The sequence below is a fragment of the Electrona antarctica genome, assembly GCF_951216825.1.
Source record: "Electrona antarctica genome assembly, chromosome: 23".
NCBI lineage: Eukaryota > Metazoa > Chordata > Actinopteri > Myctophiformes > Myctophidae > Electrona > Electrona antarctica.
This window is the reverse complement of record NC_136804.1, coordinates 27,595,928-27,724,944: the sequence shown is the minus strand read 5'-3', so window position 1 is coordinate 27,724,944 and position 129,017 is coordinate 27,595,928. Positions and strand designations below refer to the sequence as shown.

The 129,017-nt window shown below is 42.6% G+C and overlaps 4 protein-coding genes across 8 annotated transcripts; 1 reads left to right on the top strand and 3 right to left on the bottom strand.

Moving 5' to 3' along the window:
- Positions 1-18,784: 18,784 nt before the first annotated feature.
- Positions 18,785-35,208, bottom strand: LOC306916479 (adipocyte plasma membrane-associated protein). 3 transcript variants are annotated; one of them, XM_079494368.1, is made up of 9 exons: positions 34,974-35,208; positions 32,037-32,129; positions 31,315-31,436; positions 30,321-30,422; positions 29,868-30,020; positions 29,164-29,279; positions 21,007-21,167; positions 20,078-20,273; positions 18,785-19,086 (listed from the first exon to the last, which is right to left on the bottom strand). In XM_079494368.1, coding segments are annotated over exons 1-9 (1,158 nt in total). In that variant the 5' UTR covers positions 34,976-35,208; the 3' UTR covers positions 18,785-18,873. The 3 variants fall into 3 exon arrangements, with proteins under 3 accessions (XP_079350494.1, XP_079350495.1, XP_079350493.1); XM_079494369.1 differs by having other exon boundaries at positions 32,037-32,124; XM_079494367.1 differs by lacking the exon at positions 34,974-35,208 and adding an exon at positions 34,151-34,199.
- Positions 35,209-36,850: 1,642 nt separating this feature from the next.
- pwp1 (PWP1 homolog, endonuclein) lies at positions 36,851-46,723 on the bottom strand. Its single transcript, XM_079494230.1, has 15 exons — positions 46,501-46,723; positions 45,919-45,977; positions 45,335-45,498; positions 44,337-44,422; positions 43,824-43,920; positions 42,460-42,570; positions 41,853-41,983; positions 41,228-41,295; positions 41,020-41,116; positions 40,690-40,751; positions 39,817-39,925; positions 39,213-39,303; positions 38,556-38,677; positions 37,979-38,084; positions 36,851-37,479 (listed from the first exon to the last, which is right to left on the bottom strand). The coding sequence occupies exons 1-15, from the start codon at positions 46,564-46,566 to the stop codon at positions 37,385-37,387; spliced, it is 1,464 nt and encodes a 487-aa protein (XP_079350356.1). The 5' UTR covers positions 46,567-46,723; the 3' UTR covers positions 36,851-37,384.
- A 2,034-nt stretch (positions 46,724-48,757) lies between these two features.
- On the bottom strand, positions 48,758-81,213 carry ano6 (anoctamin 6). 2 transcript variants are annotated; one of them, XM_079494319.1, is made up of 20 exons: positions 80,870-81,212; positions 72,256-72,326; positions 71,361-71,489; positions 66,823-66,888; positions 64,926-65,213; positions 64,487-64,600; positions 64,061-64,176; positions 62,555-62,689; positions 61,734-61,839; positions 60,546-60,606; positions 59,081-59,226; positions 57,717-57,794; positions 56,928-57,156; positions 55,767-55,936; positions 54,827-54,924; positions 54,311-54,441; positions 53,555-53,760; positions 52,920-53,128; positions 51,717-51,822; positions 48,758-50,962 (listed from the first exon to the last, which is right to left on the bottom strand). In XM_079494319.1, the coding sequence occupies exons 1-20, from the start codon at positions 80,967-80,969 to the stop codon at positions 50,747-50,749; spliced, it is 2,775 nt and encodes a 924-aa protein (XP_079350445.1). In that variant the 5' UTR covers positions 80,970-81,212; the 3' UTR covers positions 48,758-50,746. The 2 variants fall into 2 exon arrangements, with proteins under 2 accessions (XP_079350445.1, XP_079350446.1); XM_079494320.1 differs by lacking the exon at positions 48,758-50,962 and adding an exon at positions 51,030-51,115 and having other exon boundaries at positions 51,691-51,822; positions 80,870-81,213.
- Positions 81,214-83,872: 2,659 nt separating this feature from the next.
- Positions 83,873-101,121, top strand: ints13 (integrator complex subunit 13). 2 transcript variants are annotated; one of them, XM_079493846.1, is made up of 17 exons: positions 83,873-84,312; positions 85,498-85,764; positions 86,472-86,546; positions 87,091-87,293; positions 88,195-88,275; positions 88,645-88,735; positions 89,860-89,988; positions 92,157-92,241; positions 92,839-92,931; positions 93,591-93,680; positions 94,495-94,673; positions 97,299-97,463; positions 97,699-97,853; positions 98,077-98,310; positions 98,812-98,936; positions 99,148-99,277; positions 100,450-101,121. In XM_079493846.1, exons 2-17 carry the CDS (start codon positions 85,540-85,542, stop codon positions 100,484-100,486), a joined length of 2,097 nt encoding a protein of 698 aa, XP_079349972.1. In that variant the 5' UTR covers positions 83,873-84,312; positions 85,498-85,539; the 3' UTR covers positions 100,487-101,121. The 2 variants fall into 2 exon arrangements, with proteins under 2 accessions (XP_079349972.1, XP_079349971.1); XM_079493845.1 differs by having other exon boundaries at positions 94,480-94,673.
- Positions 101,122-129,017: the final 27,896 nt, after the last annotated feature.

Here is a 129,017-nt window from a genome sequence, read left to right as displayed (position 1 = left end):
TAGATTCGTATTTATTAGCCTATATTGTTTTGCACACAACACCACCTACAGTAAATGAAACATAGCTGCACATCTGTGAATGATGTCCATGCTAATCTGTCTCCTGACACTGACAAAGCGGTTGCTACATGGTTGCTACCCTGTCACATTCAATTTGATTGGACATCTCCCACAGGGAAATATGCTTCTCATTTACATAAAGTAGAACTTTTTTGAAGCACTTTAAAAATCTCCTGGCTCCGACTCTATGACCGTTCTCTATGACTCAGTGTATTTTACATAACTGCCAGGCATTTTCCAATTACACTATTAAAGTATGAAGAGCAACTGTTAGAGACTTTAAACTTGTTAGAGATGGTAAAGCAGAACCTTTTAAAGAGGGCTGCCTGCAGGCTATAATGTCATGCCATAATGCAGTGTGCAAGCAATTACCATAAAAGTTTCTGAAATCTTATTGTATGCAAAATTAGGTTGGTTGACGGCAATATCAGCCCCTTAACAGACACACACACACACACACACACACACACACACACACACACACACACACACACACACACACACACACACACACACACACACACACACACAACTCCCCATAGTTAGTGTCAAAACATATTTGAGCTAGAGACACTGAACCCCTAACTTCTGCCGATAGAGTACATTGGTGCCTTGCATGGTTTCCTTTGCTGTCAGTGTGAATGTAAGGCACATTTTAAGGCGCTTTGAATAAAGGAGCTATATAAAGGCACCATTTCCCATTTACATACTGTACATATATTATATACATAGATTGGTTTATCTTCTGAAGTAATGATAATGTTCTGCCACGGTCGGTAAGGTAAAATATCTCCATCAGTCCTTGTACTGTACTTCACCAACTAAAATGAACTCCATTTAAGCTATGCTTATTGATAAGAGCAGAATCTCTGGAGAAAAGGCATTATGATAATTTCATATTCCTCTCATAACACAGGCGGCTGATTCCTTAATCAATTAAACCCTACACTTCCCTTATCAGACAACTTCACACTGATAGCAGCTAAATGTGCGAAGGCTGGATGCAAAATAACCTGCAGACAGCTACGGTTAATGTCGTGCTGCCACACAGCAACGACTAAATAAAACCAAACCAAAGACAAAATAGGAAACCAAGACGCGCCATCTCCGGTTTACTTCGAGTACCGTATTTGCATTCTAGGTTGCCCCTTTAGGAGACCAGAATTAGACTGGAGTCTATTAATTCCAATGGGAGAAGTGAACGTGGACACATGCAGCTTCTGAACCATTCTTTAGCCCCGCGGTCACTGAACTAATTGGACCCAATCGCCAGAAGCAACACAATCGCTTGAACATTCTGCTACTAAAATTGCTTTTCAGAGAGACAAATCAGGATAGGAGAAAATCCACTTTATCAACCTTTTTCTGTCCCAGGAACACACTCTCGACTCGTGAGACCTAGCGACAGTAAACATTGGACGTCACGTTCGCGAGATCTGCCGTCAGACAAGTCCACTTAAGAGACCATTTGTATGCGTGGTGTACTATATTTCGCCCCTATAGACGACTCCACGGAGGTGTGCCCTGGGTGCAGCCATAATTAAGGTGTCACATTAAGTGCAGCTTGACACCTCAGTATTGATTGCCTACACCTGGCGTACAGGGCACTGCTCCATGGATTCGTCTAGACTCTAGAGGCTAAAATTGGAGTGCATGGCGGATCTTACCAAATATTCAATGTCTCCCTTTGATAAAAACACACCAACATTTACCATGACCTACTGCATTAACCTGTCAACATGCCTGCTGTGAAAAGGGTCCTCTAGTCTGGAGGAATCAATATTAATTAGAGCGGCCCAGCGGGCCATACAAATTATAGAATAGAAAGCCATTAGGATATTCAACATTTATCAAAGGTAGGTTCCAGTGATGGAACACACTTAAAGGGGCATTCCACTCATTTTCAACATTTTACTATGTCATTAATATACCTTAGAGAAATAGTAAGAAAGTCCCCCCATTCTGTGTTTCCTAGAACTAGAGGTCTGAAAAAAATCATTAACATGGTGAAACACATCTTGATGACATCATCTAAGGTATATTAATGACATAGTAAAATGTTGAAAATGAGTGGAATGCCCCTTTAATGCCATTATTGGGATTGATACTGGTGTTTATAAAACACCAAACATGGAGTTTGATTTAATTTGTCTCTCACCATGTAGTATACAATCTGTGGGTCCAAGTTCTGTTAACCATTTTACTTAATTTCAAAGTCTGTTTAACCATTGCTACTTTTAATGTGGTTTGAGTTATACCGACAGCTTTATCGTGTTTTGATTGTTCATCTGCAGAAACTAGGATTTGAACTTGATTACATTTTCCTGAGAAAGGAAGATGTCGCTTTAATTTCACGCTGGAGTCACGACTCTTTGACGATCGCTGATGGGGGTTAGAGCCGTCTCATACCATCCATGTGTCTAATCATTCAACATCCCTTATCTGGTGAGCTATTCAGAAAAACCTTTAAGTAAAAGACCAGCATTTTAGAAGCACAATTTAACTGCCAGGCACGTGCAAAATTTTGGCATTAATTAATTAATTAATTAATACTAATTTCCTAAAAATATTAAGTCAGGTGTCTTAGAGATTGACAGGTGTAATGTCAGGCTGCTACAAGAAAGACACTTCATCCCATCACATAAAAATCACACCTTCCTATTAAGAAGAGAAGATGCAACAGTAGAGTAGAGATCATTAAGATTTTCCAAAATGCGTATGCAGGCTCTACTTATCAAAAGATAGTTTCAAATTTATATGTAGTGCTTCAAAACATGAAAGGAGATAATACTCTGAATATTAAAGCAAGATGGGAAGCAGAGGGCAACCTTACTATATCAGCAGAAGAATGGGAAAGAATATGTAAACATCAGTGGAAAATGAGTAGTTCCCCCACATGGAGAGAATTCAGCTGGAAAAATGTGAGTCGTTTCTTTTGCACTCCAGCCCAGAAAAGACATTACACGTATCAGTCGGACTGTTGGAGACTCTGTGGGGAGACATTGGCAAATCATTTTCATGTGTTCTGGAGTTGCCCTTCTGTGGTTCCATTTTGGAGAAGTGTCCACAGTGTCCTGGAAGCAGTTTTTGGTGTTGACATTCCTTTTGATTTTAAAACCATGTATCTTGCAGATCTGAAGGGACTTCAATTTGTAAAGCAGGATCAGTATCTATTGAGGGTATTGCTGGTGGCATCCAAAAAAGCCTTAACAAAAAAGTGGCTTACAAATGTAATACCAACTATAAATGAATGGATTGATTTAATCTATAGTATATTTATTATGGAGAGAATTACATTCAGCTTCAGAGGTCAGGTTGAAGTCTTCACAGATAACTGGTTTAGATGGATTGCTCATGTTTCTACCATAAGACCTGATTTTGTATAGTTTCAGTTAAACCTGTTTAACCTGTATATATGCACCTGTTTGAGGTACTTATGTATTATGAATGATCATCGATAGAGAAGAGGCAGACATCTCCCCTTGTGTGTATTGTACGTATATTGTCTTGTTTTGTGTTCGGTTGTATGTATTGTCAATTGTCAGTCGTTTCGTTTTCATGTATGTTTGATTAAAATTCAATAAAACGTAAATTGAAAAAATAAAAATCACACCTTCGTCTTCAATGTTTGTGTTTACACAAACATTCAAAGCTGGCCATCCACTGTCAATGGCATTCAATATTTGTGTTAACACAATGTGTGTTTACACAAACCCTCAGCTGGACATAGGAGCAAACCCTCAGCTGGACATAGGAGCAAACCCTCAGCTGGACATAGGAGCAAACCCTCAGCTGGACATAGGAGCAAACCCTCAGCTGGACATAGGAGCAAACCCTCAGCTGGACATAGGAGCAAACCCTCAGCTGGACATAGGAGCAAACCCTCAGCTGGACATAGGAGCAAACCCTCAGCTGGACATAGGAGCAAACCCTCAGCTGGACATAGGAGCGCTCCTCAACAACCATAAAACATGCACACTCTCCCAGGCAGCCTACTAGTATTGAAGTATAAGTGGTGTTGAGTATTGAAGACTGCAGAGTGTATAATAACAACAGCTAGTTCCTTTCAACTCACTTCCAAATTACAAATTAGCAAGATAGCACCCCATAGCATAGCAGCAGACAGCATGAGCACAATCAATGAAAATCCATTCAGCAAAAATTACAATTTAATTATGACCTTTGATGTCTTCAATCATGTAGTAATCCATAATCAAGGGCGGACGCTGTTGTGGAGTTGCCCAGTAAAGCTGAAGTCCTCAGGATACAACTGTTGTACAGTAGGCTATAGGCTAGCTCCTCTAGGGACTGCTGACTTCCTTTCTTTCCAAAAACTTTGCAATAGACGTTTGACATTGTGAGGCTAACATTTAGGATACTCTCAGAGAGGCTTCTCATTCATATTTAATCATAAACAGTTTCTGGTGTGAAGAAAAACAAATCTGCCACATTATAGAAGCAAGCACATGATGACAGGCATCAGGCAGGCATGACCAATCAATCTATGCAGGTACAGATGGACAAACTAGGCAGTGCTAGTGGCTTCGGATCCAAATAGGAAAAACACCCACTGCCATATTTTGCTAAATTGAATGCAGTGATTGCATTCACATTATGTTATACAATGACACTACTGCCATCATAGATTAAAACAAAACAAAAAACAAGTCGAGTTCAGAAATACCTGGGCCTAGGCCCAGGTAGGACCAGGTGTGGATAGGCCCCTGAGATGTTGTATTCGATAATAGTTATTAAAAACACCACTTTATTGTATATTTAAAAGTCATAAAAAAAGAATAGAACGTAAAATATATACTCTTTAATACTCAACCTACCGCTGTGAGTCTAGCCACCTAACCCCCTTAGAAGGCCGCATGCTCCACCTATCCTGCAGCACTCAGCAGAGAACGGCGAGCAACACATGCTATCGCCTAATCGCCCACTATCTCCGGACGATGTCGCCCAAAAGATGAATTACAAAGTCAAATTCAAAGTCAAGACTGCCTACATCATGATCTGATAACTTAAGCACAATTCAGAGCGAGGCATTCAGCAGAGTGTGTGTTTTATAAGTTTGGTGTGGAGTCTCAAATTAGTGTAGGGATCCTTCATGAGTTCAACGAGTCAGGCCTGTTCCTTCACACGGGTGAAAGGTCACAAGGGGATGTTTGATGGGCAGCCCTCCTGGGTTTCCTGTGATATAATTGGATGTTAAGGTCAAAAGGCGTATCTGGGGTTTTAGAAAGTTGCACTCTTTATTCTCTCTCTCTAAGTTTGAAGAGCTGTGTGCTCACTGCTCACATGCGTGTGTGTGTGTGTGTGTGTGTGTGTGCGTGTGTGCGTGCGTGCATGCACTTGTATAGTAGAGTTTGAGTAGTGTAACAGCCCTTGGCTGTTTTTGTTATTATGTTGATTAGTAGGAATAAACATATGTGGAGCTAATGCTAGTATATCTCCATATGCTTAGTTGTACTGGGTTATAGGGACGCCCGTCGCCTATTATCTTTTGCCTGGTACTGTTTTCTGCTTTCTGTCATCCCTGCAGATGATGAGTGATGTGACCCTAATGAGCTGCCAGCTTGAGGAGGCCTGGCTAGCCCATTCTTGGATCCTATTGGCTAACCAGTCCTGTGGCACCTCGGAGGCGTGGCTACCTGGACCTATAGACAGCGTTTCCAGACCTGAGCCGACAGCCGCGGCCGTTTTCTCTGTCGGCCAGCGTCTTTTCCGGGTTTTTAGACAGCTGGTGGATGGAAAAGAAGCTCCACCCACGCGGCTGAATGCCGCAACGGACAGATTCCCGGAAACGCTTGCCCCCGCGGCAGTCAGCCGCATCCACCAGCTGTCTAAAAACCCGGAAAAGACGCTGGCCGACAGAGAAAACGGCCGCGGCTGTCTGGTAGATCTGGCAACAGCTAACGCTCACTCTCTGCCAGGACTTCGGGGTGGGAACATTGCTGTGTGTGGCCTTCCCCCCAGCCGTACTTATGTGTTTCGTTCTGTGTACCTTTAAGTTCACTCCCTTCAGGAAGGAAGGAGTGTTAGTTTGTGTGTGTTAGGTTTTCAGTTGTAGTTTTGCCCCTGTCTGTTTGTTAGGGTGGGAGTGAGGTTCGTCTTGCCATCCTCACCCCCCTTTTCTTTTGTTCACTGAATTCATCCTTCTGTCATGTAAGTGTTTCATTCAGTAATTCAGGGCTCACAGAGCCATTCTGTTATGCTATTCGTTATGCACTTGAGCCACTTTGTATTTATTGTAACTTATTTTGCCTCTGAGTATTAAAACAGATGCTCTTTTATGAGCGGTGTTGTTCTTTCATACATGTTACGGGCAGTAAAGCCCTAGACTTCAGAACCGCAACAGATTACTATACAACTCTACTATTATTACGATTTTGAGGTTAAGTTTACATATTGGAGTTATGATTATGCCTGGTTTATATGTAGTTGTGTGCTGGTGTTACAAAAATGTGTTTGGAATACACTGACACCACACTAGACAGGAACGCCCAAAAACGTCACATCCGGTTTTAGCCTGGGGTAAGAATTTTCTATGGCTGCCAATGCAACTTGGTCCAATCCTTAATCACATACGGACAAACATCTATGCCGATGCTATCTAACTTGCGGAGGTAGCGTGCCTTGTCCACGGGCAACAGATCTTTCAACGTATGGCATTGCAAATACGTTTGATAATCGCTACTCTGCTCAATAAAGTTTTGAAAATGCCGCAAATTGCATTGCAGTGAACGAGCGCAAATCACAACTTCCACAGGGGGTGGGCGGAGTCACAGTTTGAGGCGCTGATTACGCGCCGTGGTGTCAGTGTATGTTCTGTTCTGACTTCCCTCCCCTTCTGAAAATGAACATACAGTATACTAACTAGCTAGGCCTATGCTAAAAGTTTCAAGCTTCTTACAAAAAGTGCACAGTTTGAGCTTACCTCTTTACTAATGCTATAATTTGCTAGTGTTGGAGGAAACATTTCGTCATCTGTCCATGTTTAAATTATTCATGGTTTTGTGTCGCGCCGTTGCATCCTTAAACAGAGACTTACAGTAATATGTATTAACTTAATATTAATATTATGGAAGACGGGGGCTGGTCCATCTTCAAAGGAGGACTAAATGAAATAACACCATTAAACATAAAAAATGTGTGGCGTGGTGTTAACAATAAATTAAGGATAATGTGTTGTTTGTAGACTTAAATGTAAGGCCTGTGTAACTTTGCCCTGTGTGTTTACTGTTTACATAACAAAACCATTTTAACCATCATTATAGCAGCAGTCATCATCAGCCCACTGCCTACTGTGTTTACCTGCAGAAACACATTGCCCACTCTTGCTGCATTTTAAAATGTTCAGAACAACACCTGTCAACCAAACAAATCAAAATACAGCAACGGGGCAAGGTATTTCTGCAGGCAAACACCAGCACACTACTCCACTGACTGATAACGGCGGTAATATTGGTAGAAGATATTTTCTGTTTGTTATGTAAACAGTGGTGGGAAAAAGTACTCGGCGGTGGCTCAGGGGTAGAGTGCCTGGATGGTAACCGTAAGGTTGCCAGTTCGAACCCAGGCTCCCCCAGAGTTACTGTCGAAGTGTCCTTGAGCAAGACACTGAACCCCTAATTGCTCCCAATGCGCTAGTTGGTGCGCTAGTTGGTTTCCGCTGCCATCGGTGTATGAATGTGTGTGTGAATGGGTGAATGTAATGCACAATCTCTGTAAAGCGCCTTGGATAAAGGCGCTATATAAATGCACCATTTACCATTTACTCAAAGGTTTTACTTAAGTAAAAGTATCAAATGCAATATAGAAATACTCTGGTACAAGTAAAAGTCCGGAATTCAACATTTAGTTGAGTAAAAGTGCAAAAGTATTGGCTTCAAAATGTAAAGTACAAAAAGTAAAATTATGAATTGTGCAGAATGTCCCATTTAAGGTTTTCATAATCTTTTGAAAATAGCTGATCTACAAGCTCACAATGCATGAGTTTGCAGATCGGCTATTTTCAAATAGGCGACATGTTTATAATATATATAAGGCTGGAGTAGTTAATCAAAATATACAAAGTAACTAGTAACAAGTTTTCAAATAATTGTAGTGGAGTGAAAGTACAATATTTGCCTCTGAGATGTAGTGGAGTAGAAGTAAAAGTATTGGAAATTGGAAATACTCAAGTCCCCGTTACACCAATCTGTCTGTGTCCCTTTTATGCCCATATATGGAGAATTCTGTATCTGTCTTCTGAGTCCCTTTATTCCTATTATGGAGTTCTGTGTCAGGCATGCCCAATATGGAGTGTTGTGATGTCAGAACAGGCCAGCTCCATATATGGAGCCTGTTCTCGAGTTACGTGGATTGCAGACGTGCGTACGTCTGTAACGTATATTCATGTATTAATGCATTTTTGTATGTTTGGCTCCCAGGGAGACGACAAAATGCATTTAGTTTTTTGGTGAGGATTACTGCTGCACAGCACTGTTTGCATGTATTCACTTGTGAAATTGTGTTGCCTGAAACCAAACTATGCCGAGTCCTGTTCATAGCATTTCTTATCCCAGAGGCTGTATTCTTGCTGGTAGGCCTATTTCTTTTTTTATTTGACTTGGGTTTTTTTTATCCATAAACCATAATCCTGCTGCCTGTACTGCAGGTGTGATTACTGTAGCAACCAGTTCAATGGAAGCAGCAGATTTCAACCAAACGCCAATCTCTATGCCGTACAAGAAGAATATTCACATTTTTAAGTGGTGCAACCACTTCCTTAAGTAGCTTTGTGTGTGCATGGCTGGCTGGCTGGCTACCTGTGTCTGAGCACGGAAATTGCATTTGGTTGGTTTTCAAAACCAAGTGTCATTGTTTTGCAGCCTAACACACACATATTAACTGTATATATGATGATTTCAGGTGTAACAGTACAGTACAGTACAGTACAGTACAGTACAGTACAGTACAGTACAGTACAGTACAGTACAGTACAGTAGAGGGACCCCCTGGGGACCCCCGGGCCACATGGTAACTCTGTCATTTCTCAACCGTTTCGGACGTGGGGCGGCTCGCCGGAACCGGGGGGCCTGGATGTTCCGGGGACCCCCACACGGTAACTCTGTCATTTCTCGACCGTTTCGGACGCGGGGCGGCTCGCCGGAACCGGGCCGGCACCTGGGCGCGTTCCTGCGTGTCTGGAGGTTACTTCACACGGGTGTGATTTCTTTTTACTTCTTTGGTGAAAAGTAGCAATACCACAAAATAGTCTGTTACAAGTAAAAGGCCTGTATTCACAATTCTACCTGAGTAAAAAGTAAAAAATCACACCTATGTGAAGTGAGGGGCGCTCTTATCATCTTACAACATAATGTTTGTTTAAGCAACGGGTGCTAATGTTTGTTTTAGTCCTCAAAACAAACATTACATTTCTCTTTATTGTCTATGGCGTTTTCTTAAACAAGCATCGTTGAAAGACAAAACATTAAAGCTGTATATAGGAGCCCTCAAAAAGTATTAGCATCAAAATGCTAATCAGCTATTTTCGAATAGCCGAAGTGTAAAATATTGCTTCATTATATATATATATATATATATATATATATATATATATATATATATGAAAGTAAAAATCACACCCGTGTGAAGTGAGGGGCGCTCTTATGATCATTATGACGTAACATGTCGATTTGCTCAGACACATGGCGTAAATTCTCCATCAATTGTCGATGGGAATTTAACAAAAATACCATGTCGATTTGCTCAGACACAAATTAATTCTCCATTAATTTTCAATGGTAGGCCTATTTAATGTTTGTGTTAGGATAAAATAGCCGATTTGCACTTCTACATATGATGTAAATTCTCCATTCATTGTCAGCTCCCCTCAAAAATACATACAAATTGTGCTTAAGTAAGGTACTTGAATAGGTATACTTAATACCGGTAGTCACTTTCCACATTCATGCAGGCTGTATTTACGTTACGGCCATATCCATATTGACACTTCTCAAGTCTCATGTGTGTCCGTTCCGCTAATCCAAAGCCAACCTTTCATGGCCTGAACAACACTGCAAGCTTTGTGTCATCACATGAATCATTGCTTTCACCTTTGTGTGCGCCCCACGGCAGCGATGAGACCCTTATCTCCCAACGCTGTTCCAAGCCCCCCAGAGATCCCCACCCAGGCTCCACTGCCATTAATCCTGATTCATACTACGCCGCGCTGCGGTGTCTCCTGCCAAGAATAGACGATCTACAGGCTCACATCACATTGTGGACGTGACGCGATGTGAGCTTGTAGGTCTGCTAGCCTATAGTCTTGGTGTCCTCTGCGCGCAATACTGTTGTCCGCCAGGCCATAAATTCGGCTTTAATCCCCTCTGTTTCCTCGTTAAGGTCCCAGAGGCAATTTCCAGCCCAGGGCATTAAAGGACTTATTCCCCAGTAAATAATTGATCGTTTCGGGTTAAAGGGTCGAGTTAGATAAAGTGTTATGACATGAGGCACAGTAGCAGTAGCCTAGCATATCGTCAGGCCTTGTAGGCTATATCTCCTTTTTTCCATTTTATAGTTATTTTTTGGTTAAGTGTAAGTGCATGTGTCTGTGGGTTTTATAAATATTTACCCAATGAAAGGAATTAACAAGAGTTTGTGACTAAATAATAACTATTTAGTTAGATCTATTGGAACACAGATTCCATTTCAAAGGTTTTCCATTTCCTGAAAAGCATACAGATTTGGACATACAAGGTTTCCATCCGACAGAAACCATATCCTTCAGGGAAAGGATTTGGTGGAGCTGGAGGCTGTAAAATTGTCCGGGCAGAGATACAGAACCAAATGGGTCATGTTTTGCAATCTGATTTAAATTAACACTTGGATTGTGTACAAACGCCCTGTGCAGTGGAGCGTCGATGAGTGCAAAGCGACACTCCTCAGAGCATTCTTTTGAGAACTGTTTTATTTTCCCCAGCATTCTGAATAGGGGGCCAGCTCGGTCATTAGCCTATTTGCCTTTTTCAGTGACATCGTTATTGGAAATGATGCAGCAGATGTGTTCTGATTTTAACCACTTTCAACCTGGTGTTGACAGCACTATCATCAGTGTTGTGCAAATTTATGAAAATGAAGCAAAGAGGAGTGCCCGGTTTTATTGTGAGGGTCCTGGCCTACTGGTATGCCCACCAGACCATGCAGGTCAAATGGGGTGGGAGTATATCAGCTCCATTTGGTGTAAGCAATGGCGTGAGGCAGGGGGAATTTTATCCCCTATCTTATTTAATTTATATATGGATGGCTTGTCTGCTCAACTGAGAACCTGTAACACAGGGTGCATGGTCGGATAAACATTAGTAAACCATCTGATGTATGCAGATGACCTGGTGGTCCTCAGTCCCAGTAGTGCTGGTTTACAACAGCTCCTTGACATTTGCTCTAAATATGGTGTGCAACATGATATAATGCCAGCAAGAGCGCTGTTCACGTTATACATCAAGATTAAGGGTACACTGGCTAAAATGCCTGTATGTTCTGCCTGTGGGTTAAGTTATGTATTTGTTTTACCTTCTTTTATGATTTGTATTGCCTGTTGTATCTCTTGTATGTTAACCCCGTGTATGTATCCCTATGGACCTGAGTCTGCTAATAAAGTTTAATTAATAATTATGAATGATTTATTTGTTTACACCATTATCACAACTAGATTCTTAGGCCACCGTGCAGCCTGAAAATCCAGTTTCAAGTGGTCTCATCCGTGCCACATCCGTGACCGTGACATCACCCAAGACAAACAATGTCACCCTTAAATCAAAATGTGAGTGGGACATAAACCACATTTAATATATCAATGCAGAAGCAGCTTGGCATTCATCTTGCCGGATTAGAGGAATAGTTAAATTTGCATGATGGTCTCCATTCAAGGGTATTGATCAGAACAAGAGGACAGAGAAGGCCATTTCAAATGCACATCCACTTCATCCACTGTGTGTAATGTATCTTAAGAACCGTCTGCCCAATTGACTTTGAACTTGGCATGTGTATCGCTGATTGTGCGGAGTAGAAAGTCAGTTGAATCAGCGGTTGTTCAGAACCGAAAATCTTTTCTCTGCAGTTCTGTGTCCCTGTTGTGCCCATATGGAGATTTATTGACTTATGTCATCAATATTATGTCATATAGGTCTGAGCGGTCCTAGTATTAGCTTTCAAATACTATGATGTAGGCCTACTGTACTAAGTATCGTGACAACGGGTACAGCATAACCGGAGAGACTTGTGTTCCCAACGGGCACAGTTTCTTAAATTCATCACATGCACAACATCAAACCTTTCAGAAAGGCTAATGGTGTATTTACTGTAAGACGGTTACCTGTCAGGGAAGCTTTGTAGTCGTTTCCTGTCGGGTCGTGACTCCGAATCATTCAACCAGCATCGCCTGGGCGTCTTATGCTTAGCGGCTTAGGCTATACGACGGTGTTGTGTGCCAAAAATAACAGATCCACAAGCTCACAACATGTCACGTCGCACCACGTTGTGAGCTTCAAGGTTTGCTATTTTTGACGCACATCACCATTGCATGAGGAAATGTAAATGGGGCTTTATTCTCTACATCTGTGTGTCAGCTCAGAGAGGGAGTGTTGCATTATGCAAGGAATGAACTGAATGGCTGTGAGATGAGATGCCACTCATGATTCAGCTGCGCTATTAGATTTGTCTTGCAATGTGTGATGATGTTTAAATGAGATGAATGCTGCCTTCAGATAGCCAGCAATTTAGCAAATCACTGAGCTAGTGAGCTTTGATGTGAAAGATGAAAGAAATAACCTCTTCAGGGAAGGCTTTGGACAACAAAGTCTCTTTCATGCACGCTGACTCCCACCCCACCGTCCCACGCCCCCCCACATTCAGATCTATGTGACACATGTGAACCTGTGCGCGCGCAACATTTAGTTAGTTAGCTAGTTAGTTAGTTAGTTTCATAATTGATTGAACACACGTGTACGTTGATTTGGGTGTGTACTTCTAAATAAAGTGCTAGTGTTGATTACTATGTATTAATCTAATTATAGTAAACTAATACTATATTATACTAAAAGGATAAAGATGTGGGAAAAGAGACATTTTTACAGTACAATGTTTCACGTTTACTTACACATACAAATACATTTAACACTTTATTTAGAACACACCCAAATCAAATCATATTACGGCGTACATGTTCAATCAATTATTCCATCAAAGCAAACGACATAAACAATATTAATGTGCCTCTTCTACAAAGAGTCATTCTCTTGTATTATTTCCCACCACGGAGTAACCTCGCATCTCGGAGGACAGTCAAGAGGCCAATCGGAGGCAGGCGGGGCGTTACCATGTCCAGACCATGCCTATGCTCGGACACAAACTAGATTCACGCTTTACGCACAATTCATTCTCATCAACAATAAAACACATATTTCTTTAGACACCATTTATCATTTTTTTAGGGGCGCTTGGCACACGCACAAAGTGCCCATATGGCTTGCGGCTTTGTCGAGCGCCTATCATATTCTCAACCTTTTTTGGGCCAAAGAAAAGAACCCAAAACAATTTCCTGCTACCTCACCGAGTTATTTCCTAACACAATCCCAGCAAAGCTTCATTTGGAGCTGTGAAAGCTGTTCTCACTACCTTTTAGAGAAACAGGACTCAAGAGACAAAAGGGCTCAAACCCCGGGGGACTTTAGTGAGTGCTCCCAAGTCCCAATTGAGTCCATTCAGCAATAGTAGTGAATATGTCATTGTTGTCGGGCAGAAACGTCCTATCTCCATATTCTAACTTTTGTGTTTTCTGTCCTAGTGTAGTGGTTAGTTAGAGCATATATGCCTTTTATGCAGAAAAGGCATATATGCCTGGGGTCGACGCCAGCAAGGGCATGCGGTCACAACGGGTTCCTAACGCCAAATCAAATGGGTTCAAATCTGAGCCAAGTCTCCTGAGGAGGGGCGTCTGAAGCCTGTCCTGGACGGGGTATCCGGACGTAATAACAAGTCCACTACAGCGTCACACAAAAGCTTCAAAAGTAGCAGATCTGCAAGCATGAAACTCGGCTCGCTCGAAACATGGTGCAAGGTGAGGCGTTTTGAGCTCGTCGATCTGCTACTTTTGCTGTTTTTGAATTTGAATTATGAAAAGTAACAGTTTTGGACATATGAGGTTTCCCCCCGACAGAGAGGATGTGCTTTTTCTTGTTCTTTTTTATCTAGCCAAGGCAGCACTTCACACTTTCCAAGACTCTGAGTGCTGCCGTGACATTCACTGCTTTCCTAGTGACCTGTGAAAAAGGAGATATCAGGATTGGGGAAAAAAAAACCTTACAGAATTCAGCTGAGAAAAGGCTCTAATGGATCGCGTTCACTGATGAATGTAATTGGCCGTGGAAGGTGCTGGCAGTGCCAGTGAGGGCCTTCCTCTGTTGCTCACTAGCGACTCCTACAGATTTGTTGGGGTGCCTGTTCAGCAGTGTTCATTTTGTTGACAAGACTTTGATTGATTTTGATATTTAGTCGACTAAGACTAGACCAAATTTCGAAGACAATTTCAGATGAATAAAATAGGACTAAAACTAAATGCTGTGTTATTCAAAAGACTAAGACTAAATCAGAATTCGCTGTTAAAATGAACACTGCTGTTCAGTATGGGAGCGGAACTATGCCTTCCTGAACTACAAACCAATAGGCCGGCTGTCACAATTAGAGATAATCGCAATTATTTTTGCATAATCGTTTCGATGTTGAAGAATGTTAATGTAAAATACAATGTCAATAAGATAATGGATAAAGGAGCACGCACGCACGCACGCACGCACGCACGCACGCACGCATTTTCATGTCAAGGTCCCCCTACAGTCCCCCAAACATGTTTGGCCGCAGACACATGATTTTGTGTGTTGAGACCCCCAGACGAGAAGATTTATATTCCAAAAGATGTATCATTTTTTTCATCTTCTTCTTTTTAGATAGCAGGTACATAGATCGACCTCAAAGACCTCTGGGGGTCCTCTCCCACTTTGAGAACCACCAAATTAAGATGCTTGCACACAGTAACCTCAAGCACTTATTGGAGATGTCTAGAATGTGAAATATAAAGTAAGGAGAAGGTTGAATATAGCTTCCAAGGTTGGGCGGGCCACTATAGGGATATTAGATGAAAATGTACCCATTACTAAATCATACAGATACTATACTCCTGTGAAGCTTTTTAGGATGGCTTTAGTAGAAGGCAAAATGTGTAAGGAAGAACCTGGAACATTTTTACAAACTTGGAGAACGATTGGGACTATTATCAGAATCTCCAATGTCTCCTGGGAGATAGCACACTTTTGCCATAAGGGGTCACCTAGGGACAACATGCACCGGGGCTTACAGATTGGACTCAATTTATGACTGCTGCTGTTGACCGTAGGTCGCAGATTATTATGAAAACCTGCAAAACCTGTCAGTCTGTCCGTCGTTCCGTCCGTCACGCCACCATATATGGCCGTCAGTCCCTCGCGCCTCGTGACACGTCACACCACCATATATGGCCGTCAGTCTCGTGACAAGCTCCATATATGGCCGTCTCCATATATGAAGATCATCACCAGCTCAGTGGCCTTGTGGTTAGAATGTCTGCCCTGAGTCTGGGAGGTCCGGGGCTCGATCCCCGGCCGAGTCATACTAAAGACTCTGAAAAATGGGACCCAGTGCCTCCCTGCTTGGCACTCAGCAAGGGTTGGATTGGGGGTAATTAAGGCTCTGCGACATACTAGCGTCATGTCCAGGGGGTGTACTTGTACATCAAGCTGCCTCACGCTACAGACACAGGAGATAGGCTCCTGCCCCATGGGCCTCATGGCTCGGCAAGGCTTACTTTAAATATAAAGATCACGACACTGACCTCGTTAAACCCTGGATAGCCATACATGGAGAAGAATGGATCATCACCTAGATCTGCATGGAGCCGGCCAGCAACTCTACATCTGACCTCGAACCTCAAACCCATGACCTGTTCTGAACTTCTGACATTCCATATGTTGGTCCTTCCCCACCCGTCCTTCCTCTTCGATGTCTCCCTTTTGACTGATACCTGTCCTTTCAAACTCTAGATGGGCCCACCCCAAAGTTATTAGTGTAGCCGCACCCGGAAGCAGGCGAAAACTAGAGTTCTCAGTGCGTCTTACTGGTTAATAGCCTATAGTAGCCTACTATTATTTCTGCTTCTGCTTGTCTGAGGAAACACTGACTCATTTTATGCACATTATTACTACTAGAGGAAGATGCAAGCTCCATATTAAAACAACTGTATACACACACACACACACACACACACACACACACACACACACACACACACACACACACACACACACACACACACACACACACACACACACACACACACACACACACACACACACACACATACATACATACATACATACATACATACATACATATACTTTCCTAATGAAGGTCACTGTCACAATATTTCCACTTCTTATGAACAACTAGATGGGGACTGGTTAAAAGAACAGACAATACCGCCATCTAGTGTTGTCTTTAGTTATTTTTTGATACATTTAGACTATAGAGATATTGTTCTTTCTTTCTTTCTTTCTTTCTCTTTCTTTCTTTCTTTCTTTCTTTCTTTCTTTCTTTCTTTCGGGATTTATAAACATACGGTTTGTTTGACTTAATTGCCACTTCCAAGCTTCTGTGCTGTAGCACAGGCCATGTGTCTGACTCTGGAACACAAAGTTTGGTTATGTATTACAGTTTCAGTTACTGGGTAAATCTGATGACCTGGCAGATCAAAAAGAGGTGGTTGCCCTTGCCCGCCACTGTTGTAAAGCATGCAGGTCTTACCCCATTCTGGGCGGGAACCCCTTTTGGTGTTTTAAGCATTATGTTATACTTTTAGCCATTGAAAAATAGCAGATCTACAAACTCATAGCACTGCCACGCTACGAGCTTGTAGGTCTGCTATTTTTGAAAAATCGTGAAAATGTGGCGCAAATCTTTGGATATATATATTCCTTCATTTTCTCACATTTTTAACTCAAATCTTAGCTTCTGAGGGTTCCCTGGAACAACATATTTTCAGATGGGGGTCGGCGGCCAATTACATATAATTTTTGGGGGTCCCTGACATGAAATATTGAGAACCACTTGATATAGAAACAAGGTTTTTCAGAAAATTTTCATGATTTAGAAGACATTTTTTTAATTTCGTCAGGTCAGGTCTAAATAGAAAGCTTTTTGTCCTATCTTGGATCTACACAGGCTACATGCATCCGGTCCTGGAGTAATCTGTCCCAGTGTGGCACCGTTCCTTTTAATGATGTCCAGCCCATTTAGACCTGAGGACAATTTTACAAATGTCTTCTAAATCCTGACAGTTTTCTGAAAAACCCTATCCCTGCAGGCGGGACCACATCACACCTGTTCTGGCGTCACTACTACTACTCTACTACTACTACTACTCCCTGTGCGTTTCAGAATTGACTTTAAAATATTATTATTTGTCTTTAAAGCACTGAATGGTCTGGCACCTCAGTATTTGGCTGATCTTATTGAGGTGTATAATCCCCCAAGGTCACTGCGGTCCTCAGGCCAGCTAAACCTTAGGGTCAAAAAGAAGACCCGTTTAAAGACCAGAGGGGATAGAGCCTTTTCCATCATAGCCCCCAAATTATGGAATGCGCTCCCACCCCCCAATGTCAAACTGGCCCCCTCCATTGAGACCTTTAAATCCCACCTAAAGACCCACCTCTACACATTGGCTTTTAACCCCGGTTGAGTTTCCATGGTCCTTGTTTTGTATATCCGTTTTGTATTTTTCGTGTGTTTGCTGTTGTTCTCTGTGTTTAGCTATAGTGTATTTATTTTTATTCTTCTGTACAGCACTTTGTAAACTCTGAGTTGTAAAATGTGCTTTATAAATAAAGTGGATTGGATTGGATTGGATCTATATCAGTGGTTCTCAAACATTTTCATGTCAAGGACCCCCAAAAAGATGGCCGTGGAAAATATCTGAAAATATGTTGTTCCATGGGCGCTGAAGCAAAGATTTGAGTTAAAAACGATCACTCTGAAAGAATATAATATTCAAAGATTTGTGCCACATTTTCACGATTTTTCAAAGATAGCAGACCTACAAGCTCATAGCGCGGCACTCGGTGCCGTGCTATGAGCTTGTAGAGCAAGTTTTTAATGGCACATGTCTTTTTAAACCTGTGATGATGACGGAAGCTAAATTAACATAAAAAATCACACCCGTGTGAAGTGAGAGGCACGCTCTTATCATCTTACAACATCGAGGAGGGAATTAGGTGATGTAATGATGATGTAAAACAAACTTTGTCAAAATTCTCTTTATTGTTAATGGGATTTAATGTTTGTGTTAGGGACAAAACAAGAATTAATTTCTCTTCATTGTCAATGGCATTTTGAACTAAAAACATTGAACTAAAAACAAACATTAAACCTAACACAAGAAACTACAAAGCAACTGTACAGAGCAACTACCTATCCTGAAATCCATACTTACACCACATGTATTCCACAGGTTCTGTTGAGGACACAGTGTTAATCAGCTATGTAATCTAAACATGTACAAACACGGAACCAAAACGGACCCCTCACAGGTACATTTGGTTCCATTTGTAACTCTCTTGAGTTAAGGGGGTCCGTGATCTAAAAAAAGGCATACCAAACTGGGCGGTCCTTGAAATAAAAAAAGTTTGAGGACCACTAGGGCTACAGTGAGAGTTTCTGGGAATTCCGTTTTGATTCCCTCTCCTATCGGCTGTCCCACCTCTCCAGAACGGGTAGGAACGGTAGGCTGGTGCTACCGAAGTAGGTCCTGTCTCGGTGCTGGAAGACGTCACTGATGGCCCAGGTCAGACTGCCACTGGGGTCATGGTGTGTCCCCACCAGCCGACCGTCCTGCCCCAGCTCCAGAACCAGAGCGTAGTACGGCAGCAGTGCATTGTACCAGGCCAGAGGGATCACCTGGGGGGACAAATAGCTCTATATTCTGATAGCAATCATTGCTACTAGACTAGAGTGTTTGTTCAGAAACAGGGGTCGTCTTCCTGTCTTTCCAGCTCGTTGGTAAAAAATATATGTGTTGCCAATTTCATCCAACCAGGAGAGATAAGCTTCAAGTTTGGTTTTAATGTCCAGTTCCAATTGTGTTTGCTCATTTCTTTGCGTCAATTTCACTGTCCTGTATCCTGTATGAGTTCTCCTCTGCTTTTATGTAAGAATAAATGGCAGAATTGACATGGCAAAGAAGCTAGACTATGTAGAATCAATGGAATCATTTACACACAGATGATGTCCTTTGTATTCTTCTCTGCAAGTCATAGGATCATTCATAGGTTGGCGAAGAGCGTAATCACTGAAAACACCAGATGACTACATCCAAGGCAGTCAAGCGTCGGATTTGAGATGAAACAGATCTACGTCCATGGCAGTCAGTGTGTTTAACTGTTAAGTGTTTCTGTATATCTCTGCAAAATAACAACTAGAAATGCACTCTGTCGAGCTGCCAACTTGTGCATTGCGCACAAGTAGGCCATGTATGGCCTAATTGTGCGCAAGCAGAGCATGCCATGAGATGCACTCACCACTGCTGGTACGACTGCTGCTGCTGAGTCCTAAAGCTCTCTGCTGCCGTCTAGGTTTGAAATACAGCAGTGGTCAGTGGTCCCTCATTGCCCGGTGGAGTACACCGACATACACACACACACCCAGCCGATACATACCCACTATTGACCTTATACCAATTTTGAAACGTACTTTAGTTACGCCATCGAGAATAGTGGTTTCTCATTGGCTGGTGGAATGTACCGACATACAGTACATACCCAGCTGATCGCTGTTCTTGGTCCCTGATTGGCCGAGCGACGCCACCGACATACACAGCCGATTACAGTACTTGCACACTCTGCTTGCGCAAGTAATAACTAATAATGATGATGATGATGAAGACACTGACCTTAGCCAAGAAGCGTTTGACAGCTGGGTAGGGGGCGATCAAATCCAGGAAGGGAGGCATCAATTTGCGGAAGCGGGTGGTTGTTATGCCAACCAGGAAAGTCCCGCGGTTGCTAAGGCGGATGTTGTCGGGGTAGCCAATCATGTTGTCCATGATGATCTCCTTGGTGCCAGCACTGGGGCCCTTCAGCCAGTACCTGATGGTACAGACACCATTGATCAGGTCAGTGATTCTCAAATGTTTTAATTTCAAGGACCCCCAGTTTAGTTTAGTTTTTCCACATTTTCTTTATACATTCATGTGTAAGGGTGGAGAGGATGAGGCCTTATATGGTGAGGGCCCACTTGCAATGAATACCCTTGCGGACCACCAGTAGTCCCCGGCCCACAGGTAGAGAGTTAGTGGGTGTGTACCTCAGTGTTGATTTCGTTGACTAAAACTAAGACGATAAATGTTCGTCGACTACCTTTTTCCACCTGACGAAAACTAAATGGAAACTAAATGAAAACTAAGCCATGATGACTAAAACTAAGACTAAATATACTGACAATTTCGCCAACAAATAAAAACTAGACTAAAATGTTAGGAAGGACTAGTGGACAAGAGATCCAGTATACCGGTAAGTCATTTTACAATTAGTTGCATGCTGAAAATAGACGATCTACAAGCTCACAACGCGTCGCAGTGCGATGCGTTGTGAGCTTGTAGATCGTCAGTCATTACGACGGCATCAAGGCCCGCCAAAATACATTTTGTTCGACTAAATCTACAGTTGATTTAGTCGAAAAATCTTATGATATTCAGTCGACTAAAACTAGACTAACTAAAACTAAAAACTAAAATGTGACTGAAACTAAATGAAAACTATTCAAGAGACTATGACTAAAACTAAAATATAAATTTGCTGCCAAAAACAACACTTGGTGTACCTGAGGATGCGTCCGATGCTGGTCTCGGCCAACAGGATGAAGTCCTCGTCAGGCGACAGTGCAATGCCATTGGGCATGTAGAGAGAATCCAGCAGCACTCGGACACGTCCTGTTTCCGGGTCAAATGTTAGCAGACGGCCCAGGCTGTTCAGCTCTATCACCTATACACGGGTCAGACGGTTCAAGGTCAAGGTTCGCTTTATTTGTCTCAGATGGGAGACATTTGTCCTTGGAGTCAAGGACTTAAAAGCTGCAGTACTAAAACACAGATAAAACCTTCAAAAATGCTGCACATGTGTCACTGTATACACTACGAATACTGGACAACTCACCCCAGTACTTGCCCGTTTTTCCTCCCGGAATTTTCCCCGGAGAGATAGGGAACTTACCGGATTTCAAATTCGGACCCTGTCATATAAGTGCCTCCACCGGGTGGCAGCACCACTTTCAGTGTCAGTTCATTTGACCACCTTCTTTCAACTGTGGGCACTCTTACACTATTGCTTCAGTGTCAGTTCATTTGACCACCTTCTTTCAATTTTGGGTACTCTTATATGGAGCTATTATTGCGCCAAAAGGTTTGATCGTTTAACAGAAACTGTTCCATCGAAAAAAATAAAATTGAAGTTGAAAAGTAAAAATGTAACCTGAAAGTCTCTTATTTTTTTTCTTGAACTTAAAAAAAACCTGAAAGTCTCTTATTTTTTTTCTTGAACTTGAAAAATACCAAGATTTATTCAAAAGTTTTTTTTTGTATTCAAAAGTTTTTTTCAGTTTAATTTTTAACTTTAATATACATTTAGATTTTTGAGTATATATATATTTTTTCAGTTTCAGATTTTATTTTTTTCATTCAGATCTTTTTTTTTCATTCAGATCTTATTTTTACAGATTCAAATCATATATTTTTGTTTTCAGGTGTGTTTTTTTTTCGCTTCTCACTTTGCTCACTTTCAGGTGCCAAAAAGTTTCAGATTTCTTTTGGCACAGATCTTGCTTGGGGGTGCGGCCTCAACCCTCCTGCCCCGTGATGTCATCAACCTGCATACAGGAAATGTAGTTTAGAACAACTCTATGGTTTAGAAGCATAATGGTACCTACAGTTCAGGCAATACTAATAGTACTACTACTACAACTACTACTACTACTAGGCATAATAATAATAATAATAATAATAATAATAATAATAATAATAATAATAATAATAATAATAATAATAATAATAATAATAATAATAATAATAATAATAATAATAATAATTTATAATAATAAACACACCCCGTTCCACTGTGCGCACGCACGCACGCACACACACACGCACGCACACGCACGTGCACACACACACAGGGCGCAGCAGTACAGTATGGTACAGTGCGGCACAGTATAGTACAGTGCGGTACAGTATTGTACCGCACAGTACAGTACAATCTGCTACAGCACGGTACAGTACAGTATTGTACAGTACAGTACAGCACAGCCCAGTACAGTACGGCACGGCACAGCATGGCGCAGTACAGTACAGTACAGTACAGTACAGTGCAGTACAGTGCAGTACAGTACAGTACAGTACAGTACAGTACAGTACAGTACAGTACAGTACAGTACAGTACAGTACAGTGTTGTTTTTGGCAACAAATTTTGATTTTAGTTTTAGTCATAGTCTCTTGAATAGTTTTAATTTTGTTTTAGTCACATTTTAGTCACCTGGAATGGTTTAGTGTTAGTCTAGTTTTAGTTGACTAAATATCATTAGATTTTAGTCGACTAAATCTACAGTTGATTTAGTCGAACAAAATGTATTTTGGCAGGCCTTGATGCCGTCGTAATGACAGTTTTTTCACTTGGTGAAAATAGCCGATCTACAAGCTCACAACGCGTCGCAGCGCGACACGTTGTGGGCTTGTAGATCTGCTATTTTCAGCATGCAACATGCTAACATTTTAGTTAGCACTGGGGGGGACACTGAGCACTGGGGAGACACTGGGGAGGCACTGGGGGGACACTGGGGAGACACTGGGGAGGCACTGGGGAGGCCCTGGGCAGACATTGGGGAGGTACTGTGGAGGCACTGGTGGGACACTGGGGAGGCACTGTGGGGACACTGGGGAGGCACTGGGGTGACACTGGGCACTGGGGAGACACTGGGGAGGTACTGGGGAGGAACTGTGGGACACTGGGGAGGCACTGAGGGGACACTGGGCACTGGGGAGACACTGGGGAGGCACTGGGGAGGCTCTGTGGAGGCACTGGGGGGGCACTGGGGAGACACTGGGGAGGCACTGTGGAGGCACTGGGTGACACTGGGCACTGGGGAGACACTGGGGAGGCACTGGGGGGACACTGGGGAGACACTGGGGAGGCACTGGGGAGTCACTAGGGAGGCCCTGGGCAGACATTGGGGGGACACTGGGGAGGCACTGGGGGGACACTGGGGAGGCACTGGGGGACACTGGGGAGGCACTGGGGGGACACTGGGGAGGCACTAGGGAGGCCCTGGGCAGACATTGGGGAGGTACTGGGGAGGCACTGGGGGGACACTGGGGAGGCACTGGGGGGACACTGGGGAGACACTGGGGAGGCACTGGGGAGTCACTAGGGAGGCCCTGGGCAGACATTGGGGGGACACTGGGGAGGCACTGGGGGGACACTGGGGAGGCACTGGGGGGACACTGGGGAGGCACTGGGGGGACACTGGGGAGGCACTAGGGAGGCCCTGGGCAGACATTGGGGAGGTACTGGGGAGGCACTGGGGGGGACACTGGGGAGGCACTGGGGGAACACTGGGCATACAGAGTTGGGACAGAGGTTTTTTTTGCCCCCCCCCCCCCCCCCTCCCCGAAGCGGCCATGGGGGGGCACTGGGGTGTCACCAGGGCTGGACTGGGACAAAAATTCGGCCCGGTCATTTTCGCGTGAATTTGGCCCAGACCGGCCCACCACAACCAGCGCGCAGATAGCAGAAACTCTACCACCCACTCCTGATATTAACCTGCGGGCCGCATTAGGTGAAGGTGGGGGCCACATGTGGGGGCCCAGTGTGGAGGGATGGTATGACAGACTGACTGGTATAAACAGTGCCCCCAGTGGGGAGGGATGGAATGACAGACTGACTGGTATAAACAGTGCCCCCAGTGGGGAGGGATGGTATGACAGAGAGACTGGTATAAACAGCGTCCCCAGTGGGGAGGGATGGTATAAACAGCACCCCCAGTGTAGAGGGATGGTATAAACAGCGCCCCAGTGGGGAGGGATAGTATGACAGACTGACTGGTATAAACAGCGTCCCCAGTGGGGAGGGATGGTATGACAGAGAGACTGGTATAAACAGCGCCCCCAGTGGGGAGGGATGGTATGACAGACTGACTGGTATAAACAGTGCCCCCAGTGGGGAGGGGTGGTATGACAGACTGACTGGTATAAACAGTGCCCCCCAGTGGGGAGGGATGGTATGACAGAGAGACTGGTATAAACAGCGTCCCCAGTGGGGAGGGATGGTATGACAGACTGACTGGTATAAACAGCGTCCCCAGTGGGGAGGGATGGTATAAACATCCCTCAAGGCCGCCAGTAGCCCATGTATGGGATAGGGGATACATTACAAAAAAAAAAAAAAATCTTCTCCCTGTGATGTGGCCCCCTCAGTGGTTGTGGCCCTAAGCGCTTATACCGCTTATGCCTAGAACCGGCCCTGGATACAAACCAACAGACAACTACACAACCCTTTGTAGAGGGTTTATTTGTCACTCACTGATACAGGTACAGTGCAATTATCATGATAGTACTGGCAGAATGGCAGCACGCCCGGACCTTTCCTGGTGGCCTGCCGCCTATTGGCCTGCCTGCCTGTACTTTTTTTTTTTTTTTTTTAATCATGGCAGCCCCCTACGGTCGCGGCCCACCGGGAAAATGCCCGGTATGACCTGTGGCCAGTCCAGCCCTGGGTGTCACTAGGGAGGCCCTGGGCAGACATTGGGGGGACACTGGGGAGGCACTGGGGGGACACTGGGGAGGCACTGGGGGACACTGGGGAGGCAGTACTGTATGGAACAGTACACTGGCCACCTGGATGGCATGGCGTAGCGCTAGAGTGACACAGGCTTATATGTATGCATGTGCATGTGAGTGACTGTGTGTGCGTATACGTGCATGCATGTAGGCCTACTCAACTGTACTCAATTATATGTCTTGCTGGAAATAGGGCTTAGACCAGTGGTTCCTAGAGTGGGGTCTGGGGACCCCCAGGGGTCCTTGAGGGAGTTCCAGGGGGTCCCCAGCTAGTTTGGAACCAAATGGACCCTTATGGGTCTGTAATTATGAGAGTGTACAAATGGATCCATTTACTGTACTGTACTGCAGGGGTTCTCAACCCGTGGGTCGCGACCCCTCGGGGGGTCACCAAATTATTTTGGGGGGTCCCCAAATTATTTAAAAAATAATTCTAGTTCTACTACAATATGTTCCTCCAACTGAATGGCTGGAAAGTGGAAATGAAGAGTTTACATATAGTACACATAGTACATGCATACACCTTCCCTAATGATTATATCTGGTTTCAGTATTTATTTATTATTAAGGTTATTGTAGCAGTCAATTTATATTGGGGGTCGGGAGGGGGCGGGGGGTCCCGAGACATTGCCAAAGCATTTCCGGGGGTCCCCGGCCAAAAACGTTGAGAACCGCTGCTGTACTGTATTGTGCCATACTGTACTGTGCCATACTGTACTGTACTGTACCATACCGTACCGTACCACTACTGTACTGTACTGTACTGTACTGTACTGTACTGTACTGTACTGTACTGTACTGTACTGTACTGTACTGTACTGTACTGTACCGTGCTGTACTGTACAATATACTGTACCGTACTGTACTGTACCGTGCTGTACTGTGCTGTAGCAGACTGTACTGTACTGTGCTGTACTGTGCAATACTGTACCGTACTGTACTATACTATACTGTGCCGCACTGTACCATACTGTGCTGTACTGTACTGTACTGTACTGTATTGCTGCGCCCTGTGTGCGTGCGTGCAGTGGAACGGGTTGTGTTTATTATTATTATTATTATTATTATTATTATTATTATTATTATTATTATTATTATTATTATTATTATTATTATTATTATTATTATTATTATTATTATTATTATGCCTAGTAGTAGTAGTAGTAGTAGTAGTACTATTAGTATTGCCTGAACTGTAGGTACCATTATGCTTCTAAACCATAGAGTTGTTCTAAACTACATTTCCTGGATGCAGGTTGATGACATCACGGGGCAGGAGGGTTGAGGCCGCACCCCCAAGCAAGATCTGTGCCAAAAGAAATCTGAAACTTTTTGGCACCTGAAAGTGAGCAAAGTGAGAAGCGAAAAAAAAACACACCTGAAACCAAAAAAATATGATTTGAATCTGTAAAAATAAGATCTGAATGAAAAAAAAAGATCTGAATGAAAAAAATTAAATCTGAAACTGAAAAAAAAGATATATACTCAAAAATCTAAATGTATATTAAAGTTAAAAATTAAACTGAAAAAAACTTTTGAATACAAAAAATAACTTTTGAATAAATCTTGGTATTTTTCAAGTTCAAGAAAAAAAATAAGAGACTTTCAGGGTTTTTTTAAGTTCAAGAAAAAAAACAAGAGACTTTCAGGTTACATTTTTACTTTTCAACTTCAATTTTATTTTTTTCGATGGAACAGTTTCTGTTAAACGATCAAACCTTTTGGCGCAATAATAGCTCCATACTCTTACACTATTGCTTCAGTGTCAGTTCATTTGACCACCTTCTTTCAACTTTGGGCACATGGACCACAGCTTCAACTTCAGGCATCCGGGCCTTACCGGCTTCAGATTTGGGCAAGAGGAAGTGGGCGGAGTTATATTCAACTTCAGGCATCCGGGCCTTACCGGCTTCAGATTTGGGCAAGAGGAAGTGGGCGGAGTTATATGAGAACCCTTCAATTTTGGGCACTAGGACCATACAGCTTCAGATTCAGGTATCCGGGCCTTGGTTTGGGCACTGGGCGGGGCTTCGGGTGGGGAAGCGGGGCATGTGACGTGAGTGCCCCTAGCTGTACAGCCGGAGTTCCCTGAAGTTGAAAAGGCCTTCACTGAATCTGAAATGCCTCAAATTTCAGGTTTAGGCTTCAGCTTCAGATCCAATCACCCGTTAACCGAACCTGAACTAAAACATTTCAATTGCAGAATACCATTCAGATTTGGGCATTCGATGTACCTGGATCTGAAGCAAAAGTGCCCGATACTGAAATTTACCCTGAAGTGAGGGAGATAACTTTGTAATATGCTATTGGCTGTTTGTACTCTTTTTGGAAGAATATAAAAAGATACTCCTATGGAAAGGCTATATTATTTTACTTATATTGACCCTATAAACAATTTAGTATCATTTAGCAGGTTTTGCACACTCAAATGGTACCTTGTCAGATAATCCCCACATAGCCTACAACAACTTCTGTGAACTGACTTCACTGTAGAAGCCTTTTCATAAATTATATTTGTACTTAAGCTGTCTGCTGTCGTGAAAGTTTATAGTTAGAGAAACTCAAAGTCCAGCTGCCGTCCAGCCTCTCCCAAAACATTCTGGGAGGAAAACGGAAAAGGGGTGAGTTGTCCTGTTACCTACACTACTAGGCGAGTTGAGGTAGTCACAGACAGACAAGCATTGATTGCATTAAGCACAGTCATCTATTCTTATTGCCTTACAGGCATGCCTGATGCCCCTCTGTCCAGAAACATTGTGCAACAACGCAATACAATTACAATAACTATATACTATGTCACACAATGCAACACAAATACATTCAGTCAAATACATTCAGTCTCATTTATATTTCCTCGTATGACGGTGTCCTGCTGCGCAAATAGCACATTTCGATCTGCAAAAACAAGGCCAAAAGAAGCGACCACACATACACACAGCTAGGGGGGTCCCTGCCAAAATGAGTTAATATTAGCATCAAAGATTTTACCACTTGAAACCTATATACGTTGGCTAATAGAAAATAGCCAATCTACAAGCTCACTATACATCACATAGTGTGAGCTTGTAGATCTCATGTTTTTTTTATGTGTGTATTATTTTATGTTAATGTGAAACTATACATAATATGTGCTGCCATCTTGGCCAGGGCACACTTGGAAAAGAGATCTCTAAGTGGTTTTACCCTGGTTAAATAAAAGATACATAACCCTAACAACAAAAGTGTATTTGTGGGCCGCTGACATGACAATGTTTGAGAACCAGTGTTCTGAGCAGTTCTGTGTGAGGCGGTAATGATTGGGTTCTTAATTTGTACAAGAAGTACTTCTGTGCACATCCATCTATTAAAACAAATCAACAATGTAGGATCGATGACTAATTACAGCCTGACAGAGGACTTGGCTCTGAGCAACGGTTCAACAAATTGCTTTCCACTCCAGTGGTCCTTTCCTTCCATTACTGAGCTTGTCAGCAGGCAAGTGCCAGTCAAATTGAATAGGTTTACAGGAGCGAGAGCAGGTATGATGAACTCGCAAACAGAGGCAACATGCAGCCGGGGAGAGCTGGAGAAAGCTTGGGAAACATGTGGTTGCCACGCAGCTTGAGACAAGCCTCATGAATAGATCCTGTGTGCAGTGGCGTGCACAGATAGACACTAGGGGGTGCCTGCCCTTGCCCTCTGGACAGCAATGTGCCCTTTTGAGGAAAGAAATAGTGTACAGTATGTGGACCATGGTGACAAGATCAATTCTTGATAAAAAAAAAGCTTCTAATATATTATGTATGCCCTAAAATCTATAAATCTCACACTATAAGGCAACCGGCCGGTCAACTAAGTATATCGTTTTCAAGTGTTTAACAGAAATTCAATCCAGTTGCTTGACCATGTTAACAATGAAACATTATTGTATTTATAGAGCGCTTTTCAAGGTACTCGAATGCACTTTATCTTCAAAATGTGTACATGCGTTGAATGCTTAAGAGGAAATATTGCGAATATAGACCCTGAAGAAGGCAACCTGCTTTATTGAACGGTTTAATAAAGTTTCTAGCATCGTGACTACGAGCTGTGCGGCCTCTTTTCTTTCTTTGTCGAATAATGAGACATCACACAGCACTCACGAGTAACACCACTGCTGTGCCTTTGGCCTCACCTCCAGTTTGACGTGCCTGCGTCCCCAGCGACTAGAGGAGTCAGTGAAATAGATGATTCCCGTCTGGGCAGAGATCTCGAGGCCATTCAGGAAGGCGAACGGTACGCCCTCAGCACCTGCAAGAACAAAGATTTGCCGGATTTTGCGAAATAAATAAGCAAGCCCAAAAGAAGTGACTAGGCCACATGTACACTTTAAACCTACTGTATATGCATCGCATATTTGAAGATAGCTGATCTAGAAGCTCAACACATTGCAGTGTCTCGCACTTAGATGATTGGCGAGAGATGATTAGAAGAAATGGTGCTCAAGCTGCATTTCAGTCATGCAGAAGACAACAAATATCATAATTGTTTGTTTAGTTGTCACAGCACCAATGGGGGAAATAAACATGAACATATCCCAACTCTGACTCATAGGGTTAGACATGCACGCCACGCCAGATACACGCGCAGTCGCACGCACGCACAGTCGCACACACACACACACACACACACACACACACACACACCTGAATTAGCCAGCAGAAGTGTCTTTGAGCCGAGCAGTTATGCACACTCACATTCTCTCATGCACGCTCGCGCGCTCATGCACGCTTGCACGCTCATGCACGCACACATGCGCGCGCACACACACACACACACACACACACACACGCACACGCACACGCACACGCACACGCACACACACACACACACACACACCTTCTGAATTAGCCAGCAGAAGTGTCTTTTGTCCGGATTTGGGGTCGACACTGTGTAGTCCAAAGTAGGCGTCTGCTACTATCAGCTGACCATGTCTGTCCATCCTTATTCCATGAGGACGACCACACAGAGGCTCATAGTCTGTACTGCTGCCTAGAGACAGACAGACAGAAAGATCACATGTCTGTAACTCTCAGATACCAGCTCTGGTATCACCAGTTACAGAAAACGGCTCCAAATGTGATTCTTAGCTTGCTTATGACTATTTCTATGTATTTGATGTATTGTTCTTCTTGCTTACTGTAAATCGCTCTGGATTAAGAGCGTCTGCTATTAATGCCTCAATTGTAAATTGTATCCTATTCCGATTCCTCTATGTTGGATGTCCAGCTCCCCCCCCCCCCCCCACACACACACACACACACACATCAGCAAATCCAACTGTACACATACCACACTCTGCTAGGTCCTGGCCCATCTGGGTGATAAGAGTCAGGCTGTCATCTGGACCGATCCTCCACAGTTTACCATCTACTGTCCCTGTATATACATTACCTGACACACACACACACACACACACACACACACACACACACACACACACACACACACACACACACACACACACACACACACACACACACACACACACACACACACACACACACACACACACAGGATTTAGGTGATGTGCTGTGCTGTGCTGGAGTCACAAAAGTATAGAAATTAAAACATAAAGGGAGGCTCTGCACACTCAAACCTCTCTACTACTCTGAGATTGTACAAATGTTACCAAATACCCGTCCAAGAGACACAGACCACATTTTCTGTTCTCAATTGACCTATAGCTATGCCCCTCCCCAAACTGCTATAGTCCAATCACAGCTAAGCATAACATGGGTTAGACAAACCTCTCATCAATAGTTTCCCTATATGATAAAACATTGTTTAAAAAAATGTCACGCACATATTTTTCCAGTGCATATGGCAGGCCTTGTTGACGGATTTGGAAGAGATTTTGAAGGTCTGGTTCCAAAAATGAACCAGTATTTAATGTGTAAAATCCATGATATTTACATTGGAATGAATGAGCCCGCCTGGAAAGTGTCCAAGTGGGAGTGTCTAAGTGGGAGAGGGCGGGGCTTTGCTAAAGGTGAATTTGTTGAAGGAACCATTTCGCCTCTAGTGGCTCCAATTGGGATGGCAGATGTTCACTACACTCTTGGCAGAGTGCGCCAAGCCCCCAGGGAGGCTCTCCGACGTTGAAGCGCTCGGCTAAGAGCGGGGACTGCAGGCGGACCTGTGGATTTATGACGAGGAAACCCTGTGCATCTGGGCTTTGACATTGAGTGCTCGTTTGCACTTCCGCATTTTGGACACCAAATTTTGGTGTCGCTCCAGGTCCAGTCTCTATCCTTTTATTACACTATGGAGTGCGCACACTTACCCTCCTGATCAGCAGTAAAGGATTCTGGTCCATGTAGTTTCCCAGTGAACAGCCTGTGGCCCCCCTGTAGTCTGGTGTTGGCTGCCAGCAGGCCCTCAAGAGGCGGAGGGGGCCCGGGCAGTCTGGGGATGAATGGATTATAAGTAGTTAGAGCAGCGTTTTTCCCAAACACTGGGTCTGGCCTGGTCTTTAGTATTCCAGATCTTTGAAGCATCAGCCCTACTTTACATTATTATTTTTTGCATCTCCATCCTGGTTGATTTTCTTTTTGTCACTGGGTTTGTGTATTTGTGTACGTCGCAAACACATTTTTATTGGTCACAAGTAAACACCCTTTTTTTTGTTTCCTACAATTATTTAAATTATTTCAAAATATATTAAATAAAATAATGTAAATGCTTAAAAATAAATAAATAAATACATTCCTAAAATAATTAAGACATTCCATACATTTCTTTCAAAAAAAACTTTGAAATAGCTGATCTACAAGCTCACTGCTATTTTCACTAGTTTATGTCCCAGGCGGGAGACATCAAATTTGTCTTTTGGGTCTCAAGCTAAAAAGTTTGGGATTAAAGGTTTGGTATACCCTCCAACTGTGTGTGTGTGTGTGTGTGTGTGTGTGTGTGTGTGTGTGTGTGTGTGTGTGTGTGTGTGTGTGTGTGTGTGTGTGTGTGTGTGTGTGTGTGTGTGTGTGTGTGTGTGTGTGTGGTGTTACATACATGTGAGGCTTAGGATCTATAGGAGAAGGCAGCAGATAGACTCCCACAGCGAGCGCAAATACAGCCACTAGCACAGTTCTTCTCATCGCTAACCTGAGAGAGGAGGGAAACAACACGTCACACACATCTTATTAAAACCCACAGATATGCAGGATAAAACAGTACATGGGTAAATAATAGCACTGCTAGGCTACTAAAGCCTACTGTCATCCATTTGTCACACATGCTGAATTATATTAGGAGTCCACCTGTGAACTTTGGCATCCATATTACTGTCTGGGGTTGGGGGGTTAAGACCTATGGTTAAGACCAAAGGGCCAGTGAGGCTATTCAACGTTGAAGCACTGGGCCCTAGTGGTAAGAGGAGGGACTACAGGCGGACCCGTGGATTCATGACCGGGAAACCCCGTGCAGCTGGGCTTTAACATTGAGCGCTCGGTTGCACTTCCGCAGTCTCTATCCTTTTTTATACTGGTTAAGACACACAAGATGTCAAGATGTGTTTACTTTCAAAGATTTGGTACACATTTGTGACATTGCAATAAATAGCAAAATAATAATAATAATGTAGCAGGTTGTGAAATTGTGTATTATCATCATGAATCCATAATAATTATTTGAGATAATTCTTCACTTAAAATAAGAAATGCATTTCTGGCCAATGAGTCCTGGTAATGCTAATGACTAGGCCTACACCTACATTATTGATACTTTTGATATTTTTTTTATATCAAATAATTATTGTATTTAACAACGTTAAGAGTCTCCGTAGAGACCGTCAAAAATTGTCATCGCCGACTATATTGCAAGTCGCCAATGACGGGGTATTGGGTAAAGTTTTCAACTAGCAATAATCTCGCCTCGGTTAAAACCTCATTGGCTAAGATACTGCCGCTGCGCAAGAATGACTTAAAACTCCCCAAAGGAGGTGCTCTAGTGGAGGACGTCGTTATCACACTGACGGTTTCATCCAAACAACATAATAGTTAGGCTCTGCACACTCAAACCTCTCTACTACTCTGAGATTGTACAAATGTTACCAAATACCCGTCCAGCGAGCGCAAATAAAGCCACTAGCACAGTTGTTCTCATCGCTAACCTGAGAGAGGAGGGAAACAACACGTCACACACATCTTATTAAAACCCACAGATATGCAGGACAAACAGTACATGGGTAAATAATAGCACTGCTAGGCTACTAAAGCCCACTGTCATCCATTTGTCACACATGCTGAATTATATTAGGAGTCCACCTGTGAACTTTGGCATCCATATTACTGTTTGGGGTTGGGGGGTTAAGACCTATGCCCTATGGTTAAGACCAAGGGGCCATTGAGGCTATTCAACGTTGAAGCACTGGGCCCTAGTGGTAAGAGGAGGGACTACAGGCGGACCCGTGGATTCATGACCGGGAAACCCCGTGCAGCTGGGCTTTAACATTGAGCGCTCGGTTGCACTTCCGCAGTCTCTATCCTTTTATATACTGGTTAAGACACACAAGATGTCAACATGTGTTTACTTTCAAAAATTTGGTACACATTTGTGACATTGCCATAAATAGCAAAATAATAATAATAATAATAATAATAATAATAATAATAATAATAATAATAATAATAATAATAATAATAATAATGTAGCAGGTTGTGAAATTGTGTATTATCATCATGAATCCATGATGATGATGAATCACGAGATAATTCTTCACTCAAAATAAGAAATGCATTTCTGGCCAATGAGTCCTGGTAATGCTAAGGACTAGGCCTACACCTACAATATTGATAATTTTGATATTTTCTTTATATCAAATAATTATTGTATTTAACAACGTTAAGAGTCTCCGTAGAGACCGTCAAAAATTGTCATCGCCGACTATATTGCAAGTCGCCAATGACGGGGTATTGGGTAAAGTTTTCAACTAGCAATAATCTCGCCTCGGTTAAAACCTCATTGGCTAAGATACTGCCGCTGCGCAAGAATGACTAAAAACTCCTCCAAAGGAGCTACTCTAGTGGAGGACGTCGTTATCTCACTGACGGTTTTATCCAAACAACACTAATTCTACAATGATCTACACTATAGATTACTGTTACATGTGTTCATTCTGTCCTTACTTAGACATGGGTGTACGTTTAATTTGTCCACGGCGTCTTTTATTCAACAAGTTTCTGATATATTTTCAATGTAACATGCCGCAGTGCATCATGGATGCAAAGCGTCCCATTTGATATTTGATATCAAATAATTATTGTATTTACTATTTAACAATTGAAGAGTCTCCGTAGAGACCGTCAAAAATTGTCATTGCCGACTATATTGCAAGTCGCCAATGACGGGGTATTGGGTAAAGTTTTCAACTAGCAATAATCTCGCCTCGGTTAAAACCTCATTGGCTAAGATACTGCCGCTGCGCAAGAATGACTCAAAACTCCCCCAAAGGAGGTACTATAGTGGAGGACGTCGTTATCTCACTGACGGTTTTATCCAAACAACATACTATAATTTTATTATTATTATGATCTAGATTACTGTTACATATTTGTTCAGTCTGTCCTTACTTACTTACTCGTATGTTTAATTTGTCCACGGCGTCTTTTATTCAACAAGTTTCTGATATATTTTCAATGAAACATGCCGCAGTGCATCATGGATGCAAAGCGTCCCATTGATATGTAAATATACTAGTTTAAGTCGTCTCAGCAGTCACAAGTTACAACAACGAACAGCTGAATTCAGACCAACCAGTTTCACACGTCAGTTTGATATGATGCATTGATTGCTTTTTACCAGTTGCTTGCAAAGCGCTGGACAATATTCCGTGTGTGTGTGTGTGTGTGTGTGTGTGTGTGTGTGTGTGTGTGTGTGTGTGTGTGTGTGTGTGTGTGTGTGTGTGCATGCCGTGTGCGTGCATGCGCGTGTGTCATCATCATAACTTACATTGTTGAAGCAGTGCAGTGTACAGCCAACTCTACGTTGGTATGATGAGCTAGTTAGTTAAACCTATAGTTTGTTGTACCCTACATACAGTTTTTTCAACTACGAACTTTCTGTCCCAGCAGCTGTAAAAGTATACCCTCCTTCCTGGCGAGTACTGAATGAGGCAGGGGCGCGTGTGCGTGGGAACAGTGAACACAACAAATGTGTGTGCGACTGTGCGTTCAAGCACGACGCGTCCATGCACAGACAGCAAGCAAGAAGAGGAGAGAGAGAGAGAGAGAGAGAGAGAGAGAGAGTGTGTGTGTGTGTGTGTGTGCGTGTGACGTCATTGGTGGGTGGACATTTAAGGAGGTCATATAGAGGACAGAGCATAATGTATGGGAGACTGGGAGTGGGCACATATTAAAACACACGTGCTTTATGCTTACACAACCAGACAGTGGTGGGAGAAAGTATAGGCTACTCCGATGTATTTTTCAAATACGTAACAATACCACAGTGTAGATATAGCCTACTCTGTTTGTATATTCAAAGTTTGGTTTAAAAGTAGGAAAAACTAGGTTGAGTAAAAGTACAAAAGTATTGCGATCAAAATGGTGGTAAAACAAATAAACATACATAAACCAGGCAGTCAACAACTGAATTATGGATTAATTAGCGTGAGCGTCACATCTCTATTGATCCATCCACTTTACCGCTTTATCCATCTATCCATTTCGCTCCTATGCCACCAAAATGTGGAACGCCCTACCAACAGTCATTAAGACATGCGAATCCCTTGACTCCTTCAAAATCGCTCTCAAATGGCACCAGTAGCCTACGGAAGGCTGCAATTAAAAAAAACTGGCCCCCGTACAATCTGAATCCCCCACCCAGCAGGCCAGCACCCCTTTCCCCCCTCACTGTGTTTCTTTCCCCCTTTTTACCTCCTCTATGATGATTTCCTGTTTTTGGCTATAATATATATGTGTATATTTGTAGTCTGTACTAGTCTCTAAATGTTATGATGAATTGAAAATGGTGGACCCTATTGTAAACAAGTGTAATGCTTTATGGTGTCGTCCAGTTAACAGTTTTGTATTGAGTTGTGCTTGAAATGTACTGTAATTCTCCAAGACAACACTAGATGGTGGCATTGGCATAGCCGACAGCCTGACACATAATCGCACCTCAGAGATACATTGCTCTCAGGCTGTAATCTCATTGGCGACTGTAAACTATATGAATGAATATAGGATAACTACTGCATTGTTATATGCAATCTGTTCACTGTGTCCTTACACAGTGTAATTTATTACAGTCCACAACGTTTATTCAACAGGTGTTTGATTATTTTCCATTTGTAAAATACCAGTGCACATATCTCATGTTAATTTTCCTGTTAACCACACTTCAACAGAGCTGAAAGACTTTAGCTTGCATCAAAGAGTGATTCAAACATCAGTAGTCGGCCTACTATCCAAAGGAAAAACATTATTTTCATTATCATTCAAATATAACGCAATTTAATATCTACTGGTACATATACTGTAAATATCTATTCTTTTTTTAAGAACAATTACTTGGTTCATGGTCTTAATTAGGATTAACCAATTCAATTATATACTTAGTTGTCCGGAGACACCCATGGCTCTATATACACTAGCTATTTCTGATGGATTTCTATCCCAGAATAGGAAAGCTAGGGTTCAGCTTGTTACAAATTATTCTCTACTTGGTCTTGACCCAGTCTGGCTTTGAATTAAAAAAAAAAAACTGGGTCAAGACCGACTCGATAAGAATTGTTAACCACATGAATCCTATGATTCTTTTAAAGTTTAAATGGTCTTTATTGTAAAATACTATGTTACTAAATAATATCAAATATCACACAGAGATTAAGACGTTTAAGGCATTTTATATTATTGTGTGTGACAATAGCATTACACATCTTACACAGATGAATAGATCAAACTTAAGGAAAATGAAAAGAACATAATGTCTGCGATAACTATTTGGGGAGCTTTGTATCCCAAATTAATATCCAACTTAAGTTAATATCAAAGAAATAAAATTAACTCATAACTTTGTCCAACTCAATGTCAGTAATTACAAACGTGTTGAGTTGACATACAAATGTCTCAGAGAGAAAGAACACATTTTGAGTTTCACCTTGTATTTTCATCTTTAAAAGAGAAATATGAATACATGTCATATTTCAAGTGGACTTTCATCTCTTTGGGTCCTCTCAATCTCCTTTGCAAAGTCTTGGAGCTTTCCATTCAAAATCCTTACAAGACTACATACATATATAGCCTACAACTTTTAGCCTGAATTCAAACATTTCTGTATGAGAGATATGACACCATACGACATGCGTCGACACATTTCCATGGGAACATAGTTTTGGTATGTTGATTGGCTGTTCTTGGTTATGAAACCTCCATATGAGCTGTTAGGGAGCTGTTGGCCCCCCGCGATGCTGTGTTGACCACCAGGCGCTCTCTGCCGCCAAACACCTCGGCCACTGCACACAAAAGGATTGTGGTCACAACTTCATATGTATACAACAATTCTTAGTAAACGAACACACTATAAACATTCCAGACATTTCACTATTCCAGAGCAAGTGATAGTTTTTGATATCATATGAGAATAAGCATTCTTAATCTTATCAATATAAATACCATCACACAGGAATAATGCAGGGTTCATAATTCATGGTCAGTATTGGAAAAACCTTTATAGCTATTTAAGCTGCTTTAGCATCAACACCTGCTAACAGCAGAATATATAATCAATCCACTCTACACTCTCTAACCCAGATAATTTGAACAGAATCTGATGATCACTAATATTCCTTTGCATATTTATTTGCAGGAATAGTGAAACAAAAAATGTTCTGAAACAAAAACACTCTGAAGACTCTGTGTCGAAACATTAATCTATAATAACGCCTTGACTGGGAGCTATTGCAACGTTACAGGGTGCAGACTTCTATTTTTTTTGTCAAACTAAAACTGTACCTGCAGCGACATCACTTATGTCCCAGACCCTTAGGCCATCCTTCTGTCCGCCAAAGGCATAGACAAAGGGCATGTCAGGGCAGCAGGCAGTACAGAACAACACCCCCTGTGTGTGTAGAGAGAGAAGTACAATAACACGTTAGAATTCCATCTACAATTTAGGCATTTAAGTAGAGGTTCTTTTATCCAGAGGGACTTACAGTAAGCAAGGTAAACACATCAAACACATACAGTGTAGGGCCTCAGTAATCTAGAATCATAGGTAAAACAAGAATTTAGCATGATCAGTCTAAACAGTATCGTATTAAAATATAATTATCTGTACATTGCAACTATAGACACTATAGGATGCCAGGTCAACAAATTAACTTGGCATCTGTCTAAATAACATGCTATGTAAATTAAAATTTAACTGTTACATAAGGCTGTATGGTCGTTAATTTTAGGTCAAGTGCATCTCACCACAATGTTTGAACTCTTTTAACCCAATGGAGCATACTACTATCTAACAAAGGTCTTGTGAGAACATGTTTTTAAAGTGTGTTTCTTGGTAATGTGAAGAACTTAAGACACTTACCATCTTCATGTCTCGTGAATGTATGAGGTTGGGTTTGTTGCCCAGGATGTCCCAGATCTTAACGTGTTTGTCCTCTGATGAGGTGACCAGACATCCTTTAATCTGGCTACTAAGCTCCAACCCTGCAGAAATAAACAATATTAAAAATCTATTATAGTCACACTGGGTGTTTAAAGGTATATTCAGTGATTTCACCTAATTCAAATATCACTTAATTTTTGGATAATCCTCCCTACTATAAAGGGTGCTGACCATATAAGGAGTTCCTCCCTGTCCCCAGTGAGCCCCTGGGGTCAAAAAACCCTAGTTTCGGTTTGGGCTTTGGGTGGCAAAGCCTTCATCCAATCAGGATGAGAGGGGCCTTCATCCAATCATGATCGAGTGGGGTGGGCCTTGGTGCACGTGCTGTTGGTCTGTTGTACTTCCCCCACTGTAGAGCGTGCATGTGCACATCTTGTTACCGGGGTGGACCGTTTTTTTTCTCCAAATCACTGAATGCTCCTTTAACCACTTAAACCCAGTTGACAGGGGTCCCCCAGGGTTCTATACTAGGTCCGCTAGTATTACTCTCTACACCAAAACCTTTGCTGAATTTATTTCAGACTCTGGGTAAATTTTTGGAAAACATTCGACTGTCATGCCTTAAAGTTCTCCTACCTGTCACCTCTCCATCGTGTGCTCTTAGTGTGAAGACAGGTTTGTCTGAGCGAGCATCCAGGCAGTAGATAAAACCATCCTCTGTGCTAGTCTGCAACACAAACAATTTAGTAATTTAGCAGACGCTCTCAAAATAGCAATATGTACATTGAAACTATAGGAGTATTAGGAGAGTAGGTAAACAACAAACCTAGCATCTGTCTAAATTATGTTGACTTCTTCAATAAAGCTTAGGGTATATAAAAAGAGCCTGACTAATATATTGGTTTGGCCAATATATTATTTAACTTTTTTTAATGACATGGCAATTATGCAGCTTATGTGTTGCAAATTTAAAAAAAAATAGCCGATCTACACGCTCACAACACGTTATAAGCTTATAAATCAGCAATTCTTGAAATGTTTGGCAGAGGGAATACGTGGTTAAACAAAATAAAGTTTGTGATTATCTATCGAAAATGTATTTGTGTTTATTTTTATATAGGTTAGTTTTGTTTATGCTTATAATTTAAATGTTCTTCAATTGATTCTAAGATTTTGTCACGGGCCAGGTTCTAGCATCAACACCTGCTAACAGCAGAAGCCTGCGAAGTTGTGGACCTACCAGGAAGTTGTTGGGCGAGAAGTGGTTCCATATCACCCTCTCCACCTGACCGCTGAACCTCCAGGTACGATTGCTGTCAGGACTGCGACAGTCATGCAGCATCGCTGACCTGAGGACGAGATGAGACACAGAAAGTGATACGTTTCCTCATCTGCCAAAACAGTTAGAGCCACAATAAATAATATACATCAGCCATTATTTGACCTTTTGGGTTGGTACCGGCAATTATGCAGCCTGTGTCCCGATTTTAACCACTTTCAACCTGGCATCCCTAGAGGGTATGTGGGTGAGTGACATCATCATCATCATACCCGGAAGTTATGCAAGAACGCCTGAGTGGCAAAAAACTACTTTTCTGGCCTTGACAGCCCATACATCCAAACAGAAAAGTCCTATCTGATTGCATTAAACAACATTAAACGACTTTAAAGTCACTTTGCCACTCACTTTATGCATGCTCATACCCTCTATTCTGGGCATGTCATTACAGGCAACATCTTTTTAAAGGTTGTCAGAAAGTTTCAAAAATATCGCACAAGCTACAAGCTCATACAGCGTCACACTTTGTGAGCTTGTAGATCGTCTTTTGGTGTTTTTGAAGAACCGATCAAATTCTATTCTAATTTCAAATTCAGTAGAACTGATTCAGCAATTTGTTTATGAAATCAGTAAAAACATTGTTCAATGAACAATTCTTGTTGGGCTACGAGTCACCAAATTCGGTCAGTCTGGCTCTAAAAACTAGCTCAATTTGGTATGGAAAATGATTCCCTGGTCTGGTTACAATTTATGCTGTATATAAACATATACACAAGTTAGAGAGAGAATTAGACGAAGCGTTACAATCTAATGGCCTTAATGGTGGAAACTTACTTATCATAAGACCCTGAGATGAGGGTCTGAGCCTCGAAGGGGTGGAATGCTACCGTTTGAACCTGAAAAATAATGTTAAAATGAGTTATGACACAACAGACCCACAGCAGGGTGTTTCTAAAGTGTCAGTCGGGGTGTTGTAGAATTGGACATGTTAGTAAAGCTACGGTACAAGCATTTTCTTTTTTCTTTTTTACAAATGAATGTGTGAGGAATGGAGACGAGAGAGAGAGAGAGAGAGAGAGAGAGAGAGAGATTGAAGGAAGGCTATAATGAGAAATGTATGAAATGATGAACAGTAGATAATTAATCCCGGTTCTAAATGAATACCTTGTCAGTGTGTCTACTTAGTGTTGTGGCTGGCTGGCCTTGAGACAGATCCCACAGTATGATGGTTTCATCTGCTGATCCACTGGCCAACACATTCCTGCAAGAGTCACAAGATGTCCTTAAAATGTTGTTGTTGAGGCACCAGAGAACACAAACACCTCAGTGGAATTCAGTCATGTAGTGTAAGGCGCGTGTGTGGCTCACTGACGTGACGAGTTTGTTCCATGACAGGTCCAGCACTGCATCCGTGTGTCCCACTACAGCTTCTGCCGCGGCCTGGGAGCACAGACAAGAATGCCATCAGAAGATCAGAAAATAATTATGTCATCGTGACAATCCTCTCAGTTTGGATCCATTCAGTTGTTGCTTTACATGCCTGAAGGATGCTACTTTTGCTATTCATAAAAAAGCCCCATGCAGCATCTCACCAAAGTTTTGTTAACGGATGACCTGTTTCTTTTTCTTTCTCACACTTTTCTGAATGACAGCCCTAACTATACCTAACTGTTGCCATACCGATGACATAAACACTCACCAACAAATACCACCAAGAGGATAAAAAAATCACACCCGTGTGAACTGAGTGGTGCAGTGACGTCACACACTAACCATAGCAACCATGCTCACCTGTGCGTGGGGCCACGTACAGGTACACGGGTACATACACGGGTACAGACAAAGCTGGTTGTTGGAGTGGTTTGCACCACTCAAAAAAGAGAAGCTGAAATCCACACCTTTTCTTCAGCCATTAACTCAATAGAAAATGAATAAGACACCACTCTTGTAATGTGCGAGTCTGGCAAAATTCGGTGCGATTCTGTTCAAAATCAAACCTTTTTACTCTTCTTTTTCTTCTTGCCGGCCTTTTTGCTGCCAAGGGAGAAGACTGGCTCCAAGCTGTCCACCATGTCCAGGTCCCAAATATCTATCTTAGGAGTCATGTTCCCCACAGCAGCATAGTTCACTGAAACACACAGCATGCACGTTAAGCTCATGTGTTTATATAGTGAATGGTCAAAATAGTGTGCAGGCAAATGGGCTAGGCTAGTGGCCCCAAAATATGAGATTTGTCAAAAGAAATCTCTGAAATAGCACAAGCTCAAATGGGCCCAAATTAACCCCCCAAGGACCCCTGGGGTCCCCCAGACCCCAGTTTGAGAACCAATTGGCTCTTATCGAGTATAATTCATGTTTGGATAGTCATAAAAACTGAAAGAAATGGAAAGTTACATTCTAATTAGAACAAGCAAAATATGTGAATGTGTTGAATTAAAATGACTTTATTACAGAGATTAACTGAGGGACGGGTATAATGGGAGAGAGGATAATTAATTTGTATTTGTGCTTGGGGGTGAAGGGTTGGGCAAGTGAAATGTTTTAAAGATGATGGACATGACAATGTAATTAAAAATGTAAAAGGACAAATGAAAAGGATCTTACCTAGCCCTTCTCCTGGGCTGGGGTCAAAGTTCAACCACTCCACACACAGGGGATATGCTGGCAGCAGGATGTGATGGTGAACATACTGAGAACGCTCCTCAGAGTTGAAGACTGTAGAGGGATGATATTCACATATAATAGGCAAGAACTGATTAATGGCGTAGCAGATCTCTTGTGTTCAGAAGTTTGGTAAGGTTTTGTAATAATAATAACAAAAATCACACCCGTGTGAACTGAGTGGGGTAATATAGCCTGTCTGACGTAATGAAATCACACCCGGGTGAACAGGGTGAACATAGCAACCATGCTCATTTTTTCTGCACTAACAAAGCCAGTTGTAGGTAGGAGTGGTTTACACCCGGGTGAACAGGGTGAACATAGCAACCATGCTCATTTTTTCTGCACTAACAAAGCCAGTTGTAGGAGTGGTTTACACCACTCAAAAATAATAAAGAAAATATATAAGACACAGGCACATGTGACCCTTCAAGAAATTGACAAAGTGGATGATAAGCATGTAACTTGGTCAGGCTGAACCCATGTCATGACATTGTATGCATTTGCCTGAGAATCTGCTCCAATTCTCAAAGCACTCTGGTTTTGATGTCGTACAGTGCTGAGATATCAGGATACAAGTTACAACTGCTCACAGCATATTAACTGATCTACCAGGCAGACATATATAATTTAGGTAGGGGTGAATGGGACTCTGCGCTATACTGGTTGAGCTGGGTCAACTTATCTGGAGCTTCAATATTTCCTTCAGTTTTTCAGTTAGCCTTCACTCAATGTGACACGCTGTGAGCTTAGAGGATATTTTTGTTGCAAAACACTGACACGCAAGGGTAAATCAGGCATAAGTCATACTTAGGTTTCACAGGGATTGCACTGCAGTGCAACTAAGAAAGTACTGCTAATATTCAGTGATCATGCACAAACTCTGATCCATGTTTTCATCAAGATTACTATAACTCATAATTCAACCCAGAATTCAACCAGCCACGTCAATTTGTATAAAATCCTGCAGCTAGTTACAAGTTCTTGTAAGCATCCTCATTGAAATCTGAGGTGTCAGGAGAGACCATTCTCAAGAGATTATTTATTCCCAAATTGTATTGCTTGTTTTTAAACCAGAGATGAGAGTTCTAATCTGTGCCCCTTGATGTTGTCACCACTTATACCAATGAAGCTTGTAGGAGCATTTGCCCAAAGGCTCCACATTGTGCAATAATGTTCCATTGGGAATCAAATACAGACTTGTCAATGTATTTTCAATTATATCTGTGAAGCACTTTGTAAACTTGTGTTTGTGCTATATTACGTTTATTATTATCATCATTATTATTAATAATCAGTTAAATTACCATAAACCTCCAGATTGCATTGGTCTTTTTCAGCCCGGCCAGCTAGGATAAGGTTATCTGTAGGTTTGATTTGGAAGTCCTCTCTCTCATACTGGTCCTAAAGATCAAAACAAAAGCACAAATACTGGTCAATGCAAGATAACTGTATTATTAAAGTAACTGCTTTGTTGGGTTTACTAAGGTCACAATGTGCTGTTATAAAGTGTAGTTGGAAAACTAGAGTTTTCTGTGGTCAGAAAACCCTATACCATTTCAATAACTTATGAATACGACCAAAAAGTTCAACCACTTGAATCCCTATTATGTGGTGGGAAAATTTTCCAAAAACAACACTTTCGCATCCACGCGACATGAGCTTGTAGATCAGCTAATTTATGGTAAAGAGAGTTGGTGTAGATTGAAATGAATAAATAATAATAGAAACAAGGGTTTACCAAGTACAGTTACAATTCAGGGCCGTTTTACAAAGTGTAGAGGGTGGTTGAAGCGATAACCATCATGCAGAACACTCACTGTATCTTTGATGGTGATGTACGGGTCCTCAGTGTTGGAGCTGAACACGGTGAGACCAGCCAGACTGTCACCAAGGTTAGCCGTCACTGTACACACACATCAATATTCCCAGCTTTAAATCTGAACTGAAGAATAAAGTCAGCCTTTTATTTATTAAAACTTGCATAGGTGTCTTTAGTAACTATTGTAATTAAATTCAGTGTAACGCCTGAAATTGATCAATGTGTATTTGGCCCAAAATCAATGAAATTAATCATCATGACTAATAATTGTGATGACAATATCTAGCTAAATAATTGGCATGATCATCCTCAAGATTCAAGGCACAGTATTCTTTATAGTTACATATTTTGCACATGTACAGTACATAAGAGTTTCGACTCCTCAGACATGGAAGCAGCATTAATGAGTAGTAAAATAAAATAAGGAAATAAAGGAATAATCCTCATCACTACTGGCTGGGTAGCAATACAAGGAACAGAAATATGAGTCTGAAACATACCAGTGTTGTTTTTGGCAGAACATTTAGATTGTAGTTTTAGTCATAGTCTCTTGAATAGTTTTCATTTAGTTTTAGTCATATTTTAGTCACCCGTAATGTTTGTGTGTGTAAATATCGTGAGATTTTAGTCGACTAAATCTAGAGTTGATTTAGTCGATCACAGGGGTTCTCAATCTAAAATGTATTTTGGCGGGCCTCGAAAGGCCTAATTTTACACCAATCTACAAGCTCGTAGCTTGGCTATTTTCAGCATGCAACCAAGTGTAAAATGACTTATACTGGATCTCTTGTCCACTAGTCCCTTCCTAACATTTTAGTCTAGTTTTTATTTGTTGACGAAATTGTCGGTATATTTAGTCTTTAGTTTTAGTCATCATAGCTTCGTTTTCATTTAGTTTCCATTTAGTTTTCGTCAGTGAAAAAAGGTAGTCGACGAAAAATAATTCGTCATAGTTTTAGTCGACAAAAACAACACAAATACTGTAAGTAAACAGACCGTCATCTTCATCCTCATCGTCGTATTTTTCCAAGTTGTACTCTGCCAGCTCGTCGTCCTCTTCTCTCTGTCCTCCGTTCAGATCCTGCTGGGACTCCGTCTGGGAGTCACCACTCTGCTCCTCGTCACCAGCCAGGCCCTCGTCTTCCTCCTCTGCAATCTCCCTGACATCAGAGGACAAACACAGGGGTTCTCAATCTCAACCTGTTCTGGATCAGGGCCCGCTTGAAAACCCTTGAAAGTATTCGCAGCTCACCCATCTGACCACCAAGAATATTAATAATAGTATATTAATATTAGAATATTAATAGAATAATGATAGAATATTAATTAATAGTGCAGTATCACTTAAAATGTTGCTGTAATATCACATGACATTTAACCTCTGATTTTGCATTAGAGCCAATGTTTGACAGTTATTTTGTATTCTCGATCATGCCTACAACATCTACATTTATTGTAATAGGCTACCACTCAAAATAATTGCCGAACTCTTCCTCAGACTTCACTGTATTGGTGGCATTCCAATAAATGTTGACGGGACTGAGCATGAAATGTAAGTATTTATAGTTGAGTCAACCTACCCCAGCTCGTCTTTGGCCTCAGCAATGATGCGCTGTAGCTCCTCTGGACTCAACTCAACCTGGGTCAGGGTCAAAAGAGCAGATAGATCAGAAAGACATTCTGCACTATGCATTAAAAAGAGGTTCATAACGTTCGTTTTTAACTAATTGCTTTCAGCCATCACATGAGTTTAAAAGACAATCGAAGATAATAAACACACGGTCATCAACTTTCCCTTACAGTGTGTGAGTTATATCTGTCGTCGACAGATATAATACTGACACGTTTAAATAACAGAATACAACATTTTGAAATAAAAAAACAATTTATCACAGATTTACCCCCAAAAAAGAATACATTACAATCGTCTACATAGGCTAAAATAAATAAATGTACTAAATTATCTACCCTCACTGCTACCCTTTATTTTATGTATAAACAACAACGTATACTGAGTGACAACTATTACATTTTGACAAAAAGTTTAATTATTTGACTAAAAGGCAAACAAGTTGGCAAAAAAATAAATAAACATCTGCATGTGGACCAAAACCAGATAGCAGTTGTTTTGATGAGTTTAGCCATTTAGCCCGCATACTTACTTTGTCTGGTATTTCCTTTGAAACTCCACGTCTCACCCAGCCCACGCAGGTTATCTGGGAACTCATGATCGCAGAATTAAATAAGTAAAATACAATAATGTAAAATAAACTGAACTCTCGGGTTAGTTTATTTCAGATTGGACATGCACATTCACGTGCGAGTTGTTGCTTTGGGACCTGCGCTAGCACACTGTGTGTCGCATGTGTATGACGTAGCTGTACACTTTGGCCAACCGATGTTGCCTGATCACAATTTCAATGAAGCCAATATTTATTTGAGACATGAGTAACTGGAGGCAGGGGATACTTGGAGAATTTGGAAAGTTTTCTTTCTTTCTTTCTTTCTTCTAAACCTTTTAACATCACCTTCACAAGTTTATACCATAAAGTAGTGTGACAATGTAGAATGAAAAATAAGAAAAATGCATGCAGTCTAAGGTAGCGATATGTAGGCTATAAACATGGTCACACACAAATAAAAAATAAAAGCTTATGACAATTGTCATCAACAGTGTACCATTATAGAGCATGTACAGACTAACATTGCCATCTAGTGGCCACATTGAATGATGGTCAAAAGTATACTGACTAGAAAGTCTACACACTCTAGTAGCCTACTAGAGAGTGTAGAAGGCTCTGGCGGCCTACCTTACTCTAAGCGGCCTACATACATACATTTATATGGCTGTAAATATACAGACCAAATAGGCCTAAACAAGCCAGAGTAAATAAGAAACTTGAGGGAGAAAGGTTGATAGGCTATAGAGGAGCGGTTAAAACCATACAAATGTTGATACAAACCCGAATGGTCTATGGTTTCAAAAGAAGTATTAAGGAAATTAATAATTTCAGATGGGGTGTGACAGCATTACCAGTACCACTGTGTAGGGGAGGGATCCCCTGAACAATGTTTTATGTATTTGATGTATTAATACCGTGTTGTTCTTGTACCGTGTTGTTCTGTACTGTAAATCGCTCTGGATTGAGAGCGTCTGCTAAATTCCTAAATTGTAAATTGTAACAAAAAACTGAACTGGACTGACAACACATGCAGCTGGCCCTCTACAGCAAGGGTCAGCGCCAAACTGATGCTTTGTGTTCACTTTTTTGCTTTGAATTCCTGTTTTCAGACAGGAACAGTTGGAACTTCTCCTTTGGTCCACCCATGTGAGAATGGTGAGAATTGTCCAGTGAAGGCAGTCGCATCAACTGCCCATTGTGGGAGTATGGAGTTGGGGTGCATACTTAGTTTAGACTAGTCATTGGTTAGACATGGGTTAAGGTTATGTTTAGGTGTGCTGCCCCGTGGGAGGTTAGGTTTAGGGTGAACTAAGTACTGCACCCGAGGTGTTTGGGTTGTTGGTGCTTTGTGCTCCTGTGTCTTTCTTGAGTACATCCATGTTGTTAATGTGGGACGTCCACGTGACCGTGTGTTGGACTTGGTTCCCACAGCGCTAGCTTGCTGGCTGGCAGGTCTTGGTGTCTTTGGCAGTGTCCTGCTAGTCTCATTCTCATGGCTGCTATTTTATGGCTCACCCTTGGCATTCCATTATACAGGTTCTTGTTGGTAACATGTGTAGTCTTGCTGATGTTAAGTACCGCACACAGCATTCAGGTGTCGCACCTATCTAGAGACTTCTGCAGGGTTGGCTTCAGGGTCCAGCATTCACTGCCCTATAGGAGAAGAGACTCTACCATTGTATAGAAGAAGCTGAGTTTGGTTTGGCGGCGGAGGTTGGAATTCCATACGCTGGCCATGCCGTTCAGGGCCCTCCATGCAAGTCGTGCCTTCCTCACTTTAAGATCTTGTTCCGTTGAGTTGACCCATGAGCCCAGGTACTTGGAGTCCTTGACTTGAACACCTGCCTGTAGAAAAAACAGCGATGTGGGCTGGGAAACGCACCTACCTTAATCTATGATGTCAATAGTGGCAGCGGTGGCCGAACGGATAGCGGAGCGGTTTTGATACCGGAAGGTCGCCAGTTCGAATCAGCGGTCCGACATGTTAAAATTACCACCGCTGAAGTGCCCTTGAACAAGGCATTGAACCACTACGATGAAATGTTCTATGAGCAGGGCCTGGCTGGAAACAAGTTCTTGAGCTTAGCCCAGATACCCTGGGTAAATATAGTAATCATTTCATTTCATTTCAAGGACCCACCCCCCTCAGACATCAGCAACATCAAATCACGCGGCTGTGTTCTAGGGTTAAAAAGTAAATTTAAAGGTTAGGTTACTAAATAAACTTGAGTCCATGTCTTTAGAAAATGTTTTAATGGCAAATGTATAAAACACATACTGTAAGACAACAAAAAAAACTGGCTATATATCACTGTAAATGATGTATTTGTGTCCTTTAAAGTACCTTCGCCTTTGGTTAAAATTGTAAGGTGAGGCATACAGCATAGGCCTATACATTGACCACAGTTTCCCATAATTTAGGTGAACACAGGTAAATGACGTATACCAGACACATGCCGTTCTGTGCTGTCAAAATGTGCAATGTTTCCATTTGACCATGAGATCAATCATTAAGGCATGGGTAGTTGTTATGCATGTTCACTTTTTTCTTTCAGCATGAATTTGTAGGCTACTACATGCATGCATACATAATATAGGCATGCACACTTGCATGCATGAGTTTAGTTACAAAATGGTGCTTTATATAAAAAAATAAAATGATTTCAAAATGTTTAAAGGAACAGGATTAGCTTAAAATGTTATTTAGTCTTTAAAGGATAGTGGTTAACTTAAGTGCTAAAACCCATACTTGTTTGTTGTGCGTTTTATGGGGTTATGGACAACTTGCATACAAAATGTAAACTTAAAGTGGAGTTAACATAAAAAATCCCCAACAGCTTAACACATTGAATCTAAAAACGTTTTTGATGTGAAAACACACTTTCTTTTTTTAATATATTGAGTGCAGATAAATCCTCCATCTTTTCTGAATCTGTGTGTTCAAGCATGTTTAGTTTTAGGCACATTTATACAGTGTAGCTCTAGGCACTAGTAGGCAGGCGTGACAGCTGCTCCTTGTGTAGAGTTTAAATCACTATTGTAAGATTGTCAGATTAGTCACTTAACCTGTAGTAACAATAGCACAATGAAGTTGTTGTACCAAACACAGCACATTGCCTTCAGAAGTTGTACACATCTTGAATAATCCTCTATAATACTGCTGTTTGAGGGGTTGATGTGACAGAAATAGGCACTCATGTGATAAGCTTGGTTTACTGTGCTATATCATTATAGATTTGGTCCTGTGTGGCTTTGAGGGTAAAGCAAGGCACAGGTTACAGCTGGGTTCCATTCGCTTGGTTTGAGTTGAGAAGTTCACCAAGACTGCCATTGGTTAGGCCTGATTTATTCTTGGTTGCGCATTGCGTCTCACATCAAAATAGGCGATCTACAGTATAAACGTTGCAGCGCACAACACTGCAACGCTTTGTGAGAGAAGTATAAATCAGGTCAATGGATAGAGAATGGCAATAGTAATGCCATGGTTAGTGGTGACTTGGCACAGTTACACATGCTAAAATGCATGTATGCACTTATGATACTACAAGACAACTGTTCACATAGCACTAAAGAACTAAACCATTCACTTTGTGGCACTTGTTATAACATTTTTAACCTGGTTATACTGAGAGGCAGGTCCTAGTAGAGATCCTTGTCCAGAGGCTAGGGCTAGGGAAACCAGCCTGCAACTAAAGTGTCACAGGTTTGATTTGTGTGTGTCCTTAACAACATGCCCAATGCCCGCCTGCTCACTCTCTGTATCTCAGTCACTGTGGACAAAAGCATTAGTTAAAATGTAAGCTCCAATATTGTGATGAAGTTAGGAAGAAGTTAGGAGGAGGGATCAGCATCTGAATTCCTTCTATTGTAATGTCACTGTTGTGTCTGGCAGCCCAGCAAGAATCCTTGAATGTGCTTGGGTCTTCCTCTCTCCAGGATGTCTATACAGTGCACATTTTTTCACCTCTTTTTCCAGACAAACATTCCGTAACAGTAACAGCCCGTCTGAGGAGGACTACGTACTGTAGTAGTATTTAAATGTTTTAGACAGAGCAACACTGTTGATACTGTAGTAGGTCCCAACACATACAGTACACATACCATAAAAAATGGTTTAGAGCTGAAAGAAAAAAATAATTACTGTAACTGTAAGTCAACTGAACAATATCCGGTTTTCCATTCCTTGCTGTTCTGACAGCCCCAATCTCTGTCATTCTTTCTGTCTCTAAAAGTCGTTGTTCTCTTCCTTCTCCAGCTTTTCCTCTGCCTGTCTGCGGACCTTGTCGGCGTCCGGTTTCAGCCGCTTGGTGACCAGCTTGAGGTTGGCCTCATGGATGATGACCTGCGTCAGGTAGCGCTCTCGTTTGATCTGCTCCCTGACGGCCTCGGGCACGTCTGGGATCACGTAGGACAGGACAAACTTTGTCAGGTAGACGATGTGCTGCAAAGGGACAGAGAGTGGAATAAACAGTTTTTTTAGACAGACAGACAGACAGACAGACATATGCAATAAAAGTAATTCTCCCTTAAAATGTATTGTAGCATTTGACTTGTGTATTAATTAATTCAAAACAGCATGGACCTACTACATTTTCTTTTCTTTCTTTTTTTACCTCCGGGACATTGCCTCAGTGGTTTGATTGATTGATTGAAATATTTATTAACAGTTTGCAGAATTACAGTACATTTCGAGCACAAACTCAATACAAAGGCTGTTAACTGTGAGTGGACGACCCAATTACACTTGTTTACAATAGTGTCCACCATGTTCAATTCATCAAAACATTTAGAGACGTTGTAACAGCCGTTGGCTGTTTTGTGATTAAGGAGTATATATAGAGCTGATGTTATCATCTCTATATCTATATTAGTAGGCTGGCTTAGCTGGTACTAGGTTAGGAGGAGTGCCTATTATGTTGCCTGGTACTGGTTGTTGCTTTTGTCCCCTGCAGGTGCTGAGCATTTGTGTCCCTAATGTGTTGCCGTCCTGAGGAGGGCCTGGCTTGGAGCCTGATCAGCCCTCTGATTGGTCCTGTGGCAGCTCAGGCCTCGCTTCCTGGACTATAAAGCTCACTCCATGTCTGGACTTCGGGGTGGGAACACTGCTGCGTGTGGTGTGGGAGCACACCAGCGTGTAACAGACGTACAAATAGACACTTCTATATAGACAAAGAACAGAGGTGTTCGCTACTCACCTCTAAAACAATTATAAAAGCCATTTTGGCGGCGACGACATGCCAGTAGTAGGTATTGTACTCATATTCTCTGTGGTGTCCTGGTGGATAGCGGAAATCTCGGTACCTGACGGGGAAAAAACAAAGAGAGTCCAGGAAAACCAGCTGAAGAAAACAGTGTATTCTAGAGATAGGAAAAGATAAGATAAGTTTCAAATACTGGTGTCATAGCAGCAACAGCAGTAAGACCCTTTCCCACCAGGGTTGAACCGGTTCAGTTCTTTTTTCCTGCCTAATACCAGTTTCAGAGTGTTTCCACTGGAAAATAATTGGTTCAGAACCCATAAAAGTTGGTTCGGAAATGGAACCAAAAAATTGTCCGTTGGTTCCGTGAAAGCACCAAGGTTCCAAAAATCTGGAAAGGAACCAGTTCTAGAACCAAAGTTATTTTGGTGGAAAAGAGGCCAAGTGTGAATTGAAAGGGCTTTTCACACAGTCATTGACTGACTCATCTAGTACAATAATTCACTTTCAGTGAGAGGTGAGCGAGCAGGTAGGAAGGGAAACGGACAGGTTCCATTATTATATATGGACAAGTGGGTGAGACCCCATGAAATTGTCTTTCTTGTCATGGGCGCCGATTCACATTTCTGCCGGTGGGTGATCAAAACAGTTGACTGCCAACTTGTCTCAGGAACCAGTCGGTGCACAATGCGTTCTTCTGATACAAAGACCTATAATCAGTGGGTAGATCCCTCGCAAACAGCACGTCAACCAAGTTTTAACCCTTAAATTAAATAGTTGGCTACAGTTTTTACTGAGAGACAAGATGCATGCCTTTTGTGACAGGCAATACTAATTATCTCTCTATCTCTCTCTCTCTCTCTCTCTCTCGAATATAGCTTTGAAGAGAGAGAGAGAGAGAGACAACAATCACATTACAGAGACATTTGAATGACAGTAGGCCTGAGAGCATCCACGGACTCGGCGCCTATGGCGCTTGTGGTCGTCTCATGCACACGCTTGCCTGCGCCAAGAGCTGAATTGTGGTTAACGTTTTCCTATGTGACGTGCATGGTTCACCTACCGTTTACTCGCAGAGCATTTCTCGGCTTGAGAAGCACAGTGAGACCCCGCCGATCCAAGCAAGAACACAGGCGTTGTGTCGCTCTCTGTGTGAATAGTGTCCCAACAGTTTGAATCAGACAGAATTCTGCCCCATACCTGCAGGTGGTGCTGTTGTTGAACCAGGACGGCGATGGGTTGATGGGTTTGCTCCGATTTTTGAAGTCTTCTATGTTGAACACAGACAGGGTGTTGTTGATGTATCCCGCCATGGTGTGTTCGCTGTGGTCTCCGTACGGGTAGACGGAGAATGACCAGTAGTACACCAGACGAGGGATCATGTCTGATGTGAAGGCGATGATCATTGCCTGAGTGAGAGTGAGACAGAAAACAGGAGAACTACTGTAAATGTGGAAGGTACTTTAAGCGCTCAGAGAATATATCATCCATTAGGGATAGCCTTCACCTCGTAGCTACATCTCAACACCCAAACATAACGATGAAACCTACTGGATTATTGTAATAAGCTGTTGTTTCTCCATTGTTGTCCGTGACAATGAAGTGATTTTCCCTAGAGAAATGTTCTGTCCAAGAAATGAACAGCCATGTGTGTTAGTTACAAATGTTCATTAAACACTAACTGGACCTTAATGAAAAATGCAACAAATGTACTGTAAGAGGTACAGCTTTTCAATAGAACCACATTTTGGTAACTAAAAGTGTGAAAGAGGCCTTGGGGAGCCAAGAGAAAGACTGAAATCTGAATTTGAATCCCTAGTGTCGTCAAGACTCACATTTGTCGCCACAGCCAATATGGCGACACCCTGCAAGATGGGCTGCCAGGCTCCAATGTCTTGGGCCTTCTCTGGCACCATGCGACGGAACTGGGTGGTGATCTTCCAGGCGTCCACCCGGATCTCAAACAGGTTGTTGACCAGAGCCAGGACCGGAGCCAAGGGGAAGGAGGCCACGAACAGAGTCACAAAGCCAAACTGGATCACTAGGAGATGACAAGACGTGATGTGATGAGTCCGCTGCCTCCATCTAATGGCACTTTACCCCTGCAAGGTACCAGCATAACGCAACACGACTATACTCGCTCTTGGTACCAGGTACTTCATTGACCATCGCAGATAATCCAACCCTCTGCATAGGAGAGTGCTGCAAACAACACTTTTCACATAAAAAATAAATATAAAAAATAAAATAAAAGAACTGATCACACTTTCTGATCACATTTAGGCAAGACATAGGCCATGCTCAATATTGATTCCATTTCACACCTACTTTAAAAGTTTGTTAACAAATATTCGGGAGCTTCCATGCAGTACTATCGTCGTGACTCGTGACACAATGACACTAGCGATGATTCTATGGGACAAATCACTAGTTTCCACATCACCGTTTGGTATCATCTCAGTATCAGGTACTACTTTTGACTGAATGGAAAGCCCCGAAAATGCGAGTAGAGTTGAGCCGAGCAGTTATGCACACGCACGCACATACACTCTCACACCTGCATACGCACAAACACACAACCATCCCCGTACCCATCTCCAGGTATTCATAGAACAGTCCCAGTTTTCCCATTGGTTGTAGTCGGTAGTCTTGTTCCCAGCGTGGAATGACCTTCTCTGAACCCACACGGGTACAATACCTAAATATCAAGTTCTTCACCCACCTACAGAAGAAGGTGACGGAAAGGAAAATGGACAGAGAATAGTATGTAAGTTCTAGAGATAGTAGGCACTATGCAACAGTTACTTTAACAATTTATGTAAAGGAAAGGTATTGATTAAAGTTTTTCCCTCCAGGCTAGTGTTTGGCTAATGAGTCTTGACAATTAACACAAAGCACAATGCTACTGTAGTAGTAGTAGTAACACTACACCCCCTGGACATGACGCCAGTATGTCGCAGGGATTTACCCCCAATCCAACCCTTGGATTGGGGGTAATCCAACCCCACAATGCTACTGTATCGGTCCAACCCCACAATGCTACTGTATCGGTAATTCATTTCTTGGCAAAAGCAGCTTGTGATTGTGCTTGTAGCTACAATACGTACGGCAGCAGGACCTCCTGGATGTTGTTCCAGATGGCCTTCCCACCCATGATGACGGTCAGCTGGGTGGTCAACTCAGTCAGACAGCCCCCAGGGTCACACTGCAACAGCAAGATACACAGCAACCGTTACAGTCATATTACTTTACATGCTTAGATATCGTTATTTAAGGCCCTTACACAGCTGGAGCATGGCGAATAAATACGACACAGATATTCCTCGTCAAACTACTAATTTGGAGATGCCTCATTCATATCGGTTTACGCTTTCATTCTGAGGAAGGAAAGTAAGAAAGCTCTATCCCAGGGTGTACTACTGAGTCTGTCCACCAGAAGGCGTGAATCCATAAGGTATTAAGGTTACAGGGTTTAATTCATAGACAGGTTTAGCCTAGTACAGTGCAAATCTCCAATAAGAGGCATGCTCTAATAAGTAATCATTTATAAAAATAGTGATGTATGCAGTGTAATTATGACCTAGAGAGATATGAAACTGTAGTGTGATTATCAGCTGTAGACAAGTGTCTTCAACTTCCACCCTCTCTCTATCATACACACTGATTGAAGGTAGTCTGATTGCTTGTATCATCAGTCAATCAAAGGTTGTGATTTTAAATGTCAGTGTAGATAGATGCTGATAGATCACAACCACATAAATACGCAATACATAGACAGATCACACAATGCTACTGTACACACCTCCTCTCTTGCACTGTAGGTATGTTCCGATCAAATCACTAATTTACAATCCAGGATGATTGTGGGGCAAGTACATGATTTTGAGATGTGTGCACTGTGTGAACACCGGCACTCTAAACTGTGCCAAAGAGGCCAAAGACTGACTTAAGACTGAGCTGAATGTCCCGGACATTAAGACTCGTGATTTGGGGGAATGTTATGACATTGACAATAACAAGACTAATGGACAGAATACAAAACTGTACCTCCTCATTTCTGTACTTTCCCAGGAGATAAACAGGGTCTCCTGGGTAGCCAACCGCCTTTCCCTTGAAGAAGGCGATGTAGAAACAGGAGGAGTAGTAGTTAACAAACTGAAACAGGAACATCTTCAGGGTCAGACTGTTCTCGTACTCTGTCTTGGTCCGGGGGAGCTCTGTTATCAGATCAGTGGAATAGGGTGTGAGACTATGTATTTGGCTGTGGACCCCACCATCTGAAAACGTTTTGTGCAAGCCAGGCCTGACAGCGAATTTGTGTTAAAGAAATTCAAAAAGCGGAAAAAGCTCATCTACAAATTGAACTTGTGGGCTATTTTTGAATAGTCCACGTATAAATGGGTAAAGTGGTTACTTAAAATGATTGTGATGCTGTATTAACATAACCTAGTTTCCACCCTGATTCGCTGCGTTCCATGTTGATTAGCGAAGTGACAAAACAAATTCACGGAGCGCAGCAAATAAGGCTGGAAACCAGGCTTGTATTAACACATTTAGCTCCAAAGACCCCTGGGGGTCCGCCATCCCTGCTTTGAGAATCAATGACTTAACTTATAGTTTCTTCCTGGAGGCTGAAACCTTGACAGTCAAACGTGCCAATGAAAAAAACAGTGATATAGTGACATCACACTATCATTCCCTCCCCTAACTCCTCGCCCTTTATCATACACCGTCTCCACACCTTAGCGCAAAACGGTCTTAATTAAATTCCGAGTTTTTAGACAGCTGGTGGATGGAAAAGAAGCTCCACCTCCGCAGACTTTTTGCGCGGAGGAGAGCGTTTCCGGGAATCTGGCCGTCGCGCAAAAAGTCTGCAGAGGTGGAGCTTCTTTTCCATCCACCAGCTGTCTAAAAACTCAGAATTTAAGCTGCGCGCAGCCGAGAACGTGCGCAGCTCTTTCGATAGTGTGGCAGCACCTATACAACAACAGCAGGCTTCAGTTCAGGTGGATCACCACCCATCAGGCAAACCAGGCATACTTAATGAACCGGTGGGGGTGTCCACATAAAACAACAACATTTTAACAAATACTGTACACTTTTTTGAAAAGATTCTTCCTCCTTATATAATAATATAGCCTGATGATGATGTTTTAGGATGGAGAAAAAAAACATGGCACTCCATCTTTAATAAAAGTGCTGCCTCACCAAAGTCAGTGATCCAGATAGCCACCTTCTCGTACAGGATGTTGAGGGTCATGATGACCACGAAGCTGATGATGGAGGCAGTGACGGAGGTGGCCATCTGAGGCGTCACGTATTCCTTCAGCGGCTCCAACTCCTTCAGGTCCTGGCGCCTAAGTCTCGCAGAGAAGGCGAAGAACACGGCCAGACGGTACACGATGATGGCCACCACGGACGCCACGATCAACAGCACCTGGGGGGGAGGAGCAAGAGAGAAGAGGAAGTGATGTGGTGCTGTTGTAACACCACAGACTCAAACTCAAGTAACCCGCATGGGAAACCAGAAAGGCCAAGAGGCCATCCTCACTTGGACAGGGGAGGGGTTAGGCTTTGTGTTTCAGGACCAAAGATATAGATATATTATATCTCTGCTGTTCGGGAGGAAACCACCTAACTCCAAAATGTTAATTTTTCAGGAAATTAAGAAAACCTTATATTTTGAAAACAAAGCAATACTGCCCCATCAAAGTTGGTTGACATTGTCAATTACTTGCATGATAGGGGGAGAGGTTGTGGTGTTATAGTTGCTTTAGCAGACAGTTTGAAGGTCCAATGGAGTTAAGAGGTTCTGCAGTTTTACTACTTTCCATTGGTTCAATATTTTCGAAACAATACAGACATAAAAAGTGTACAATAGCAAAAAAGTTTGAAGGGAGGCTCTAGGTCAAAGTATGTAGAATTGGTCAGACACACACAAAGTGGGAGAATTAGAAGAAGTGGTGAAAATAAATGAGTCGCATATCAGCAACTTACCCAGAACAGGACGGTGGATATTCCTAAGGAAATCCGAATGCATTTCCCACAGGCTGTATAAGGCACTTTCTCTCTCACCTGAAACATCACAATAAAATTACATTAAAGTTCTCTGCTTTGTTAACATTGCCTTAAATTCATATTTTTGTATCAACACACTGGCAGTGTAAGGGTCCAGAAGCAGAAATCTTTAGTTGACCCTTTTTTGTTTTAATATATTTTTTTATCCCACGATTTTGTAACCCATTTTTCACCCCTGTGTCAATTATCTAATGTGATCCTGGGCTCTACACACCCTCCGCCAACCTAGTCCCCATATATGGGGGACATGGGGAGAGCAACAGACTTGAACTCATGCTTCCTTCATGCCTGAGTGTCCAAGGAACACGTTATTCCAACCAGTTCCTTTCCCCTCCATCAGGCGCCCCAGCTGGCCAGGGGGAGGCAGTTTAGAGACCAGGATTACTGCATGTTTTTTGTGAGGGTACCTACCCTAGGGGACACGGGGAGAACATGCAAACTCCACACAGAAAGGCCCTTTCGCCAACCTCGCCTCAGGTATGGGCACTGATGACGCGGAGGAGGAAACACGCCGCCAGCACCCACAGCGTCCCGAGCGGGAATCGAACCCAGGACCTTCTAGCTGTGAGGCGACAGCACTACCAACTGTGCCACCGTGCCCTAGTTGACCCTTAACATGAAGATTAATCTACAGTATTATGTCTTGTTTCTTCTATAGTCTAATCTAAAACATCCTTTGCATAATGTAATATGATGTTAGCGGCAGCCATTAATTACAATGAGGAAACAGGAACAAACAGAGATACAGAATAATGGCAAGACATCAAGTAAATGAATCACAGAATGCAAGGGAGGAGAGTTTAACCCACTCCGTTCAGGTTGCATGGTTAAACACAATCTGGGAACCCATCGATGGGGGCGCCTATGTTTTCATTCCCATTAACCTTTCTCTACCTTCTGAATCTGTTCTTCAGAGATTAGGCTAAACCTGATACACAGACATTTTCCCAATTGTTCCCATAGGCTGCAAACTAACTCCGTAGAAATAGACCAACTCCTCAGGTGGCAGCGGTGGCCGAACGGTTTGCGGAGCGGTCTTGATACCGGAAGGTCGCCAGTTCGTATCCCCGGACCGGCATGTTAAAATTACCACCGCTGAAGTGCCCTTGAGCAAGTCATTTTCAGCTGACATTGATTATTTCAGTGTGTTCGTTCTGCGTAACTTTTCTATGTTGCATGTACTGCACTGTGTTTTATGTATTTGTGCGCCTTGCTGCAACCACACTGCGGCAAACACCTTGACACCGTTATCATGTGTCATTTATTTTGATCATGTGACCTACCCGTGTGATGGGGTTGACCCTCTCATGGAGACACTTTGCCTCGTACTCTGGACGAGGCTGCTCCTCCTGTGCCAGGAACTCCACGGTGTCCCACTCGTATTCTATCTCCGCCTGGTAGCGCTTCCAGAACTCCAGGAACAACGTCACTGTGGCAAGGAAATAGACAGACGAGGTTAATGAGAGGTCTGTGAGAGAAATCCATTTGGGAAGAGCAACCTGGGAGGAAGCCATGAATCAAATCTGTATGCTTCAGTGACTATTGGTATGTGGGTTTGAATCAAGAGTGGTGAGCTGTATTGTTACTGTGTTTTGTGAGGCCAATTGGCCAAAGACCTTTTGAACAGATATATGATGAAGGTCTATTCTGTGTCAGATATATTAGCCATAACAATGTATCCACAGTCAGGAAAGGAAATATAAAAAAGGAAGGAAAATCGTTAACCATGCTGCCAAAACCATGAGTCATATCTGTTATGCTGTCATAAGACTTGAGAGCATTTCTTTATGCCGCTTTTTCAAATTTGCTGATTCAGTGATTATAATGGATCAGCAGGTCATCGTATTATTAGTCTCTCAAGACAGACTCAATTCAAAGGAAAAGACAATGGGTTCTCATCAGTGGCGGAAAGTTCTTATAACGGCAGTGGGTGGGATATTTTGGCTGAGATGGCTCTGTTTGTCAAGTCTCGAGTCAGTGTGGAGATTACCCGGCGGTGTTGCTGCCCCTCCCCTCCCTCCCGGCTCATGGCTCTTTACAGACGGACCGACGGCACACAGACAGCAGCCTCTCGCCGCTGACCGTGCCAGTGTAGTGTTGCTGCAGGAGTGTGAATGAACCGTGCGGTCACTGGAACAAAGCCACCGTATTAGCATTTGAATACCTGTTCTGTGAACACCGTAAAGGTGTGTGCCTACGTGACAAAATGACCAGGGGGAGGGGAGCTTCAGCCTTCAGTCAGTGGGTGCTATTTGGCTGAATACGAGACTGCTCGCCCCTTTACCAACTCGTCCCGGGCGTACAGCCGGCAGGAACAGCGCGGTCTGGTATTCCTAAAGTAATCTAAGTAAATTATGCTTAAACGGTTAAACCTAACCTTATTCCTAACCTCAACCTCAGTAAAACGATGCCTAAACCTAACCCTATTCCTAAACTTAACCCCAGTAAAACTATGCCTAACCCTAAACTTATTTCTAACCTTATACTCAGTAAAACAAAATAAAGAATACAAGAACCGCCGCTCTGAGCTGTCGGCGTGAGGTCGGCGGAAAAAAGCTGGGGCGAGTTGGCAAAGGGGCGAGATGACCTGTTACCATTTGGCTTACTATTGTGTCAGTGGGTGCTTTAGCCCTCAAGCACTCCCGGAGTTGACGCCGTTGGTTCTCATATTGTCGTATTATAGACACGGAAACCTTTTGAAATTACAGTATGAAAGCTTGGAAATGTTTAGTTAATTGAGTGTCTCACCCCAGATTGACATGAAAACAGCAAACACCAGTGTCCCGTAGTTATCAAATATACAAAGTTTCTGGAAGAAAAAACAAACAAGAAACAACAGTATTTACACACACATTTTTTATAATTCAGCTGTCCCTAAATGCAATGGACTTCAAAGCAACAGTACTGGAAACCATAAACACTCATAAAAGCAGTGGTGTAGTCCAGGGGTTCTCAACGTTTTTGGCTGGGGACCCCCGGAAATGCTTTGGCCGTGTCTCGCCCAGGGCTGTCCCCGACTAAGGATTTTTATAGTCGACTAGGATTCGACTAGGATTGTCATTAGTCGACTAATGACTTTTTTTTCCTCCTTTTCTTGTTGTTGTGGGGGCTGGTGAAAGTTACAGGTAAGGTGTGTGAGCTTAGTTTACCATAATCACAGGGATCCGTAATCATATTATTTCATCATATTCAAGGGTCTTTGGAGAGAAATGAAACTCCATCCACTTTACTGCAGAGGAGTGTGTCCAGCTCGTTAATGTGTCAAGGAAGGCAATTGTGTTTCTGCAACTGTCAAATAAGTCTTCTACATGTATTCTAACTAATAAAATAACATTTCCGTGGCACTCAGCATGTCACCCTATAATTTGGCTCTTGGAGAAAACTAATTGGGGAACAGAGAATCATTCCATTTGGGCTGTGGGGGTGCTTAAGGTCTGATTTAACATATACTTGCTTGGTTTCTATTTATAAAAATAAAATAAAAAGTGTAACTAATTAGGTCAATCTCTAAGTCGAATCATGCAACAAAAATAAATACAAAATAATATATCGACGATTTTAGGATTTGTAAGTAAGTGCCAGTGATGTCATGGACACTGGTCTCACTTCCTTCCTGGACTACATGTTGTCTCAGTAAGACAGCCCTCTCCCTCCACAAGGTGGGTAGGGGTGAGTGCAGCAAGTAATCCAGCAGTGACCATGATATCACAGACACTTTGAAATACTAAAATATCTAAAAATGCAAATTACCCACATAAAACCCCCAGGAAAGTGTTTCTTGTCTCCCAAACATAATTAAAATAAGATCTGGTTGCAAAAGGGGTGAAGTGGCCCTTTAAATCCCATAGACTTGGCTGCCATATGACATAATCTTGTATTGGAGGGACTAGCGCTTCTCAACAACAGAAATTGAGTAGTAAGGACTGCTTCACTCACTTTAGAGGCTTCACACGTGCTGTTTAACCTCCAGTAGTCACACTCTCTGTCACACTGTGGACACATCACTATAGCCCCGCCAATCTCTGGATCACACACCTCTTTACTGTCCAATAAGAGAGGAGAACGGTTACACACTGTCCAATAAGAGAGGAGAACGGTTACACACTGTCCAGTAAGAAAAGAGAACAGTTACACACTGTCCGGTAACAAGAGAGGGGTTAACAAAATGAAAACAATGAAAGCAAAGTCAGTGGTAGTGAGACCAGAAGTAGTTATTGTCAAAGTGAAACTACTTGATCACTGCAATCACAGACAGTCACAAAATAATGCAATATGGGGAACATTTGTTATTGCTACCAATGTTTACAGTAGGGGAGGCATACTTTGGTTAGACATAGCATTGGTTAGACATAGCATTGGTCCGACTGGATTAAGGTTGGTGAGGGGTGCGTTAAGACGACCGGATTAAGGTTGGTGAGGGGTGCGTTAAAACGACCGGATTAAGGTTGGTGAGGGGTGCGTTAAAATGACCGGATTAAGGTTGGTGAGGGGTGCGTTAAGGGTTGGGAGAGTGTTAAGGTTAGGTTTAGGTGTGCTGCCCTGTGCGAGGCTACGAACGTGACAATGATCATCAGTATGATGATTCCATACTGTTTGCCTGTAATTGTCTTAAAAACACAGTCAGGGTAGGCCCCCCTAAAGACCTGCTCTCTGAGGACGGAGCTCGCTTTTAGAGTTATGGATTATAGTTAAACAATTCTGAAATGGTGATGTGAGATACTGCAATATACACACGAACAACAGATTCCATAATGTACCTCCAAGTGCTTGTTTCCTGAGTCTTGTAGCCATAAATGAAACAGCCCAGTCCCACAATGGCAGCGAAGGCCAGCATGGCTGTGTAGAATCCCAACCAGGCAAAATATATGCCGATCTTTTCCCCGTAATACTTCCTGTGAACAGCAGGACATGAATATGTTGACGAGCAATTTGGTTGTTTTTGTGAAGTCAAGTAATGTTCGTGTTTTAAGGATAAAATATGGCATCTTGCTCCATGTAATGTAATAACGCTGAAAATAAAAACCCATTAATAAGAAATTGGACCAATTCCTGCACATAAAAGCAAATAAACTGCATTATGTTGATGTTAATGCAGCTGGAACTGGGTGAAAGATGAAGGTAATTCAGTTATTTCTCTCACAGAGATGTCAGCCTTATATGGATTTAGGTGAAAATATACGGTAACTAATAACTATGAACTCAAAGCTATATGTCAAGTTGTGTTTGGGGGTTGTAGCGTTATCAGTTGTGTATTGTGCTGTGACTGTCTTTCTGCTTTTGATTCTGCCATGGCAAACAATCCAAAGCTGTTTTAGTGTTTCTAGGGTTAGGTTCTATTCTATTCTATTTTCCCCTGTTCTGTTTTATTCTATTTCTATTCTGTTCTAAAGTGTGTATACAGAGTATATCCTATCTGCCCAGTCATTACAGTCCGTTATACCTCCGTTATACATTGTTTATTGTTGGTGCAAACAGTGAAGACTTTATGTAACAGTTACCAACGTTAACAGTATGTGTACTAAATAAATAGGTTCACCATAAAGCTTTACTGAGGGCACATTCATGAGGCTTATATATAGTATGTCTGTGCAGCAAACTAGCTTTCTGGCTACAAGAAAGAGCTGCCATAGCAACCACAGCTTTGACCAATTAAATTGCTTGGCATAATGCCATTGGTAGTGTCTGGTGTGAACTGTGAATGGAGTTTCTGTGAATGGGATAAAAGTGAACATTCTGAAGAAATCTGTTTTAGTCCAAATGTTAACAAATACAGCTTTTACTGGGAGCCTTTAAGCCACAGTGACACACTTTTCAACGGTTCAGTTCTTTTTGGTTCTTAGTCCATGAGCCAGAGCTCCAAAATTGGTGGGAAAAACTAGACCTATATTCAATTGTTTATAGGATCAATACAAGTAAATGAATACATGATAACCCTTCCACAGTAGTAGCTTTTTCATATTTTCTATTATTTTGCATATTTTCCTACATACCTACATTTTTAACATTTGCATAGTTGTGTAAAATTTGAAATACAATAAATCATTGTCTTCGTGTAAGTAATCAATTGGGGAAGTGTCATGGTGATAAAAAAAATCTAATATAGGTATGGTTTTGCCCACTCAATTCATAATTAACGTTCCAATTTTGGAGCTCTGGCTCATGGACTAAAAACCAAAAAGAACTGAACCGGTTCCCATTGGGAACCAACCGGTCGAAAAGGGGCCAGTGTGTGCAGACTTGAATGGGGAAAAGAGACCCACTACCTTATGAGATCTAGCGGTTGCATCTTGTAGAAGCTTTTGGGGTGAGCCCATTCTTGGTAGAGTAGAAACCTTTCATTGGGGTAGCCATCTTCTTCTGACTTGACGTTGAAGCTACACTGAGTAGGGAAACAGCAAACACTACACATTCGTATTCCACATTTCACACAAATTGAAATTACATGACGCTTCTTTTTAAAGATGTAGATGAGCTAGAGAGTGCATTGGTTTTGTCTAGTCATTCGGCTGCCGTGATTAAGTGGTCAGATGGAGGGCATTGCTTATTTGCTTTTACATTATATCATGCTATATTAACCCTCCATGGACCCCGGGGTCCCCAGACCCCGCTTTGAGAAGCACTGCTGTAATTAATTACAATAAAGTGGCGTGTCTAACTGACTGAAACGTAAGCTTCACAGATTCACTCACATCATGAAGAGGATAGGCAGCCTTGTACACTCCACCATCCAGTAACTTTGTGATGCCAAACTTTTTTATGTTAGCTCGGACTTCATAAGGCGCACGGCTGAGGATGTAGTAAGCCTGCAATACATAAAGAAAATCAGATTAGCATGTTTAATATTAGTGTTTAACAAATCCTGTTTTCTTGCAATGTTGTAATGTATTGTACTGTATTGTATTGTAGTCTTGCACTACCCCCGATCAACATAATGTACCATTTTATATGACAATAAAAACATGAACCTGAACTTGTGCAATGTTTATGAACCATTTCCTACATGTTGCAAACTGTTGTTAGCGAGACGTATAGTACCAGTTTCAGAAAAAGATTCACTGGAAATGTAGATACTATGTTTCATATTCTGAGATATTTTCCACAAAAAATCTGTCGTTAACGGGACTTCACCATCCTGCTCCTCATAGACGGCGTGAAGAAGGCATCGTGGTCCTTAATGTAGAAGTGCTCCAGGCGGTCCTTCTCGAAGGGAGCGGTGAAGAAGTCGGCCTCCTTGCCGATGAGGTCCTCGTTGGGGTAGAAGTACTTGGTGAGCCAGGAGACGTAGTTCCACAGGGAGGGCCGGGAGGACAGGTCGTTGGGCTGGATGGGCAACCTGATGTGCAGCACCTCGGCGTAAGTGCACAGCACCTCCCAGGGCATGTGGACCTTCACAAACAACAGCTTCTCATCTATCACCTGGAGAACCGGATGGTGATGGTTATTATTAGTGATGTTGTCTAATAATACTTTATATATATATCGTCGCTGTGGGGTGGAAACATTAGAATGTCCAAGACTGTTACACTTAACCACTTTCACTTGGAAAAACAAAACTGAGCAAAAATAGCAGATCTACAAGCTCACAATGTCTCACATTGCGACACGCTGTGAGCTTGTAGAACTGCTATTTTTTGCTACTTTTGTGTGACACATTATTAATATAATAATAATTATTATTATTATACTGTATATTTATCACATATTCAGCCTATATGTTTTAACATCAAGGGCTAACAGAAGCTGACCAATCACTGCAAGCTAAAATTGTATCTTCCCTAGGGGATATGCAGCAGATGTTGAATCAGCACAGCTAGAGTGGCATGGTGGGCTGGCACCACAAGCAACATGTCTATTGTCTGCATAAGGAACTCACCATGTCAATTTCAAACATGGAAGAAACTTAGTAACCAAACGTGGTTGATAGTATGGTATAATGCCTGGCAGATGAGACACTATAGTCTAACCGTGGCAGTCTCTCAGGAGGTAGAGTCGCCGTCTTGGAATCTGAAGGTTCCAGCGAGGCTACAAGCCAAAGTGTCCTTAAGCAAGAACACTTAACTGCTCACGATGAGCAGGTTGGCGCCTTGCATGGTTTCCTCTGTCATCGTTTTGTGAATGGGTGAGTGTGAAGAACATTGTAAAGCTATTTGAAGGGTCGAAAATAAATGCAGTCCGTTTACCATTTACCATAACCGTGTGTAAAGAAACCAACACAGTGCATTAAACAGCATTCTTTAACGGATTATTACATAATGGCTGTGTAATGATGGGGCTGGAAGCAAGCTGCACATAAAACTGTTTTTGGAACAACTCCCCGCTTCCCTGTCCACATTGGCATGTGGAATCTTGGATGTTGTTCAAGTTATATTTATAGCTAAACAAAACATCAATCCATCTTGACAGAACCAGGGTCGAAAAGACGAGGACTAATGTTAAATAATGTTGATTTGTGGTGTAATTACTATTCTGAAAATCAGAAATTCATGCATACATTAAGTTGATTTATTTACATTTGAACAGAGAATAGTCTTTTTCCCCCAATATCAACTAATTTGTCTCCAACCGCCAAAATACATTTTCTGTCGAGTGCACTCAGTGCAGGCCACTTATTGATCTCAACATAACATGTGCAGTGTGTCTACTGTCTATAGTGAGTTGTACAGGGTAGTTGAGAGCACATAAAAACCGTAATGCATGAAGGGTTAACCACTTAAACCCTATGTTGACTGGGGTCTACACTGTGTCCCCTCCTCCCAGGCTCCCACTACACCAAATCTCTTTGGCATAAACAGCTGATATCCCACAATCACACATCGCATTGTTCTGAAAATGTCACAGAATGTTCGCCTATTATGACATGCCCAGAAAAGGGATGCTAGGGTTCATGTGGTTAAACGTGTTTCTCAAAAAGACTACTGTATACCATAAAACAACAGGAGGACATTTGAGGAGAGCTATCCTTTTTCGACAATCTTCATCCCCGTCTTAAAAAATGGCCACATTGTGCAAGCTGCCTTGAACTTACTGATCCGGTGGCCTCCAGCTCCATTCCCATCTGCATCAGACTGGCTTCAAAGTATTCTCTCCGTCTCTGTGTGTGGGGGAGAGGAGAGAGCACACAGGAAGTGGTCTGAATGAGCCGTTGTCTCTGAATATTATGACGTGTTTATTACGATAATGGTTCTACCTGTTGGACTCATTATCACCCAAGAAGACATTTCAATTATTATGAATAATTCAAATGTTTCCTATACAATTGGAACAGTACCAATTAACAAATGCACTGTATGTGACAATGGCAACGTCACAGAGTCCACTTAAATGGCAAGAACATCGATCTGTACCAAACAATGTCTACAAATACATTTAATGGTTTGCTTATTCTCGCTTTTTGTCGACTGAGGCGAGATACATACATAATACTCTGGAAGGGGAATTTGTATTTGAGTATAAAGACCCGCACACCGTCTGCACTTGCAATACAAACTTTATTGGCAACGTTTCGGTCAAAGACCTTCTTCAGGCATCACAGGAGATGCCTGAAGAAGGTCTTTGACCGAAACGTTGCCAATAAAGTTTGTATTGCAAGTGCAGACGGTGTGCGGGTCTTTGTGCACTTTATGTGCATTTTTTCTGAATACTTGAGCCCTGCCTACGCACCCGCCTCAGAGCATACAGGTGTGCATAAGACTGTGTTGCATATTTGAGTATTTGAAAATCTATTTGGTAACTGTCTGATGCTCTCCGCCCAATTGGTAATTTGAGCAACTCAGAACAAACACCACAAATCATTTGCAGCTGAGCTAACATCTGACCCAGGTCTGTGTGTAAGAAAACAAACTCAGGGAGTGTCCTCACTGTCACTGTCCTGGCAGACCGTGTTGCATCCTGCAGACCTACATTGTTTTAAATGAGGCCTTGGGATTAAGATGTGGGATTGAAGGATTCCCACAGGTTCTGCTGTAGTGCTGCTCTCGTGTGCAGGCTAGCAACCAGCCTTGTCCACAAGACCAGCTCTTAAACTGGGAATTAGCTAAGAAACATAGTTTGTTTGACACATATAATGCTTCAGGTTGTGACTGTCGTTGTCCAAAACAACATGGTACTAATGGCTCCCAGGAGCCACTCCTTTTTCCCATCCTGAGTTTACAAAGTGTCACAACGCAGCATGTTGTGAGCTTGTACATGTGCTATTTTAGTTGAATGTTTGCCTATTACCAGTAAGACGCCTGAGGGCGAGAAGCGACCTCGCCCTATAAGGGCACGCAACTGCCTAGCAACTGCCTGGGTGACAACATACTGCTGGGCGAGCGCTGGCGCTTTGGCATGGGGTGTCAGATCAACATATGGAATGAATTCTGTACTGCCCATATATGGAGTGTGTCTTGAGTGTACAAGGTTTGATGAGGTCAGATCAACATATGGAATGTCAGAACAGGTCAAATATGAAGATCTAAGGGTGGCAGCGGGGGCAGTGTTTGATGAGGGTCCAGGTAGGGCCGTGCCTTCATTTTGGGGCCTGTTAAGAACTAGTTTTCGCCGGCTGCCGGGCGCGGCTGCACTAATAACTTTGGGGCAGGCCCGTCTAGAGTTTAAATGGACAGGTATCAGTCAAAGGGAGACATCGAAGAGGAAGGATGGATGGGGAAGGATATATGGAGGCAACATATGGAATGTCAGAACAGGTCAGCTACATATATGGAGATCTAGGGTTTGAGGTTTGAGGTCAGATGTAGAGTTGCTGGCCAATATTGATGGTATCAGGGATCTCCATGGGCTTAATATCGATGACATCAGGGATCTCCATCCCTGATGATGTCAAGAGGCATGACCATTATGGTCATGCCTGGGGGTGACTAACTGACTGACTGACGGGAAATTTATGTTTTCATAGTAAATGCGACCTGTGGTCGCAATTATAATAATTAGTATTATTAGGACATGCCCAGAATAGAGACACATGTGATTAATCTTGCTATTAACCAATGTTACCAATCACGTCTTAAAACTATTCTATTCCTTATTCTATTCCTTTTCTGTATCCTGGCTTCTGCATCACATCACTGCTTCTTGGCCGCGCTCACTAGATTACATTAGATTAGATTGGATCTTTATTGCCACATGACCGGAGCTGGTGGGAAGCTGCCTTTGGTACAGCATGAAGTAAACATTACAAAACCCACGTAGGAGGAGTCTAGTGTAAATCTCTAAGGATTGATGTATCCTGGCTGTATGAATCTGCAGGCACCCTGCACATCTCTCTGTGTGTTTGTTGTGACATAGTGTTTGCAACACACTGACACACATGGATGTACTGTATGTGTAGGGCTAGCGTTCATGTCTGGAAACTCCAGACATGAACGCAAATGCAATAATATGAAATGGTTTATGGTAAGATGATAATTCATTATTTAGTATTCAAATCAAGGCAATGGTATTTGTATAGTGGCAAATAAACACGTACAGTGTTAGTTAGTTTCTACAGTACTTATAAGCGGTTGGGTCACAAACCCAACCGCCTGGCACCACCACCACCTTAAAGGGATCCGATTCCCCGCTAGCCAGACCCACATGCCCCAAAACGCTAGGAGAATGAGGTCAACAGATCAACATTTAGCCACTGCTAATTAACAGTGACCCTTTACAGTGAAGCTACGCAGATTCAGATTGTCTGTTTGATCTGTTTCTCCAACAGCACCGCGTTTCTGATTATGAGTGATTAAAGTTCCAATGTGTCTCTACAATAGAATTAGGTGATGTTCAACATTAGTAATATCTGGACTACTAACATAATTTTCTTGTCAACACGATTTGTCTATAAGTACTGTTGTGAAGAGCAGTGCGCAAACACAGCTGTACTCCAGAGACAGGCAAGCAACCTGCTGCATGTTCCAAAGCTTTCTCACTACAATCCATTACCTGGAGGGACGATTGATCCGTGATTGGCTAATAAGTCATTTGTTAGGCTAACTGAGAATAGAATACACAGCCTGGAGTGACAATAATTGCTCTGTGAGTAAACTTGGGCTGTGTGCATTTTCAGAGCAATCGAACTAACACAGTGTTTTTTTTTTACTGGTATCACAATGGAAACACACATTTCAAAATGGGAACTAATTGGGTGTCCTGTTTGGTTCCCCTGGACCAAACAGGACACCCACGTCCTCTCTCAAAATATTATTATTCACACTAAAAGTAAAAAAAAAAAAAAAAGGTACAGCACTAAAAGAAAATATATATGATTTTCTGAAAACATGGCCAGGGACTACCTGCAATACCTCTGGTCTGCGGACCACATGTTGAAAACACATGGTCTGTCCAGCCAAAAGTATGACATAATCTTAATCAGCCAAGTAAAATTAAAATGCATATATATCCTTCTCACAACAGGACATTCACGTTACAGCTACAATCCATACATTTTAAGTCACTCCTGATGCAGACAGGCAAGTGCATTGATGCCCGAAGAACTACATAAAAGTCTAATGTACAATCTGGTGTGCTGTGTGCTTCAAATAAGTTTAAAATTAATGTCTCAATGGAAGAGTAGAAAACCACCTCCAACCACTGCAGATATGCTAGTATTAATGTGTTAATATTCTTTACTACCGGTATGTACAGATCCGTTAAAATGTTGTAGCTTTAAGCCTTGCTTGCTGCACTAGCATTTTCTATTAATCTCATGTGCTCAGGAGCACATGAGCGACGTTTAGGAGTGAAGACTGTCAAAACAGCTACAACACAGGTCTGAATCTCAACCTGCACATGTCATGTACCCATTTTATCCACCTTAAAACACTTTAAGGAGTATACAGTACATGTATCTCTAAAAACAAGGTTATATGATAAACCATAATCATACTGGTGGTAGTGTACTATAGTAGGAGAGCTGGAGGAGTATGTTGTAAGATGTTGAAGAAGCAGTCAAATACTGCTGAGCTCTGACAACACATCTTTCATACTGTTTACATCAAGTGTTCTGAAAGCCTTTTTGAAGCATTTCCGTCTCTCACTCAGTGTACAGTAACCCTCTCTCATCTCTCTTTCTCTATTGCTTTCTTTTGTTCTTTTTTCTCTCTCCTTCTCCCTCACCCCTTCTCTCTCTCTCCTTCACTTGTTTCTTATCTTTATCTTTGAATCTTGTTTGAATCCCTGGACCAGCTGGGAAATCCCCACTGACTGGGGATGTCGATATCGCTTTCTCATTCCATTCCACTTCAAGTGCCCTTGAGCAAGATACTTGACACCCAATTGCACTGCTTTGTAGCAAAAGGTACAAGACAGTAGCCAAGTTGGCAGTTCACACGTGTGTATTCACTGAGCGTGTTTAATATCTGTATGTGTTCAAAGTATTCTATCTTACTCCCAACTCTGAGACACAGTCACACAGAGGCAGAGAAGAACTCCCTTCCCTTAACAAATATTGAAATGTTGCTAAGTTGAGGCTTTGATTTCCGGACACTTATGAATCAGTATTTGTCTTTGCCTACCTAGAGAACACCCTAAATAACACCTGGAACAATGTTGATTTATGGCAGATCAAATGCTACCTCAAGCTCTTACCTTCTTCCTTTGGAACGCGTGTCGCTTATCAAAGTCCTTTTTGTCCTCATCCTCGTAGACCAGGACAAAGTCGATCCTCCTCACGCCGTCGTTGAAGAACAGCGAGTCGGGCTTGTCGTTGAACTCGGCCTGGGAACAGAAAGTGAGCTCGTCCGGTAAGTCTGGTATGGTCTCAAGCTCGTACTCCTCATCGTCCATGATGTCGTACATCCCTCAGAGTGCGGAGAAAAGAGCTCTGTGCTGTGTAATGCTGTTTGTTATATGTCGACCTTGTGTGTTTCATTCGTGATTGAAGTCACCAGAGAGAAGAGACGAGGGCAGGGTCAACAAACAGTGTGTCACCCGCCCTTCTTCTTGTTGATCTCCGAGGATCATATTAACTGTTGGCTGACATACAGCCCACAGTGGAATACTGTAAACCAAAACACATGTAGTGTGGGTGTTGCTCTTTGCAATATTGGGTGTGTGCGTGTGTGTGTGTGTGTGTGGGGGGGGGGGGGTCTTGTATGTTTATGCATCCATATGCCATGTACAGTGTTAATTTAAAAAAATCTGAATACTTGCCTACATAATAATGTGAAATGGAGGATTTTTTATACAACGGCTACTATTTCAGCATGTTAACTTTCAAGGAAGAGAAAGGCTAATGATGTTTAGGCAGGTTTCAGAACTGTGTCCCATGTCTGAGACACAGATGGAGCAGACAGAAATGGTACCATCTTACAGTAACGTAATAAGCATTAGTCAGGACCAATAACATGAACATTGGTTGAACATGAAAATGGTTGGTGTGCACCTTTTTAAGTCATACTATGGGTTGGGTTTCCCATCTCCACGGTATGTAAATAAGTAAATATGAAATGAATATGGTTCATGAACAGTACTGTTGACTCACATGTAGAACCTTGGCTACTGGTGCTCCCTCCTCTATAGACGTATATGTTGGTAAAAACTCCTGCGTGTAAACTGTAAGGCAAACAGAAGAAAAAACAAAAGCATCACATAAACGAGAATGCAAGCATTGTTACAGGCAGGGCTGGAGACAACCTTCCTAATTCAGAACTTTTTCAATGTCACTAGCAAATTATACTATAGCTGTATTGCGGTGAAACTTGCTAAGCTCATCCATGCTTCAAGGAGGATGAATTCTAAAATCACACCGTGTGAAGTAAGTGGTGCAACTCCGTGTGGGGGTCCCCGGAACTTCCAGACCCCCAGGAACGCGCCCAGGGGGCCAATTCCGATTCCCGGCAAGCCGCCCCGCATCCGAAACGGTTGAGAAATGACAGCGTGGGGGTCCCCATAGGGGTCCCTCTACTGTACTGTACTGATACACCTGAAATCATCATACAGTTAATATGTATGTGTGTTAGGCTATTAGACAGCGACACGTGGTTTTGAAAACCAACCAAATGCTATTTTCGTGCTCAGATCCAGCCAGGCAGCCACACACAAAGCTACTTAATGAAGTGGTTGCACCACTTAAAAATGATAGTGTGGCCACATCACATGTCCTTTCCACTAGCACCACCTTCATGTCAACTTTGAACACACCATACTGTATATTATAATGGGCATATTGCAGTTTGAGTTTAACCGATTGTGGTCACCATATTGTATTGTGATATGGCATAAGTGTTATGATCGATCAAATACAAAATAAAACGTGATCGGGACATCCCTAGTCACCATATAGCCTTTTCTGTGCCTCCTTCAGTGAATAATATATATCAATTCTGCTACTATCATTTTAAATTTGTTTGTTTTTCACATTTTAACCAAATGTCTTTGGTGGGTGTACTAGGGAGCAGCACAGCCTCTAGTGGCCGCTATACTAGCAGGCTTTCATACTCTGAAGATCCCTGCAGACTGCTGCGTTTTTGGGGAGGGTTTCAGCGTTTTTCTGCCGTTTTTCCGATAAATGGCAGCAGTCTGCAAAGGACCTTTAGTCTTGTTTCAACTGAAAAACTGCCAGATGATGCTTGGTGACCTGCCAATTATTGGCCTTCAGAGCAGACAAATGCACCATTCACAATCACAACCAAAGACTTAATCACATAGACATACGGTAGAATGGAACAGAATAGGACATCCAAATTATGGCAGGTCACGTGGGTGCAACACTTGGCTAGAGGCTAGTGTTAATTTCCTGCGTAATGGAAAATGAAATAATTACCATAGTCTAAGCTTGAAGTATGATGAAGTGAGAACAAATTATTCAGATTCAGACTTTTATTGCTTTTATTTGCCATTGTGTATACACACATAGGAATTTGTTTTGACGTTAACATGTGTGCGTTAAAAAAAATGTTTCACAAAAAACACAAAAACCAACAGACATACCATGCAGGGAAAATAAATATAAAGTGCAGAGTTATAGTGCATAGTGCACAGTGGTGTATCTACAATAAGGCGAGGACAGGCGTCCGCCTGTCCAAATCCATTTCTGCCTGGCCAAAATCCATACAATGAGAAAAAAGAGAGGACAAAAACAAGACCTGAGAACTATTAGTGGACAGCTGATTGGCCGTTGCGGTAGAGCGCGACCCACAATCACCCATTGGAATGTAAATGCATGCCTTTCAGCCTTTGTATTCTACTCGTCTGGCAGGTATATCTCTTTGAAAACCTTCAGTGCTACGAGCACGAGTCAGGGGGACGACAATTAACACATCTTGCCTGCCCAAAATGTAATTCCTGGAAACGCCACTCAATGTTACCGGTGTCAAAGTTCCGGTGTCACTATGGGGCGGGGGTGGAAGGGAAGTCAGAGTCATTGAGCAGCCTATGGCAGCTGAGGGGAAAAAGCTTTGTCTGTGGCGGGCTTTCGTAGCCTTCGGCAGCCGCAACCTTCTCCCGGAAGGGAGCAGGGTGAGGAGGCCGTGGCCAGGGTGGGAGGGGTCGGCCATAATGTTCCTTGCTCTCCTCAGCACCCTGGAGTCGTGCAGGGACAATCACCCTCTCCGCAAGTAGTTTGATGTGACTTGATAATTCTGTGCTGAAGAGCTGAATAACTATCCAGAAAATGTCATCAATGATGGCAGCGGTGGCCGAACGGATTGCAGAGCGGTCTTGATACCGGAAGGTCGCCAGTTCGAATCAGCGGTCCGACACATTCAAATTACCACCGCTGAAGTGCCCTTGAACAAGGCATTGAACCACTACGATGAAATGTTCTATGAGCAGGGCCTGGCTGGAAACAAGTTCTTGAGCTTAGCCCAGATACCCTGGGTAAATATAGTAATCATTTAATTTCATTTCATGATATTGACATAAGTGATGTCCTGCCAAGGTCTGTGCCTGCCTGGCATCTATAGCCTTTTGCTATAGATAAGAACACCCTGTGTACCCAAATGTATTTAAGTGACCAACGTGACATAATATCTTGTCTTTAATCTTTACTCGGCAGACTGGCTATGACAACCTGTCTGACTACTGGACTTCATTGCACAGAATGAAAGCTTTAAACGGCAGTCGGTATTTCAGGTCTTACCTACAATTAACACCTGCTCTGGTTTGGATAGTGGGATATAATTTGCCAAATTATTCTTTGTACAATTAACTTGTAATTCAGATGATCTGTAACCCCATAGATATTATTTTCCTCAGACAAGAAAAGGTGACTGTGTTCAAGCATAACTCTTGACAGATTTTTTTTGATTGAAACCTTTATTTCAGGGGAATCCAATTGAGACCTGGGTCTCATTTTCAATGGTGCCCTGTATACAAACAAGAACATTTACAGCAATGATTTTACATACATGACATGGACACAAAGTACAAAATATATAATACACATACACACAGAAACAAAACCTTATAACCAAATATTACAAAAAGCAGGTGCATATGCCTTCCTCAAGTGTGAGTTCAGTTAAGAGTATTTTAAAAATAGTAAAAGAGACAAGGACATCCAACTTCAATTTGTCTTGACAATTATTCCATAACCCTGAAGGCAGTATTAATTCTGTGTATTATCTTTATTTATTCAGTACAGGGTTATGCTGAGCAGAGCACACATGCTCCTTTTCTGCACCACCCTAATTCAGATTAATGAGGTTACGCAACACATGTAAGCTTAAGGCTACACTGATTCACAGCTAGTAGCTAGAGTTCCTGGAAAACTGCACTCTTCTAGTGACCAGGCAGCTACACTGTCTGCGAGTGAATCAGGCTTAAGTGCCTTTGCTAAAAAAGCACCCCAATAGCATTTACTGAGGGGTGGTGGCCTGGTGGGGCGTTACTAATTCATTTTCTCTGCCAAGACTTTCCCTGTTTCCAGGCACAGGCCAGCTAGCCAACTATCTCCACCCTTATAAGAATTCTTTAATTTAACATCAAAAGGGCCCACCCTCTTTTCATATCTCCTTTGGGAAAGAATAAATCACCAGCTGTTGCAGTTTCGTTGCATGGCCATAACAAACAACTAGTATCACTCCCTCTTAGGGCCGATTCTGCTCCATATTAATCTTGCAGCGGTCACGTTGCCTCACTAAGAATGCCACATACTTAACACGTTACTTCCAGTAAAGTCTTAACAGTGCAGTGGCTGCTGGGACATAATTGTATTATGACTGTTGCATCAAATCTTTACACAAACAGCAAAAAGAGCAGACACAGCATTCATCGCTGCGTTTGCAACGCATGTTTCCACGTTCAAGCAGTACATCATGGGAAAGCTAACTGGAATCAGATGTTGTTTTGAAAACACTGCCCATAGAGACGGAATATAGAGTGGAATAATTGTTCCTCCATTTTCCTTTGTGCCATGCTGTAGGCAGTTAATACGTCTGAACTGCATTTTGACCCAAGCTGTAAGCCTTATGTGTAGCTTTCAATTGTATAGCGCCAAATCACAGGACAGGAAACTTTACAGAGACCCGGCGTTTCCCCCCTGAGCAAGCGAGAGAGAGAGAGAGAGAGAGAGAGAGAGAGAGATCTTTCAATCCATTCGCACATCCTTATGTATGCAGCCTGCAGGAACACTGTACCGTACATTCTTTTCCCACTGTACCCGCCCACCCAGTCACTTCCTCCCTCTAGAATATCCTTAACAACAGACAGCTGTAAGAAAAACAAATGCAGTTCAAAAACACACTGAAGAGAAGGCAATTGCAGCATCATTCTTCTCAGCAGAGAAAACAACAAAGACACTAATCTACAATATGCCACTGAAGGTTTGCGAAAGGGTAATACACACTAAACAGTTGTTCAACACTCAACAGTTCTTTGTTTGACTCTTTCTGTTTTGTTCACAGAAGCAGAATATTACTGAAGAATGAAGAGAAGCAGGATGGGGCAGGTGGTCAGCCACTGGGCCTCACCTAGCTGGGGCCATAGTTCTAGTCCAGTGAGCAGCAGTGTTGTTTGGGTTCCAGTTTGGGTTTATATTGATTCACAATTTATGTACACAATACACTCCACTCATCCATACAGGGGGTCCAGGGCTAAATTGTTGATAGTTAGGAACTGTAGGAGAAAACTTTCGCACACCTAGCAATCAGGCGTATGCACAGGTGCGTAGGCCAGTGGACATCAATGAAAGCAATAAAAGGTACACCCGCACACTGTGTATCTGCTCGGCACAAGAGTATTGTCTTTCGGTCCCTCCGGACCTTCCTCAATATAGATATATGATATATATGATAGTTAGGAACTAAAAGAGACATACACGTCTGTAACTCAGAGAGTGTGTGTACAAATGGAACCAAATGGACCTGTAAGGTTCCATTTGCATACCTGGGGGCTCATGAAATGTTTTTAAAACCATGCAGTGACATAGGAATTTAAACCAGCAGAAGACACAAGATTACAGACCAGGTCCATATATATTACTGTGGCATAATCATGGAAAATATCAGTAGGGTTGGAACACCTGTTCCAAATTACATATCTGCACAAAAGTCTATAGCTGTTGTATACAGAAGCATCCAGCACACTGCACAGCTGCTTGACTTCATTGTTGAAAATCAGGCATTAAATTTAGACAGATTTCCTGTTTAGTGCCAGCCAAAATCAAGTGTCTTCCTCTTCTTCTGATAGGAAATGATGTGCCTGTGCATGCGCATGCGTGCATGTGTGTGTGTTTCCTCTAGAATTCATAGAAAACTGAACCAAACCGTCCACTGCTTCCTTTATGAAAATAATGTATGTGGTCTAAAACAAATCATGTTGAAAAGTCAGCATTCAATGCTCTGTTTAATCTGATTTTGTCCCTTTCAATGCATTGATGGCATTCGAAACGGGTGAATAATGACAAAGATGCAAAAAGTGAAGAAACATTACAGTATCAAACATATATCTGCAACACTATATGCAGTATAATCCGCACTGTACCAGTAAGGAGGAAATTATACTGTGAACGTTCAGCAAAAATAACTGATCTACAAGCTCACAACGCATTCCATGCCAACTTAAATAAAAGTGCCTTAACCCATTTTGACCTGAGATCAGATTCTAAAAATGTCTTCTACATCCTGACAGTTTTCTGAAAAAGCTATGTTTCTATGTCAGTCGTTCTTCGACTTTTCTAAAATAGCAGACCTACAAGCTCGTATAGCGCGCTATGAGCTTGTAGATCTGCTATTTTTCAATAGCTAAAGCATAACATAATGCTGACACCAAAAGGGGTTCCCGCCCCAAAATGGCTTAAAGGAGAGTTCCGTGAGTGCTGGTGGTATTCTCTTATAGAGAATTCATTATCATTATTATTGTAAAGTAACTCTTCTAGACCGTGCACCCGTAAGAAAGCTCAGTAATATTGAAACGAGTTGGAGTCGTTCTCGCACCCTTTGTGATAAGATATTTATGATGGCATGACATTCCATGCTGACGCCATGGCATGCACACAAACTGGCTGAGCCACCCAACCTGAGCCCTTTTTTTAATGATATATTTGGGGATTTTTCTGCCATTTTAAAATGCCTTTATCCTCAGTGTTTATTTAACTCTGAGTGTGTACAAATGGAACCAAATGGACCTGTTACACCCCGAAAAGTGTTCAGACATCTTCAGCTACTGCTATAGCGCTATAAGCTGCAACCACCACAGGCTTTATGAGCATAAATGATTCAGTACAAGGAAACTCATAGCTGTACGACGTCCACTCTGATGAACAATGCGATAAAGCACCAGTCAAGTCCATTACACCAGAGTACCCAAATGATTGGATAGAATAGAACAGAGAGTAAGTAAAGTAAGCGTCATCACTCAAGGCACAAAACAAAGGTGTGTGTATAGTAGATAAAGCATGTTATGTTTGGGCCACATTACCTCCCATGTGTGTGAATTGTATAGTGCGATAGACACAACACCTTCACTTAAAAACCGTGCAATGGTTCGCAAATGTTTTCATGTCAAAGACCCCCACATTGATGTATGTATCCCCATCTGAAAAGATGTTTCCAAAATAAATCTTGCTGAAAAAGCAGCAAATCTACAAGCTCACAGTGTGTTGCATCGCGACATGCTATGATAGAGTTAAGAGTATCCGCACTGAAATTGGGAGGTCGGGGTTCGATCCCCGGCCGTGTCATACCAGAAATGGGAACCAATGCTTCCCTGTGTGGCTCTCAGCATCAAGGGGTAAGTCCCTGTGACATACTAGCATCATATAGGGGGTGTACTTAGCCCATAAGCTGCCTTACGGGCTCGGCAAGGCTTACTAAACAGGAAACTGTCACCCTAGAGCAGAAACAGGGCATTGGAAACAGGGAAGAGGAAACAAGTGCAAAGACACATAATTTGAACTAGTTTTTCCAAAATAGTAACAAATGGGTTTAGGCATAAGGGGCAAGGCAGCAAGATATAGAGACCCTGTATCCACTTGGACGATAATAGAATGATGATACATCATCTACTCATATCAGGAATATTTGAATGTATTTGTTTTCCTTGTTCTATCTATCTCATGTTCTTATTCCCTTTCCTGAAAAGTGAAAACTACAAATGAGGGGAGCTTGTACGAAAAATAATTTCACCCACTTCTTTACACCTGTAAACCTGTGACCAAACCATGTGATGTGGCAATAAAGTTCAGTTGAATTTGATGTACATGTATGATGAAGTGCTTGAGAAGGGCAAGTATGGTCAGGCTACCGAGCAGAGGTGCAATAACAACAGGTTTAGAACACACGTCATGTCATGTCATGTCATGTCATGTGTTATTTAATTCAAAGATGAGACAATACAGTAAGTCTGTCTGCTCTCCAACTGTTGCTTAACCACCTAAGCCCTATGTGTTTCATCACACGGCAGATAGCGAAAATAGACGATCTACAAGCATACAGCATGTCACGTTGCAATGTGTTGTGAGCTTGGTAAATCTGATATTTTTGTGGGGTTTTTGCCTATGATGTCCAAAATAAGACCAAAATAAGCATATATCCAAAATTGATGTAATAAATGAGTGTCTTTTCATTGATTGACTGACTGACTGACTGACTGACATCTTTATTGACAAAACGCATACGCATAAACATTTGTATCTGTCAAAAGGATAAAAACAAAAAATGTAAAATAATCTTGAGAGATTGTTTCCATTGAGGTCATTGTGGAATGTAATGAATGGAATAAAGGCATAATGGTGTATAGCCTACAATAATTTGTCTTGTCTTGTTGTCACTCTCTGTCCTCTGCTCAGGAGTTTGTGGTAACACACATCGTTTGTTATAACTTGAAATACACTATCCATCCACTATATGTTGTGACAGTCTTACACCACATGATCCAACAACTGAACATTTTGTTTGCATGATAGAAATGGAATTCAGGGAACAAAGCTTCATGGCCAATGACTCAGAGGCAGCGGAATGTCTTTCCACTTTCAGTGTAGACCCAGGGCGAATGAATGGAAAACTAATAACCCTTCTGTTACTCCCATGAGTCTACACAGAAAGCACAGCTGTCTGCTTTCCCATGTCCTCATCATGTTAAAGAAGGTGAACTACTGTATTTGGAATAACTATCATACAAACCAAAGAACTATAGCTAGACTTTCACTATCATGTGTGTCATGGTGTGTCAGTGACATGTTCTGTACAGTGGGGTGAGTTAGGGTATGGGGGTTCCAGGGTGTCCAGCTAAAATGATTGATAGTGAGGAAACCAAATGAACCCTTACATATCTGTTAACTATGGACACAAAAAGAGCAGCTGTCAGCTCTCATACCAAGAATGAAGATGGTAAGCTGCAGCACATGCTACCAGGTCCTTTGATGTTATGAATATGAAAGGGGACCGTGAGGCACACTTACAAAATACAAAATATTACACAGAGGTTGAGTTGCAAAAGTAAATGGAACTTGTTCAATTGTCACATACACGCCGCGCTCGCGCGCGCGCGCACACACACACACACACACACACACACACACACTCTCTCTCTCTCTCTCTCTCTCTCTCACACACACACACACACACACACACACACACAGTCAGAGAGACATGAAGAAATGTATCTTGCGACATGATGAGTCTGACAAAAGCACAGATCTTGAAGACTTAACTCACCGAGGTCTTCTTGTATTATCCCCAACTCTGTGTCTCCGTCCAGATCCAGCTCCTCCGTTTCGGACGCACCGTCCATTTCTAGGATGTCGTTGTCGCTCATCTTCTGTACTTTATTATAATAATGCGAGGAGGGTCTATAATTCACATCATTTCATTTTGAAGACAACCCACCCCCCAAAAATACACGACAATAAAAAGGTACATTAATGGCTCCTCAGCACCGCTACGACCTGTGCATATTCAACTTTATTTCCCAACCCTCTCTGATCCGGTGGGATTCGATGGGAGCCGAACTATTGCGAGATCCAACCCCAAGAACAGTTCAAGTTGTAACTTGAAAGAAAATAAAAGAAAAATGGGTGGGGTCGGAGCTACTGGAGTGGAGGAGGGATTTTAGACGTTGTTGGCGAGGCAGATTTTTTGACAGATTGTTACGCCCACAGCCAGGCAAGAATCTAGACCAGGGGTCGGCAACTCGGCAACCTTTTTGACATGAAGTGCCATGTTTTCATTTTCTTGATAATCAGTGTGCCGTATCAACATAAAGTTGAATTATGTCACCACATAAAAATGTAATATTTCCATCTGATTTTGATTGTCCATAGGCTGTATTTTCTTTCACACAGACTCAGAGCCCAGAGTTTGAGTGAATGTAGTAATTTATATATAGATGTGAGGGGACTTAATTTCACAGACTAAACTTTTTTGAATACTCCTTAATATTAAAATAAAATATCTCTCTCACACACTTATGCCAGTGTGCCAGTGACCACCCTCCCCTGTGCCAATGTTGGCACGCCGCACCCGTGCCTGAGGTTGCCTACCTCTGATCTAGACAGTCACATATATCATTGATTGATTGATTGATTGAAGAATGTATTAACAGTTTGCAGAATTACAGTACATTTCAAGCACAAACTCAATACAAAGGCTGTTAACTGTGAGTGGACGACCCAATTAAGCATTACACTTGTTTCCAACAGGGTCCACCATGTTCAAATCATCAAAACATTTAGAGACGTACAAATAGACACTTCTATAGACAGAACAGGAATTCATCAAAAAGGAATTCATCAAAAAGGAGGTAAAAAGGGAAAAGAAATATATACAGTGAGGGGAAAAAAGGGGGGGGCGGGGGGGGGGGGATTCAGATTTTACGGGGGGCAGTTTCGAATTGCAGCCATCCGTAGGTGCCCTTTGAGAGCGGTTTTGAAGGAGTCAAGGGATTCGCATGTCTTAATGACAGTTGGTAGGGCGTTCCACATTTTGGTGGCATAGGAGCGAAAAGAATTTAGTCCCTTGTTTGTGCCGAATCTGGGTTGTACATGGTTCGTTGCACTCCCTCTGGTGTTGTGGGTGTGGACTTCGTTAACATTAAGGAAGTATCTAGACAGGTACATGGGTATCTTGGTGGTGTATCGAATCTTGTGGACCAGACCCATTGCAAGATGCTGTACTCTGTCGTCGACCCTAAGCCATTCCAGCCTGTCGAAGTGGGCAGGGGTGAGGTGGGTTCGGGGGGCTAGATCAAGTAGGAGCCTGACCAGTTTGTTTTGGGAAGTCTGGAGCCTGGTTTTAAGGGCCTTTGAGGTGCTGTGGTACCAGGAGGTGCATGCATAGTCAAAGAAACCCTGTACAAGGGCTCCTGTTAAGGTCTTCAAGGTGTTTTTGTTGACCAGTGAGGAGATCCTGTAGAGGAATCTTGTTCTATGGTTGACTTTTTTGATTACGTTGGTGGCCATTTTATCACCGGAAAGATTAGCCTCCAGGATGGAACCTAGGTAGGTAATTTCATCTTTACGTGTGATAACATTGTCACCCACTCTAACCAAGAAGCCATTTGCCTTGCTGAGATTACTAATAGAGCCAAAGAGAATGGATTCAGTTTTTCCCAGGTGTAAAGATAGTTTGTTATCAGCGAGCCAGGTGCAGATTCTACCGAGTTCAGAGCTGAGGGCATTTTCAACCTGCAGTTTGTCCCTGTCCGAGACCAGCAGTGCTGAGTCATCTGCGAACAGGAACAAGTTGCAGTCACAGGCTGAAGTCATGTCGTTTACATATATTAGGAACAGTAGAGGCCCTAGTATGCTTCCTTGTGGAACGCCACAGCTCACTGGGAGGGGGGGGGACAGTGTTCCGTTCACTTCCACCATCTGTTCTCTCCCCTCCAGGTAGGATTGCATCCAGCTCACTGATGTGCTATCGAAACCAATTGCTTTTAGCTTGTTAACCAGTATGGAGTGGTTCACGGTGTCAAAAGCCTTTTGGAGGTCCAGCATGACCATGCCGCAGTATTTGCCAGCGTCCACCTCTTGTTTGATGTGGTCGCTCAAATAGAGCTGGAGGCATGTGTCAGTGGAGTGGGATGTTCTGAAGCCAGATTGGAACTCGTACAATAATTTATTAGTGGCAATCACACAAACATTCTTGCCAAATGGCAAGAATAAATACTTTTAAAAGTACACTGGCAAACAGCAGACATTACAATAAGTAGGCCTACAGTACATGACGTAATGTAGCCTATTATGTATGTATTTTGGCCGTATTCTGGTATTCTTACCCGCGGTGTTGTCGGGTGGAAACCTCATATTTCCAAAACAGTTACTTTTCAGCCAGGAAACTGATTTTTTTTACCTGAATGGATCCAATTCCGGTAGTTATGTTTTGTCATAATGTCTTTTTAGTTTTTAATACTTTTAATTGTTTCATCTTTTATTAAACTCTCTGAGTCAGGCCTCAGACAGACTTAACCATTTCATTTAACTTTTTATTTAAAAAAAATAGCACAAATTACATTACGGTGTAGGCTAATATTACTACTTTTGTCACACTGTGGGATACAAGAAAAACGCAAAACGTCCATAAAGGTAATGTGTTATTATTATAAGCAGAACAATGTATATTTTGAACTTTTGAGGCAGGTTAATGAATGTGCAATCTTTTCCGTGTTTTGTTGAGGCGTGTTTGTTCTTGGTTGCTAGGAACCAGTGAAATGTAGCCCGAGGAGCGGGTCGGACTGTCAAATGTAACGGATCCACCGGAAGTGACTATAGCTCGCTACGGCTTTGTTTTGATGTCGGTGCTAATTCTTTTAATTTGGTGATAGTTACGAAACGTTTAGAAAGTGATATACAAGTCTATTAGCATAGATCTAGATGCAAACCATTATGTTTCTTTATTTGTACAGCTGCGTACGGAAACGGAAAGGAATGCTTGTGCTAGCGGTAGTTAGCTAACGGGCTAGTGCATGACATGCCTCCTGTCTTTGGTACTTAACCTCATTATTTGTTGTTTGGTTTAGCTGACATACCGAGTATCACTGACAACATATAACCAAAGAATACCGAATATATCAGCTTCAACCATCAGCCCATAGATAATTTAAAAAACAAAACAGGCCGAGGTTTCCATTCGTCTGAGAAAGTTGGATATTTCTTCGTCAGGTAAAAGTCTTAAACTAATATTTATATAACTAACATTTGGAATGTTGTGTCATGTGGATAACATTACGTGCTTATAAATTATTAGCCCTGGTCCAGTGCTTACAGACTCGCTGTAAGCACTGGACCAGGGCTAATCATTTATCAACTACCTTTAGCATTGTTGTGATTAACAAACACAATTAGACTGTCAGCCAATGAATGAACACAGTGCATAGCTGTCAGCCAATCATAATGTAGTGAATGTAATCTTTGATTGAATAATAACATTTTGCAATAAAAGTGGTACAGATTTATACAAAAGGATAACCCCAAAAAGCCCAGGCGTTATTTCCATTGAGGTCATATAATTCAATTCATTGAGACACTTAAATACAAACAATAATATGCAAAACGTCATAAGATTAGTAATAATAATAATAATAAAATGTACTAATATTTTCAGCAGAATTCTAGACAACTTGTCTGAGAATGTGTTGTAAAAAAAGTCAAAGCTTCCACAAATATGTATATCCAGTTATGGATTATAGAATATTGAGATACTGTTCAGACGCCATACTAACTGGACTATATCCTATCCCACCCTGCTCAGTTCTCAAACTAGTTCACAGAATAAGAGTTTTCTGTGAGGTACAGACTATCTTCTCTCTGTGGTTCTGGAGTGACGATTGACGAAGGCTGCAGAGGTCGAAACGTCGCGTTTTTTTACCGCTTAATAAATTCATATTTTTGGCAGCATTAAGATAGTGTGCCTTCTCCTTTTATAGTGTTGTCCATTCTGATCTAGCACCCGTCGAAACTAAAAATTGCAGACTTGTGGATGTGCGTGCACCTCTTGACCGCGAATGGTTCTCAAAGTGAGCCTTGAGAGGGTTCTACATTTTGATAGCTGGGACTTGGGAATGAAATGGACACTGTTCTGTTACTTCTGTTACTGTTCTGTTACTCAGAGATATTAGACAGGATTTGGTCTGTGATTTTAGATATTGTACTATTGTGATATAGCATAAGTGTTCTATTTATTTTAAACAAAATTGGATCAGGTAAAAAATCGGTATCGGCATTCGGCAGATACTGAAAATTATAGGCATACGAAACTGGGAGTCCTTGAAATGAAAAGGTTTGAGAACCACTGGCCTAGACAACCTGTATATAGAGAAACGAAACCATTCCTTTTTCTTTCTCCAGCTGTGCCCTCAACGGCACACACGCACCACCCCCTGCTCCAAAATGAAGATGTTTTCCGTCGCCCACAAGACTGCCTTCGTGGTGGATCACTGTCCCTACATGGCTGAGTCCAGCCGGCAGCAGGTGGAGTGTGACGTGTTGACCAAGAGCCGAGGTCAGGGAGTCATCCCCTTGGCCCCCGTGTCCAAGTCCCTGTGGACCTGCGCTGTCGAGTGCTCCATGGAATACTGCCGAATCCTCTACGATGTCTACCCAACCGACAAACTGGTTAGCCTCACCTTACTAGAGTTGTTCCGCATAAATGCCTCTTGACTAGTCTGCGACTTGGCGACCATCACCTCAAGCTTTACTTAATCGTACGATGGTGCCGTGGGTAAACGTGAGCCAATTTAATAGTCCACAATGCGTCGTTGATGCACGTGTTTTGAGCTTGTAGATTAGTTATGTTTGCCATGCGACACGGCATACAATGGAGAATAAATCAGCTGCTGTGCATGTCTGTTAACACAGGGGTTCTCAACGTTTTTGGCTGGGGACCCCTGGAAATGCTTTGGCCATGTCTCACAATTGAATTTGTTTGAATGTATGGTCTATCAAGGCCATCGTTTTTTTGCAACTCATTAGGCGTTCTCGCATAACTTTCGGGTACGAACGATGATGTCATGTGTTTTACTAAATATTAGGCTACAATCGTTCGATAGGTTCGAATGTGTTTGTGTGCAAAAGTATGTGTTTGTACTAGGGCGACACTTGGACACTTAATTTGTACACATAGGGACTTGGTAAAATGTGTATTTGTATTGGCATGGTTAGTGGTTTGACTAGTGCCATGTCCCGGCCACATAGCAATGTGTTGTGAGCTGCAGTTTTTGGTGAATGTTTGCCCTCAGTATTCCAACAATACGGTTCTAGTAATTTATGAAGCCACCGTTGTTATTGCGTATATATACTGATGAACATCTTTTATGTTTCAGGTCAATTACATAGTGAGTGACTCAGAGTTCCACATCCTGAATAGCTGGAGACAGGAAGACCAGAGCACCCATGAGGTAAACCACACTTCCTGTTGTTTACAACCCATATAGACTTCTTCAGAGTGTTTCATTTTTAAATTAATGAAGGAAAAATGGCAACAAATGGCGCTGGTTGAAGATTGTAGTCGTATCATGATGTTGTTAGAACCATTTTAAACATTAGTTCTATCATTTGCCAACCAGCTCTGAATTTTACATTACCACATATTAAATCACGCATTTATTTTCATTATTTCCGAAACATTGTCTAAACATCGCCCACGTTTTGCACACCTACCATTGTTTAATAAAAGAGTAGCCTGGGGTCCACCTATGCTTTCTATGGCATAGGCAGCTCCCGCCGGGAGAATCTAGACGCAGCTGTGCGACATGAAACTAATAAGTCATAATGAGACTCTCTTTTATTAGCCTCGGAAACCCAGACGTTTATATTTCCAGGGAGAAAAAAAAAAGTCTGGGTTTCCGAGGCTAATAAAAGAGAGTCTCATTATGATTATAATCTCGTTATGGCATCATTAGCCCATGTATTTTTTATTCCTCCTCCTGTCCTGGATGGTAGCTAATGGCGGCGCTGGCAGCCGTGGGGCCACCTAACCCCTGCGAGGACCCAGAGTGCTGCAGCATCCTGCATGGCCTGGCGGTGGCCGTGGAGCAGCTGTGTAAGATAACGGAGCTGCAGCACGAGAAACGCACGGCGCTGATGGACACGGCGGAGAAGGTCGCCAACAGGGGACGCATCATCTGCCTGACCAACGCTAAAAGGTGAACAGTGGCGGGAAAAGTACTTACTTGAGTAAACGTATCTGGTTTTATTTTTTTGCTCGTGTTTTATTGTGAATAATTGTAAATGTATACGAAGTTGTTTGTGTGTATGAGAGTATATCTATCAGCTGAGGTTGTGTGGAAAAAGGGGGAAAAAAAGCAGTTGTAAGAAATATGAATGCTACAATTCTGTGAAGTTGCCCAAACTGAAATAAAAAGTATCATTACTGCCGTGCAGAAACACCCAAAGAGTCCGGTAATCAGTACAAAAAGTATTTCCATCAAAATATACGTAAAGTACCAAAAGTAAAAGTACTCATTCTGTAGAATGTCCCTTTTCACAAGTAAAGTTATCATAATGTTTAAAATGGATGGAAATTATTTTGAACTTTTCAAAGAAGGTTTGAGCTTGTAGATCAGCTATTTTCAAATAGCCAAAGTTTACTGTAAATGGTGCTGAAGTGGTAAATGTATGTTTTGTAATGATAATCAAAATTGTTCAAGTAATTGTAGTGGAGTAAGTACAACATTTGCCTCTGAGATGTAGTGAAGTTGAAGTAAAAGTATTGACATTTGGACATGGTCCAGTAAAGTAAAGGTACCTCACAATTGTACAGTACTGTATTTAGTTATTTTCCACCACTGCATCAGAATGGAATGGATGTCTTTTTCCAAGCGTTTTCGCCTTCTTTTTTTGTTGTAACCTGAATCGATGATGCCTGTGGGGACTGGGGAAATTCGTTCCCTGCATTTGACCACCCATCCTAACCCTATTTAGGACCAGTAGGCTGTCGCCTGTGGGTGCTAGGGAACAGTTAGGGGAGTAGTGTCTTGCTCAATGACACGGCGACATGAGGCCAGGAGATTAACGGGAGTATCTTGTTGTTCATCTGTTGCACAGCGACACCCACGTGCGAATGTTGGAGGACTGCATCCAAGAAACAATTCAAGACCAGAACAAACTGGCGGCGGGATCGGACAGGTCAGTGTGCAATATGAGGTACACACAGTCACAGTCAATCATGTCTCACCTGTTTTCTGGACTGGTTGGTAGACGTCAGAGCTCTGGTAGAGCAACTACACGACTCAAGCATCAATAAATAGTGACTATTGTTCCCATGTGCAAGAACTCATGTGGACACTAGTCTGCCTTGGCAAATCTTTGGAACTCGAAAATGAAAAACTTTGGAAAATGAAAACTCCTGCACTGTTTTCAAATGCAGTTAAAAGCTTATGCTTATGCTTTTCTCTTTTTAAATAAACACAGCATACAACAATAGCATTTGTTATACTATTTTGGGACTGTGTGTGTGTGTGTGTGTGTGTGTGTGTGTGTGTGTGTGTTCTCCAGGCTGATGGCCCTGCAGCAGTGTGAGTTGGTGCTGGTCCACATCTACCCACAGGGAGAGGACGCGCTGGTCTCTGACCGACCAAAGAAAGAGGTACTAGGAGACTAGAGCGACCTCAACTGGTTCAAACACCTCGTTACATGTACTGAGACACTGGTGTGATCGAGAAAAAAGATACACCCAAACCCATAGACATATATACATAGACGCCTCATTTGCCGCTGCAGTTCATTGGAGCGACGTGTATCCCAATGAAGGCGGAAGTGCAGTGCTGAAGGCTTTTTTTTTTTTAACAAATCTTTATAACAGTCATGACAATATACATTACAAAACAAGACAAACAAACAAACACAAACAACAAAGTTATTAACAATACAACATCAGAGCCAGGGGGGATTAGATTACTAACAGAAAACATTAAAAGAGTGAACACAAAGCAACAGTTCTCCGCAGCTTTCTTATTTAGAAGTGCTGAAGGCATTTGCTGAATGCGACTGCGTCGCTGCCCGAGTGACGTCACTCATGTGAATCCTCCATGTCTCTCGCTGTCACTCAAGTGACTACTGGCCAATCACAGCGTGTCTTTTCCGGGACTTATGTTACGCACGCGGAAGCTTGACAAGCTTCCGCTTTGCTTCCGCTATTCTTCGCAAGGAATGTCGGGAAAATAGTGCCTTCAATTTTGACACACGCCTCAGAGCCGGAAGGGGCGTCTATGTATATATGTCTATGCCCAAACCCACACATCACTTGTGGGTGTGTGTGTGTGAGAGAGAGGGGGGGACAACACATTAATGCTCAATGTTAAAATGGAGGATTGGTGAGACCGAAATGTGACCGAAACGGGGAGCCATCACAAGCCTGTTTGTGTAAAAGGGGACGTCTGACGTCTGTGCAGAGACTGTGGCTCTGTGACCACCTCCTGACTGAACAACCTCCTTGCTGTTTCAATCAGATTGTAGACAATGTGTGGTGTAACTTTTGCACATTAATGACTTGTCTCTCTATTAATCATTTATCATGATGTAGACAGTTGTCGTGTTTTGTGTTCCAGTAATGTTAGTGCTAGCATATAATAGAAAGTAAGATGTCGTCATGTTAGCCATGCTTCACAAGCTCACTCTCATTGGATGGTCCAAAAAAGGGAGGGTTAGGGTTTCAGGTAGGTTGTCGGTCTAATGAGTGTCGGAACAAAAGCCTGTACCCTCCTCCGCCAGATTTCTTCGCTGCTGACCAGCGAGGTGCACAGTGTGCGGGCAGGCAGGCACCTGGCTACAAAACTCAACATTCTGGTCCAGCAGCACTTTGACCTGGCTTCTACTACCATCACCAACATCCCTATGAAGGTGAGGCAGGCTCTGCCTGCAGCCATGACAGGACAAAACACAGCAAATCATCTTCTTATAACTCCACACACACACCACACACATTATTTTGGTATTGTAGATGGATATTATTATCTAATGCATGAACAATGATTTATTAATTTAAAAAAAAACAAGCCTTCTGGTCACCTCAGCTTTCTCCTCATGACCTTTCTTTCTTTCTTATTCCTCCTGGTTTTTGCTTCCTTCCTGTACCTTTTACTACATTAGATTGTATTATTCTTCTCCTCCTTTGCTCTCTTCTTTCTTCCCTGGCACATGTGCACCGTGTTCACCACTCACCAAATGTCTCATAATATTCAGACTTATGTTTTTTATTTGATTTCATCTGCATGTTGATACGTCTCTTTGGAGCTGCTGCTGCTGCTGTTTTCATGCTGTATTTTCTGTTTTGCTAGCCCACATTAAATGTTTGCGACCAGGTCAGTAGTTCTCTCTCACACACACACCTAAGTGAGTGGAGCACAGCCGTTTGTACGGCAGGCCATCTTTCATTAGGACAGCCAGGCTTGAGCATCTTGGTGGTGTTATTACGGCACAGGATGGGCAACTGTGGTCTGGAACGAGTTGAAACTAGTTTGAGCTCTGCATGCATGTCCCTGCCTAGCACAATCTGCACATTTATAATTTTATTGTCAAATCTTGCTTAACCTTGCTTAAACCTTGAAAAACTTTAAAAAAGAAATCTGCCTAACGAGGATGTCACTGGTGGACGGGGTTCTGAACTGCCCACAGCCCTCCTATGAGACACAGACTGAGTAGAAAAATATAGTGCCATTTTATCATGATTATTAGTGAGGACCCATTATATGAAGATAGGTTGATAAATGGTGAAGTCGTCCTTTAACAACCATTAGTATATTTAGTCATATTCAGTATTAATAAATCACTACTTTTGTGAGATAAAATTCAGCAGGCCATGGACAACATGCAGATAACATGTGATACCAGTGAACAGGCTTAGGGTTAATTTCACGTCATTTGCAGCAGTGACGTGAACTTGGTTGGACCAGTTGTTGCCTCTCCTTGCTTCGTGATGACATCCCATGTCTTCATAAGATGTGGATAGACTCTTCCTCTCTGGCCTCTGTAGCCCAGTCAGCCTCCCCTCCTCCCTGTTCCGCTGTATATTCTTGATGTGGTGTTCTGTGTTCTGTCTTCATGAATAGTCTTCTATCTGACACTCTGAGCCCCTCCCAACCCCCTCCAGCGTCCTTGTTGACTCTCTCTCTCTGCAGCTGAAATCCCTAGATGCCACTTCAGAGATTTTAAATGCTAGACATAATCGAACATCCAAGTAACGGGAGAAGCTATATCACAGTTTGGATATACCGTAGGCTGACACACATGGGTCTGTGTCACGATCGTGACATTTTACTTGACGATCAATTGTCATACAAATATTTGACAAAGATTAACTATATTGTGTCTTTGGCATTGAACATAGGAATATAAATAAAATTTGTCAACAAAAGTTGCACAGGGACAAAGAACGTAATTATACAAAGAATTGACTCGCATTTACTATCTAATTGTATACGTTTGTAGATGTGCCATTTCCACTATTTTGTTAATGTTTGAAAATGTATGCGTTTATGACGATAAAAGTTATTGTGATTATACATACATTAATTTTAAGACAGGCCTAAGGGCCTGTGTCCACCAAAGTATTTAGTTTTTCTTCCCTTTTACTGTGATTTGTATTGTTTCCAATGGAAATGCCACACTACAACGAAGCAGTGTGTCTATTCTGTACTGCACGTTCGGCCTTTTAATCTGTACTGGCCATCCAGCTGGAAAATATATATCTTGGTGGACACAGCCTTCTAATGGCAAGCAAGCCATTATGGATTATGTCTTGTGTGTATTCTACACACAGTAAGCGGAGCTAGAAACCTTAGTGAAAACCCACATGTGACTTTCAGCAGAAACCTTTCTATCATCCTGTTCTCCATCACGTTTTACCCTTCTGGGCCATGAAAGCAGCAGTGTGTGAGTGTGTACATAAATCGATTGTATGCGCATGGTGTAGCACATGTATTTCTGTACACATTGTGTATGGCATGTGGAATTCATCCTAACCTCTGTGTGTGTTATTATTCATGTATTATTACTTTGTGGATGTACAGGAGGAACAGCACGCCAACACGTCGGCCAATTACGACGTGGAACTCCTCCATCACAAAGACGCTCACCTGGAGTTCTTCAAAAGCGGTGTGTTCACTGTCTTCCGGGGATTTGGGGGATTCATCTTTTGTATTTGAATTTCTTTAAACTTTATGTAGATCACTGGCTCTCAAAGTTCCAGGGGGTTACACAACACTATGTGTGACGTCATGCGTTATGAACTTGTAGATTAAATGTATTGTTAATACATTTTATATATATATGTTATAGATATATTATATATCTATAACATGTACACATGCTTTGCTGCAGCTAAATGGATATGGCTTAACCCATTTTGGGCGGGAACCCCTTTTGGTGTTAGCATTATGTCTACAAGCTCATAGCGCGCCACCAAGTGGCGCGCTACGAGCTTGTAGGTCTGCTATTTTTGAAAAATCGAAGAACGACTGACATAGAAACATAGCTTTTTCAGAGAACTGTCAGGATATAGAAGACATTTTTAGAATCTGATCTCAAGTCAAAATGGGTTAATGCACATGTATGTGCCTTGTGCCTCATTGCATACCTACTTTTATTATGTTATGTGCAAGTGTGTATTTTCATTTCTTATCTTTGGCTTCTTCTAACCTTTTGATTCTCAAAGTCTTACTGATTGATTCTCCCTCTTCGTCTCTGCCATAGGTGACCTGCACATGGCAGGTAGCACCAGCAGAGACAGTGGACTGAAGGAGACGGTTACACTGAAGTGGTGCACTCCCAGAACCAACAGTATAGGTAGGCAACTTGTAGCGCTCCCTACGATAGAGACAGGTCACTCCCAGAACCAACAGTATAGGTAGGCAACTTGTAGCGCTCCCTACGATAGAGACTGGTCATTTGCAACCATGTCTGAAAGGTGGCAGCGCCACCTAGTGGCCAGTCCGGTGCACCATCCGTTTCAAATAACTACCTGATGGCTTTTCTCACCAAAAGCTTTTTTTGTTAATTGTCAGAGCCTAACATTATTAAATATGGTCACATTTGGCATTTTTGTAAAATGACCATTACTTTGTTTATTTAGACAGGCAACAAAGTATTATGCCCACCTGTTGGGCTCAAAGATGGGTGCGTAGGCAGGGCTCAAAGTATTTTAAAAAATGCACAAAGTGCACAAAGACCAGCAACACTTTCAATATGAACACTTTTATTAAGCAACATTTCTGTCAAACACCACCTTCAGCCATCTGGATGCCTGAAGGTTTTTTAATTTTATTTATTTAGACGGGACAATGCACATTAATGAATCAATACATGGACATGAATTCAATGAGCTGAACATAATCTCATGTAAACATACCAGATTTAGCTAGCTAGCTCATTTCCATCCGCAGTCATACATTACAAATAATACCATTCCTAGTTAAGAGTTCTGTGTGTGTGTGTGTGTTCTCCAGAGCTCCACTACTGTACAGGAGCCTATAGAATCTCACCGACGGATGTGAACAGCCGTCCGTCCTCCTGTTTGACCAACTTCCTTCTCAACGGTAAGCTCAAGTGGTCTTCTCACAATGGAACGCTTCATGAATACATGTATGGAAGGGCTGTCGACACCACCAACGATATATAAGAATCTATTTACATCAGGGGTGGGCAACTTTGACGATGGAGAGGGTCACTATATTTCCACACTCACTCCAGAAGGTCCACATTGCTCTCGTAGCAAAAATAGCAGATCTACAAGCGCAGCACGACACGTTTTGAGCTTGTAGTTCTGCTATTTTAGCTATATTCGAATTGAAATCTTGAATTATTTTTTGCTATTTTTGGGCCACAATAAGTGAAGGTGGGGGCCGCATGTGGCCCCCGGACCGCCAGTTGCCCATGTATGATTTACATCCATTAGGTGGATGGTGGAGTCCACCCCACAATGGCAAGGATAACTATTAACTAATATCATTGAGATCACATTCAGAATCTAAATTAATCCAAATTTGCAGGATGCCACGTTTCAACACGTCACTCAGATTAATGTTACAGATCCTTATCGTTCATCAGTTTAGATTCTCACATCATTATCGTCATACTTATCCATGTAGTTCTATCATTCTTAGTGCAGACGGCCCTTTAGTCTAGTAACTGCAATTTATCATAAATGTGACTTATGCTCTTCTACTGTTGCTACTTGTTATTATTGTCATGAATCAGATTAAAGATTAGACTGTGCTATTGGTGCTTATACAGTCATTATGTACTCATCATTTCATTTAGCTCCAGTGCCTTTGATATTAGCAGACATTCCCATCCATCCATTACATATCTTTTTCCTTTAAAAATAATGTGTAGGCTATATTTTGGCAGGACGGTCGGTGCTCCTCGAGCAACCCAGGAAGTCGGGTTCAAAGGTCATCAGCCACATGCTGAGCAGCCACGGCGGCGAGATCTTCCTGCACGTGCTCAATATGACCCGCTCCACCCTGGAGGACCCGCCCTCTATCAGCGAGGGCTGCGGGGGCCGCGTCACTGACTACCGCATCACTGTGAGTTTGAACGTTTTGTACCAGGGAGTAAGCCTGACACTCGGTCTGAATTTTCATTTCATTTCATCACCGCAGTGGGGGCAGCCACGTTTGTTGTCTGACGCTGTTGAGTGACGGGGCTGATGGCCAATCGGCTGCTGTGATCGGATTTTCGAACGACACTAACGCCGCCGTAGACAGAGACTCCAGACCTGAATCGCCAGAGCATATTTTCTTAATGGGCGTCACGTGGCTAGCGATTCAGGGCTGGATCCAGGCTACCAGGGAGTAGGCATAAGCAGAGTTTCGCATTTGGGCTGGTGGGCAGCATTGGACCAGGGCCGCTTTAAGGGTAGTGCGAGTGGTGCGGCCGCACAGGGCCTCGCGCATGCGAGGCCTCGCGCTAGGCAGTGTTTTTTTTTTTTTTTTTAAGAAACAATAATCGCATCGCAGCCCGTTCCGTCGCAGTTGATTTTTCACCTATTTAAGCTGCGGTCGGTTTGGAGCCGCCCCCCCCCCGACGGCCGCGCGTCGCCTCCTCCTCCTCCTCCTAACCGGCGTCACTTATTCATCCTCCCGTTAAGCAACGCCCGGCCGTCCGGTCGTGGGGCCCCCTGTTGTCCCCCTTTGCGCTGCGCAGTGCCGTGCTAGCTTGCGCTGCAGAATTAGAGCAGATCTACAAGCTCACAATGCGTTGCAGCGCGACGCGTTGTGAGCTTGTAGATCGGCCGCGCGACCGCGCAACGCAGTCGAATTATACACTGAAGTATGTATTAATTAATTAATTAATTCAAAAAAATCGCGCGCGCGCACATTGTTCCCCCAAAACATATCGCACAGGGCCTCGCATTTCTCCCAGACGCCTCTGCATTGGACAGCAAAAAATAAATTAACAGACATTAGAAAAAAAGCCCACTACTACTGCACGTCTTCTTCAAAGTGGTGAACATTTTAGAAAAGAAAACTGCACGTATTGCTGCTCTACCAGACCACATTTACCAAATATAAATATTTATATATCTTATTATATTTATATCTGCCATTATACCTACAATACAGCGACTCAAAGCAGTGACAGACCACTATCTAACAGTTAGTTGTTTTTCATAGTTTATGCATGATTAAAGATTAAAGCAAAATTAATTCTCACGACTGAAAACAACCAGGTCATAATGTGACATAGCAGAAAAATAAAATAGGTCTTAAGTGTTTAAACATGCACACAAGCTGTGCAACCCCCCCTGACACCCCTCAAAGACCCCTGGATAAGTCACCGGACCCCACTTTGGGGACCTGTGAGGTAAACGGTTAATATATAAAAGCTTTTTTCAAAATGGAATAAACGGGGACTGAGATTTTGCGATCATGTGCTCTCATGTGTCTGTGTGACGCGTGAATCTCGTTTGCGTCCGAGGCCGAGCATAGGCATGGCTGAGGCATGGTAACGCCCTGTGATTGGCCTACCGACACACTGTCCGTCTTGACTGTCCTCCGAGACGCGAGGTTACTCCTCATATTGTACTATGATTTTATTTGGGTGTGTACTAAATAAAGTGTTAGTGTTGATTATTGTGTATTAATCTAATTATAGTTAACTAATATTACACTAACGGATAAAGATGAAGGGAAAATAGACCTTTTTATAGTACAATAATGTTTCAAGTTTACACATGCAAACAAATTACACAATAATCAACACAAACACTTTATTTTAGAACACCCAAATCATATTACGGAGTGCATGTTCAATCAAAAGTTACAAGTTATAGTTCTCTTGTATCATACCGTACTACTTGTATTATTTCCCACCACAGAGTAACCTTGCATCAGACTATCCAGCATAGCTATCCACCTCGGAGGACAGTCAAGACGGGCAGTGTCTGGAGGCCAATCACAGGCAGGCGGGGCGTTACCATGCCTATGCTTGGACGATTCACGCCTGTGTGACAGTGTGTGTGCAATGGTGACTCGTATGATGGCAAAGAGCACCATCTAGTGGTCACCACTGAAAAGTAAACACTGATTTGATGTACAAGCTCAGAGCTTGTGGTTTGGCTATATTCAGCTAATGTTCTCCAAAATATACAGTAGGTTAGTTAGTTACATTTTTATTTCAGTCATTTAAAAACAAAACAAAATGGTTGAGCAATTTACAACCATTTTGCGAGCAATTAATTAAGTCAACATGGTGACTATTTTACCCGGAAAGGTATGGGCTGAAGCATAAAGCTTATTTTGCCCACATTTTTTACATAATTAAAAAATAATATATCAACCCTATATGTAATAAGATGCTGGGGTTCAAGTGGTTAAGCCCAGTACACTTAAGTCATATGGTGAATGAATAGTAAAAATAACTGATTTACAACCTCACAATGTGTCGTGTGTTTTGAAATTGTGTCCAATTGCCCTGGGCCGCGGCTGAGCGGTCCAGGCACATAGGCCGGTAATCCAGGCTGGCGGTGTGCTGCGGGTTGGAGTCCCGAGCCCGTCGGCCCGCATTTCCCCCCCCCCCATATCTCTCCCCCTTTCCTGTCACATTACTTAAAAACAATATTTAAAACATTTTGCCCAGAATAGGGACACCGTGACCAGGGTTGCGTTCAAGAGCATCAACTTCATGCATGTTCATGTTGCCATCCTCAGGACTTTGGGGAGTTCATGAGAGAGAACCGCCTGACACCAGTGTCAGAGTTGATCCATGATCCCAGTGGGAAGCTGCCTGCGGAGAGAGCCAAGGCCCAGCTGGAGCGATACACGCGCTACTGGCCCATGATCATCTCCCAGACCACCATCTTCAACATGCAGGCTGTGAGAACTTTAACTTTACACCTCAGATCTATCGCATTATGTCCAACCTCATGTTAGAGATGAGGTGCTACGCTATTCCTGCTGCTATGTGGACTTCCCGATGCTTTGCCATTTTGCACCATATGTCTAACCCTCTCTGTCTGTCCTCCCTCCAGGTTGTCCCTCTTGCCAACCTGATAGTGAAGGAGACACTGTCCACCATATGTCTAACTCTCTCTGTCTGTCCTCCCTCCAGGTTGTCCCTCTTGCCAACCTGATAGTGAAGGAGACGCTGTCAGAGGAGGACGTGCTGACCTGCCAGAAGACAGTCTACAACCTGGTGGACATGGAGAGGAAGAATGACCCTCTCCCCATCTCCACTGTGGGCTCTAGAGGAAAAGGACCCAAGAGGTACACTACTACACTGTGTGTGTGTGTGTGTGTGTGTGTGTGTGTGTGTGTGTGTGTGTGTGTGTGTGTGTGTGTGTGTGTGTGTGTGTGTGTGTGTGTGTGTGTGTGTGTGTGTGTGTGTGTGTGTGTGTGTGTGTGTGTGTGTGTGTGTGTGTGTGTGTGTGTGTGTGTCTGCCGATAAATGTGTAAGTTGACATGGACGCGTGTGTTTACGTGAATACAGAGACGAGCAGTACCGCATCATGTGGAACGAGCTGGAGACGCTGGTAAAGACGCACTCGGCGGCCAGCGAGCGCCACCACAGGGTGCTGGAGTGCATCGTGGCGTGCCGCAGCAAACCCCCCGAAGAGGACGACCGCAAGAAGAGAGGCAGGAAGAGAGAGGACAAGGAGGACAGAGCCGAGAAGAACGGCAGCAAAGACACCGGTGACGACAAGAGCTGGCAGGATGCCGACAGGTCAGGAGAAAGACCGAGATTCTCAGAGGGTGCCCAGCTAAATTGTGATAACTTTGTAATACAATTTTAACCCACACAAATATTCTCTTTTGGAGGTCCCTGGGACAAAATCTTTTCAGATGGGGGTCCAAATACATACATGTACATCAATGTGGAGGTCCTTGACATGTTTGAGAACCACTGGTCTAGAAATGTGATATGTGTATTTTAAGTTTACACACAATTAAATAACACACAACACACTAAATAGAATTGTGCTCACTTCATCAGCTGCAAAACTGTAATTTCTTAACGCGGGATTTACCCTATACAGATTATTTAAAATGTTGGCCCTTGTGTACCTTTTTCTGCTATCTTCCCATTTACACACACACCCACACATATGTACTCGGGTTGCAAAAGTAAATCATTATCCAACGCCCTTGGACCATACGAGTTTGAACTACGTTCTGACCCCCTGATCGTAAAACGTCCACCCCTTGTTGTTTTCACCCCGTCCAGGCTGAAGGTTGAGAAAGAGGAGGAGTCAGAGGTGATCATAAAGGACTCTCCGGACTCTCCAGAGCCACAGATCAAGAGGCCTCGTCTCATCGCGGAGGACGTCCAGCCCACAGAGAAAGCCAAAGGTACAAGAACTCACTCAACTGCTGCTTGGCTCTTGTTCAGGCCAGGTGGGCTAACTAACCTGTAGCGGTGCAGCAGTTCAAAGATTTTATTGATTAGAATGTATTCACATTCATGTATTCAAAAAAAAAGTTATTCAATCAAATAGTTGCTATGAAAATAATTGATATACTACTAACGTGTGTGTTTGTGTGTTTTTTTTTTTTTTTTCAGGGCCAGTGTCACTGCTCAGCTTGTGGACCAATAGGATCACAACTGCCAACTCCAGGAAGGAGTTCTTTGGGAGAATCAACTCTGTCAACAACCAGGCTGACCTCTACCAGCATCTGAAAGAGGAGAACGGGTGGGTGGCACTTTACTCGAAGGGCCGATTCATACTCCTATTTTACCGCTGTAGTGCCGAAATGATTTCGGCTCGTCAGAAATTTTCAGTAGCACCGAAGAGCCGACTTTAGGACGTTACCTGCCCCCCCCCCCCCCCCCCCCGAACCTCAAATTACGTCACATTGTAGGCTCTACAGAGCCGAACCGACTTTTATTCGGCTCTAAAATAAGAGTATGAATCGCGCCTAACTCAGTGGTTTCCAAACTGTTTAGCCTGTGACCCAAAAGACAAATTTGATGTCTCCCCATAGAAATAGACAAAAAAAGCCTCATTGGCCAATGAACTGCAGTGTTCATTGGAGCGATGTGTCTCCATCGTAGCAAGAACTATTAAATGAGGACGGGAAGCGAAGACCGTACGGTGGACTCGGTGGAACGCGAAAGTGTTGGCTGCATATAGCCCATTGCCCATGTTTCTTTCCTTACAGGGAGCAACATGGAGTCCACCGTACGGCCTTTGCTTCCTAACCTTATTTAATTAACCTTGCATCGTAGGTGGAAGTGTGGAAGGCACGCTGCGTCGCTGCCACTCGAGTGACCACTGGCCAATCACAGCGCGTCTTTTCCGGAACTTATCAATGCATTCAAAAGGGAGCTTTATTGGCATGAGAAAACAAATGTTTACATTGCCTCTGATTGGCCTACCGAACGTCCCCTTCTGTGACGCATGCGTGAAGCATGTGAAGCTTGGCAAGCTTCCGCACATGCTTTCCGCTATGCTTCGCAAGGAATCTCGGGAATTAAACCTTGCCTACTCTCCAGAAGCACACGCCTCAGAGCCTAGTGTAGCCTAGTGTCTACCTTTTGTTTGAGTGGTGCAAACCACTCCAACAACAGCTTTGTACCCGTGTTTGTTTGTTCGTACCAAAAAAACGAGCATGGTTGCTATGGTTAGTGTGTGACATCACTGCACCACTCAGTTCACACTGGTGTGATTTTTATGTCTATGGTCTCCCCGGGACCCATACTAGTGAAAATAGCAGATCTACAAGATTGTAGATCGGCTATTTTCACTACTACTTCACATCAGTTCATGGTTAAGATTATTTTCACACACACAACAATAGAATCCCAAATATAGAGGAACAAATTATTTGTATTTATTTATTTATTTGTATCTATTCTTTGCAGCATGGATGTTCATGAAAACGGCAAAGGCTCCAGATGATGTCGGTGTCCCCTGTCCAGACATCCCATAATGATCGTGACGGTTGGGACCACAGACTGTTCTCTGCAACTCTTTTCCAAATAAGGGCATGGACATAGACCTTGGCAGACTCTAAATATGTACATGGAAATGGAATTGCTAAACAAAATTACAATATAGGATTTTATACGTTTTTTTTAATGAAAGCCAGGCTTTTGTAGTTGGTTGTGTTGAGATGGAAGTTTAGCTGCTGTTAAATGAGGTTAATCTCTGGTCATTGTGTGATCCTGATAGTTAAGTTGATCACTTAAATGAAATATGACCACTTTGATATTGTTATACCCAGATGAGTCATTGGTATGAACTTGGGACCGGATTCATAATTTTCAAGAAATAAGGAAGCAAAAACATTTTTTGACTGTACCATGCAATAACTTTACACAGAGATTGGTAATGTGAAACGACTTTAGATACTAGATCTTAGTGTTATCTAATCTTACTATAGACCATGAAATTGAGAAAAGTAAATGCAGTGTGCAGAATCGGCTGATCATCAATAAATACAGTATTTCAACAATTCACAACTTTCCTTGGTTTTAACTGGAAACATCACATTAACATTTGTGGTTCATTGTGTGACAGTGTGAGCTTGTAGATTGGCTACTTTTGAACTACAATGCGTCACATTCGCTGTTTTGTCACACCTTTAATGACCTGCCCAAAGAAGGTAGGGACACCTGAGTTTAATGAATATTTAAACAATAAAAAGTATTTCAAGCTCCTGTCAATAAATAATAATAATGCTACAAATATAAATAGTACTGTGACCTGTGATCCAATGGATTCGATGTAGTTATTTAGTAACTAAACAAGTAAGACGCGTGAACGCGGGAAGCGAACAAAGATGTTGTGGCAGTCTGACACACACACACACACTGTTCCAATTTCAGTTCGTAAGCCCTCTGGTGGCGGGCGGGGGGTGTTACAGCGTGACACACACACTGACAGACAGACAAGCTAGGCCGGCTTCTATAGTAATTGCTCACTTCGTTCGCAATCACTTCGTTCGCAATAATTGCGACTGCAGGTCACAATTATCTCAGTTACTATGAAAACGTGCAGGAAGCCTGTCACGCTCAAGCCTGTCACACTTCCTGTACTCACTTTGACTGTAGTGCTTGCATAGCTTTCTATGGGCCAACCATAGAGAGTGCTTGCCTTGCCTGTAATGCACTTCCGTTACGCTACTCTCACTAAGCTCAAGCCTGTCACGCTTCATGTAACACTTCCGTCACACGCTCTTCATGTTAATGCTGCTTGCCACACACACACACACACCGTGCTATTGCGGTTTCGAGCAGCATTGGGCCCAAACACATGAACGCGCACTAGGCTCCGCCGACTCCAGAAAGTTTCAGCTCCGGAGTAACAGCGGAGCGCTAAGCGACCGCCCGCATTACACCAGGAAATGTCGCATCAGGACTTTTGATTATTCCTTATTAATCTGTGTATATCAAATATAGCTAACTCGTTGAATCTCTTAGTTACATCAATATTGTTCTTATAAAATAGTTAAGTATTAAGATTGTAAAGATCGCTTTTGTCATTTTGACTGCCAGGGACTTCCCATTCACTTCCCATATATTCTGTAGAACTCCGAGTCCGAATTAAAAAAACGTGGCTGTCTGTATTTATGTTGACAACCCCCCACACCATTTCCACTTGCTCCTGCGGTCGCTTCTCGCCCTTAAATAAGGTGTCTTACTGTTTAAATAAATGTAGTTATTTAGTGACTAAATAACTACATAACATCCATTGGAACATGAATCCATTTCCTGAAAAGTAACAGTTGTTTTACTCAACGGCGACGATAAAACAACTCCATAAATGTTTTTCCATCATTGCCATAGCTTTCCAAATGATTTAATCACCTAAAGATCAAGTTAATCTCTGCATGTCTTCTTGGACCCTTCCCTCCAGGTCCTGCTGTGAGTATTGTGAAGGGAAACGTCTGTATTGCTTGTGACTATGAAACACCACCTCCTTGTTGAAGGTCCCTCCACCCTTCCCATAACCTGAGCTAAGCAGCCCCTTATCCCCTGGCGTCAGGCTGATCCACAGTCTGGGTGGCGGTGGAGGAAACTCGGGCTGGAACAACGGAGGCAGCCTGGGCCTGACGGCTCCCTTATCCACGGTGTGAACGGAGAGCACCCTGCCCGCGGGGAAAAATGCAACCGTTCTCATCCTCCTGTGCCTTTTGCAGAAGTAGAGCGCTGCAACGACGATGATGACCACCAGAATGAGGAAGCAGATGACCAGAAGGGCTGTAAGCACACCGGCAACCATCCACTGATAGGTGTCTGGTTGTCGGACGGAGCTGGTAGTAGAATTCGGCATTGATGCTGAGACACTGCTGTTGGAAGTGGACTTTGGGGGAACACTGGTGTCCGTAGTGGGAGTTGTGGAAGTACTAATGCCTAAATTAGGAGTTGGAGTTCTTGTGAGGACTGTAGGGCCACCACCAGTCACGCCAGGCGTGGGACTGGAATAATTTGAGAAGCAGTCGGGTCTGTAGCGCACAGGTCGTACCTTGGTGATGGGGAACTCGGGGAGCATTGCCTTTCTGAACGCGGGGTTCACCCTCCCATCCTTGGTGCTCATCTCTGACCACATCCTCTGTATGTGACCCACTTGGCACCGCATCTCTGTGCTGTGACTCCTCTCGCTAGGGCTGTCACGATTATGACATTTTACTTGATGATTAATTGTCATTCAAATAATTGCGATTCAAAGCTCTGATTGTGGGTTTGGCATTGCACATTGGAAATTAGAATTTTGTTTGCCTTTTAGAGTTTGTAAAAATAAATTGCACAGGGCAGAAATAACTTAAATATACAAAGGAATTACTGACAATAGCCACATCTACAAGCTCGCAATTCAACACGCAGTGAGCTTGTAGATCTGCTATATCTTTTCCTTTTGAAAATATATGAAAATTAATTTTTCAACGGATGAATGGAAAGTTGGAAACTATTATGCGAAAATAATGGTGATTATGAGGACATAGTTTATGTTGCACTGATCGGTTGGCACTTTTAATTTTGTTGTACTTGTTGCAATGACAATAAAGATCTATCTATCTATTATGTAGCAATCATGATAGGCCTTACCTCTCGCATAAGCTGAAATTGTACCAAGTCACCACGGTGGAGCCAGGTGTCATGGAGACCACGGAGAGGTGGGCGCCACCGGAGTCGTTGAAGAAGCCAGATAACTTGTGCAACAGGAGCTCCACCCTTCGACGCTGGCGTAGGATGGAGTGGAGGCTTCGATGAGCTGTGAGGGTGAAGAGGTGGCAGGGGTCCACGGAGCTGCGGTGGAGGTCGAGGGTCAGGGGCAACCAGGCACTAAGGCCCTGTCGATATGGGATGGGAACAGTTAATTGATTTAGCCTATTCCGGATGGGAACCCCTGATGGTGTTTTAAGCATTATGTTATACTTTAGCTATTGAAAAATAGCAGATCTACAAGCTCATGTAGTTCTGCTATTTTTGAAAAATCGTGAAAATGTGGCCCAAATGTTTTTGACTCAAATCTTTGCTTCTGGGGGGGTCCCTGCAACATATTTTCAGATGGGGGTCTGCGGCCAATTACATGGAAACATGGGTTTTTCAGAAAACTGCCAAGACATTTGTAGAATCCCCTTTAGGAGGGGAACCCCTTTTGGGGTAGTTATGTGCTATGTACAACAGTTGTTTTAACCCATTTAGGACTGAGGCCGATTCTAAAAACGGCTAATCAATAAAATCAAAAATTAATTACAATTACAAATTACAAAAATGTTTTGTAATTCATATTTGATTTTCAGAAAGCTTCAGTCAGGATTTATTAGGTGTTTTTAGAATCGGCCTCAGTCCTAAATGGGTTAAAACAAAGATGAAACGGGGCTCATCATGTTACTAGCTTACTCATATGTTACTAGGCTACTATAAAACATCTATTCAAATGTTTTTTTGTGTTGATTCATTGATGTGTACAATTCTTTCAAAGAAAAGAAAATGGCTGCAGTACTACCTGATGGTCGTGGGCGGCCAGGACGAGGCGCTGCGGTGCAAACTGGAGGTCCACCTCCAGAGGTACACCGTGAAGCTCCAGGCCGTCCAACCGCATCCAGGAGCCGGCGCTCAGCGGAGGCCCGTCAAGGAGCCTCATTTCCAGTGAGAGGAGGTCGGCCTCCCCATCCTCCGGGTCCAGGAAGGTACCTGGCCAGTGGTGGAAAAAGTACTCAGCATTTACGGAACACATAACACGGTAAATGCGAGTATAAGCTCACAATGCATCACATCGTAACGCATTGTGAGCTTGTAGATCTGCTATTTAAGTGCTTAAAGGACCACTTCACCACTTTTCAACCTATCTTCATATAATAGGTCCTCACTAATAATCATGAAAAAAATGGCGCATTTTTGTTCTACTCTGTGTCTGTGTCTCATAGGAGGGCTGTGGGCAGTTCAGAAACCGTCTTCCAGTGACATCATCGATGGGGAATACAAGCTAATAGAAACGGCAGGCTTTCTAGTCCTGAAAAGTTGCAATGCGAAAATGGAAGCCATCGTTCTCACGATAATGAAAATCTAAACTTTTTTGTAAAGAAATCTTGTTTAAAAAAAAATCTGCCTAATGATGATGTCACTGGAAGACGGTTTCTAAACTGCCCAGTAGAAAGAAATCGTGCCATTTTATCATGATTATTAGTGAGGACCTATTATATGAAGATAGGTTGAAAAGTGGTGAAGTGGTCCTTTAATGTGTTGTAATAATCAAAACCTACAAAGTAACTTTATAGTAACTAAAGCTTTCAAATAAATTAAGTGGAGTAAAAGTACATTTGGATTGGAGATTGATTTTTTTTTAAGATATTTTTTAGTATAATAGGCTTTTTTGCCTTTATTGAGAGATTTACAGTGGTTTGACAGGCAAGGGGGAGAGGGGGAAGTCATGCATAGCCGGGGGGCCACAGGCCCAAAAGCTCAAGGAATAGAGTTTAACCTGTGATGTCATGCCGTACTTTTTATTTGTGTTTTCTCTATTCAAGTGGTCATTAAGGTCTACAGAATGAGAGGCCTACTCTGCCGGAATCACTGCGAAAAAAAGTTACGGACATTTTTGTACACCACACCATATACAAATTATAAAGGAAACATTTTTCAAATTTCATTATGCTTTAAGTAGCATATGTCAAACTAGGGGGTTTTCATGGTTCTGAATCCATTCCAAGCATTAGTTTTACACAAACACTCCTTGGCCTAAATTCGGCCATAGCCACTTGTGCTGACCTCATCACATTTGTGATGACGTCTAAGGCTGTTCTTAGCCCAAGGAGTGTTTTTCGTGCAAAACTAATGCTTGGAATGGATTCAGAATAAGAGGCCTGCTCTGCCGGAATGGTTTCCGGCAGAGCAGGCCTCTTATTCTGTGGACCCTAATGACCAAATGCATAGAAAAAACACAAATTCCTTGTTTTAAGGGTCTTTGAGGTGCTGTGGAACCAAGAGTTTAATGCAAAGATGTAGTGGAGTGGAAGTAAAAGTATTGGAAATTGGAATTCCTCAAGTAAAGTACAAATACCTCAAAGTAAATGCACTTAATTACTTTCTACCACTGTTAGGCTACCTGGTGGGATGGTGTAGTGGAACGGGAAGCCAACAGTTGCCATCAGAGCTGGGATGGAGTGCAACACTTTAGGTGGAAGATTAGCAGGCCCTGAAATGATTATTATGAGATGTTTAATCACTTTATCATGCCATGTTTATCACTTTAAAGATGGAGTGCCACGATTTTTTTCAACCCTAAAACATGATCAGGTATTATTATAAGATAAGGAGGAATAACTTTGTACAGTGTACAGTATTTGTTAAAATCATGCTTTTATGTGGACAAGTATGCCTGGTTTGCCTGGTGGGTGGTGATGGGTGGTGATCCACCTGAACTGAAGCCACACCCACAGCTGTAGGTGTATGATAAAGGGGGAGGGGTTAGGGGAGGGGCTGATAGTGTGATGACACTATATTACTTTTTGAGTGGTGTAAACCACTCCTTCGACTGGCTTTGTTAGTTTACGTGTCTGTCTGTCTGTCTGTTCGTACCAAAAAATGAGCATGGTTTGCTACGGTCACCCAGTTCACCCGGGTGTGATTTCATTACGTCAGACATTACGTCAGGTCAGAGCTGATCAGGCTATATAATACCTTACACCACTCAGTTCACACGGGTGTGATTTTTATTTATTTTTTTTCATTTCCCTTTGGGGGAAAAGTCCCAAAAGTCCCTTTGGGGGAAAAGTCCCTTTGGGGGAAAAGTCTTTTTGGGGAAAAAGTCTTTTTGGGGAAAAAGTCCCAAAAGTCCCTTTGGGGTAAAAGTCCCTTTGGGGGAAAAGTCCCAAAAGTCCCTTTGGGGGAAAAGTCCCTTTGGGGGAAAAGTCTTTTTGGGGAAAAAGTCCCAAAAGTCCCTTTGGGGTAAAAGTCCCTTTGGGGGAAAAGTCCCACCTTTGGGACTTTTTCCCCCAAAGGGAACTTTTGGGACTTTTTCCCCAAAGGGACTTTTGGGACTTTTCCCCCAAAGGGACTTTTCCCCCAAAGGGACTTTTGGGACATTTTCCCCAAAAGGACTTTTCCCCCAAAGGGACTTTTGGGACTTTTCCCCCAAAGGGACTTTTCCCCCAAAGGGACTTTTGGGACTTTTTCCCCAATGGGACTTTTCCCCCAAAGGGACTTTTCCCCCAAAGGGACTTTTGGGACATTTTCCCCAAAAGGACTTTTCCCCCAAAGGGACTTTTGGGACTTTTCCCCCAAAGGGACTTTTCCCCCAAAGGGACTTTTGGGACTTTTTCCCCAATGGGACTTTTCCCCCAAAGGGACTTTTCCCCCAAAGGGACTTTTCCCCCAAAGGGACTTTTGGGACTTTTTCCCCAAAGGGACTTTTGGGACTTTTCCCCCAATGGGACTTTTCCCCCAAAGGTACTTTTGGGACTTTTTCCCCAAAGGGACTTTTCCCCCAAAGGGGCCTTTGGGACTTTTTCCCCCAAAGGGACTTTTCCCCCCAAAGGCCCCCCCCCCCCCCCCCCCCCCCCCCAAAGGGACTGTTGGGACTTTTCCCCAAAGGGACTTTTCCCCCAAAGGGACTTGACTTTTCCCCCAAAGGGACTTTTGGGCCTTTTCCCCAACAGGACTTTTCCCCCAAAGGGACTTTTTCCCCAAAGGGACTTTTTCCCCAAAGGGACTTTTCCCCCAAAGGGACCTTTGGGACTTTCCCCCCAAAGGTACTGTTCCCCCAACAGGACTTTTGGGACTTTTCCCCAACGGGACTTTTGGGACTTTTTCCCCAACGGGACTTTTGGGACTTTTTCCCCAACAGGACTTTTTCCCCAACGGGACAAACACGGGGCAAACACACAAATGTTTGGTCAAACCATATGACTCCCATTGGAAAAGCATTGTGGTGGCCTAAAAAACCCCAAAAATGTCCAAACATTTGTTTGATTGTGTTTGATACGTGTGAATGAGGCAACTTTTCTGTCTTTCTGTCTTTAATTAAGTAATATGAATTAATTAATTTAGTTAGTTAGTACCAACCTGAGAGTGAAACTATGGTAGGCCTACTGGTAGATGATGGCAGAACAGAGCTCTGGCGTGTGGATGCTGTGATGCCCAGATTCACCTCTCCTCCCTGCGCTGATGTTATTACAGTACTATAATGTGGACTGGTACTTGGGACCAGTGGATTGATGTGTCCCCCTGTGAATGGACACACTGGGATTGCTCTGCTGCCTGGAGCCTTTGGCAGCGTGGAGGACGATTGGCCGATTAATGAGGGCTTCTTATTTGACGTGAATCCATCTCCACTGTGGGTCGTTCCCATCCATGCTAAGGTGCTTCGTAAGATCGCTGAGAAACCGTGGCCCACAGAGTTGAACAGTGAATTTGAGCTCTCAACCTTGTGTGTCTGCGCTGCGGGGATGAGGTTGACATCTGAGAGAGTGGGAGCAGCACTCGTAGACATTTCCATCGGTGATGGAAACGGGGTAGAGATCATTCCCTCTGAAGGATGTGGTTCCTCTCTGACATCATCAGTGGAGGAAATACAATATTTCTCAGACATGTCTGCCCCGGCTTGGATGGAGAAGAATGGTCCAGCTTGGTCAAATGTGTTCAACAGTGGTGCAGAAGCAGTCCAGTATCGCTCATCTTTATACGACTCCAAGTCCAAATAATCGGTAGAGACAGCTGTAACCGCAAAGCTAGAGTGTTCAGAGTAGGCGCTGTCCTGTGGATGTGTACACCAATGTACACTTACCATTCCCTGTTCCAGAGAGGTGTCACACTGCAGAAATGAGGGATTTAGGCCCTGAATGTGTGGATGGGAGAGCTCAGTATAAGCTCTTTGGACAGTAGAGGGAGCTATAGCACCAGAATATGACTGGGGTGTTGGTCCAATGTCACCTATGAATGACAGTAAGTATGTAGGACTAACACTATAGGTTAGGCCTGGTGCGATGTTGGTTACTGTTAATGCTCTTGTTGAATGTTTCCCCGGTGTCATCCCAGGCTCTAAGGTGACGTGATAGTATTGATCACTTGTAATTAAGGTGATTGACGACCTTAGTGTGATAGAAGCTGTCAAAGCTGACAGCACTGAAATGATCTGCGTGCTTTCGATCAGAGTCGAAACTGTTCTTAGATGCCAGGATGATTGTGTTGATGATGAAGCATTGGGACTCACTGTTTGTGTTACTTTGTTTGGGTCAGAATATACAGGTGTGCTCATCATCATCACCCCTAACCCTGACAGCAGAGTCACTGAAACCATGTCGCTGAGATCCAGTCGCGAAGCAATTATTGTCAAGCTGCCAGTAACCGAGAACACTGACGTGGATGATGATGGCGGCAACAAGGAGGATGGCGTCTTTAGACTCTCTTCAATAAACAATGGCGATGCTGTGTTGGATGGATTGATTTGTACACTATAGAACCCAACATTTAAAGGTAAAGTTTGTGTAGCTGTCGTCAGAGTTGTCCCCTGTGTTGACAACAGAACTGGCATCGAACCCTCCAGTTCCACTTCCGTTTGTTGATGTACTTTTGACACATCTGGTGATAAGCCAGATGACGGTTCTCTTGGAAACGTTGTGGTTGGAGGAAAATAGTGAAGCATGTCTGTTTGTTGGGTTAATGTCTCAGTAAGGATAGATGGCCTCGTTGTTGTACTTTTAATAATTTCATGTTGTACAGGTATAGTTACCTGCTCAGTTACTAACAAAATATCTGGGGATTTGTTTTGAGACATTATATGTGTTAATACCTCAATCCTTAGAGGTGGGGTTGGGGACAGCTCTTGCATCAACTGAAGAGATTGTAACTTGGAAAATGCTGTCACTGATGCTGTCCAAAATGATGAACTGAACGCTGTTGTGTTCAGCTTTATACCAACGTCTCCTGTTAGAGTTTGATGGGGAGCCGATGAGAATCGATGGACTGACAGTGTTTCTGTGGCTGTAGGTTGGTCTTCTGTGGTCTTTAGTATGTATGTGATGTGATCTATGAGGTAGAAAAAAAACAATTAATGAATTTCTACAGGATTTTAAAATAGAAAGGAGAGGTCGCACAACTCGTAGTCCCGATGCCAAATAAAACGTTGTTTGGCATCGGGACTACGAGTTGTGGGACCTCTCCTTTCTATTTTAAAGTTTATCCCCCGTGGTCAGCACCTCCCTACTCTTGGTGTGCGCTCAAACCTTTTTGTTCCCTTTCTACAGGATTTAATTTTTTTTGTAAAAAGTGTGATACAACAAATTGTTGTACCACATTTATTCATCGTTCAGGAATAACGTACATTCTTAAAGATTATCAGAAGGTGGGGGGAATATAATTGTAGATCTGCTTGTAGATTGACTATTTTAACTAGGTCTTATTTTCATACGATTGGGTCCCACTGACTCCCACAGAATCGCCACATTTCTCCTTTTGACTTGGATACAAACCGAAGACTAGGGACCCAAACAATCCTATATATTCATCTAGGTGTATAAAACACCACAGAGCTTATTCATTAAACACTGCGTGTCCACTTGACAGAGAAGTCACTGGAGTGCAGCCACACATGACTGGTCCTAGAACAATCATGTTTAATCATATTCCCAAACAATCATGTTTAATCATATTCCCATGTGACTAACAGAACAACACCCCAAACCTTTGCCAATGACCATTTGGCTGCCTTTCAGTCAAACCGCAGTCATTATACACAGGGCTTAGACACAAACATGAACAACCCAACCCTACATGGTCATGCACAGGTCAAAACACCCAAGACTTACCCAGTGATCTCACTGAGATCTGGCTTTCTAATTCCGGGTGCCTGCTTCTATGAGACCCAGTCATGGAGGCGGGTATTCCCTCTGTACCAGGGTTGATAGTCTGGATAGCAACAATGGGTCCTCTGTTATCAGGGTCATAGGTCAACATGTGAGAAATGCTGGAGGAAAACAGGGTCTGTGTTGTCAGTGAAGGGTAAAAATAGTGACCGGTTCTGGTAGTGGATGGTTGTGGCGGAAAGGGATAAACACCATCCGGTCTCCAACTTGATGATGTGGTGCGAGTGTGGTCGACGAATGGTTTCTCTCCGACCACAGTGTGAAAAATATAACTTGGTTTTGATGGCTTCTCAAACTCCGCGGTTCTCCTGAGCAAAAGGGAAGGTGGTTTTGATGGCGAGGCTGAGGTAGCTTCCAGCAGCTGTTCGTTACTGCCAGTCGGTTCTAGAAGGTTTGGTATTTTCAAGGCAAAATGTTCACTCACTTTCATGTAATGGGCAGAATGCTGCTCAGGGAACTCATTTGGTTGGCTGCAGGTCAGTCCCCTGCAGGTGGATGCGGACAAACGAAAGAAAGTGCGTGAATTCACACTGTACATGAGAGGAACTGTCTTGATTGAGGACAGGAGAGTCGACGACGTCCGGATTCCCTGCGCCTCACTTGACATCACGTCAGTTTTGACGGATGTCTTTTGTATTTGCGTATGCTGCTCGGGAGCGAGTGTGACTGCCTTGAGGAGTGACACTGGCCCCATGTGGTCCTGATGGGATGGGAGTGGTGATTGTAAGAGTCCTATGCTGGCACTGAATATTGTAACATCAATTAAAGCCTGTGTATGTGTTGGCTTCAGGTCCGTTGCCACTTGTTTTATACTATCATATTTAGATGAGAACCTGAGGCTTTGTGAATGCATGTGCATCCTTAGCGTGGTCAATATGAAAGGAGCATAGACTTGTGAATATTCTGTGAGCTTCGCAGTCTCTTGGATTTTACTTGGAGGTGGAACGACCATATGAGGTGTAGGTGTGTTTCTTGGCCCTCTTAACCCCCTCCTCACCATATGGCGCACCCCTTCAGCTGTACAAAGCACCCTCCATCCCAGAACGGGAACTTCCAGCAAGCTGCGGATCTGTCCCTCAGTGGTACTGTGTTCCAGAACCATGGCCAAATCTGACAGTTGTTCCTCCCCTCCGCAACCGATGGTCCAGAAAAGCTCGCCGGTGTCTCCCACAATCCCTTGTGCCTCCTCGGCACCAGATTTGGACAATTTCTTATCGGTCTCTCCTTGCCTGCAGACTCTGAGGTTCTCTCGTCGGAGAGCAGAAGGTTTTCTCACAGAGAGGAGGCCAACAGAGCTGAGTGGCAGTTGGAGGTAGTCGGCCATGGTGCTGACCAAACGGACACGCTGCCGTATTCCCAGGATCCCAGCATTCAACTGGAGGAGGAGGTCAGCCCAGATGATTGTCTCCCCCACAAGGCAGCCAAAACTGTCCGGGTCAGGTAAAAAGACAAAACTAAATTATTATTATTATTATTATTATAAGATAAAGAAAAATCACACCCATGTGAAGTGAGGGGCGGTCTAATCATCGTACATCATCATCAAGAATGGTGGTCCCTTATTGGCCAAGGCCCACCGACGTACATATACCGATTTGCTCAGACACATATGACATAAATTCTCCGTTCATTGTCAATGGCATTTCTAATGTTTGTTCAGACGACATTATATATATAGTTAGAAGTGAGTTCCCAGCTTACCTTCCAGGGGTGGGGTGTGGATCCCCTTCACGTGTTGGGCCGTTGTTGACATGGAGATAGAAAGAGGCAGTACTTGTACACATAACTCCAGTGACAGACACTTTAAGATGGTAGATCCCACGCTCCCCTCTCAGAGCCAGGCCAGACAGCCTGGTTGTCTGATGATCAAACGTCAGCCACTGGGGTAGTGGAGCTGCATCATCAGCCAATGATACCTGGGGATGAGAGGGATATTTGGTATTATCGTGTGTGTGTGCGTGTGCGCGCGCACGCCTTTCGTGTTAGTTACAAAGGCTAAATACAGCTTATACTGTTATTGTGCTATTATGTTTTCAAGATGCTGTCTAAAATTAATGCTTCAAAGTAATCTATGTATATCGTTATTAAATAAAGCACTTGATCTTAGTTTGAACATTTAAGCACTATTAATTATTCTGTTATTTTTGAGAAATGTAGAATAATCTCTTGGGGCCTCCCTGGCAAGCTGGCACAAAATATTTTCCAATGGCGGTCCACTGCCAAATGCATATCAATTTAAGGGGTCCTTGACCTGAATGTGTTGGTGAACCAATGCATTAATACCCATTTAAACCTGAGACCAGATTCTACAAATCTGTGTGTGTGTCCTGGGCATGACGTTAAACTGCTCCGTTCGTGCATGGATGCATTTGCAATTTATGTGGACTAGATGTAACTTGCATACAAGATTCACCAGTGGAATCTACCTACAGCCAACGCTACCTGACGGCCCCTCCCATGAACAGCTTACTCTTCTAAATCTTGACAGTTTTCTGAAAAACCTTATGTTTCTATATCAGTGGTTCTCAAATTATTTCATGTCAAGGACCCCAGAAAGTTTATGAAATTGGCTGCCGACCCCCATCTAAAAATATGTTGTTCCAGGGACTCCCCCGAAGCAAGGTTTTGAGTTAAAAACGTGAAAGAATATATATTCAAAGATGTGCACCACATTTTCAAGATAAAAAAAAAATTGCAGACCTACAAGCTCGTAGCGCGGCACTCTCAAATCGTTAAAATGTGCCTCAAATCTTTCAGAAAATTGTCATGATTTAGAACACATTTTTTTTAAATTTCGACTGCAGGCCTGAATGGAAAAGGGGTACCCGCGGCCCGCCCAGAATGGGTTAAATAAAGGTCATCTCACCTCGTAGCTGTGGGTCTGCTGTGCCATGAGTTCCGGGAGAGCCGGGAGTTTGATGGAGAAATGTGTTCCTGCTGGGACGCTACAATTAGGAAGCCCACCGCTGAGTTTCATATGAGAAGGACAGAGTACTGGTGGGACGGCACATTTGGTCTGTAGCACGGCCCCCAGCAGGTGGACTAGCAGCAGCCTCAGTGAGAGGACCAGGGTATTCCATGGCATGCTGCTGTTCCTGGCCCAGTGGGTGACCACAACAGTGGGGTATGTTTGGGGGAGCATCCACACTTGTGCTGGGACTTGTGCGGTTTAGCATCCGGCTTTATGTCATGCTGTCGTGTTTACTTCTCTCCATGTTCCATGACTAGATGACAGACGTATCATGAATCCCAGAGGAAAGTAGACTGCCCCTGAAATGGAAAACAAATATGTATTTCTTTGCTTTAATGATAATGTTCAAGAGAATACATTTGGTCCTTGATTAGCAAGATATTTTAGAAAGATTCAGCTGTTTTCTGCTTCCATTCAGAGTCATTAATACAGATATTATTATGTATCTATCTTTATATCCAGTAAACCGCTGGTGCTCAAAGTGGGGTCCAGGATCCCCAGGGGCCCTTGTAGGGTTTCCAGGGAGTCCCCAGGCAAATTATTGATAGTTAAGAATCAAATTGACCCGTACAGGTCTGTAACTTAGAGAGTGTATAAATTTGTACAATTTGTACACTCCCCGTGGCTTAATGCCTAAACTCCTAACCTAAAGTAACCACATTGGGGGTCGTTGAAATTAAAACGCTTGAGAACCATTGCAGTAAACTGTCTTCCACTATCAACCCTCTGTAAACAGATGCTTACTTACACAGTCGGGATGAACAGCCGAGCTCCATTTCTCAATAGGCGTACCACCGCAGATGTTTTACAACATTACAAAAACAAACAAGGAATGGTGAAATGGTGTCCAAAGGTATGCGTGAATAGCAGAACATGATCCTTCAGGGCGATGCTATAGCGGTGTGGAGGTGCTTCTTGATGTGTGCATGTGTGTCCAGTTACATGGAGCTCTTGGTTGCTATGATACCATGAATGCTATCTGGAGCACCCAATCAATGAGTTCAGTGAGGTGGGATCACCTTTGTGGTTGTGTTGGTATGCTGATGTTAATCCATTTAGGCATGACTTCAAAATTTAAAAACAAATCGGTAGCACTTTACATTAAGGTCATTGTAATTAACATTAATTAAGCGTTAATAAGACACTTATTAACAGTCTTAACACGTAATAAACACTTATTAGCAACTTAGTATTTGTTAATAAATGTGTATAAGCAACCTTAATAAACCGTTAATAAGAACCTTATAAATACTCTTTAACTGTTAATTAGACAGTTATTACAATTAGTATACATGACTTAACAGTCTTATTAACACTTAATAAACACTTATTAGCAACTTATCATTTGTTAATAAATGTTTATAAGCAACCTTAATAAACCATTAATAAGAACCTTATAAATACTCTTTAACTGTTATTACAATTAGTATACATTAATTAACCGTTAACAAGAAACTTCTTATGAATTCATATATGTTTATAACACATTTAATAAAGTGTTAACAAGAAACTTATATGTTTATAACACATTTAATAAAGCGTTAGCAAGAAACATATACATACTTATTAATTGTTAATAAGACACTTGTTAAAAGTTGTTATACATTAATTAACTGTTAATAAGAAACTTGTTATCCATTAATATATTTAAAAACACATTTAATAAAGTGTTAACAAGAAACGTATAAATACTTATTAACCAATAATAAGATACTTATTAATAATTATTATACATTAATTAACCGTTAATAAGAAACGTGTTATCCATTAATATATATGGCCATGGACTATAGCCTTTCGCTTTTCCGTGATTGTTTTTTCTCCAAATCCTCAAATCGTAAAAGACGACATACTATAGTATGGCCTCCGAGACGAGTGATTTCAGACTTTTTTTTTTCACCAGTGCCTCCCCAGTTTGTCCCCCCTCCCGAGTGCCTCCCCAGTGTCCCCCCACAGTGCCCCCCCCCCCCTATAGTGCCTCCCCAGTGTCTGACTTCTGACTTTTGACCTGACCTTTAGATCACCTTCCATTTTTTTTCCTCTCTCCTCGCGGGATCTTTGATCAAAATGCCCGAACCTTGAACAGGCATAACTCATGTATGGCATACTATAGTAGCCTATGTCGTTTTTCATGATTTTTGAGGATTTGAAAAAAAGGTGAAATTCACTCCGAAATCGTGAAAAACGACCTACTATAGTATGGCCTCCGACACCATGGACTAGTATAGACCAATTATTTGTTTACAAACATTGGGACTGGGCGCACGGGTGACTGTTTCATGTAATCAATTCCCAACAGATCTCCAAACCTGTTGTTTTGGGGAGCGCTGGTTTCAGTCCATTCAACCTCCTCTTGTGAGTTGGCTAGTGAGGTGCACCCTAGGAGACATTTATACTTCAAAGCCCAACTGTATTGCGCACAGAGAACAGCTGATATATACAAGCTCACATCGCAGATGCGACTGTTGTGAGCGTAGAGGTCTGCGTGCGCGACACCATCGCGGGACAAAGCATACATTATACTTGATGGACTGCAGGTGCGCGTGCAGCCGTGCACAAACAGGCACTGCTGCTGTTATCATGAGCGCACCTCCCGTTCTTATTGTTTTGAATTGCTATTATTGTTCAAACACAACAGAAACCAAGAATTATATATTTCAAGGGCGAGAGATCACAATAAAAATCCTAATCATTCTTCCTCCACACTGGGAGAAAAACAGCATCTGAAAGTTTGATGGGGCATTTTTTACACGTGAGTGCAGTTAGAACTTTTCCATTGCATCTTATGAGAGGTGGTGTTCTTCTGCTGCCTTTATGCACGCGCATGCTGTTTCTTATCAGTGTGATGTCGTCTGATAAGGCGTCTATAGCCTTTTGCTTTTCCGTGATTTTCACCTTTTTTTTTCAAATCCTCCGAAATCGTGAAAAACTACACACTATAGTATATGTATGCCCCCCCAGTGTCCCCCAAGTGCCTCCCCAGTGCCACCCCAGTGCCACAGTGTCCCCCCAGTGTACCCCCAGTGCCCCCCAGTGTCTCCCCAGTGTCCTCTAAAGGAATATAAAATTATATCAGCCTACAGAAAAAACTAAAATCTTAAAGACTATCTGGTACACAGCAAGCTAAAAGGAATCAACACACCAGCATGCCAGAGACCAGAATACTTCAAACCTAAAAAAATAGAACTACAAAACACGTGTTGGAGATTAAAGAACAGATAATAGCCAGCACCAGCAACTGTATTTATTTAATCACATGTGAAATATTTGGCTTACAATATGTCGGAGAAACGAGTAAAACAATAGCTGCAAGGCTGAGACAACACAGATACAATATTAACAATGCAAAAAAGACAACTACAAGGATTGTTCCACATTTCATGGCACATGGCATGGCAGCTCTAAAAGTGTCTGGACTTCAACACAATCCCAGTAGGACAAAGACGTTTTAATGAAAAACAGTGGATCAAGAACCTCAACACGGATTTTCCTGGAGGTTTAAACATGCCAAAATATTAGACAAGTTGTTTTGATCTTGAAAACTCCACAGCCATATACAGGCTAAACACAGCCAACAGTCAATGGAAATCAGAATAGGGGACAAATTAGCACATTCCACACCAAGCCAACCTGGTGACACCAAATGGGCCATTAGACACCGGGCCCAGGAAACAAAAGAGAAACACATGACAGGGACACCTTGAAATATAAATATTAATTAGAAGAGCCTGTGTTTTTTCTTTTTTAAATGGAAACAGTAAAAACTCAAATAACAAAAAAATATCTAGTTTTAAAGAATAGACCAAATACGTAAACCTAAATTCCAACGCTAAACCAAAACCTCACAGGAAGCCACAAGCTAGTCATAAAACCTGCCACTGGCTAATTGAGGAGCCATGGGGTGAATTAACCCTAAACAAAGCTCAATAAGGCTAAATAAACAAATCAGAAAACAATAGGGTAAACTTAAACTCGGGGATAAACTGGAGAAAATCTAAGAGTGGTTAGATCAGGCTTCCTTCAAATACATGGCGAATGCACTCATTCCTTGCACTGTACTTACATCAGAGGCGCCTGAGCCATTGAGCAAACGGAGCAGCTGCTCCAGCAGATTAAAATGAACTGTCGCACTGCACCCCCAAAAATATCCCCCCCCCGGCCGCCGCCGCCACGCTCGAAGCGCACTGTGCACCAACAGCCTGTTGGACAGCGAGAGAGAGAGAGAGAGAGAGAGAGAGAGAGAGGTCGTCGGTCCATGAGTGACTAATTATTTGAAATAAAACCTTTTTTGTCCACACACAGTCCTACATGACATGACAGCATACCTTTTCACTTCACTCTTGTGACGAGTCGTTTTGTTTGTAAGCGGGAGCGGTTGTGCACTCCACTAGCCTGGCTACGTGTTCAACTTGTTTTTGTTTAGTTTCCATTGTGTGTATAATTCGACTGCGTTGCGGGTTGGCACGGCCGATCTACAAGCTCACAACGCGCCAGGCTGCAACGCATTGTGAGCTTGTAGATCTGCTCTAATTCTGCAGCGCAAGCTAGCACGGCACTGCGCAGCGCAAAGGGGGACAACAGGGGGGCCCACGACCGGACGGCCGGGCGTTGCTTAACGGGAGGATGAATAAGTGACGCCGGTTAGGAGGAGGAGGCGACGCGCGTCACATTTTTTAATCCTCCGAAATCGTGAAAAACTACACTATAGTATGCATGCCCCCCCAGTGTCCCCCAAGTGCCACCCCAGTGCCCCAGTGCCCCCCCAGCATCCCCCCAGTGTCCCCCCAGTGCCCCCCCCCCCAGTGTCTCCCCAGTGCCTCCCCAGTGTCCCCCCAGTGTCTGGATTTTTTTTTAAAGTCGGATTTTTAAAAAGATTGTGAAAATCACGGAAAAGCGAAAGGCTATAGTCCATGGTCTCGGAGGGCATACTATAGTGTGTAGTTTTTCATGATTTTGGAGGATTTGAAAAAATTGTGAAAATCACAGAAAAGCGAAAGGCTATAGTCCATGGTCTCGGAGGGCATACTAAAAGAATATTTAGCAAATTTGAAAATGTTAGCTTTGTGCTTCTGTATTCTCTTTTATATATATTGCCTACAATGTAAATTGTGAAATGACTACTGTTGTAATGAATTGCTTTTGGACATGTAAATTACAAAAGCTAAGGCACTGGTGTGGTACTCCTGGTTTACCAGAATGGGGTTCAACTCCCTGCGGTGCCCTGCTCAATTTGTTGTATTTACATGGTTTATTTTCTGCTAATTTCTGTCCTTTTCATAGATGATAACCCCCCGGTTCTGTACTGTGTTTGTACTCCCTACAGTTAGTTTACCAAGTCTATTTATTAAGGGACCAGCCCGAGCTGGCTCCTGAGCAGATTACAATCATTTGGAAATGACGATTGGCAATGCCACACGGGGAGGATGCTCCCCGTGTGATTTTCGTCTTTTCTCAAATCCTCGTTTTTCATTTTTGACCATGGGCTGTAGCCCATCTCAGACGGCATACTATAGCATAAAAAGTTTAAAATAACTCAGATCAGTATACAAGGCCGTAATACCATGATAATGTTCAATGTTCATTTAGGCTTGTTAAGCACTCTTACAGCCTGGGGGAGAAAACTGTTCTTCAGTCTGCTTGTGTTGGCTTTGATACTCTGGTACCTCTTCCCCGAGGGCAGCAGCCTGAAAAAAACTGTTCTTCAGTCTGCTTGTGTTGGCTTTGATACTCTGGTACCTCTTCCCCGAGGGCAGCAGCCTGAAAAAAACTGTTCTTCAGTCTGCTTGTGTTAGCTTTGATACTCTGGTACCTCTTCCCCGAGGGCAGCAGCCTGAAAAAAACTGTTCTTCAGTCTGCTTGTGTTAGCTTTGATACTCTGGTACCTCTTCCCCGAGGGCAGCAGCCTGAAAAAAACTGTATAGGGGTGTGTGGGGAAAAGCGTGACGGAAAAGCGTGACGAAAAAGACGGAATACTATAGCATGCTGTTTTTCATCATTTTTAAGGATTTGAAAAAAAGACGAAAATCACTCGAGACAGTATAGCCCATGGTCTCGGAGTGATTTTCGTCTTTTTTTCAAATCCTTTTCAAAAAACGGCATGCTATAGTATTCAGTCCGAGGCCATGGGCTATGGCCCATGGTCTCGGAGTGATTTTCGTCTTTTTTTCAAATCCTCAAAAATGATGAAAAATGGCATGCTATAGTATGCCGTCTGAGGCCATGGGCTGAACTTGAACACAAAACCTGTGGCTCACATAGACAGCAGCTTTTCACAGAGTGCCACCATGCTCTCTAAGAATCTCCTCAGCTTTCCATCTCTTTCCAGTTCTCTTCTGGATGTTATTCTCCAAAACATGCTGCAGAGTGAAAGTAGGAGGAACTCAGCTGGATTATAACTCACAACCTCAGGCTCACAGGGACGTCATCTTAACAAGGGTGCCACTGAGCTCTTCTTGGTGTCACTTTTCAAATGGGGCCTTGGGATCATGTACAGAGCATTTGAATGGTGCTGTGCATCAAAGGTGTCTTTAGTGCTTTTAAGTGTCTGCTTGTGTTGGCTTTGATACTCTGGTACCTCTTCCCCGAGGGCAGCAGCCTGAAAAAAACTGTATAGGGGTGTGTGGGGAAAAGCGTGACGGAAAAGCGTGTTTTTCATCATTTTTGACCATGGGCTGTAGCCCATCTCAGACGGCATACTATAGCATGCTGTTTTTCATCATTTTTGAGGATTTGAAAAAAAGACGAAAATCACTCAAGACAATGGACTATAGCCCATGGTCTCGGAGTGATTTTCGTCTTATTTTCAAATCCTCGTTTTTCATAATTTTTGACCATGGGCTGTAGCCCATCTCAGATGGCATACTATAGCATGCTGTTTTTCATAATTTTTGAGGATTTGAAAAAAAGACGAAAATAACTCAAGACAATGGACTATAGCCCATGGTCTCGGAGTGATTTTCGTCTTATTTTCAAATCCTCGTTTTTCATCATTTTTGACCATGGGCTGTAGCCCATCTCAGACGGCATACTATAGCATGCTGTTTTTCATCATTTTTGAGGATTTGAAAAAAAGACGAAAATCACTCAAGACAATGGACTATAGCCCATGGTCTCGGAGTGATTTTCGTCTTATTTTCAAATCCTCGTTTTTCATCATTTTTGACCATGGGCTGCAGCCCATCTCAGACGGCATACTATAGCATGCTGTTTTTCATCATTTTTGAGGATTTGAAAAAAATCACTCAAGACAATGGACTATAGCCCATGGTCTCGGAGTGATTTTCGTCTTTTTTTTCAAATCATCGTTTTTCATCATTTTTGACCATGGGCTGTAGCCCATCTCAGACGGCATACTATAGCATGCTGTTTTTCATCATTTTTGAGGATTTGAAAAAAAGACGAAAATCACTCAAGACAATGGACTATAGCCCATGGTCTCGGAGTGATTTTTGTCTTTTTTTCAAATCCTCGTTTTTCATCATTTTTGTCCATGGGCTGTACCCCATCTCAGACGGTATACTATAGCATGCTGTTTTTCATCATTTTTGAGGATTTGAAAAAAAGATGAAAATCACTCGAGACAATGGACTATAGCCCATGGTCTCGGAGTGATTTTTGTCTTTTTTTCAAATCCTCAAAAATGATGAAAAACGGCATGCTATAGTATGCCGTCCGAGGCCATGGGCTATAGCCCATGGTCTCGGAGTGATTTTCGTCTTTTTTTCAAATCCTCAAAAAAAAAGGATCCTCAGAAAAATGGCATGCTATAGTATGCCGTCCGAAAAAATTTATAACTTTGGCATGCTACTAGTCCTACATACTTACACCTAGAATCCCCATTCAAACCTATTTAGGTTCATCTTACGGTGGACATGTTTGCCTGAAAAGGAATCTTTGAAATGTTTCATAGTTTTAGAAATATAGTGCTTTAAATTTGAGAAATTTACAATGGCAGATAGTGGCACGTCAAAAGATCTTTCACCTAGAAACTCCATTCACACGTTTTATAATTCAGCTTACTGTGGAGACACATGCTGGAACTTTTTACTTTGAAATGTTTTGTAGTTTCTGAGTTATTTAACTTAAACGCCCAATGCATTCTCAATGGCAATAGCACAAAGTCCTACATACTTTCACCTAGAAACCCCATTCAAACCTATTTATGTTCATTTTACGGTGGACATGTTTGCCTGAAAAATGGCATGCTATAGTATGCCGTCTGAGGCCATGGGCTGAACTTGAACCCACAACCTGTGGCTCACATAGACAGCAGCTTATCACAGAGTGCCACCATGCTCTCTGAGAATCTCCTCAGCTTTCCATCTCTTTCCAGTTCTCTTCTGGATGTTATTCTCCAAAACATGCTGCAGAGTGAAAGTAGGAGGAACTCAGCTGGATTTGAACTCACAACCTCTGGCTCACAGGGACGTCATCTTAACAAGGGTGCCACTGAGCTCGCAGTGATTTTTAGGTTGTAAGTTGTTCTTCTTGGTGTCACTTTTCAAATGGGGCCTTGGGATCATGTACAGAGCATTTGAATGGTGCTGTGCATCAAAGGTGTCTTTAGTGCTTTTAAGTGTCTGCTTGTGTTGGCTTTGATACTCTGGTACCTCTTCCCCGAGGGCAGCAGCCTGAAAAAAACTGTTCTTCAGTCTGCTTGTGTTAGCTTATAGGGGTGTGTGGGGTAAAGCGTGACGGAAAAACGTGACGGAAAAGCGTGACGAAAAAGCGTGTTTTTCATCATTTTTGACCATGGGCTGTAGCCCATCTCAGACGGCATACTATAGCATGCTGTTTTTCATCATTTTTGAGGATTTGAAAAAAAGACGAAAATCACTCAAGACAATGGACTATAGCCCATGGTCTCGGAGTGATTTTTGTCTTTTTTTCAAATCCTCGTTTTTCATCATTTTTGTCCATGGGCTGTACCCCATCTCAGACGGTATACTATAGCATGCTGTTTTTCATCATTTTTGAGGATTTGAAAAAAATATGAAAATCACTCGAGACAATGGTCTCGGATTGATTTTTGTCTTTTTTTCAAATCCTCAAAAATGATGTAAAACGGCATGCTTTAGTATGCCGTCCGAGGCCATGGGCTATATCCCATGGTCTCGGAGTGATTTTCGTCTTTTTTTCAAATCCTCAAAAAAAAAGGATCCTCAGAAAAATGGCATAGTATGCCGTCCGAAAAAAATTATAACTTTGGCATGCTACTAGTCCTACATACTTACACCTAGAATCCCCATTCAAACCTATTTAGGTTCATCTTACGGTGGACATGTTTGCCTGAAAGGAATCTTTGAAATGTTTCATAGTTTTAGAAATATAGTGCTTTAAATTTGAGAAATTTACAATGGCAGATAGTGGCACGTCAAAAAATCTTTCACCTAGAAACTCTATTCACACGTTTTATAATTCAGCTTACTGTGGAGACACATGCTGGAACTTTTTACTTTGAAATGTTTTGTAGTTTCTGAGTTATTTAACTTAAACGCCCAATGCATTCTCAATGGCAATAGCACAAAGTCCTACATACTTTCACCTAGAAACCCCATTCAAACCTATTTAGGTTCATCTTACGGTGGACATGTTTGCCTGAAAAATGGCATGCTATAGTATGCCGTCTGAGGCCATGGGCTGAACTTGAACCCACAACCTGTGGCTCACATAGACAGCAGCTTATCACAGAGTGCCACCATGCTCTCTGAGAATCTCCTCAGCTTTCCATCTCTTTCCAGTTCTCTTCTGGATGTTATTCTCCAAAACATGCTGCAGAGTGAAAGTAGGAGGAACTCAGCTGGATTTGAACTCACAACCTCTGGCTCACAGGGACGTCATCTTAACAAGGGTGCCACTGAGCTCTCAGTGATTTTTAGGTTGTAAGTTGTTCTTCTTGGTGTCACTTTTCAAATGGTGCCTTGGGATCATGTACAGAGCATTTGAATGGTGCTGTGCATCAAAGGTGTCTTTAGTGCTTTTAAGTGTCTGCTTGTGTTGGCTTTGATACTCTGGTACCTCTTCCCCGAGGGCAGCAGCCTGAAAAAAACTGTTCTTCAGTCTGCTTGTGTTAGCTTATAGGGGTGTGTGGGGAAAAGCGTGACGGAAAAGCGTGACGGAAAAGCGTGACGAAAAAGCGTGTTTTTCATAATTTTTGACCATGGGCTTTAGCCCATCTCAGACGGCATACTATAGCATGCTGTTTTTCATCATTTTTGAGGATTTGAAAAAAAGACGAAAATCACTCAATACAATGGACTATAGCCCATGGTCTCGGAGTGATTTTCGTCTTTTTTTGAAATCCTCAAAAATGATGAAAAACGGCATGCTATAGTATGCCGTCCGAGGCCATGGGCTATAGCCCATGGTCTCGGAGGGTTTTTCATAATTTTTGAGGATTTGAAAAAAAGACGAAAATCACTCCGAGACCATGGGCTATAGTCCATTGTCTCGGAGTAATTTTCATCTTTTTTTCAAATCCTCAAAAATGATGAAAAACGGCATGCTATAGTATGCCGTCCGAGGCCATGGGCTATAGCCCATGGTCTCGGAGTGTTTTTCATCATTTTTGAGGATTTGAAAAAAAGACGAAAATCACTCCGAGACCATGGGCTATAGTCCATTGTCTCGGAGTGATTTTCATCTTTTTTACAAATCCTCAAAAATGATGAAAAATGTCATGCTATAGTATGCCATCTGAGGCCATGGGCTGAACTTGAACGCACAACCTGTGGTTCTCATAGACAGCAGCTTATGACAGAGGCCACCATGCTCTCTGAGAATCTCCTCAGCTTTCCATCTCTTTGCAGTTCTCTTCTGGATGTTATTCTCCAAAACATGCTGCAAAGTGAAAGTAGCAGGAACTCAGCTGGATTTGAAATCACAACCTGTGGCTCACATGGACATCATCTTAACAAGGGTGCCACTGATCTCTCAGAGATTTTTAGGTTGTAAGTTGTTCTTCTTGGTGTCACTTTTCAAATGGGGCCTTGGGATCATGTACAGAGCATTTGAATGGTGCTGTGCATCAAAGGTGTCTTTAGTGCTTTTAAGTGTTATCGTGGATGTTAATCAGATAATACAGAGGAGAAACCATGACAGGACACAGACAGCCTCCCCATTGGTGGATGTGATCCTGGCAGCCAGCCCAGGTGTGTTCTGGTCCTGTTGATTGAGCTGAGAAGGACTTATAAACCTTGAAGGTTTATAGGTCCTGCTCAGCTCAATCAACAGGACCAGAACACACACTCGTTACTTTTCTTCCAGTTTATTATACTCGTCGTTTTATAGCCCATGGTCTCGGAGTGATTTTCATCTTTTTTTCAAATCCTCAAAAATTATGAAAAACGGCATGCTATAGTATGCCGTCCGAGGCCATGGGCTATAGCCCATGGTCTCGGAGTGTTTTTCATCATTTTTGAGGATTTGAAAAAAAGACGAAAATCACTCCGAGACCATGGGCTATAGTTCATTGTCTCGGAGTGATTTTCATCTTTTTTTCAAATCCTCAAAAATTATGAAAAACGGCATGCTATAGTATGCCGTCCGAGGCCATGGGCTATAGCCCATGGTCTCGGAGTGTTTTTCATCATTTTTGAGGATTTGAAAAAAAGACGAAAATCACTCCGAGACCATGGGCTATAGTTCATTGTCTCGGAGTGATTTTCATCTTTTTTTCAAATCCTCAAAAATTATGAAAAACGGCATGCTATAGTATGCCGTCCGAGGCCATGGGCTATAGCCCATGGTCTCGGAGTGTTTTTCATCATTTTTGAGGATTTGAAAAAAAGACGAAAATCACTCCGAGACCATGGGCTATAGTCCATTGTCTCGGAGTGATTTTCATCTTTTTTACAAATCCTCAAAAATGATGAAAAATGGCATGCTATAGTATGCCGTCCGAGGCCATGGGCTATAGCCCATGGTCTCGGAGGGTTTTTCATCATTTTTGAGGATTTGAAAAAAAGACGAAAATCACTCCGAGACCATGGGCTATAGTCCATTGTCTCGGAGTGATTTTCATCTTTTTTTCAAATCCTCAAAAATGATGAAAAACGGCATGCTATAGTATGCCGTCCGAGGCCATGGGCTATAGCCCATGGTCTCGGAGTGTTTTTCATCATTTTTGAGGATTTGAAAAAAAGACGAAAATCACTCCGAGACCATGGGCTATAGTCCATTGTCTCGGAGTGATTTTTATCTTTTTTACAAATCCTCAAAAATGATGAAAAACGGCATGCTATAGTATGCCGTCCGAGGCCATGGGCTATAGCCCATGGCCTCGGAGTGTTTTTCATCATTTTTGAGGATTTGAAAAAAAGACGAAAATCACTCCGAGACCATGGGCTATAGTCCATTGTCTCGGAGTGATTTTCATCTTTTTTTCAAATCCTCAAAAATGATGAAAAACGGCATGCTATAGTATGCCGTCCGAGGCCATGGGCTATAGCCCATGGTCTCAGAGTGTTTTTCATCATTTTTGAGGATTTGAAAAAAAGACAAAAATCACTCCGAGACCATGGGCTATAGTCCATTGTCTCGGAGTGATTTTCATCTTTTTTTCAAATCCTCAAAAATGATGAAAAACGGCATGCTATAGTATGCCGTCCGAGGCCATGGGCTATAGCCCATGGTCTCGGAGTGTTTTTCATCATTTTTGAGGATTTGAAAAAAAGACGAAAATCACTCCGAGACCATGGGCTATAGTCCATTGTCTCGGAGTGATTTTCATCTTTTTTTCAAATCCTCAAAAATGATGAAAAATGGCATGCTATAGTATGCCGTCTGAGGCCATGGGCTAAACTTGAACCCACGACCTGTGGTTCTAATAGACAGCAGCTTATGACAGAGGCCACCATGCTCTCTGAGAATCTCCTTAGCTTTCCATCTCTTTGCAGTTCTCTTCTGGATGTTATTCTCCAAAACATGCTGCAAAGTGAAAGTAGCAGGAACTCAGCTGGATTTGAACTCACAACCTCTGACTCACATGGACATCATCTTAACAAGGGTGCCACTGATCTCTCAGAGATTTTTAGGTTGAAAGTTGTTCTTCTTGGTGTCACTTTTCAAATGGGGCCTTGGGATCATGTACAGAGCATTTGAATGGTGCTGTGCATCAAAGGGGTCTTTAGTGCTTTTAAGTGTTATCGTGGATGTTAATCAGATAATACAGAGGAGAAACCATGACAGGACACAGACAGCCTCCCCATTGGTGGATGTGATCCTGGCAGCCAGCCCAGGTGTGTTCTGGTCCTGTTGATTGAGCTGAGAAGGACTTATAAACCTTGAAGGTTTATAGGTCCTGCTCAGCTCAATCAACAGGACCAGAACACACACTTGTTACTTTTCTTCCAGTTTATTATACTCGTCGTTTTATAGCCCATGGTCTCGGAGTGATTTTCGTCTTTTTTTCAAATCCTCAAAAATGATGAAAAACGGCATGCTATAGTATGTCGTCCGAGGCCATGGGCTATAGCCCATGGTCTCGGAGTGTTTTTCATCATTTTTGAGGATTTGAAAAAAAGACGAAAATCACTCCGAGACCATGGGCTATAGTCCATTGTCTCGGAGTGATTTTCATCTTTTTTTCAAATCCTCAAAAATGATGAAAAACGGCATGCTATAGTATGCCGTCCGAGGCCATGGGCTATAGCCCATGGTCTCGGAGTGTTTTTCATAATTTTTGAGGATTTGAAAAAAAGACGAAAATCACTCCGAGACCATGGGCTATAGTCCATTGTCTCGGAGTGATTTTCATCTTTTTTTCAAATCCTCAAAAATTATGAAAAACGGCATGCTATAGTATGCCGTCCGAGGCCATGGGCTATAGCCCATGGTCTCGGAGTGTTTTTCATCATTTTTGAGGATTTGAAAAAAAGACGAAAATCACTCCGAGACCATGGGCTATAGTCCATTGTCTCGGAGTGATTTTCATCTTTTTTTCAAATCCTCAAAAATGATGAAAAATGGCATGCTATAGTATGCCGTCTGAGGCCATGGGCTAAACTTGAACCCACGACCTGTGGTTCTAATAGACAGCAGCTTATGACAGAGGCCACCATGTTCTCTGAGAATCTCCTTAGCTTTCCATCTCTTTGCAGTTCTCTTCTGGATGTTATTCTCCAAAACATGCTGCAAAGTGAAAGTAGCAGGAACTCAGCTGGATTTGAACTCACAACCTCTGACTCACATGGACATCATCTTAACAAGGGTGCCACTGATCTCTCAGAGATTTTTAGGTTGAAAGTTGTTCTTCTTGGTGTCACTTTTCAAATGGGGCCTTGGGATCATGTACAGAGCATTTGAATGGTGCTGTGCATCAAAGGGGTCTTTAGTGCTTTTAAGTGTTATCGTGGATGTTAATCAGATAATACAGAGGAGAAACCATGACAGGACACAGACAGCCTCCCCATTGGTGGATGTGATCCTGGCAGCCAGCCCAGGTGTGTTCTGGTCCTGTTGATTGAGCTGAGAAGGACTTATAAACCTTGAAGGTTTATAGGTCCTGCTCAGCTCAATCAACAGGACCAGAACACACACTTGTTACTTTTCTTCCAGTTTATTATACTCGTCGTTTTATAGCCCATGGTCTCGGAGTGATTTTCGTCTTATTTTCAAATCCTCAAAAATGATGAAAAACGGCATGCTATAGTATGTCGTCCGAGGCCATGGGCTATAGTCCATTGTCTCGGAGTGATTTTCATCTTTTTTTCAAATCTAAAAATGATGAAAAACGGCATGCTATAGTATGCCGTCCGAGGCCATGGGCTATAGCCCATGGTCTCGGAGTGTTTTTCATCATTTTTGAGGATTTGAAAAAAAGACGAAAATCACTCCGAGACCATGGGCTATAGTCCATTGTCTCGGAGTGATTTTTATCTTTTTTACAAATCCTCAAAAATGATGAAAAACGGCATGCTATAGTATGCCGTCCGAGGCCATGGGCTATAGCCCATGGTCTCGGAGTGTTTTTCATCATTTTTGAGGATTTGAAAAAAAGACGAAAATCACTCCGAGACCATGGGCTATAGTCCATTGTCTCGGAGTGATTTTCATATTTTTTACAAATCCTCAAAAATGATGAAAAATGGCATGCTATAGTATGCCATCTGAGGCCATGGGCTGAACTTGAACACACGACCTGTGGTTCTCAT

Bases quoted from the DNA above. Each gene is read 5' to 3' on its own strand.
- LOC306916479 (XM_079494367.1), bottom strand. The intron at 30,423-31,314 runs GTAAGTGTGCGC...TGTGTGTGTCAG, and splicing joins CTTTACTGCTGATCAGGAGG to GTAATGTATATACAGGGACA. The intron at 19,087-20,077 runs GTCAGTGTCTTC...TTGTCCCCCCAG, and splicing joins TCAAACGCTTCTTGGCTAAG to GTGATCCCTCTGGCCTGGTA.
- pwp1 (XM_079494230.1), bottom strand. From the start codon at position 46,566: ATGAGTTCCCAGATAACCTGCGTGGGCTGGGTGAGACGTGGAGTTTCA. The intron at 45,499-45,918 runs GTAGGTTGACTC...CTCTGATGTCAG, and splicing joins GAGGCCAAAGACGAGCTGGG to GGAGATTGCAGAGGAGGAAG. The intron at 37,480-37,978 runs GTACAGTTTTAG...TTTTGTGTGCAG, and splicing joins CATAAGTGATGTCGCTGCAG to TGGCCGAGGTGTTTGGCGGC.
- ano6 (XM_079494319.1), bottom strand. From the start codon at position 80,969: ATGAGCGACAACGACATCCTAGAAATGGACGGTGCGTCCGAAACGGAG. The intron at 64,601-64,925 runs GTGAAGTCCCGT...TATGTATTGCAG, and splicing joins CGTCTATGAGGAGCAGGATG to GCTTACTACATCCTCAGCCG. The intron at 51,823-52,919 runs GTATGGGGCAGA...TTTCCCCGTCAG, and splicing joins AACAACAGCACCACCTGCAG to GTACCGAGATTTCCGCTATC.
- ints13 (XM_079493845.1), top strand. From the start codon at position 85,540: ATGAAGATGTTTTCCGTCGCCCACAAGACTGCCTTCGTGGTGGATCAC. The intron at 89,989-92,156 runs GTGAGGCAGGCT...GTGGATGTACAG, and splicing joins TCACCAACATCCCTATGAAG to GAGGAACAGCACGCCAACAC. The intron at 97,854-98,076 runs GTACACTACTAC...ACGTGAATACAG, and splicing joins AGAGGAAAAGGACCCAAGAG to AGACGAGCAGTACCGCATCA.